This window comes from Schistocerca serialis, chromosome 4 (assembly GCF_023864345.2).
Source record: "Schistocerca serialis cubense isolate TAMUIC-IGC-003099 chromosome 4, iqSchSeri2.2, whole genome shotgun sequence".
Taxonomy (NCBI): domain Eukaryota; kingdom Metazoa; phylum Arthropoda; class Insecta; order Orthoptera; family Acrididae; genus Schistocerca; species Schistocerca serialis.
The window spans coordinates 624,560,145-624,682,040 of record NC_064641.1 but is presented as its reverse complement, the minus strand read 5'-3'; the positions used below and the strand labels follow the sequence as shown (position 1 = coordinate 624,682,040).

General features: G+C 38.2%; 1 protein-coding gene across 2 annotated transcripts; it reads left to right on the top strand.

The window, feature by feature from the left end:
* The first annotated feature begins 1,773 nt into the window (after window positions 1–1,773).
* On the top strand, window positions 1,774–82,589 carry LOC126475433 (uncharacterized). 2 transcript variants are annotated; one of them, XM_050103284.1, is made up of 4 exons: window positions 1,774–1,894; window positions 30,774–30,895; window positions 61,380–61,432; window positions 72,835–82,589. In XM_050103284.1, exons 3-4 carry the CDS (start codon window positions 61,419–61,421, stop codon window positions 79,100–79,102), a joined length of 6,282 nt encoding a protein of 2,093 aa, XP_049959241.1. In that variant the 5' UTR covers window positions 1,774–1,894; window positions 30,774–30,895; window positions 61,380–61,418; the 3' UTR covers window positions 79,103–82,589. The 2 variants fall into 2 exon arrangements, with proteins under 2 accessions (XP_049959241.1, XP_049959242.1); XM_050103285.1 differs by lacking the exon at window positions 61,380–61,432.
* The last annotated feature ends 39,307 nt before the right edge of the window (window positions 82,590–121,896 follow it).

Genomic DNA, 121,896 nt, shown 5'->3' with positions numbered 1-121,896 from the left:
TATGATCACTTCAGGCGTAAAAACGCTGAAAATCTTCTTGAGAAGATCGCAATTTGCGAGGGGGGGGGGGGGGGGGGAAACACTTGAGAATCATGCGAGCTAATATCATGTGACCTGAATTGACTTGCCGTGTCGTGACGTAACGGACAGTGTGAATACACCTTGAAGTGACAGTGCCGTGACAGACAGTGTAAACTGGCTTTTAGTATCGAAAAGTAGAACGGCGCAGAGACAGATGTGCCAAAACAAATGTACCATTGGAAGTATTACATATGTTGTAAAAATAATAAATATTGTTTTCAAAAATAGAAACATAATTAAAAGCTGATCTCTTGGTGATATAGCTTGCCACATTTTTGTATCCTATTTTGAATACTGTATTTGTTGCTACAATAAAGAAAAAGGCTTACGAACTTGTATATGAAATTCTCAAAACGTAGTGAAGTACACTGCTTTCAATTCATTCAACAGTTTTTCATGGTAACTGAATTATGTACACCCTGTTCCAGTTCTTCACAAAAACATTTATTTTGTTCTTAATTTTTCGTTTTCTATCACGATATTTCTTTCGTAATAATAATGTAAGAACGATGGCCACTGCTCTGGTTTTTTCTCACGACACTGTAAACTTCACTTGCCTGTCTCATAAAGCAATTCTAGTGGAAAAGCTTATGCAAGTACTTGCGTCGATTTGCTGAAATTAACTTGCCCAAACTACTTGCATGAGTGAGATTGCGCAACTCTTGGTTGTAATGTAAACATCTCTGCAAGCGGCTGCAGAAGTTACAGGGCCACACGCTACTGGACGCAGAGCCATAGTCTGTGGAGCAGTTGCCTGTGGACCGAGGTCGAGTTTCTGGAGTTCAGAATGAAATTTAAGATTTTACGACAAATGGATTTTAAGGGTTGTGAGCGGTAGTTTTGTGGTCACTTCTTTCGCCCATCTTGTAGATGGGTGTGGCCTGTGCTTTTAAGTGTCATTGTAAACAACTGATGAGTTGCTACATAATTAACATGTCCAGTGCCATAACAGAACAAGCACCTGTAAATTTACATATCCCTATCTAGAACAATATTCTAGGAAAAAAGTATTTCACACATGACGTTTAAATTATTCAATATCCTACAAAGCCATTCAGAAGAGAACGACATAAAAATTCATTTAGTGAAATTTAAGTCGTTTCTGATAGAACATTGCTTTTATCCCGTAAAAGAATTATTTAGTTATATACCACACTGTCTTTAAATTGAAGTTATGAATAATATGTACCACTGTAATTTATTTTCATTCATGCTTTTTTTTTTTTTTTTGGTAACTGAAATTTGTCTGCGTTATCATTGTCTACGTCTTGCTCTGTTTCTGAAATCTCACTTGTCCTTAATCCAATATACTATTAGAATATCTAAAGTATGAGAAAGGACTAATAGTTAAATGTTGGTGATTTCAGGAGTGAAAATGTGTATGCTTGTGTGTATGTAGAAAACAGAACTGTGAACGTACCGCAAACTATCTGCAAGAGCTAAGTAATTAATTATTGTTTTTTTTTTTTAATAAGAAGTTTGCCCTCGTCTCTATAATACTACAAATTTTTCATTAACTAGTATTTTCATTAATTGATACTTATATTAATTAATAATTTCACTAAATTAGATGTTGAAATATGAAATTTTGCTTTTTTCTCATTTACAAATTCTTCATCCTAACGACGTAAATAGCAGTATCAACTCTATCAAAGGACACCCTTGGAAGATGTGACATTTCGATCATGTCTATTATGTAGCAAAGATATTGGAATGGACCAATACCTTGGTTCAAAATACCGCGAGAGAAGTTTGCTATTGTTTTGATTGTATTCTGAATCGTAGTGTAGTATGGAAGGAAGAACTAAGAGTGGTGAGTATAAATCTTGATGTGATACGTAATAGACATGTAAAATGTTTGGGAGGAGTCGGGATGGGGAACGTCGTTTTAACTCCGTAGTTTTGTTGTAGCGTAATAACTAAACATCCATGTTGGATAGGAAAACATTTAATGGTTTTTGTTCAGTTCTCTATTGTTTTTGGAGCGTTGAGTGAAACTTTGGGATTTTTCTGCAAGTGTAAGTGAGAGGAGCTGTGTCTTCATCCAGCCGAAATGAGACACACTGAGTAAATTGCGGACAGGTTAGGTTACTCAGAGCATTTGTTGCTAGTGTTTGTAAACGACTGCTGCTGTAGATGCAGTGTACCGTATTTATGTATCTAGCATCCTATTTTTTTTATAAAAAAGTGAAGTGCTTTACTGATTGTGGATTGCCTAATATAATTCTACGCCGATCTCCCGCTATAGTGCGTTCGCACTGTATTTTCGTGGGAGATTGGTTGTAGTGGATTGTAAGATTTTGCGTGTTTGTGGCAAACTGTTTACCTCTTGTGCGAAGTATAGGACCGCAATCCTGATTATCCACAATAAATCTGTGAGAAACTTACTGAATCTTATCTGTAATACCGTGGGATTCCTAAAAGGGCTATAATTTCTGGAATGTTTATGCATCGCTTGTAAAATTAATGACTGTAAATTGTGTACGTTTTTGAAGACCCTAGATTAAACTCGAATAATGCAAAATTAGATGTGGTTGTAGTTTGGCACAGGCAATAAAATGACTAATTTTTATGATTCAATTTATTCTGTGTTTTTATTAAGCGAAATGTGTCACTTTGGCTTATAATAGTAGATTTGTTATCTGGACTGTTAAAGATATTTGAATTTAACAAAACTGTTTGTAAGTGGCTTCAAGAATATAAAATGATTGAAAGCAATAAGACTATGAAGCTAACCTAATGGATGGCAAAGTATTACAAGATTCTTTAAAAGTTAATGTAAGCCAAGACGTGTCAGAGAGACAGATGGAAAATTAGTTAATAATAAATTTGCTGAAATAAAGCTGGGTGCGTTAGATGAAATCTATTCTCTGTCTGAAAAAAGGATAAATGCTTGTATATGATGACGTTTGAATAGAAGTAATTAAAATTAGAGGGAGAGTATTGCAATTTGTCTATATAATGTAAGGACAGACATTTCGCGGGACCTGGAAAACTTCTGCAATTATTCTGCTTCATAAGTGAGGGCACTGACAGTACATAGGAAAAAGGAAATTTCGCTGTGGGAAACTATAACATTATGAGACAGAATTGCTGATCCATACTTAATTTTGACAGATGAAATATTGTAATACTGGCAGTCACTGATGTCTGAATGTATGAAACTTTCTTAATATGTGTATGTCTTACATACTTGAATTTGTGCGCATGTAGATAAGTAGGTAATTGTGTAATAGCTATCAATTAAGTTAATATTACACCATAAGGATGTTAATTAGAGCCTATTTCTTGTTATCTATTGAAGGTTTCACTTGTTTCAACGTATTTCTTGGGGGGAAAAAAAGGATCATAAGGGACAGTTTTCGCATACTTTAGATGTAGGTTTTCATACCCATTTAAATGTAGGCCTATGTCTAAGTATTAAGTATATTTAGCAGTGCTGTATCTACTTGGAGAGTTGAAGGTTTAGAGTTCTTTTATTTCTCATTTCAAAACGTGTAAAGCCCATATTGCGCATATGCAATCTCAAACTTAATTTTTCAGGTATACAGATTTTGAGTTTTAACATTATTTTAAATGCATTACACTACTGTGTTAATAGTATATACATATATTAGTGTTCCACATAACTCCAGTGACTTCATGAGGTAGAAGTGTTTGGGCTGCCTTGGAAAATTTAATTCTGGGGTTTTATGCAGCTGTTGTGACAAATGTTAATGTTTGGGGGGGGGGGGGGGAGATGTAATGGCATGGGAATTCGCGAAGTAGATGGATCTATTCCATGGTATTGCAAATTTTGTTCAAGGGATAGGAAAATAGCTGAACAGCAAGAGAAGCTTGGAGACCTTAAGGATGAACTGAATAGTGCTAGGGAGGAACAGATGAGGTTAAAGGGGGAGAATGGTGAAAACCTGTGGGAAGTGTTGGCAAGGAACAGGAACCACAGAAAGAGAACAGTGTCTGACAGTTTCAATTCGATTCTACACAGAGTACGCGAAAGAACTTGCCCCCCTCCTAACAGCCTTGTACCGCAAGTCTCTAGAGGAACGGAAGGTTCCAAATGATTGGAAAAGAGCACAGGTAGTCCCAGTCTTCAAGAAGGGTCGTCGAGCAGATGCGCAAAACTATAGACCTATATCTCTGACGTCGATCTGTTGTAGAATTTTAGAACATGTTTTTTGCTTGAGTATCATGTCGTTTTTGGAAACCCAGAATCTACTATGTAGGAATCAACATGGATTGCGGAAACAGCGATCGTGTGAGACCCAACTTGCTTTATTTGTTCATGAGACCCAGAAAATATTAGATACAGGCTCCCAGGTAGATGCTATTTTTCTTGACTTCCGGAAGGCGTTCGATACAGTTCCGAACTGTCGCCTGACAAACAAAGGAAGAGCCTACGGAATATCAGACCAGCTGTGTGGCTGGATTGAAGAGTTTTTAGCAAACAGAACACAGCATGTTGTTATCAATGGAGAGACGTCTACAGACGTTAAAGTAACCTCTGGCGTGCCACAGGGGAGTGTTATGGGACCATTGCTTTTCACAATATATATAAATGACCTAGTAGATAGTGTCGGAAGTCCCATGCGGCTTTTCGTGGATGATGCTGTAGTATACAGAGAAGTTGCAGCATTAGAAAATTGTAGCGAAATGCAGGAAGATCTGCAGCGGATAGGCACTTGGTGCAGGGAGTGGCAACTGACCCTTAACGTAGACAAATGTAATATATTGCGAATACATAGAAAGAAGGATCCTTTATTGTATGATTATATGATAGCGGAACAAACACTGGTAGCAGTTACTTCTGTAAAATATCTGGGAGTATGCTTGCAGAACGATTTGAAGTGGAATGATCATATAAATTTAATTGTTGGTAAGGCGGGTACCAGGTTGAGATTCATTAGGAGAGTCCTTAGAAAATGTAGTCCATCAACAAAGGAGGTGGCTTACAAAACACTCGTTCGACCTATACTTGAGTATTGCTCATCAGTGTGGGATCCGTACCAGATCGGGTTGACGGAGGAGATAGAGATGATCCAAAAAAAGAGCGGCGCGTTGCGTCACAGGGTTATTTGGTAACCGTGATAGCGTTACGGAGATGTTTAACAAACTCAAGTGGCAGACTCTGCATCGCGGTGTAGCTTGCTCGCCAGGTTTCGAGAGGGTGCGTTTCTGGATGAGGTATTGAATATATTGCTTCCCCCTACTTACACCTCCCGAGGAGATCACGAATGTAAAATTAGAGAGATTAGAGCGCGCACGGAGGCTTTCAGACAGTCGTTCTTCCCGCGAACCATACGCGACTGGAACAGGAAAGGGAGGTAATGACAGTGGCACGTAAAATGCCCTCCGCCACACACAGTTGGGTGGCTTGCTGAGTGTAGATGTAGAACCTAAGGACATCACGCACATCCATGCCCGAGGCAGGATTTGAGCCTGCGACCGTAGCGGTCGCGCGGTTCGAGACTGAAGCGCTTAGAACCGCTCGGCCACACCGGCCGCCTGCTTAATAAAGGGATTAAAAAAATCTTGTAAACAGCAGCAGTGATGCAGAAACAGTCAAACATTATAAAAACTACCTCACTGTATTAACAAAAGTTACTAAAAAGTCCAGAAGTATGTGCTTTATGTCTGAGATTAGCACATCTGATAATAAAATTAAAACAATTAGGAATATTGTTATAAGGGAAACAGGGCAACCGAGAGCACAAGAAGAATGTATTTCTATCAGACTGGGTGAAAAGTTTGTTAACAGAAAGTCAGGAGCAGAAAATATTTTTAATAATCATATTTTAGCAGAGATTGAAAATACCGCTTCAGTTGTAAGGTTCTTTTTAGTTTAGGACACAACCGGTGTCCGGCTCTTTGCCCATCATCAGGTGTTATAACTTGTGCTGTGCCCCTGAACGCCATGGTGGATGAGTACAGGATGCAGTGTATCAGCAGCGAGTACAGAGCATATGCTCTGTGGTCGCTGGTGATACACCACGTCCTGTACTCGTTCACCGTGACGCTCGGAGTCACAGCACAAAGTTATAACGTCTGATGATGGGCATGTAAGAGCCGGAAAGCAGACATGTTATAAATGAAAAGAACCTTACAAAAGAAATGGTATTTTCAACCTCTGCTATAATGCTCAGTTGTGGATTGTTTGTAATCATATTTTAAGTGTTATAGAGAAAATAAAATCCAGCTATTCATTAGAAGATGCAAGGCTGTTTATGGAACAGGCAATACCTATGCAATTTGATAAAATTGAAATTCAAGTCACCTCTCCTACTGAAATTGGAAAAAATAACAAATTCACTCACAAGTATAACCTCTCATCGAATTGATGGGATTTTCAGCAGACTACTAAAAGCTTGTTCCCAACAGATAAGTAAGATTCCCTGTCACATATGTAGTTGCTCACTGAAACAGGGCATTTTTCCATATAGACTGAAATATGCTGAAGGAAGGAAGATTGGGTTTATCATCCTGTCGACATTGAGGGCATTAGAGATGAGCACAAGCTCGGATTGTGTCAAAGATGCGGAAGGAAATCAGCTGTGCCCTTTCAAAGAAACCATCCCGACATTTGTCTGAAGGAACGATTTAGGGAAATCATGGAAAACCTAAATCTGGATGGCAAGACGCAGGTTTGCACCATCATCCTCCCAAATAAGAATCCAGTGTTCTAACCACTTTGCCACTTCTCTTTGCATGCCATTGTTAAACCATCGATAAAAAAGGTGATAGGTCTGATGCTAACTGCTACCACCCAACTCACTTCTGACAGCTTTATCCAAAAATTTTGGAAAATTAATGTATTTGCGAGTAGCTTCTTGTATTTGTAAAAATGAAATACTAACAAAATGTCAGTTTGGTTTTCAGAAAGGCTTTTCAATAGAAAATGCTATATGTGCTTTCACTGGTCAAATATTACATGCTCTGAATAACTAAACATCGCCCATTGGGATTTTTTTGTGGTCTCTCAAAGGCTTTTGACTCTGTGAATCATGAAATTCTTCTAGGTAAGGTTAACTATTGTGATATAAGTGGGACAGTGCACAAATAGTTTAATTAACGTTTAACTGGAAGATTACAGAAGGTTGAAATTAACATCACAAATATCCTGCTAAAATCAGCAGACCGCTCTAACTGGGGAGGTAGCAAGAATGATGTCCTACAGGGTTCAGTCATGGATCCTTCATTCTTTTATCTATATATTAATGACTTGCCACTCTGCACTCGTGAAGATGCAAAGCTAATTCTTTTTGCTGATGATACAAGTATAGTAATTACACCCAATAGAAAAGAATTAGCTGGGGAAATTGTGATTAATGCGTTTCAAAAAATTATTAAGGAGTTCGCTGCCAATGGACTCTCACTAAATTTTGAGAAAACGAAGTATATGCAGTTCTGTACAGTAAATGGCATAACACCGTTGATAAATATAGACTTTGAGCAGAAGTCTGTTGCTAAAGCAGGCTATTCAAAATTTCTGGATGTGTGCTTTTATGAGAAATTGAATTGGATGAAACACATTTGAAACATTTAGGTCCACATTATTAGAGTTGTTGCAAATTTTCTAATGGCTTTGGACGACAGTTTAAGTGTGAAGTAAATATACTAACTTCCACTTCTTTTACGAGATGACTTACTTGACATGCTCGGCCGGCTTTCCTTGCTGGTTAGCCTGCTGCTGCAAACTCTTTCACTTTCTTCTCTGAAGTATGCTGCTAGGTACAGGAATTTCTTAAGACTCTCTCTACTTATAAAAATAAGTAGAAATACCAATTACATTTGCTTCAACTAACGACATATATTTGAACTTAAGATATTTTACAAATCCTACTCTTCACATAAATATATACTGTTTTTTAAGTCTCTCATGTCTCCAGATGTCAAGAACAAACTAATTTACATATAAGAGAAAGGTGGCTTAAACATGCTGTTCATTCTCAACATGAGTCAGGATACACGTCTTCCCTTCAACAAGGCTAAGACAAGAGGTGTGTGTGTTTTTTTTTTTTTTTTTTTTTTTTTTTTTTTTTTTTTTTTTTTCTCTCCAAGAGTACGTTCTCCACTTTTCTTGTTGTCATAACAATGGTCACTGACACAATTAGTGCAGAATAACATAGAAGCTCCATGGTTCTTCCGTACACTTTCATTAAAACTTCCGTGGATCGCCTGACAAGTACTTGTCGCTGTTTGACTGCCGCATCTACATTCTTCTCGTGACTGAATTTCAAACCTGCACACACAAACGTGATGTGCAGTAGGTAGGATTCTGTCACCCCACATTCACATCAAAAATATCATGTGTTCGAGACGATAGAAGGCAGATTGGTTCTAGAAATTACACCGAAATTCTCGAATCACTACAATGTTGGTTATAAGCATATCAGTGAATTTGCCTGCTGTGCCTCTTTTCACTCACTGCTTTCATATGGCATCATATTTTGGGGCAATTCATCACTAAGAGAAAAAGTATTCATTGCATGAAAGTCTATAATCAGAGTAATAGCTGGAGCCCACTCAAGATCACCTTGCAGACATTTATTTTAAGAAACTCTGGATATTCACAGTTCCTCCACAATACATGTTTTCCCCTTATGAAATTTGTTATTAATAACCCATCCCAGTTAAAAAATAATAGCAAAGAGCGTAGCAACAACACTAGAAGAAAGCATGATCTTCACTATTCTGGGTTGAATCTGACTTAAGAACAAAAAAGATGAATTAGGCTGTCACAAAAGACTTTGTTCCTTTGCCAAAATCCATTAAAAGTCTGACAGATAGCCAACCAGCATGTAAAAACAAATTAAACGAATTTATGAATTAATTGCAGAAGAGAAAGAAAGAGGGAGGAGGAGAAACCTAGATTAGGGCTACTGGGGTACTTAACCTGTTTCATCTGCGGTGTTGTCAGTGCTCATTGCCTACTTCTATATGTCTCAGTACTGTAAAGAGCTATGTGCAGGTGTCTATTGTAGCTGCACATCACGAAACGATGCACTTTGATGACTGTACTATGCACAAATATGTGTGGCACACGATTTTTGTATGATGAGATTAGTGCAATATATCTGCATCTGTTATAGATTAATGTGTGCTAAATAAAGTGGGATTTTTAAAATAGAGCATGATGAAATTATGTCTTTCTCAAATTTATTGAGGCTGTCTTGCCCACCCAGAACAAAATACCAAGTGGGGCAGTGTACTGGTTAGTGTACTGGACTCGCATTTGGGAGGATGATGGTTGAAATCAACGTCCGGCCATCCTGATTGAGTTTTTCTGTGGTTTCCTTAAATCACTTAGGGCAAATTCCGAAATGGTTCCTTCAAAAGGGCAGGGCTGCTTTCCTTCTGCATCCTTCGTTAATCTGAGCTTATGATCCAATTTTTGTATGACAAGATGAGGACCATGTACCTGTATCTGTGTCTGTTGTAGGTGCTCTTGAATATGTGCCAGGACAGAAACTGGTTATGCTAAATAAAGTATGTTGTCGATGAAACGTTAAACACTTATCTCCTCCTCCTCTCCCAGAAGAAACTGACAATGGCTTAAAAAAACTTCATACCAGCACTGAAGGTGCCAATGGTGTTTGCTCTCATGGCAGTGATTGCACATTGTAGCAACTTTGGCAGCTTAAGGCTGCATCTGAGTTACGTAGAGAAGTAACTGTCCAGAATGAGTGTCCATTCATTCGGATGTTTCAATGGTTTTTGTGTATTATGCATGTCACAGAATGTTCCAATACTCCTGTGATCCATTTTAGCAGTATGCGAAATGTTTCTGTGTGGCTGCCCGACAATCACTCTTCCTCACACTGACTGCTAAATAATAACTGGGGACCAACTGGGAAAATTGATGTCCACATGGGGAGAGAGACTTAGAGGAACTGGGCATGAACAGGTAGCATTTTTACCACATATTTTGAGAATATATTACTATCCTTGATCTGTAACACATAGTGTGTTATAGTTCTGTGTCAACATTAACATAGTGCCCACTGCTTCACTCTCATTGATTCTATGGTCTGCACAGATTTTTGTTTGTTTTTCTTTAATTGACTTTACGTGTTGTTCACAAATTGCAAATTTTTCACACTGGTTAAGGCAATAGGAGTATGGTCTTTCACGAATGTACGTCTGATCATAAAGTGATTATATTCTATGTTAATCCTGCCTGGTGAGTTCATGTGATATTTCCATAGGAATTTTCATCCTGTAACATATATTTGTTAGAACTCAAATATTACCTTTCATAGATTTAGCTTTAAAGGTATTTTAATATAATGAAATATTTTCATCCCGTTTCACCCACGTAGGGGTTGGATTTTCAAGAAACACTAAAACACGCATTTTTTTCATTTCTAACTGATATACCAAGAACAGATTTTCAGAGATATAATTTCAAAAATGCTTTTGTCATGAAACATTTCCACAAAACATTCATTGCCTGTTTCTCCCTGTAGGGAATAACTTTCCAAAAATGCTGGAACATGTATTTCTAGTGAGAAACCAAATACCAATTTTCATAGTTCTAGCTTCCAAATTGCCTTAATAGTGACATATTTTCAAAAAACCTCTCATTCCATACTTTGTCCCTAAGGGGTGGAATTTTGAACAATCCTGTATTAAATGATGCCCATTTTATAAGACCAATGCAGTCTCTAAATTTCAAGCATCTGTCCTTAGTGTTTCGGGCTGGGTGATGATTAGTCTTTGAATCATTGAGGCCTTATTTCACCCTTTTAGGTGTTGGATTTCCAAAAACATTGCAACACTTAATTCTTTTATTTCCAACCATGAAGCGAGTACAAATTTCCATAGATTTAGCTTAAAAACCACTTTCAGAATGAAATATTTTCATAAAATATTTCACCCCCTATTCCACTACCTTAGAGGTTGAAATCCCAAAACACCGAAACACACAGCCTATTTCTTTTATTTGTGACTAAGAGGTCAAATACCAATTTTCATAGATTTAGCTTTAAAAATGCTTTAGTATTTCTGAAATAATGATATATTTTCAAAATTAACTTTCACCCACTATTTCCACTCCATAGGGATTAAATTCCCAAAAACACTGAAAAATATGTTTCTTTATTCTTCCAGAGAAACCAGATACCTGTTTCTGTAGGTCTAGCTTTAAAATTGGTTTAATAGTGACAAATTTTCAGACAACCTTTCATCCCTAATTTCACCACCTTATGGGTAGACTTCAAAAAAATCACTTCTTAAATGATGCATACAATATAATATCAACACACTTTTCAAATTTCAAGTATATATCTACAGCGGTTTGGGTTGGGTGATGATCAATCAGGACATTTTCTTTTACATATAGAGATTGCATAGTATTAGCTAAAGCAGTATTAGAAATGATATGTGTTTACCTGTGACAGTTTCATTATTACAACAGTTTGTCTACAAAATAAATTTTGCTCCATAAATAATGTCGTCAGTTGTACACGAAACTGCAAGGCATTAGGCTTACCGTATTTTAGTGGATGATGTGAGCAGCCTACTTTAGTTTGAGTAATGTTACATTATTGATGCCCCAGGTAACAATACTGAAAACTAAACATGAATACAAAATTCATGTACAAATTTTTGTAACAATTAAACTATCATAGATAAATCAATGTAATTTCTAAAACTGCTTTATCGAATGCACTGAACTGATTACATAAAACCACTACATTGTAGATGTTGTGGATCAAGAGTAGTGTATTCTCAAAGTATGGGGTGAAAATGTTACCTGTTCATGTGCAGGGCACTTAAAGACAGTCGTGTAAAAACATGAAATGGGTTCGCAATTAGTGAATAAGGACAACTATCAGCTGTACAAGGTCTGTTCAAGAAATTCTGGAACTTTGTCCACAAGTTTTTTCTACATTTACCGTTTACTTATTGTGCAAGATCTCCACAATTGATACACTGCTCCCAATACAATTTCCACTTCCGGAACACCTTTTGCTGGATTGTTTGAAGCAGTCTCTGTGAATTTTCTTTTATCTCGTGTTTGATTTTTGCTTCTATCTCATCTATTATTGCAAATCTTCATTCTTTAACGTCTCACCCAATGTAACCTTAGACCCATGTTTCGTCGCCAGTTATTATTCTCTTAAGGATCACCTCATTCTGAATTCTGTGATCTGGAAGGTCTTCACAGATTGCAAGGTGAAGGTCTTTCTGGTCTTGACTCGTCAGCCATGGGACCAGCTTGGTGGCGACATGATACATTCCAAGATGCTGTGTCAGGATTTCATGACATGACCCAACTGAAAAGTGATATTCTTTTGCAATCTCTTGGAGAGTCAGTCTTTAATTGGCACGCACAATTTCATTGACGTTCCTGACATGAGCATTGTTGCTAGGTGTTGAAGGGCATCCTGAATGATTGTCATCTTTAACTTCTGTCCGGCTATTTTTAAACCATATGATCCATTCGTGACATCGATTGCAGCTTAAGCACTCATCACCTTAGGCTTACTGTATCATTTAGTGTGTGTCTGTAAAGGTTTTCCTGAGTTTCATACAAAATTTATTGCAGACACGTTGCTCCTCTAACACTGCCATCTTGAAATTCGAAACTGTGACACGCAACATTCTACTCAATACAGAACTGAACAATAACTAACAGATATACGACAATGAAACTTCCAGCAGTTACACATTAAGCAGAGGGATGTGCAACGATGCCAACCTCATTTTGCTCCTACACATCATTGGTGCGAAATTACAAGTGTTTGGAATTTTTTGAACAGAAGTTGTATAATGGAATGAAGACAATGAAAATTTGTGCCAGACCAGGACTCGAGCTCATAATTTGTGCTTATTGCAAGTGGTCACCTTACCATTTTGCAATCCAAGCACAACTCAAGGCCAGACCCAAACTTCCATATGTCGGCAACCATGTGTGTCCAACCTGTACTCGTACGTCCATTATATGTATTCCCATATGGGGGTGGCATTTTTACGTGAAAGTTGCTTGCGCAGTGTTGACGGATAAATACAATACTGCAGTGGTGTTCCACATTAGAAGCAATGTTCCTTTGGGAATGGGATGATGGGAATCAAAAGAAGAAAGGTGTCTTGCATAAGGCGGAACTCCTCATCCCATTTTCTTAGCAAGCACGGAGACGACGAGAAGAACTGCACCACAAGATTAATGTTCCTTTGGACGTGCATGCATATCTGAAGGAATGTTACATCATAATCCAGAATAATACAAACACTGCATTGTCATAGTCATGTAAATGATCAGCATGTTGCTATGTTTTACACTGAAAAATATATTATAATTGGAAAACTGACTCATTCTGCATTATAGTGAGATGTCACAGTTATAGGTCTGTGGAACATGCAAATTTCTATCCCTTAATTTAAAACAAAAAAACATTTCCTCTAGGTTTATTAAAGTAAGAATGACCCGCTTCAGTGAGTATTAAGATTAATAGCTGTCTACAATTAGTGTAAATATTTTTCACACAGTTTGGGAATAATGCCATTTAAGTAAATAGTTTCATTTTTTTGCTGTAACCTGTTGAAATTGACCATTGTCAGAGGTGGATTGGTGCATCACACAATATGATTGAGACAATTTTAATGTCATAGATTTTCTTTCTGACTAGCTTGTATTACAGTGAATCATTATTCTTTGAGTAGTGACATAATGCTAAGGGAATAGTTTAAACAAACCTTGAAACTGCGTATGTTTTATAGATAACTACAGAATTCCTTGTCATAATGTTATTTTTGCAGTAGCTCATATAAAGATTAGCCATAATGGGGTAAGAAACAGATTATCAAATAAATGTTTTTGTGATTAGATCGCAAATTCTTCCACATGAGAGGGCTTCAAAAAGTAAGTTACACATAATTATGGCAGGCTAAGTAACTTTAATTGAATGCTGTCCTGCACCTCAAAGTGACAGACGCATGACACTATTTTTCAACATAGTCGCCTTCAGGTTCAGTTCCACGATGGTGAAAGTCCACACCTTGCGCATGGAGCTATTTGCCATTTAAGAACTGTTTTGTGACTCCCCGATGGGCATCACCCACATCTGTGTGACCATGTTGGAATTATTGGCAACATTTCACTGCAGCTGGGTGCGAGATTGCATTTGCTCCATATATCCCCAGAATTTCACACTGTGCAATACATATGTTTTACCCACAAGAATTGTAGAGTACCACCTATTTCAGCTTTTGAGTATGTTTTTGGTTGCTGTGCCATTCCAATCCTGCATTGTGTGATACTCCGGTTATCAGTAGTGTAGTGGAAGTATGTCTGCAGAAAACGCGCAATATGTAGGCCTACTCTTTCCTGATAATGCACCAGTGTTATTGTGTAATGGTTCTATTATGGGATGATTTACGTAACTTCCATTCTAAAGCCCCCAAAATAATTTCTAGTGTCAAACTTAAGGTCCAGTTTATTCAAACTGTAAGTCACCTCTATTCCATGAACACAAGGTTTTCTGTTCTGTGTTCTTCATGCTTGTGCCACTCATTGATCATCTGCTATTGAATGGTTGCCATCCTGATTCTTGTTCACAGTTATTAATTTATTGTGTTCTGTAGGACCTATTGGGGAAGGAACCTTCAGGAGTATGGATTGAGTCCAGGTTAACAAAAGACGATCAGTGCATAGACATTAAATCTGTACTCTGCCTTAATATTCTTCTTCGGCTGTGTAGCTCTTCATGGCCCTTGGCCTCCTCAACATCTGCCTCCATTCATCTTCATTCTCTGATTTTCTCCTCCATCCTCAGATCTCCATCTTGGTTAGGTCAGTCAACACATTGTCCAGCCATCTATGTCTCGGCTGGTACTTCCTTTTGGTGGAATGCAGTTTGTCTTTTATTGTTCGTTCGGGCATCCTCTCATCTGTCATTCTCTCCAAATGCCATAACCATTATGTTCTTCGAAATTTAATAAATTACAGTATATCTTTTCCCTATATAAGCTCTTGTGTTTCATGGTTATACCTTACTCATTGTTCATGTTGGCTTCTGTCATCAGCCCCTTTCCTGAATCACATGTAATAACTGGTCCTACAAGAGAATAGTGTACTGTTGTTGTTCTTGTAATTAGAGAATTCCTGAATACATGTAAAATGGCATAATAGGCTCTGTTTCCTATTTGTATGATTTCTGTAATACATTGTCTCATATTATTATTGCTTCTTTAAGAGGACACCAAGCTAATGGAAGCAGCTTAGAGCTTTAAACCATTTGTTAGATGCATTTGGATCATTTGGTGTTATTCAAACATGGCATTGAACATTACCATGTATTTCGTCTTGTTTTCATTTACAGCAAGTCCAATTTTTGCTCATTCGGCTTCCATTATTTCATACTTTTCTTTAAAGAGTGTTTACATCTCTTGCCACAGTTGAATTATCATCTACATATACATATATCTTGTTTAATTTAATCATTATTGTCCTTCTCTTGTCTATTTTTTTGTACCAGACTGTGCATTGCTAACTTAAACAGGACTGCAGAGAGACCATCACCCTGTTTCATTCCATCAGTAAAGTTAAGACTCTTAGTCAATTTCTTGTTCACCTGTACATCCTTCATTGGTAACACAACAAGCCTTTTTTGCTTGTCACAAATGCCCAATTCTTCTAGTGCTTTATACAATGCTGGCCTGTTGACACTATCAAAAGTTTGTTTAAAAGCAACAGGAAGTGGAGATATAGGTCATATTCATAAAATTTTTCTTCATCTGATAACAAACATCTGATCACAAGCACTTATGTTTGGCCAGAAACCACATTGGTATTGTCAGAGGATATTTTCAGTGCCCTTTTTTATTGTTTCATTGAGCACCCTTGAGAATACCGTGTTGGCTTTATTCAATGAAGTTGTGGCTATATAATTTTGACGAGCTGATTTTTCTGCTTCCTTATATATAGCTTATATTATTTCAGTTTTAGTCTCAGGGATGCTTTAATTTTCCCATATGTTATTCATTAGTGCATTTCATGTGTTATATGTAGTCTGCCAATTTTATAAGTTCTGACACTTCCCCAGATCTTCTCTTCACTTCACTTCACTGACCCAGATGTTGCGGTGTTGGCCATTTTAGCTTTTTCCCTTTCCTCTTCTCTTGCCACTGTATCTCCTAGTGTTCTAGTGGATCTCTTAATAGTTGGTCTGAGTTGGTATTTAGTATATCTTCAAAATATTCTGCTCATATCTGTACTATTTTTTGTTTGTTTCTGATTATCTTATAGCATTTCTATTTTTAGATGTGGTTTGTATTGGTTGGAAAATATTTCATGTCTTCGTTATTGTGTGGTACAATTTTCATGTTTCATTCTGTTCCTTTAATTCTTCTATCTCTTGAAATTTTGCTTTCAACCACTCATTTCTCTTTTTCTTATGTATGCTATGAGCATTAGATCTTAGCTCTTTATACATCTCCATATTTCTTCTTCTCCTCCTCCTCCTCCTCCTCCTCCTCCCCCCCCTCTCTCTCTCTCTCTCTCTCTCTCTCTCTCTCTCTCTCTCTCTCTCTCTCTCTCTCTGTGTAGTATTATTGGCCTTGCCTCATTTTTACATTCTGTTAGTGCACATTTGCCATCAAATCATTCATTTCTTTCCTTTTTGTCTTATCGCATTTGTTTCTTCCACTGCTTCCTGGATGCTGCTCCACCTATCTTGATTCCCTATTGTTTCCTTGCCTGCTGTCAAAACATATTTAGTTTTTGTTTGAACGGGATAAATTGCTACTCACTGTAAAAATGACACATCGAGTTGCAGACAGGCACAGCTGAAATACTGTTTTACACTTTGATATGTTTTAGCAGGGATCACTGTTTGTCTACATTCCAATTTGCTTTCTCTCTCTGTTCCCCTCCCCCCCCTCCCCCCCCCCCAATTACAGCTCAGGCGTATCATGCTTTTACTAACATGTGGTGTATTTGGTTAACTGCACCACTAAATTTGGTCTCCAGGTTTAGAGATTTATTCTTTTGATAGGAAAACAGATACCGTTGATGAGAAAGTTATTTCTAACAGCAAACTGACATGGCATAGCTCCTTTCTCATTACTTTTTTCATGTAAAGTATATCATCCTGATAATCTTCCATATTCATTTCACTCAACTCATGAATTAAAGTCTCCCCGAACGAGCAATAGGCCATAGTTCAGTACAATTTTACATGTGCTTTGAAGATCTTCGTGAAACTGTTCTTTTATTCATTCTCCTACCTCCACTGTTGATGTGTATCTTGTTATTATTGTAGTATTCTGGATTTTTGTGTTTATTCTCAGTCTGCTGAGTCTTTTGTTTATAGGTTCAAATTCCAAAATACTTTTAATATCTTTTGTTATTATGAATCCTGTTCCGGTTAGACCTGTTCTTCTGTATGGTCCACTGTATAGCAGAGAATAGAGGCATTATCTGTCTGTCCTTGTACTTGTTCTCACTTGTTGTAGTGCCACAATATATTTAAGCTTCATGACCTCTTCAACTACACTGGTGTGCAAAACTTAAGAACAGATTAACTTGCACATGATGTGTCACTATCAAGTAACAAAGCTTGATAAAACTTGTAAACTGTACAGCATAGTACAGAGGTTAACTGAAGGCGATGCAGAACAAGAGTAGTAGAAATGACACTTCTATTTAAAGTCTGTTGTTACACTGAAGTCATCACAATGATCACCATGGGCAGCACTGCATGCTAAGCAATGTGCTCCCATGCTGGCCAAAGGTTGGTAAGGTTCTTGTGGTAAGGCATTCCATGCCTCCAACAGTATTCTTGACGACTGCTTAATGGATGTAGGTGCATGTGGGCGTGCTGCAGTGTTATGTCCGCCCACGCATCCCACACTGGCTCGATGGAATTTAAATCGAGAGAGCAGGTAGGCTGGTTCATTTGCCAACTAATCATGCAATATTGCACCTCCCCAAACCATAACACCTGGGCCACCAAAACAGTTATGTTTGGCTTTTTGGACATAACCTTGTAAGGCAAGAAGGGGGAACACACAATGCACTCTGGAAAATTGTTGGACGTGATTGTTTTGGTGGTTCAAATTTTGTGATGTGGGGAGGCATAATATTGCACGTCCGTACTAACCTCTAAATCTTTGAACACAGTACAGTCACTAATCAATATTATTGTGACAGTGTATTCTTATCCAATGTGCATTTTTTCAGGGGTGCATTGGGCCCTGACTTAATTTTTGTGGATGACAGTGTGCGAACACATCAAACTGCTAAGGTGGAGGAACTCTTGGAATGAGAGGACATTTGACGAATGGACCAGACTGTCCATTCCCCCATCTTAAATCCCATCAAGCATGTGTGGGACACGTGCACCAGTGACCATCCAGTAGTTGTCAACTGCATTGGTGGAGCAATGGAACGCTCTACCACAAGAACTCCTTACCAACCCTGTGGCGAGAATGACAGCATGTTGCAGAGCATGCATTGCTATCCGTGGTGATCGCGCACTTTATTAAGAACGATGTCGCACCTTTTGTTATGTCCAGGGGACAATCACAAGTCATGGTGACTTAAGTTTAATTATTGTCTCTGAATAATAGTGTTATTTCTGTTTGTCTCACTGTGTTTTTCTTTCTGTTGCCTTCTGTACTATACTGTAGCAGTTTGCTCCAAGTTCCATCAAGGTATGTTACTTAGCACTGACACATCAGGTGAAAGTTACTTTCATCCTTAAGTTTTGCATGCGAGTGTGTTTCTTTCGTTTATCCTGGATTGAGTATTGTTTGTGTATTCTAAGTTATTATTGCCAAATTTTCGTAATTTTCCTTTGTCGAAGTCATGTTGTATATCTACATCATACTTCGCAAGCCGCATAAGTGTGTGGTGGAGGGTACTTCTGGTACCAGTAACTGCTCACCCCCTCTTCCTTGCACCACTTGCTGATGGGAAGAATTTCAGTAAGTCTATGTATTACTCTAATTTCTTGAGTTGTCTGACTCTTCCCTGAAACTGCTCTCTTGAAATTTCGGTAGTAAACTTCCACGTGAAGCACAACAATTGTCATGTAACTCAGCCACTGAAGTTTGTTGAGCAGCTCTGTAACGCTTTTGCGCCGACTAAATGATCCCATGATGAAATGTACTACTCTTCATTGGATCTTCTCTATCTCTACTATCAGTCCTACCTGGTAAGGACCCAAGACAGATGAATAGTCCTCAAGAAGTGGCAAACAAGCACCTTCTATGCCACTTCCTTCATAGATGAATTACATTTCCTTAAGATTCTTCCTTGTATGTCCCTCCCGTTATCCAAGGCTGTTGTGGTTCCATAATATGACCTTTTACTGGGAATCAAACAATGGAAAAATCCAGGATGGAATGTAACAATGTTATGAGAACGAAAGGTGCTACTCACCACATAGCAAGATGCTGAGTTGCAGATAGGCACAACAAAAAGATTTTCAAACTTAAAGCTTTCGGCCAATGGCATTTGTCAACAATACACACACACACACCCCTGCAGTCTCAGGAAACTGAAACCACACTCAATGTTAATTTTGTTTTTGTTCTCTGGATCAGTAATTCTGAGTCCGACTGCTTCATGATCTTGCTGAATTTCTTTGACCCACTGTCCTCCTATCTTCTTTCTGAGACTTCTCATGAATCCTGTTGTCAAGCAGTTGTCAGACACGAAAGAAATATGAGATTCTTTTCTTCTTCACTGTGCTGGTGATTGGGTCATTCTCACAAGAGACAGTTTCATTAGGGAGGATTCTCCATACTCAATCAACTTGGTATTTTTTATTGATGCATATTCTGATAATTCTTTGTTCAGTTTTGAGGAGTTGACCAGTTCTTATTGAATGATCATTTTACTATTTATTACAATAGATAATATTTCGTAATTAGTTATTTTAGCCCATAAAATCAAGCCAACTGTACAAAGTAAGTTTTGAAAATAGGTACATATTTTGTATAGGTCTTGCTTCTAAAATCATTAAAAAAATCACTTAAAAACTTTACCACATAAAGAAAAATTTTCTTTTCTCTATAAAAAATTCGGGCCTGAAAGGGTTAAGGCAATACTGCCGAGATTTGTGGCAAGGATCATTCCTTTTAAGGTGATTTCATTCATTGAATAGGTGTTACTTTCCTGTGAGTTGTTACAGTAGTTAATAGTTTGTGTAGTATAAGGTATAATTACAAGTCTTGTGTGTTTTAATACAGATCATGATGAGATGCGCACTCTGTATCAAAAAATTTCGTCATGACGAAAAACAGTAAAAGTTCAAGTAGAGTTATCTTTTAAAGTAATTGTCGTTTAGAAATCTGTGCTGTGGGGAGTTAATTGTCTGTTTGTTTCTTCGCGGGATCTGCAAAATTAAGCTTTCAGGAGTGGCTGGCTCATTTAGTATTCAAATTGATTTTTTTCTGGATATTAAAGCAATTTTAAACTCGTATCTCAGTGAGGCCATTTGTAATGCAGTTAGTTTAGCATTAAGTAAAGACAGTGTGTTTTTATGTACAGGATACCTTAATTTCATTTGTGTTTGTCCAAAACTATGCAAGAAATATTTGGGCAAATTTTCATGAAGGGCCTTTTAATGAAGGGGCTTTTACTAAGTTTTAAACGGTGACTGCACATTGTTGCAATACAACCTGTGTTCTCTACTGCTAGCTGTTTCTTCAGTAGGCTACAGCTTCAGTTATCCATGTGAAAATAAATATGGATACCTCAATAGTTACATGTATAACAGAAGCACATGGAAGCATATTTCAAGTTCACAGAATGTTCTACACAATGTAATTTTGTTACCTGTTTTCATATTATTGAAATTTTCACTAAAGTCAAGTTCTTGTTCTGTACATTGTTGCATATTTGTTTGGAGGTGAAGAAATCTGTCAAATGAACAGCTGTGTTGGTTTTCTACAGAACTTAAGCATAGGTGTGGGATGCATGCACCAGTGACCATCCAGCAGTTGTCAACTGCATTGGTGGAGCAATGGAACGCTCTACCACAAGAACTCCTTACCAACCCTGTGGCGAGAATGACAGCATGTTGCAGAGCATGCATTGCTATCCGTGGTGATCCCGCACTTTATTAAGAACCATGTCGCACCTTTTGTTATGTTCAGGGGACAATCACAAGTCATGGTGACTTAAGTTTAATTATTGTCTTTGAATAATAGTGTTATTTCTGTTTGTCTCACTGTTTGGCACAAAAAAAGGACGGATAAGTAGGTGGAAATGTTTCACTAAAAGAGGAGCTAAAGTTACTTTTGTCAAGTCACTATGATGTGTATTTCAGTGAAAAAATGACCAATTTGTCTTCTCCATGAAGCCCTATTACTCTGAAATTACGAGTTTCTACAGTGGTCATTCCTGGTTATCCAGGCTGTAGCCTATTGAAGAATGTTGGCAAACATATTTCACCTGTCCATTGTCTGTTCACAGTAGCTATGTTGAATGGAGCTGACTAATAAGATACCAAGTGTTTCAGATTCAACTGCTACTGATGAAAATATGTATCTACATCTATACTCTGCATATCGCTGTCAAGTGTGAGGCAAATATGGAGCACTGAGCACTCTTTTGACCTTTTCGCAGTTCAACCCTTAAAATAAAATGTAAACAATATTGCTCAACTATTGTAACATGAAAGGCTATTTCAAACAGTCAATTGTGCCCAGAATTTGATTACTAATAAAGTAACACTTATAAATGAATGAAGGAAGGAAAGAAACACAATTAGGGCATAACTCCCTGTCAACAATGAGGTTATTAAATATGGAGCACAAGCTTGGATTGGGAAGAAAACGATCGTGACATGTGTTGTAAGCAAGTTAAGGAAATTACAGACAACGTAAATGTTAATGGCAAGGCTGGGATTTTGAACTGCTGTTCTCCTGAATTCAAGCCCAGGATTAACCACACTGTGCCATCTTCCTCACTGTGCAAGTAGTTTTCATCCTGTTGAAATACAGAGATCTATTTTGACTGAATGAAGTTTTTGTCTAAATGTAAAAGCGAAACTATGCATTTAAGATGAAACTGACCCTGTTAAGTTGCTAATAGTTGGCCCATCAGAATGACAGCTGTAAAGTTTGGAGTTTCTGAGAGAATGGTGAAAACAGCCAGAAAATTGAAAAATGACGATTGGTGGATTTGTGTTTTGGCTACACCAGAGGGAAAATTCATGAACAAAAGTTCTGTCTGATACTGTAAAAAATAAAGTGCTTAATTTTTTTAAGACATTAGTTTCAGCAGACTGTTTCCATTTTGCCTGTTCAAATTGATGGCAAAAAATTTAGAATTAAAAGTGACTGCTGCTAAGCAGTTTGAAAGTAATGATTATTGCTTATCGGAATAAATTTGCCCCTGAAATTGATTTTACAAAATTCTGAGACCTCGGTATAAATGATGTGCTATTGAAGAGTCGTATGGAATGCACTCTGTGTTCGTGCCATTCATCAGAGTGTCCAGTTAATGCTATTGTCCACAAGAATTTTTAACGGATCTGACACTCCACAACATTGAATCAAAAGATAGCATACTTCATCAGTGCATCAGTTGTAAAGGAAAAAGTGCTTTGGATTTAAACTTTCCTGATAAGTACGATGATTTTGAGCCGTAAGGAGATTTTGAGAACAAACAGTTGCATTGTTAAGACTTTGGTCTGGAGCTATCCACTAACGTCTTGAATTGACAATTCTCAATTTCAGTGGAAAAAAATCAGGCCTATAATCTTAAAACTGTGAAAAAAAACCATGAAGACTGGTTAAGCAATAGCTCTGTTGGGTTTTTAGGTAATTATCCGTTTGTTGATCAGAATTCTGTGCAAGTTTTTCATTTAGAAGACAGTCAGGTTGCTGTGCAGCCCGTAGTTTTTAGTTTGCTAAAAAAAAAAAAAAAAAAGTACAGTACAAAAGCACCTCCGTTGTGACAGCCAAAGGCATGACACAGAAGTTTGTGTTTTTATGACAGAACTGTTCAGTTTCAGAAAATTGCAGAACATTTTGTATTTTAGTGATGCATTTGGTGCTCAAACAAAACTTTTAAAACTTTATCCATTTATATTGCAATTACTAACATTATGGTATAAAAGCTGAATGAAATTTCTGTGGTATCAGCCATACTAAATCTTCATGGTGGTGGAGGAACTGTCAAATTACTTGCAGAGTCCTACAGAAAACAAAATTACAGGGTGTGCTCAAAAAGCACTGCTTGATTTTAAAGCACTGATTGATTTTATTACAAATAAGTTATTGGACATATTGGTACAAACCCTTAATAATCTTTGAAGTAGGACCTCTCGTGCTTTGACACGTGTCTATCAATCCGTGAATGCCTTCTGGAAGTCGCTGACGGGAATGATGTCCAGAGCCTTCGTTACAGCTGCTCGGATGTCATTGATGGGAGTCAAACTGTTGTCCCTTTGTGTCCCTTTTCAGGCGAGGAAAGAGTAAGAAGTCTCAGTTGGAGCCACGTCTAAGTTGCATTATGCTCGTGAAGCTCCTCTACCACCGCACCGAGCTGGTCAGCCTCCCCTCTCTCAGTTTGTATACCATGCAGACAATCAGTCCTACTACTGTTTAACCACATCCTGTATAACATTGTCTGATTTGTACAAACTTAGTAACCTAAACGCTCAAAAATCAAATTACTTTTGTTGAAAATGCTCCGATTTGGATGATTGAGGATAGTCAAAAGAATATTTTTTGTAAAATAACTAGTTTGTTCCAGTTATTTCGCAAAGGATTCAAACAGAAATGAATTTCTGGAGACTTGCCATCATTTGTTGCTAAAATCAGGTTCATTAGAGAATCTTCCGGAATTTGAAGTTTCAACTTCTGTGACCAGGTCAATGTGTCGTCTGTATTGATGACAGCAGATGTAATATTTGTCAGATTTCGTTTGAGGATCATGCTCCGATTACTTCATGCATTCTCATTGACCTTTATATAATGGAAAATTTGGGATAGACGGGATGGAATGTAACAGTATTACAAAAAGGAAAGTTGCATCTCAGCATATAGTATAGATGCTGAGTCGCAGTTGGGCACAACAAAAAGACTGTCACAGATAAAGCATTCAGCCATTGAGGCCATTGCTGTAATTCAGAAAGCTATCTGCTAATATGTGGCCCGTCATTCCCACTTTGCCAGCTCTGTCCGTTTCCCTTTGCGCTGACGCCTATTGACACTTGGACTCAGCTAGGTACTTGACCAAGCTGCGGGCCTTGACGAAGCATCGTGGCTCGTGCACTCTGTTCCCAGTACAGATGAACTCAACTGTCCATGGTGTGGGCAGCAGATTTTAGCGGTTGGCGGCAGGCAGTCTCGGGCAGGCAAATGTATCGCATTGCACGGCTCTGGTGTTGGCATGATGGACATTCCTTTCAACACCCCTTAGATTTTGCATGTGGTCAGCAGGTACAAATTCAGTGACATAGCATCACTTAGCTCCATGATATCGAAAGATATGGCTGTCATGCTGGCGCTAAGTAATCAGTGACCATTTCTGTACAGATCCATTTGTAAAATGCTAAAACAAGGTTCGCGGGTGACACCAAGGGTGTTGCCGAACCAGGTTGTCTCAGAGGGACCATTTGCTTTTTTAGTCACGCAGTTGTCAATGTCACACCCACCCTCCCCTATCCCCTCCTTGCCCCACAATGTGATCATGCTACTGGAAAACTGTAAATCATAAACCTGCTTTGTTGCTTCAGATCAAATGCAAATTTCCTTGAATGATTTTAAATGTACCCTAGTTGTTTCACCCTGTACACTAGAGCAAAAATTTCCCACTGTCTGCTAAACTCTAAAAGGCTGCAGTCATGTTCAGTTGAGTTGCAGGCCCACAGTGTGCTTAGAGATGGGTTGAATTGTCCAGAGGATATCAACAGTCAAAGATAGCGAAGAATGTCATCCTGATGCTGATTCCACTGCAAACTGCCGTTTTTGACCACTGAGTGTGTGAGAACCAAAGCCCCAAGGGAAGAGGTAATTTCATTTACACCCTTTGTGCCACCCCCTGAGGCGTATTCATGTCAATACTGAGCAGTGGTGTGTCTGAAATGTTTTCCGCACTGCCCTTAAGAAAACCATGATTTCAACACTGGGTTCTGACTTCCATTGTAGAGGTGTCAAAAGAAGGGGATAAAATGTGGGTAAGAGGAGATGTGACAACATCCAATTGTGAGACAGGTCCACAATGTTGTTGGACAGAATAGTGGTAAAACATGGTGCCAGTATGACATAATTAACCCATCTTACACATCACATGAACTTCTGAGATCTGTCCTTTCTTACTCATGTGTTTAACAGCTTACTGTTTGAAGTGTTGCTGAGCCAAAGGCTGATGTTGCAGGGTGTCTCACTTTTGTACCATTGCAGGAGGAGGTTGTTGGCACTGTTGAGTCAGATTTCAAAAGGTAGTTAAAAGAAATGACTCCTTAATTGTGTTGCGTAGTGTATTTTATAAAGTATCGGCGATAGGCTGCATCCCGAGAGAATTCCTTTATAACTTTAAATCCAGATGAGGGAAAGTTCCATTTTTTTATTCTTGCTGTAGAGTTTTCGTATGGGTTCTGAATTGCTTCTATTGTGAGAGAATTGATATTGGACTTCTACGTCCAGAGTCATTATTTTTTATTATCTCTGTTTCGTTATTAATAATATTTGACAATTCTCTCCTATTTTCTGTCAACAATTCGTCAGAATATTTTTCTCAAGGCTGAACGTTTCTTTATTGAAACAATGAAAAGTCCAGGTTGGAATATCAGTGATATTAGGAAACGGGTAGATTGCTACTCACCGTAAAGATGACATGTCGAGTTGCAGCCAGGCACAATGAAAAGACTGCTACGCATTTAGCTTTCGGCCGAAGCCTTCATCAGAAAAGAAAACACTCTCTCATTCATACAAGCGAGCACACCTCCAGCATTCATGTCTGCTTTCTCTGGCAACTCTGACCAGAATCCAACTGCTACATTCAGCGGCAATCTTGATTGCAGAGGGGCAGAAGAGTCCGGGTGTGGGGAGAGAAGAGCTCTGTCTGGAGAAGTGTGCAGGGACTAGATGGAGACATGAGAAGACTGCCAGGTACAGTATTAGGAGGCTGTGGGGCAGGGATGTGGGAAGGGGGAGGGGAGCAGAAAAGGGAGGAGCAGGGAAGGGGATTGACAGGTGGGTGTGTTGGCAGAGTGTGGCAAGAAGTGAAGGGGTGGGGACATGAAAGGGGTGACAGAAACTGTTGGCTAGAGGATGTGGGGACAGTAGGTGGAGGGGAGGATCCAGATAGGCTGTGTTGTGAATAGGACTGTTGATATTTTTATAGATATCAGGAATCCAGTATATCAATATTTTAAACAATATCATTATCGGGCCATGATATATCGAAAAAAATATCAATGTATGGGTGGAAAAAATATCGACATACCGGCATATAAAAATATCGGCTGAACATTGTAAATATACTACCAGTTTTAGGTTGTTAAATATTCTGTACATCAACAAGCTAGCAGCCTGCGTATCTCCCTTAGAGCAAGAATTGCAAGAAAACTGTTGCACATTCACGCATGGTGATAACCATTTTGCTTACAATGATAACTGCATGTAAGTGGCGCAGTAAAAGGTGTCCGGTGGGTCCGTCGTCCGATTTTGTCTCGTATCAGATTCGTCCAGAACACTTCATGTCGACTTCCTTGTTTTTCGTTTCTGCCAACACCAGCGACCAGGAGTTGTAGTGTCAAAATTACGTTTTTCTGTTGGTTGCACTGAGTGTAGATTACGTCACCATTTGACTTCACACGTCTCCTCCACAGCAAGACCAATCTTATCATGTAGTCTTTTGTTTATAATTTTCAACAACTGTATTTGAAGAATCCCTATGTGAAGAATAGCACACTATTTCCATTACAAATTATTTGTTAATTCAGAAAAGTATCATTGTCCTTGGCTAAACGCCCAATCCCACTTCCTTTCCTTTAAATACTGTGTAAACTGTGGAATCCATCCCCCCCCCCCCAGTCTCCCCTCCCCCCCCACCTCCCCCCCCCCCCCCTAATCCAATGGTCTTAACATACCTTACTGATTCATCCTGACTTTCCTTTGAAGAGAAGGTATACCAACAAATCCATCACACAGCCAGGGGCACACACATGGCACCCTCCTCTGCCAGCTGGTTTATTGGCCATCTAGATGAATCCTTCCAAGCCTCTCCTTCCAAGCCTCTCAAAACCACAAACCCCCTGGTCTGGTTCAGGTTGATTGATTACATCTTCATGACGTGGAATCATGGCCAAGACACCCTCTTCTCCTTCCTTCAGAACCTGTACACCATCTCTCCCATTCACTTCACATGGTCCACCTTGAACCAGCATGCACATTCCTGGATGTTGACTCTTCCTCTCTGATGGCTCCATCTACACCTCTGTCCACATTAAACCCATCAACCACCAACAGTACCTGCATTTCGATAGCTGTCATTCCTTCGACACCAAAAAATCCCTCCTGTACAGTCTGGCCACTGGAGGGCAGCATATATACTTTGCCTAGTATGATGAGGGTCTCACCACAGCTGTCAGACAGACAGACTAGTCTGCAAAAAGATCTCCCATGCTATTTCCCCACACACCCCCAATTCTCCCACGACACTCAAGAACCATCTACAAAGGAGTGCCCCCTTTGTGGCCCAGTACCACCTTGAGACTGGAACAACTGAACAACAGCCTTTGTCAGGGCCATCCTATTTGTAACCTCTTGCCACAAAGATCACATCCCTGTGGAAGACCCAGGTGCAAGATGTGCCCAATCCACCCACTTCGTATTACACTCTTGTCACCCACCTAAAAAATCAGCCATGTCTTATACTAGCTCTGCTGCTGTCATTGCACACATATTGGTGTGACGACCAACCAGCTGTCCACCAGGATGAAAGGTCACTGACAATCTGTTGCCAAGAACATGGTAGAAAGCCCTACGACACAACAAGCAGCTGAACATAAAATGCTTCATTTTAGTGGCTGCTTCACAACCTGAGTCATCTGGATCCTCCTCTTCATTGTATGCTGACCTGTGGCAACACACCAACTCATCTTCCCACTTCCCTGCTCCTCTCCTTTTTCCTACTCTTCATCCCCCCCCCCCCCCCTACCCCCATGGGTCTGCCCTTAGTCTCACAACATTGTGATTGGCAGCATTCTCCATCTAGTCTGTGCATGTGCCGCCAGGATGTATTGCAGGGAAAGTTTTCATCTGCGTAATTCAGAAAAGTTGGTGGTGTTGGGAAGGATCCATATGGCACAGGCTGTGAAGCAGTCATTGAAATGAAGGGTGTCATGTTTGGCTGCGTGCTCAGCAACAGGATGATTCACTTGTTTCTTGGCCAAATTTTGTCAGTGGCCATTCGTACACATAGACAGCGTGTTGGTGGTCGTTCCCACATAGAATGCAGCACAGTGGTTGCAGCTTAGCTTGTAGATCACGACAGGTTTCACAGCTGGCCCTGCCTTTGATGGGATAGATGATGTTACTGACTGGACTGGACTAGGTGGTGGTGGTGGTTGTGGTGGTGGTGGTGGTGGTAGGAGGATGTATTGGACAAGTCTTGCATGGTTTATTACAGGGGTATGAGCCATGAGGAGGTATGTGGTTGGGAGCAGGGGTTGTTTAAGGATGGACAAGTATATTGTGTAGGTTTGATGGATGGTGGAATATCACTGTGGGACAGGTGGGCAGCACATTTCTCATTTCAGGGCACGACGAGAGTTAGTTGAAAACATGGTGGAGAATGTAGTTCAGTTGCTCCAGTCCTCGGTGATATTGAGTTACGAGGGGATTGCTTCTCTGTGGTGGATGGACGGTGAGATTTTGGGAGGTGGTGGGGAGACTGGAAAGATAAGGCACAGGAGATTTGTTTTTGTAAAAGGTTGGGAGGATAACTACAGCCTGTGAAGGCTTCTTGAAATACACTGGGGGTCTCACTGAAACCAGGTGCTCAAGTCAGTGAATTTTTCCATTTGCAGCCTGTATTGCTATTAGAACAATTCCTCATTCATCTCTAGTCTGATTATATACTTTTCTTACTGCATCGCATACTTGCAGGAGGTCAAATGAAAACTTTGGAGCGTGTTCTCTTATGAAAGAATTCTTTCTCACTAACTCCTCTCTTTCCTGAGAAGGTACTTGGTGTATGTCGTCTGCTGTGTATAGCACAGAACACATGTGAAATCTTACATTTCATTCAATTCCCTCAAACAAGCAAACTACTTAATAACATGTGGAATGGCATCACAGTGTTCTCTTTAAGAATTGCACTACTTTACTTTTTTACTTTTAGGTGCACCAACAACTTATTGAGACAATAATGGACAGTTTACAAAAATGCATTTTCTGATGATGTTAATAATAATAATAATAATAATAATAATAATAATAATAAATAGTAAAAAAAAAATTCTCAGTTTTGCTTCATTTGAAAGTTCGCTGCCTCCTCTTTCATCATTTTCGCGAAAGAAGTTCCCCAGCCAAACAGTGTTTTTATTGATAAACCCATATAAACTTCTACAGTTTTTCTTATCAATATTTCTTCAGGTTACTATATTTTTTTGCCTTCCGATTAATATAAATTCTGCCATTTTTTACTAACAAAAACCCTCAGTAAAACTTGTCCTCAACAGAACTTCCTCAGCTTGAAGTATGCTACAGAGATCACTTAAAAAAAAAGACTTTTCCACTACTGAGAAACTTCTCTAGTTTTATTCATATGAAATCAAGACTATTCTTTGTGTTGGGCAACTTCCTCCACTCTTTTATTGAAACTGAGAACATTCTCGGGTGATGTGTATTCTCTGACTCGCGTGATTCATACAAACCTGAGAATGTTATCTGAAAGTCTAAGATTAAAGTATGTCCTCCATTTTATTCATATGAGCCAGTGGGAAATGGTGTTAATGTACTGGCTCATAACAGTAAACTTGTGCAAATTTCAAAATATTAATTACAATATTATGATATAAAATGCAGTATTGTAATGTAAATGGCATCAGTGAAATGTGTTCTGGAAAAGAGTAATTTTTTTTCAATATTCTTTGCTGCAATAAGTTAGACAAAAGAAAAGTGTGCTGTCTTAATTGATGTAACAATATAGTGTTTACTCATTATTTCCACTCTGCTATTATCTTAAGGATCCCAAGTCTTGCTCTGTGTAATTAACAACTTTGTGACAAATGTTTGTTTGTATACATACTAGAGAAACTGAATCTGAAAACATTGCTTGCATCTTTTGCTTTTGTATTTTTGTTTTCACTTGTTTGACACTGACTGTTTTCATTGAAGAGTTCAGATTTCTTCTATCCTGCTCAGTTTACTGGTAAAGCACCCACTGCAGGTGAGAAAAGGAGGATGGAGTACTGAATTATGTCCAGTCAATGTAATATGTCTGAGATTGTATTTAACTGTCACAATTATTTTTGTATGTTCATGGCTTGAACTAAAAAAATGTAAAGCCAAAAATGTAAAAAATCAACTAATACATTAGACGTGCACTGCACTAATCTAATAGAAAACTTCACACTCGATAAACATCACTCGTTTCATTTTACTTTCTATTGTATATTTGCAATTCCAGAAAATACTTTATTTTATTCACTTCTGTACATTAAAACTATACTGCTGCAGCTTTTACACAGCAGTCTGTTGTTGCATTATTTTTACAGAACAGTCCTACCTGGATGCTGGTGATCTCGTAATAATAATACAGGACCTAGAATGAAAATCTGAAGAGTCCTTGGCTTTGCGATTACATACATTTGTGTAGAGAATGAAGAACATTTTTGAGGTAAGTTAACTTTTTTATTGTTATTATATATGTTGCTTCTTTGTGCTTTGGTCCATTTTTAATCTTTTAAAGATTGAACTCGCAAGGTTAGGTACCCAGTGGTGGGATCGACCTCATGAAACTGTCTGTATGACTATGTAGGTCAAGAACCCAAGGTATCAGATACTGCAGCCATTCGGTCTGGTCCGCATTTTCAAGTGATTACGGAAAAAAAAATTGGAATTTTGTGTGATGTTTAATAGTGTTAAAAAAAGGTGTGTTACATAGACTGGTTAGATAGTGTAATTGATAGGGAAGGGCATCACATGCAGGGGGTTATGGGTGGAATCTTGTTAGGTGCATTAATTCTTTTAAAATTTAATTATCTTTATAGAACTGACTTTGATCGCAGTTTTTATTCAATTAATTGATTTAAATGTAATTTTTTATTTCCAGTCCTTTCGCACATTATTTTAATTGTAATACCAACTTCTTCATTTTCTGTCATTTTTCTTCTTATCATTCTTTTCCCATTTGAAATTTTTGTTCATGTGTTTTTAATTAATTTTATATACTAATTTTGGTATATATTTTTTGTTTTTATCATCTTCTTTTTTCCACCAGATTATTGCATTCATAAATCGATTCCTCATTTTTCTTGAATTTCATTTTACTTAGAAACAAGTCTTTCATTTAAATCCTCATCTGCGTTATTTTGTCCATAGTGCAATAGGAATTTAGGCTATGTTTTAAATGTTTCTATGACAATTACCATGCAAAAAAATTACACATCATGTAATGAAAAATACATTTTTCTCACCATTACACACTTGGTATAAATAGATTATTTCGTCTCTTGTTTTTTTGATCGATAGATTGGAATTTCCAAGTAATCAAACATTGTAATAGATATAATTTAATAGATGTAATTTAGTAATATTCACAAAAATTCAGAGTGGAAAAAGAGTGATTACCATAAAACACCCCCCCCCCATGAACCATGGACCTTGCCGTTGGTGGGGAGGCTTGCGTGCCTCAGCGATACAAATAGCCGTACCGTAGGTGCAACCACAACGGAGGGGTATCTGTTGAGAGGCCAGACAAACATGTGGTTCCTGAAGAGGGGCAGCAGCCTTTTCAGTAGTTGTAAGGGCAACAGTCTGGATGATTGACTGATCTGGCCTTGTAACAGTAGTCAAAACGGCCTTGCTGTGCTGGTACTGCGAACGGCTGAAAGCAAGGGGAAACTACGGCCGTTATTTTTCCCGAGGGCATGCAGCTTTACTGTATGATTAAATGATGATGGCGTCCTCTTGGGTAAAATATTCCGGAGGTAAAATAGTCCCCCATTCGGATCTCCGGGCGGGGACTACTCAGGAGGATGTCGTTATCAGGAGAAAGAAAACTGGCGTTCTACGGATCGGAGCGTGGAATGTCAGATCCCTTAATCGGGCAGGTAGGTTAGAAAATTTAAAAAGGGAAATGGATAGGTTGAAGTTAGATATAGTGGGAATTAGTGAAGTTCGGTGGCAGGAGGAACAAGACTTCTGGTCAGGTGACTACAGGGTTATAAACACAAAATCAAATAGGGGTAATGCAGGAGTAGGTTTAATAATGAATAGGAAAATAGGAATGCGGGTAAGCTACTACAAACAGCATAGTGAACGCATTATTGTGGCCAAGATAGATACGAACACCACACCTACTACAGTAGTACGAGTTTATGTGCCAACTAGCTCTGCAGATGACGAAGAAATTGAAGAAATGTATGATGAAATAAAAGAAATTATTCAGATAGTGAAGGGAGACGAAAATTTAATAGTCATGGGTGACTGGAATTCGAGTGTAGGAAAAGGGAGAGAAGGAAACATAGTCGGTGAATATGGATTGGGGCTAAGAAATGAAAGAGGTAGCCGCCTGGTAGAATTTTGCACAGAGCACAACATAATCATAGCTAACACTTGGTTTAAGAATCATGAAAGAATGTTGTATACATGGAAGAACCCTGGAGATACTAAAAGGTATCAGATAGATTATATAATGGTAAGACAGAGATTTAGGAACGAGGTATTAAATTGTAAGACATTTCCAGGGGCAGATGTGGACTCTGACCACAATCTATTGGTTATGACCTGTAGATTAAAACTGAAGAAACTGCAAAAAGGTGGGAATTTAAGGAGATGGGACCTGGATAAACTGAAAGAACCAGAGGTTGTACAGAGTTTCAGGGAGAGCATAAGGGAGCAATTGACAGGAATGGGGGAAAGAAATACGGTAGAAGAAGAATTGGTAGCTTTGAGGGATGAAGTAGTGAAGGCAGCAGAGGATCAAGTAGGTAAAAAGACGAGGGCTGGTAGAAATCCTTGGGTAACAGAAGAAATATTGAATTTAATTGATGAAAGGAGAAAATATAAAAATGCAGTAAATGAAGCAGGCAAAAAGGAATACAAACGTCTCAAAAATGAGATCGACAGGAAGTGCAAAATGGCTAAGCAGGGATGGCTAGAGGACAAATGTAAGGATGTAGAGGCTTATCTCTCTAGGGGTAAGATAGATACTGCCTACAGGAAAATTAGAGACCTTTGGAGATAAGAGAACGACTTGTATGAATATCAAGAGCTCAGATGGAAACCCAGTTCTAAGCAAAGAAGGGAAAGCAGAAAGGTGGAAGGAGTATATAGAGGGTCTATACAAGGGCGATGTGCTTGAGGACAATATTATGGAAATGGAAGAGGATGTAGATGAAGATGAAATGGGAGATACGATACTGCGTGAAGAGTTTGATAGAGCACTGAAAGACCTGAGTCGAAACAAGGCCCCCGGAGTAGACAACATTCCATTGGAACTACTGACGGCCTTGGGAGAGCCAGTCCTGACAAAACTCTACCATCTGGTGAGCAAGATGTATGAAACAGGCGAAATATCCTCAGACTTCAAGAAGAATATAATAATTCCAATCCCAAAGAAAGGAGGTGTTGACAGATGTGAAAATTACCGAACTATCAGCTTAATAAGTCACAGCTGCAAAATACTAACACGAATTCTTTACAGACGAATGGAAAAACTAGTAGAAGCCAACCTCAGGGAAGATCAGTTTGGATTCCGTAGAAACACTGGAACACGTGAGACAATACTGACCTTACGACTTATCTTAGAAGAAAGATTAAGGAAAGGCAAACCTACGTTTCTAGCATTTGTAGACTTAGAGAAAGCTTTTGACAATGTTGACTGGAATACTCTCTTTCAAATTCTAAAGGTGGCAGGGGTAAAATACAGGGAGCGAAAGGCTATTTACTATTTGTATAAGAGTCGAGGGACATGAAAGGGAAGCAGTGGTTGGGAAGGGAGTAAGACAGGGTTGTAGCCTCTCCCCGATGTTGTTCAATCTGTATATTGAGCAAGCAGTAAAGGAAACAAAAGAAAAATTCGGAGTAGGTATTAAAATCCATGGAGAAGAAATAAAAACTTTGAGGTTTGCCGATGACATTGTAATTCTGTCAGAGACAGCAAAGGACTTGGAAGAGCAGTTGAATGGAATGGACAGTGTCTTGAAAGGAGGATATGAGATGAACATCAACAAAAGCAAAACGAGGATAATGGAATGTAGTCGAATTAAGTCAGGTGATGCTGAGGGAATTAGATTAGGAAATGAGACTCTTAAAGTAGTAAAGGAGTTTTGCTATTTGCGGAGCAAAATAACTGATGATGGTCAAAGTAGAGAGGATATAAAATGTAGACTGGCAATGGCAAGGAAAGCGTTTCTGAAGAAGAGAAATTTATTAACATCGAGTATAGATTTAAGTGTCAGGAAGTCATTTCTGAAAGTATTTGTGTGGTGTGTAGCCATGTATGGAAGTGAAACATGGACGATAAATAGTTTGGACAAGAAGAGAATAGAAGCATTCGAAATGTGGTGCTACAGAAGAATGCTGAAGATTAGATGGGTAGATCACATAACTAATGAGGAAGTATTGAACAGGATTGGGGAGAAGAGAAGTTTGTGGCACAACTTGACCAGAAGACGGGATCGGTTGGTAGGACATGTTCTGAGGCATCAAGGGATTACCAATTTAGTATTGGAAGGCAGCGTGGAGGGTAAAAATCGTAGAGGGAGACCAAGAGATGAATACACTAAGCAGATTCAGAAGGATGTAGATTGCAGTAGGTACTGGGAGATGAAGAAGCTTGCACAGGATAAAGTAGCATGGAGAGCTGCATCAAACCAGTCTCAGGACTGAAGACCACAACAACAAACAACATCATAAAACAACTTCTTTAATGCTGTTGAGCATCACACAGAATTTACAAATCTTTTTTCATCCATTAATCACAAACGAGGGTCCGCCAATGTGAGTGGCTTGTAGGATGTGATACCTGGTATCATGGGTGCAGGGTGTGATACCTGGGATCTTAACCTACATCACCTTATATATGGTTTCAAAAAGTTGATGCCACCATTGGGGACCTATCGTTATCAGCAAATTTAGCTCTAAAACTGTGATTTGTTTGTACTTACCAAGTTTATTAGTTTTGTTGCTCTACTCATTTAACATATATCATTAAGTGGTTGTTTCATCTTAGATTTTGAACATGTTCTGTCTGTGATTTTGTTTGCCGAGTTCCTGGAAAAACACTAAAAGTATCTGCCCTAATGATAATTGTGAGGTTTGATTCTGGTGTTTTCAGAGCTTTTTGCAACAGAAATTATAAATGATTGTGACTGATTCAGTAGGATAATTGAGAGAGCAGCATGAAAAACTTGCAGAAGACACAAACACCCACCAGATGCAGACCGCAGGAAGGTTAGCCAACTTTTGGACAAATGGATAGTAGGAATATCAAGCATTCTGATGAGATGATTGAGAAATAATTTGTCGTGATGGATTCAGCACTACAGTCCAAATTAAACAAAATTTGAAAAGTAGTAAAATGCAAGACACTGAAATAGTGAACAGTGTAGTGTATTGAAGAAGTTATGTTTCGGCAGTATATTGAGTGGCAGAGCTGACATAAGGTTTCAATTGTACATTTCTTTACAGAGTGCAAGTAAATTAATAGAGTATAAGTTTAGCATTCATAAACAAAAAAATGACTGTAATTTACACAAGACTAGATAGCCATTTTGGGTTTGGGCATTTCATAAATAGTATCTGTACAGTGAAATCTAATAATCACTTTTCATTCAATATGTTCACAACCCTAAGATATTTGAGATGTTTAAAAAGCCAGTGAAACTTTTCCACTCTGTAGACTCTAAAATCGTACTAGAAACTATTATTATTCCTTATTTTACAATGTATTTGCATATGCTGGTGAGATTATAATGTAGGCTATACATGTTATATGATGGGAGCGATCTGTCAATTTAATGGAAAGAAATTTCTTTGGGAGCCAAGATCACTAAAAACTATTTATTTCTCGATGACTGATTTCTTCAGAAGTTTGCTGTCATCTGATCTGAGTTCCTGCTTCATGTTTACACATATGACATTTCACTTCAACGAACGCATTTGTTGCTATGTGTATTTTTTTTTTTTGCCTTCTTGTTATTGACAGACCAATGTTGTTATGTTGGATTAAGAGTATAATGTGTTCTTGCTGCATTTTTGATATGTATGCATTTTTGAATTTCCAGAGATCTGAAGATGAAAACAAGTTTTTGTCGAAATGAGTCATCTTGAAATAAATAATGTTTAACAATCATAGGTTCAGAAGAAATTTCTTTCCATTGAGATCATAATAATTTATTTTTGTTATAAATAAAAAAGAATTCTGTATTTTAAAAGAGGTGCAACTTTTCCTATATTATACGTCAAATTTAATTTTCACTCTTCATTTGTGCCTATTTGCTGATGGTCTCCCTCTTTGATTCCTTCCAGTTTGTTCCAGTTCCATGATCTGTTGTGATAGTCGCTCCACTTACTTCTTCTGCAGTCAAACTTGTTACATCCATTTTCTTCCTGATGGCTTCATTTCTGGCACTTTCTCACCTGGATAGCTCTGCAAACAGTGTCCAAAAATCCATCTCATTTGTAATCAATCTTCCAGTAATGGGTTCGAATTGTCCTTACTTCTGTTCAACATGTCATGATGCATCTAATAATTGTTTTGAGTGTGTTTTCTTTTTGTTTCCATTCTAATTCGTTGATCCCATAAAATACTATTTAATGTCCCAATAGTGAATTTCTGGCATTTATCCTGGAGTTAATTTCTTTATCTTGTTTACCATCTTGTGTAATCTTTACTTTTAGATATTTGTACTCTTCAGTGTGTGTAATCATTCTGATCCCTTCTTCCAGTGTCAAATCTTGATTTGTTCCTTCTGTTACCATTAGTTTGTTGTATTCGTATTGACATGGTGGTCAAATTTTGTATACTCCTCTATTGTTTTCCTGGTATTATATTCAACATTTTTATCTTGTGCGAAAGTTAACTTTTAGAATCTACCGGATATTTATAATGAAACTTTCTCTATTTAACATGCTATAGCAAGGAAACTAATTACCGTAAAAGGACCAAACTTGGTAGCATCAGCGTCAAGGACATGGGGAAGAGAAATATTGCAGAGTCAATTCAGTTTAAACACTTTTAATGTGCTCTACCGTACTTCACACCATTACATACCCGTACCATTACTGCTACAAAATGGGCTGAATACGGTGCCCATCAGTGTCCAGAAGAGTCCAAAAGTACAGGATTGCATTCTTCACCGCAGAACGAAGCTTGTCCGTAGGTATGCTGGCTACTTCTCTTGATATGCTTCGCTTCAGATTAGCACTTGTGAATGTTCCCCTGGTAAACCCTGTCCTTCAGATGGCTCCACAACCAGAAATCACAGGGAGTGAGATTAGGAGATTGTGGCAGCCAAGCATTTGGAAACGACCAGCTGATAATTCGATCATTTCCAAATGTGTTTCAAAGAAGCAGGTGAACTTCATGAGCAGTGTGCGGTGGGTCCCCATCTTACATGAAAACTATTGAATTCAATGCGTCTGTCTCCAGTAGGGTGGGTATGACACGCTGGTGAAGCATATTACAGTAATGCTGGTCCTTGAGTGCCAACCTCTTCAAAAAAGAATGGGCCTACGATGAACGTAGCCGTGAAGCCACATCATACCATGACACATTCACCATACAGAGGAACATCATGCACAGTGACTGGAGGTGGTTATCCACTCACTTGCCAGTTCTGTTTGTTCATTGCACCTCCTCACTTCAATCCTTGTGAGAAAGTGGAAAGCTAAGTCAACGTGAAGTTGTGCATCCTATGGTGTGGTGCAAGATGCTGTACGATATGGATTTTGTACGGATACCATTTGAGAATGGTTCGAAGCGCCTTCCATTCTGTTGTGAACAGCATGCGAATGCCTGACAGTCGGGAAGTGGACGCAGCGTTGTCTGCCATAGCAACAGAAATTTCATCAATTACCTGTAGCGCAACCGGTCGTCGGCCTCTTCCTGGAGCAACGCCCATTTCTGCAGGTGATTCGAACTTCACCATCATGCTCCGCACAGAAGGCGGATAAAGAGGACCCTTCCATAATCCTGTCAGTTGGCGATATTATCGAAGCGCAGGTGTAGCAGTACTGTTGTTTTGATAATAGAGCTTCACCAATAAGGCTCTTTTTGTCCAAACTCATTATGACACGTTAACCAGTGCACTGTGACTGGTCAGGTGTGTGAGACTATGAATCACAATGATTGACCACAGGTCCTGGTGGCCATAGTTGGAACTAGACGGTGGTGCTGTGAAGCACGGAAATCATGCACCCAATACTCTGGACATTAATGCCATCAAGTTTGGTACTCGTATGGTAATTCGTTTATGTAATATACCATGTTAAATAGGGAAAGTTTAATTATAATCACCCGGTATATAGTACCATCATTGATTGGGATTCCCATGTTCTTACATTTTTACTTTCAGTTTTCCATTGCTTTCTCTGTGTATACATTATGCAACACACTCTTAAAGAGGCACTTTCTTGAAACCCTGCTGTGGTCTGCCATTGCATGCAGAAGTTCGAAATTTCACTTAAAGATCCCTACAACCCTGTTCTGTAATAGTGCAAAAGTGTGGTACCTTGCATGTCAGCCTCAGGCCCAGCGATACTGCACTCTCTTTATATAGTAACAAGGCTGCAATTTTTGCTGTACTATACATTGGTAACCAGTAGGGACCATTTGGAATCATTCAACGAAACTTGGATGTGATGTAAAGCACCAATGGGTGTCATGCTTTTTCAGCCTTTCTGTGAAGTGATACTTGAATAAAATGGTAAAGGTACCCTCTAAGAACCCTCAGTTCGATGACATTGTTTATTCTACTCCCTCACCTTTGTTGAGCACTTTAAAAATTTACCTGTACAGAGACAGCTACTTAATGATTATCAATTACCGGCCAGAGGCATGCATCAAGCCTGCATGGCCTGCCTGGGACTGCAGCCATGACTGACTGGTGAGCCTCGACTTGCACTGCCTTGTCAGCCGGGCGAACCGCACCGGGTCTCGCAGGACCGAGAGGTACCCCGCCAGACCCCAAGTCCGCCCGGGCACCCATGTGGCTCGGTGGCTCGGCTGCTTGTCACGTTATGCACCCAGTAGGCACTGTTGTGTGCACAGAACAAAATCTCTACAGCTCGTATGCAAACAGATTTTTACTTCGCAAAGTATTTACCAACATAGCTCTTAATCTCCAGTCTTACATTAAAATAACTGATGGCTGTAACATCAGTAACAAGAAGGATACTTAAATCTCCATCATTGCTTGTAATTGTTAAATCGACTTATTTACGTGCGTGTAAAAACCTCTATACCGACTTGTGTTGTGGTCTTCAGTCCATGCAGCTTTCCATGCTACTCTATCCTGTGCAAGCTTCTTCATCTCCCAGTACCTACTACAAACTACATCCTTCTGAATCTGCTTAGTGTATTTATCTCTTGGTTTCCCTCTAAAATTTTTACCCACCACGCTGCCCTCCAATACTAAATTGGTGATGCCTTGATGCCTCAGAACATGTCGTACTAACTGATCCCTTCTAGTCAAATTGTGCCACAAACTCCTCTTCTCCCTAATTCTATTCAATACTTTCTCATTAGTTATGTAATCTACCCATCTAATCTTCAGTATTTTTCTGTAGCACCACATTTCGAAAGCTTCTAGTCTCTTCTTGTCCGAACTATTTATCGTCCATGTTTCACTTCCATACATGGCCACACCCTATACAAATACTTTCAGAAATGACTTCCTGACACTTAAATCTATACTCGATGTTAACAAATTTCACTTCTTCAGAAACGCTTTCCTTGCCATTGCCAGTCTACATTTTATATCCTCTCTACTTTGACCATCATCAGTTATTTTGCGCCCCAAATAGCAAAACTCATTTACTACTTTAAGCGTCTCATTTCCTAATCTGATTCCCGCAGCATCACCTGATTTAATTCAACTACATTCCATTATCCTCATTTTGCTTTTTTTGATGTTCATCTTATGTCCTTCTTTCAAGACACTGTCCATTCCATTCAGCTGCTCTTCCAGGTCCTTTGCTGTCTCTGGCAGAATTACAATGTTATTGGCGAACCTCAAAGTTTTTATTTCTTCTCCATGGATTTTAATTCCTACTCCGAATTTATCTTTTGTTTCCTTCACTGTATGCTCAGTATACAGACTGAATAACATCGGCAATAGGCTACAACCCTGTCTCACTCCCTTCCCAACCACTGCTTCCCTTTCATGCCCCTCGACTCTTATAATTGCCATCTGGTTTCTGTACAAATTTGTAAATAGCCTTTTGCTCCCTGTATTTTATCCCTGCCACCTTCAGAATTTGAAAGAGAGTATTACAGTCAACATTGTCAAAAGCTTTCTCTGTGTCTACAAATGCTAGAAACGTAGGTCTGCCTTCCTTAATCTATTTTCCAAGATAAGTCGTAGGGTCAGTATTGCCTCACATGTTCCAACATTTCTACAGAATCCAAACTGATCTTCCCCGAGGTCAGCTTCTACCAGTTTTTCCATTCGTCTGTAAAGAATTCATGTTAGTATTTTGTAGTTCTGGCTTACTAAACTGATAATTCGGTAATTTTCACATCTGTCAACACTTGCTTTCTTTGGGATTGGAATTATTATATTCTTCTTGAAGTCTGAGAATATTTCGCCTGTCTCATACATCTTGCTCACCAGATGGTAGAGTTTTGTCAGGGCTGGCTCTCCCAAGGCTATCAGTAGTTCTAATGGGATGTTGTCTACTCCCGGGTCCTTGTTTCGGTGTAGGTCTTTCAGTGCTCGGTCAAACTCTTCACCAGTATCATATCTCCCATTTCATCTACATCCTCTTCCATTTCCACAATATTGTCCTCAAGTACATCACCCTTGTACAGACCCTCTATATACTCCTTCTGCCTTTCTGCTTTCTCTTCTTTGCTTGGAACTGGGTTTCCATCTGAGGTCTTGATATTCATACAAGTGGTTCTTTTTTCTGCAAAAGTCTCTTTCATTTTCCTGTAGGCAGTATCAATCTTACCCCTAGTGAGATATACCTCTACATCCTTACATTTGTCCTCTATACCTTATGATGCTGTTAAGTTTGTTAAAGGTTTCCTTGCTAATTACTGAATTTTTGTAGTACTGTATGAGGAAATGGCAAGTATTTAAAAGTTTTTCTTGACACACACTGAAGTCAGAAGATCATATCATGGCAGAACTATTTTCACATTGCACAGTCTTTCTCCATTTTGAAGGCATCAGTGCTGAGGCTTCGTTCTCTGTATTACATTTTGCAAATAATACATCATTCCAGTACACAGGACAAATATGTTATATCCCGTAGCTGTTATTAAATTTGGCACATTGTTCACATTAATTTATGTCTTTTTCACTATTGTATGATCAAATGTTGAAGATGTCAGTACTGATAAAATATTTACTTAGCATAGGTAATTAACATCGCATTTTACCTTGTGGTACAGCACATCTGCAACTTGGTGCGACTTAAATTTTCTCTTATTCCGTTTTCAAGAGTTGCTTTACATGACGTACCTGTGTCATTAGAAATAACGCAAGCAAATACTTTGACTTTATTTCCTCTTTTTCACTTTAGAGGTTTCGAGCACTTGCATTAAGTATTGCTGCTGCCCACAAGTGTCGACAATATTGAGGCACACTATCTTCTTTAAATGCGATCTCTTATCCAGTTATGGTTGTTTAAAATATTTAACAAAAACATAAATTTCATATATAAATGTGTTGTTTTACTTATGTGATAGTGCTTACCTTACTGTCTGTGGCATTCTCAGTGCAGTGTTTCTGTAGCTGGCAGACCCATGGCACAAGCAACTGCAGTGTCGAATCACTGTCAGCTTAACCGAGCGAGGTGGCGCAGTGGTTAGACACTGGACTCGCATTCGGAAGGACGACGGTTCAATCCCGCGTCCGGCCATCCTGATTTAGGTTTTCCGTGATTTCCCTAAATCACTCCAGGCAAATGCCGGGATGGTTCCTCTGAAAGGGCACGGCCGACTTCCTTCCCCATCCTTCCCTAATCCGATGAGACCGATGACCACGCTGTCTGGTCTCCTTCCCCAAACCAACCAACCAACTGTCAGCTTACCTTGACGTCCCCTTCAAATACTTCAAGAAAATAAATCACCACCACCTGTTAGTACCAGTTCCCAAACAAGTGTATTTTTCTGAATTCATGTTAATCTTCAGCAGTTTGATCAAGCTGCATAAACATGGATTTTAGCATGGCACACAGAGTATTTCAGTGAGTCTCAATGTGCTGCTTCGTGGTAAACTGCAACCATGAGACTTTCACATGGCCACTCCTTTCTAAATAAGTTACGGCATGTTTCATTGATTTCAGTGATGGGTGAACATTATGACAGTATTCTTGCAACCATTTTTCCTCAAGCATATAGGATAGAACAGTGCTGAAGGAGTGGTTGTTGTATGGAAGGCAACAACAGTTCTTTAGGGAATTTTTCATATTTGCCCCCTGACCAGTAACAAATGTAATGTTCAAGAGATGGCTCGTAAATACCCCTTACATGCTTATGTTAGTTAAATTTCATCCTGTACATTTGTAGCAGTTTTTTCCAACAAACAGAAACCAATTTTTGTACTGCAACTCCAATATTGATTGCATAATAAGAGTAAACTAATGCCTTTTAGTGTATGTGTCTGTCCATGTGTCAGTTTATTTGCACAGGCATCATCCTCCATATACTGCAACACTTGGGGGACCACAGCCACATGATATTTGTCTGCTATTTCTTTCTCATGGCGAGAAATCATTGGTGTCAGTGAAAAATGTAGATAGCATTTTCCTGCCTTTTCGATTAAGGGCCACTGATCTCTTGGGCACATTGTTACATACTTCTCCAGGGCACTGGATTTTGCTGACTCCAGAAGGTTGCCACTGTTATTGGTCTGACTGTTAGAAGCTTAGCAGTTATTCAACTGTCACAACATGGCCCATGAGTTTTCCTGCATGTGACAGCAAGTTCTAGTTGCTTTCAGTATGGCGAAGGAGTAGACAACTGACATGCTTTCAGTATGGTGGAGGAGTAGACCGCTGAGAATATCAAAAACTTATAAAATTGTACCACAAATGACCTGGTTTATGGAAAATCACCCAGGAACATTACAGGAAGAAGAAAATAAAAAGTAGGGTGTACAAAGAGATTGTTCAAACATTTCTAGACGATATGGAACTGTGGAAAAAAGTGTAATAAAAACCTAACAACAAAATTCAGGATAAAGTTTCATAAAAGAGCTCAGAGAGGTAGAGGCTACAGAAAGAAGTGTAAAAAAGAAAGGATGAATTGTATAAACCAAAAAAAGTTGCTTGTATTTATGTTCATTATTGTATTGCACGTTACTGTGTTACACCCCTTATTTTACATTAAGATATATTTTTATTTTCAAAGGCCCAAGAACAAACTCTTCCTGACACATCAAAACTTCACCATTCTCAGAAGATTGCTGGTAATTCAGAAAGCTATCTGCTAATATGTGGCCAGTCATTCTCACTTTGCCAGCTCTGTCCGTTTCCCTTTGCGCTGACGCCTATTGACACTTGGACTCAGCTAGGTACTTGACCAAGCTGCGGGCCTTGACGAAGCATCGTGGCTCGTGCACTCTGTTCCCAGTACAGATGAACTCAACTGTCCATGGTGTGGGCAGCAGATTTTAGCGGTTGGCGGCAGGCAGTCTCGGGCAGGCAAATGTATCGCATTGCACGGCTCTGGTGTTGGCATGATGGACATTCCTTTCAACACCCCTTAGATTTTGCATGTGGTCAGCAGGTACAAATTCAGTGACATAGCATCACTTAGCTCCATGATATCGAAAGATATGGCTGTCATGCTGGCGCTAAGTAATCAGTGACCATTTCTGTACAGATCCATTTGTAAAATGCTAAAACAAGGTTCGCGGGTGACACCAAGGGTGTTGCCGAACCAGGTTGTCTCAGAGGGACCATTTGCTTTTTTAGTCACGCAGTTGTCAATGTCACACCCACCCTCCCCTATCCCCTCCTTGCCCCACAATGTGATCATGCTACTGGAAAACTGTAAATCATAAACCTGCTTTGTTGCTTCAGATCAAATGCAAATTTCCTTGAATGATTTTAAATGTACCCTAGTTGTTTCACCCTGTACACTAGAGCAAAAATTTCCCACTGTCTGCTAAACTCTAAAAGGCTGCAGTCATGTTCAGTTGAGTTGCAGGCCCACAATGTGCTTAGAGATGGGTTGAATCGTCCAGAGGATATCAACAGTCAAAGATAGCGAAGAATGTCATCCTGATGCTGATTCCACTGCAAACTGCCGTTTTTGACCACTGAGTGTGTGAGAACCAAAGCCCCACGGGAAGAGGTAATTTCATTTACACCCTTTGTGCCACCCCCTGAGGCGTATTCATGTCAATACTGAGCAGTGGTGTGTCTGAAATGTTTTCCGCACTGCCCTTAAGAAAACCATGATTTCAACACTGGGTTCTGACTTCCATTGTAGAGGTGTCAAAAGAAGGGGATAAAATGTGGGTAAGAGGAGATGTGACAACATCCAATTGTGAGACAGGTCCACAATGTTGTTGGACAGAATAGTGGTAAAACATGGTGCCAGTATGACATAATTAACCCATCTTACACATCACATGAACTTCTGAGATCTGTCCTTTTTTACTCATGTGTTTAACAGCTTACTATTTGAAGTGTTGCTGAGCCAAAGGCTGATGTTGCAGGGTGTCTCACTTTTGTACCATTGCAGGAGGAGGTGGTTGGCACTGTTGAGTCAGATTTCAAAGGTAGTTAGAAAAAATGACACCTTAATTGTGTTGCGTAGTGTATTTTATAAAGTATCGGCGATAGGCTGCATCCCGAGAGAATTCCTTTATAACTTTAAATCCAGATGAGGGAAAGTTCCATTTTTTTATTCTTGCTGTAGAGTTTTCGTATGGGTTCTGAATTGCTTCTATTGTGAGAGAATTGATATTGGACTTCTACGTCCAGAGTCATTATTTTTTATTATCTCTGTTTCGTTATTAATAATATTTGACAATTCTCTCCTATTTTCTGTCAACAATTCGTCAGAATATTTTTCTCAAGGCTGAACGTTTCTTTATTGAAACAATGAAAAGTCCAGGTTGGAATATCAGTGATATTAGGAAACGGGTAGATTGCTACTCACCGTAAAGATGACATGTCGAGTTGCAGCCAGGCACAATGAAAAGACTGCTACGCATTTAGCTTTCGGCCGAAGCCTTCATCAGAAAAGAAAACACTCTCTCATTCATACAAGCGAGCACACCTCCAGCATTCATGTCTGCTTTCTCTGGCAACTCTGACCAGAATCCAACTGCTACATTCAGCGGCAATCTTGATTGCAGAGGGGCAGAAGAGTCCGGGTGTGGGGAGAGAAGAGCTCTGTCTGGAGAAGTGTGCAGGGACTAGATGGAGACATGAGAAGACTGCCAGGTACAGTATTAGGAGGCTGTGGGGCAGGGATGTGGGAAGGGGGAGGGGAGCAGAAAAGGGAGGAGCAGGGAAGGGGATTGACAGGTGGGTGTGTTGGCAGAGTGTGGCAAGAAGTGAAGGGGTGGGGACATGAAAGGGGTGACAGAAACTGTTGGCTAGAGGATGTGGGGACAGTAGGTGGAGGGGAGGATCCAGATAGGCTGTGTTGTGAATAGGACTGTTGATATTTTTATAGATATCAGGAATCCAGTATATCAATATTTTAAACAATATCATTATCGGGCCATGATATATCGAAAAAAATATCAATGTATGGGTGGAAAAAATATCGACATACCGGCATATAAAAATATCGGCTGAACATTGTAAATATACTACCAGTTTTAGGTTGTTAAATATTCTGTACATCAACAAGCTAGCAGCCTGCGTATCTCCCTTAGAGCAAGAATTGCAAGAAAACTGTTGCACATTCACGCATGGTGATAACCATTTTGCTTACAATGATAACTGCATGTAAGTGGCGCAGTAAAAGGTGTCCGGTGGGTCCGTCGTCCGATTTTGTCTCGTATCAGATTCGTCCAGAACACTTCATGTCGACTTCCTTGTTTTTCGTTTCTGCCAACACCAGCGACCAGGAGTTGTAGTGTCAAAATTACGTTTTTCTGTTGGTTGCACTGAGTGTAGATTACGTCACCATTTGACTTCACACGTCTCCTCCACAGCAAGACCAATCTTATCATGTAGTCTTTTGTTTATAATTTTCAACAACTGTATTTGAAGAATCCCTATGTGAAGAATAGCACCCCCCCCCCCCCCCCCCTCCGCCACACCCACATCCAATGGTCTTAACATACCATACTGATTCATCCTGACTTTCCTTTGAAGAGAAGGTATACCAACAAATCCATCACACAGCCAGGGGCACACACATGGCACCCTCCTCTGCCAGCTGGTTTATTGGCCATCTAGATGAATCCTTCCAAGCCTCTCCTTCCAAGCCTCTCAAAACCACAAACCCCCTGGTCTGGTTCAGGTTGATTGATTACATCTTCATGACCTGGAATCATGGCCAAGACACCCTATTCTCCTTCCTTCAGAACCTGTACACCATCTCTCCCATTCACTTCACATGGTCCACCTTGAACCAGCATGCACATTCCTGGATGTTGACTCTTCCTCTCTGATGGCTCCATCTACACCTCTGTCCACATTAAACCCATCAACCACCAACAGTACGTGCATTTCGATAGCTGTCATCCCTTCGACACCTAAAAGTCCCTCCTGTGCAGTCTGGCCACTGGAGGGCAGCATATATACTTTGCCTAGTATGATGAGGGTCTCACTACAGCTGTCAGACAGACAGACAGACTAGTCTGCAAAAAGATCTCCCATGCTATTTCCCCACACACCCCCAATTCTCCCACGACACTCAAGAACCATCTACAAAGGAGTGCCCCCTTTGTGACCCAGTACCACCTTGAGACTGGAACAACTGAACAACAGCCTTTGTCAGGGCCATCCTATTTGTAACCTCTTGCCACAAAGATCACATCCCTGTGGAAGACCCAGGTGCAAGATGTGCCCAATCCACCCACTTCGTATTACACTCTTGTCACCCACCTAAAAAATCAGCCATGTCTTATACTAGCTCTGCTGCTGTCATTGCACACATATTGGTGTGACGACCAACCAGCTGTCCACCAGGATGAAAGGTCACTGACAATCTGTTGCCAAGAACATGGTAGAAAGCCCTACGACACAACAAGCAGCTGAACATAAAATGCTTCATTTTAGTGGCTGCTTCACAACCTGAGTCATCTGGATCCTCCTCTTCATTGTATGCTGACCTGTGGCAACACACCAACTCATCTTCCCACTTCCCTGCTCCTCTCCTTTTTCCTACTCCTCATCCCCCCCCTCCCCCCTACCCCCATATGTCTGCCCTCGGTCTCACAACATTGTGCTTGTCAGCATTCTCCATCTAGTCTGTGCATGTGGCACCAGGCAGCACAATTTCCCCCCCCCCCCCCTTCCCCCCCCCCCAACCCCCATCGGTACTCTGCTATCCCACATCCACCGACTCCGGATTGCCACTCAATGTGGCATTGGCATTCTGGCCTGACCTCCCAGATATGGTGGTCATGTCTACTTACTTTTGTGAATGTGTGTTCTTTTCTTCTTTTCCGGACTAGGCTTTGTCCAGAAGCTAAATGTGTAACAATCTTCTTGTTGTGTCTGTCTGCAACTTGATTTGTCATCTTTACAATAGAAATCTATTCTTTTCCTAATATTGTTCACCAGAATACTTAATTTTTGTGTTTTGTTAGAATTTTTTGTCAATATTGTCGTTATTCTCAATGCCTATGAGCTGATTTTTCCTCTAATAAGGTTATTAATTTTATTATATGTAGTTTTCCAAGTGTTTTTTTTTTCTTCTTTTTTTGTGTCACCGCATTTCTAATTTTTCATCTATTTTCTGTACAAAACCACTGTACTTCAGTTTTCTGTGCTATTTACTCTATACATTGGAATATTTATTTCATTTTTGAAGTAATCCTCATTATTAACAGTTTCTTCATTGCTTGTCATATCTACATATGTAGGCATAATTTTAAAGTTGACTGGATGATGACCACTGTGGAAAACTCTTGAGTATGTTCTAATGTGTTTGTTTTTAAGGCTCTTCCAGTTATTATGTAATCAGTCATTGATGTTCATTGAAGTTATCCTGATGTTTATATTTATGAATTTCTTTAAGTGGATAAAAACCGTCTAGAATTTGTAGTGAATTTTGTCCACATGTATTAACTAAACTCATAATTTTACAATCCGTAATAGTTTTATTGGGTTTGGATTATTTTAATTCTTTTAGTTTCCTTCAAGTAATTCTTTTGGAATAATCTTTTAAAAGTCTAAGTCCATGGCTGATAAATAGATGCACTGTGAGCAGGATGTGCCCGTTAGGCAGTTAATGATCGGCATAATTGGTGGAAGTAAATAGGATAAGAAATTGTCACTGAAGTCAGATCCTGGAGCCACATAAAAACTATCAATATGCCTGTCCAAGACTAGATAATGAGAATGGAAGTCCGGGTGATGCCATGACAAGACTTGATAATGGGAAAGGAAGTCAGGTGGTTTGCAGCTGTGAATTAGAACTTCTAAATGTCGGTTTTAATTTGTCTCACTATTTATGTCAAGTAAGACATTTTTTCTGTTCTATAATGTATTCATAAATACAGTTGACAAGATGGCGTACTCAAGCCAGAATCATTTGCATGTATGTATGTTATGTCTGTTTTTACAGTCAACAGCAATTTCCTCTTTATTCATGACAATGCGGTATGAACCAAAGATTGTAGTTCTTCGAACAATTAAGAGTACAAAAGATTGCCACTGCCCCAACACTAATAACTCTTGTTGATGGAAACTTACAAACAGAAAATATGATATACTACATCATACCATTATCATTTACAATTCACTATATTTTTTCCCCTCGGGGTCCTATTTCATTTCCTACTTGTCTCTTTCTTCTACTGACCTCCAGCATTAAGACTTTCTCATGAGAAATCAAATGGAGAATATAGTTAAGATTATGGAGTGATGATTTATTGTTATTTGCAACAAACAACTGTAATAAAGATACAAACCTCTTAAAACGAAGTAGTTACTTTTGGTTTGTGATGTTGGAAAAATGCTAGGGTGTAGAGAAGGAAATAAAAATAAGGGTGGCAGCAGTGTTAAGTGCTGGCAGTCTGTCTGAAAGAAAGACAGACTAAAATTCGTTGGCTGCTTGGTTCAGTGTTTCGTTGAAAGTTAAATAAGTTGATGTAGAAAGCAGAAGGAGCATTAGGAATCAGAATTATTGACACCAGACTGGGGAATTTGTGTTAACTAGAATAACAGAGTGAAAGTTACACACATTTGTTTGAATGGGGGGGGGGGGGGGGGGACACACAAGGTTTTTCATAGTTGAAAGAAAATCAATTGGCTGACATTGAAGTTTAATTATAAAAGAAATAACAAGTATGTATAATTTGGAGTCCATTACAGAAGAAGAGTTGTGGAAAAGGAGAGGAAAGGGAGGGGAATGACTATGATTTTAAGTACAGTGCTTTACTAAAATTAAAGTTGATAAACCTCTAAGTTATAAATTGAGTGATGTTTCCACTGAAAATATTAACTGAAGGGGGAGCAGAATAGGATTATGTTGGTTCAGCTGATTGTTTTAAACTCAAAACTGTATGTTATTTATCTAAAAGAAGACAGTAAGAGTTGCATATTCATTATGATCTTTATTCTTTCTTGCACAGTAAGTTGTCTGGCTGACCAGAGTTATGCATGCCAGCAATTTACTATTTGGCAGTTACACTATAATGTTCCATGCTGTATCTTTTGTTACTCTGAACTTGGAGTTCACATCATTTCAATGACTGCATTTGTGAATGTTGTTTCCCTATTTAACACTAAAACAGCCAAAAATATGATACTCTAGAACAGCGGGAAGGATTCATTTGCATTAAATATCTACAAAATTGTTAAAATAAAGACTTATACCTTTTCCATTCTTTTTTTGTCATATACATTTTTTAGTCAAAACCTTACCTTGAAGTTCTAATACCTTTAAATAACTGGTTTGGATACAAAATGTTGCATCTCCTCCCCAGAATGTCACTTAATTCTAAAGTGCCTGGCATTTCTTAATTTATTTCACTTGCTCCCCCCCCCCCCCCCCCCCTCTAAACATTGAAATCACACCTTTGTTATATTATTGATACTTAGCATACAAACTGTCCACAGACAGCTTTTTTTTGCATTCCTCACAGACGCTGCTAGTCTTGTTTCCTTTGCAATTTCCAGTTTGAAATTCCCCCTCTCCACCCCCCCCCCACCCCTCCTTTTTTCCCCAGCTGTTTCTTTGTTTGATTGGCTTTATTGCTTTTATCCCTCTATTTGTTATATCATGTTTGCGAGTTGGTGTAAGAGCTGAAGTATGAGTACCTTACTCTTCAGGTTATTTTTAAATATTTGATTGGAGATGATCCACACATTTATTGCTGTAATGACTAGTATGTTGTAAAGAACATGTCGGCCTTCTCCTGCAAGCAACCTTAGTTGAATATTTAAAAATCATTTGATCAATAACGTCGACACCATACTTTGTGGTGTTACGTAAGGTAAGAGTTTTTGGTTTCTTCTTTCCTTTTTTTGCTCACTGCTTCTGTGTGTGTGTGTGTGTGTGTGTGTGTGTGTGTGTGTGTGTGTGTGTGTGTCTACATATCTGAATTCCCAGTTTTTGTGGGGAATGGCAGCTTGCTGTAAATGTAGAAAAATGTAGGTTGATGCAGATGAGTAGGGAAAGAAATCATGTGACATTAAAATACAGCATTAGTAGTGTGATGCTTGACACAGTGACATTGATTAAATATCTAAGCTCAACATTGCAAAGCAAATGAAATGAAATGAACACTTCAGGTTGCTATTAGGGAAGGCGAATGATCAACTTTGTTTAACTGGGAGAATTTTAGGAAAGTGTAGCTCATCTGTAAAGGAGACAGCGTATAGAATGCTAGTGCTGCCCATTTTTTAGTTCTGCTAGAATCTGAGAGATACCAACCAGGCAGAGTTAAAGGAAGACATCGAAGCAGTTCAGAGATGTGCTGCAAGATTTGTTACCAGCTGGTTCAATCATCGTGCATATGCAGAAGCGTCATGAACTCAGAGGGGAATCCTTGGAGGGAGAAAAAAATGCTCTTTTCATGGGGTACTGTTATGGAAATTTAGAGAACCAGGGCGTTGGGGTGACTGCAGATTGAGTCTATTGCTGCCAACATACATTTCACATAAGGACCATGAAGATCAGATGTGAGAAATTAGGGCTTGTATGTAGGCTTGTAGATAGGGTTTCCCACTTGCTCTATTAGCATATGGAATGTGGATTATGAAAGGAAGTGACTAGTAGTGATATATGGTACCCTCCACCACACACCATACAGTCGCTTTTGGAGTATATATGCAGACGTAGATGTAGAATTGCTTTGATGTCTTCATTTAATCCGACCTGGTGGGGATCCAAACTTTCAACAGTAAGTTACTCAAGAGTTTACTGATGATAATGAGATTCTTATTTTTTTCCCCTTGGTACACTATCAGGATGCACTCTGGCTTATTAGCCTTTTCAAGATCATAGTGGAATGTGAGAATTTTTGTCCTTCAGACATTTGGAAATTGCTCTGTGAATCTTGTTCATCGTTCCCACTAAGGATGTTTCCTTCTGTTGAAGTTTCTCGACAGGCTGAAGGCACGTGAAGAAGCTGTCTTTTATAACATTCCATCCTTGGTTGATAAATGGCTTCATGAAGTTAAGAACTGCATACTCTCCCAATGGCTGACTGTCATGTTGGCAAGGTATGATAAGGCATTGCAAATGTGTTCGGATATCACATCTGCAACTGTCCAAAAATGTAGTCTGTATTTGTCATGTTTATTGGCATAAACAAATTGAATGTGCATCTTGCACCATCCTTCGCTTGGAAGTAACTACTCGTCAGTTGTAATAGTTTCACCAGGGCAGTAACAGTGGAGGTAGTTCGGCATTAGCATGTTCCATATTTCAGAAATAAGTGTGAATTGTCAGCAGGGATGTGTTGAGCTCGTTGTAATTTCACATTAAAGGGGAGAAATGTGATGAGTTTGCAAGGTCTGTCTCTTCATCATTTTATCCCAGATAAAATTAAGCCCCAAGAACATGAGCATTGAGCATTTTGTTCTGTCCCCCCCCCCCCCCCCTCCACCCTTCTTTTTAAAATAAGCAGCATCTGTTATTCATAAGGAAGTAGAGTCGGAAGGCACTGATGAATCCACTGAGTAATCCACTATGTGGTAGGCATATGCCATTGACCCTTGTCTCCATCAGGATGTTTGAAGCAACCCATAGCCATGTCCATATTTGTAGCACTCACATACGATAGTTAAGTCTTAAAAAGCAAAATATACAGTGAAATGTAATTAGCACATATGTTAACATTGCCTTGAGATGTTCCAGATATTGGTGATACATCTTAGACCATGTGTATGGTAGAAATGGATGGCAGTTGTAAGTGTATTAAAGTTGTAAGTTGTAAGTATCTTAAAGTGGATCATCAGTGAATGGAACATGTCAAACTAAAATAATTCTTGAAGATCAGAAGACGACAGAAGAGTCAGTCAAAACCATTTGTCAAAAATAAGAAAGTATTCATGCGATCTAGGCTATAGAAAGTGTTTTAGCAAATAATTGAATACCCTTTTTTTCTTTTTTAAGTCTTTTGACTTGTTCGGTGTGGCCTACCAAGAATTCCTCTCCTGTGCCAACTATGTCATCTTGGAGTAGCCCTTTCAAAGCACATTCTCAATTATTTGCTGAAAGTATTCCTATTTCTATCTTTCTCTACAGTTTTTATCCTCTACAGCTCACACAAATACCATGGAAGTTATTCCCCGATGTCATAAAAGATGTCCTAGCATACTGTCCCTTCTTGTTAGTGTTTTCCATACAATCCTTTCCTTGTCAATTCTGCGAAGAACTTCCTCATTCCTTACCTTATCAGTCCACCTAATTGTCAAATTCTTCAGTAGCACCAAAGCTCACATGCTTCAATTTTCTTCTGTTCCAGTTTTCCATAGTCTGTGTTTTGCTACCATACAGTGCTGTGCTCCAAACAAACTTTCCCAATTTCTTCCCCAGATTAAGGTCATGTGTGGTACTAGTAGACTTCTCTTGTTCAGGAATGTCCTTTTTGCCAGTGTAAGTCTGCTGCTTTTTATATCCTTCTTTCTCTGTCCATCATAGGTTATGTTACTCTATAGGTTGCTGAATTCCTTATCTTTGCATGCTTTGTAATCCTCAGTTCTGATGTTAAGTTTCTCACTGTTCTTATTTCTGCTACTTATCATTACATTCATCTTTCTTTGATAGACTCTCACTCCATATGCTGCCATCATTAGATTGTTCATTTCATTCAGCAGATCCTGTAATTCTTCTTCACTTTCACTGGGTATAGTAATATCGTCAGCAGGGTTAGGATTTTTATGTGCAAATTTCAGGTGAAAAAGGAAGGGAAAAGGTGAAAAATAAGCTAAAGAAAGCAATTAAAGGTGCTGGTTTATTGAACTAATTCAACGGTTTATCTTTCCTCTATTCTAGTTTATTCAATTACAAACAAGTACAGAGTGAGCACAAAGTCTTGCCCTGATTATAACAATTTATTACAGAATAACCTTTTGACATAATAATTTACATTTGATGCCGTTAGATAGGTTAGTGTTACTAGTTTTTTGTAAGAGCACTTATGTTAGTAAATCTCAACGTGTACTCCCTTATTGGCTCGGAGAATGTCGAGGTGGTATTCCATTTCCCGCAAGGTGTTTTGTAACGTGTTCTGTAACAGTAACCACAGCAGCTTGTATCTTAGCCTTCAGTTCGACGACATCAGCAACTGGTGTGACAGGGACTCTGTCCTTGATATAACCCCAGAAAAAAAAGTCTGGCGTAATGTCTGGAGAGAGGAGTAAAGTCCGGATCAGTGGATTCTTGGAATGGTCCAACACCCTGGCCACTCCGCTCTCCAGACATTACCCCCCTTGACTTATTTTTCTGGGGCCATATCAAGGGCAGAGTCTTTGTCACACCAGTTGCTGCCATCGACGAACTGAAGATTAGGATACAAGCTGCTGTGGGTACTGTGGCAGAACACATGTTATGAAACACCTGGCAGGAACTGGAATACCGCCTCGACATTCTCTGAGCTACCAAGTGAGCACACGTTTAGGTTTACTAATGTTGTTGTTGTTGTTGTTGTTGTTGTTGTCTTCAGTCCTGAGATTAGTTTGATGCAGCTCTCCATGCTACTCTATCCTGTGCAAGCTTCTTCATCTCCCAGTACCTACTGCAGCCTACATCCTTCTGAATCTGCTTAGTGTATTCGTCTCTTGGTCTTCCTCTAAGATTTTTACCCTCCACGCTGCCCTCCAATACTAAATTGGTGATCCCTCGATGTCTCAGAACATGTCCTACCAAACGATCCCTTCTTCTAGTCAAATTGTGCCACAAACTCCTCTTCTCCGCAATCCTATTCAATACCTCCTCATTAGTTATGTGATCTACCCATCTAATCTTCAGCATTCTTCTGTAGCACCACATTTCAAAAGCTTCTATTCTCTTCTTGTCTAAACTATTATCGTCCATGTTTCACTTCCATACATGGCTACACTCCATCTATACTCGATGTTAACAAATTTCTCTTCTTCAGAAACGCTTTCCTTGCCATTGCCAGTCTACATTTTATATCCTCTCTACTTCGACCATCATCAGTTATTTTGCTCCCCAAATAGCAAAACTCCTTTACTACTTTAAGTGTCTCATTTTCTAATCTAATACCCTCAGCATCACCCGACTTAATTCGATTACATTCCATTATCCTCGTTTTGCTTTTGTTGATGTTCATCTTATAACCTCCTTTCAAGACACTGTCCATTCCGTTCAACTGCTCTTCCACGTTCTTTGCTGTCTCTGACAGAATTACAATGTCATCGGCGAACCTCAGAGTTTTTATTTCTTCTCCATGGACTTTAATACCTACTCCGAACTTTTCTTTTGTTTCCTTTATTGCCTGCTCAATATACAGATTGAATAACATCGGGGAGAGGCTACAACCCTGTCTCACTCCCTTCCCAACCACTGCTTCCCTTTCATACCCCCGACTCTTATAACTGCCATCTGCTTTCTGAACAAATTGTAAATAGCCTTTCGTTCCCTGTGTTTTACCCCGGCCACCTTCAAAATTTGAAAGAGAGTATTCCAGTCAACATTGTCAAAAGCTTTCTCTAAGTCTACAAATGCTAGAAATGTAGGTTTGCCTTTCCTTAATCTTTCTATTAAAATAAGTCGTAGGGTCAGTATTGCCTTACGTGTTCCAACATTTCTACGGAATCCAAACTGATCTTCCCCGAGGTCAGCTTCTATCAGTTTTTCCATTCGCCTGTAAAGAATTCGCGTTAGTATTTTGCAGCTGTGACTTATTAAACTGATAGTTCAGTAATTTTCACATCTGTCAACACCTGTTTTCATTGGGATTGGAATTATTATATTCTTCTTGAAGTCTGAGGGTATTTCGCCTGTCTCATACATCTTGATCACCAGATGGTAGAGTTTTGTCAGGACTGGCTCTCCCAAGGCTGTCAGTAGTTCTAATGGAATGTTGTCTACTCCCAGGGCCTTGTTTCGACTCAGGTCTTTCAGTGCTCTGTCAAACTCTTCACGCAGTATCATATCTCCCATTTCATCTTCATCCTCTTCCATTTCCATAACATTGTCCTCAAGTACATTGCCCTTGTATAGACCCTCTATATACTACTTCCACCTTTCTGCTTTCCCTTCTTTGCTTAGAACTGGGTTTCCATCAAAGCCCTTGATATTCATACAAGTGGTTCTCTTTTCTCCAAAGGTCTCTTTAATTTTACGTACCTCTAGTGAGATAAGCCTCTACATCCTTACATTTGTCCTCTAGCCATCCCTGCTTAGCCATTTTGCACTTCCTGTCGATATCATTTTTGAGACGTTTGTATTCCTGTCAATTGTTCCCTTATGCTCTGCCTGAAACTCTGTACAACCTCTGGTTCTTTCAGTTTATCCAGGTCCCATCTCCTTAAATTCCCACCTTTTTGCAGTTTCTTCAGTTTTAATCTACAGTTCATAACCAATAGATTGTGGTCAGAGTCCACATCTGCCCCTGGAAATGTCTTACAATTTAATACCTCGTTCCTAAATCTCTGTCTTACCATTATATAATCTATCTGATACCTTTTAGTATCTCCAGGGTTCTTCCATGTATACAACCTTCTTTCATGATTCTTAAACCAAGTGTTAGCTGTGATTAAGTTATGCTCTGCACAAAATTCTACCAGACGGCTTCCTCTTTCATTTCTTACCGCCAATCCATATTCACCTACTATGTTTCCTTCTCTTCCTTTTCCTACGCTTGAATTCCAGTCACCCATGACTACTAAATTTTCGTCTCCCTTCACTATCTGAATAATTTCTTTTATCTCATCATACATTTCATCAATTTCTTCATCATCTGCAGAGCTAGTTGGCATATAAACTTGTACTACTGTAGTAGGCGTGGGCTTCGTGTCTATCTTGGCCACAATAATGTGTTCACTATGCTGTTTGTAGTAGCTTACCCATACTCCTATTTTTTTATTCATTATCAAACCTACTCCTGCATTACGCCTATTTGATTTTGTATTTATAACCCTGTATTCACCTGACCAAAAGTCTTGTTCCTCCTGCCACTGAACTTCACTAATTCCCATTATATCTAACTTTAACTTATCCATTTCCCCTTTTAAATTTTCTAACCTACCTGCTTGATTAAGGGATCTGACATTCCACGCTCTGATCCGTAGAACGCCAGCTTTCTGTCTCCTGATAACGACGTCCTCCTGAGTAGTCCCTGCTCGGAGATCCCAGTGGGGGACTATTTTACCTCCGGAATATTTTACCCAAGAGGACGCCGTCATCATTTAATCATACAGTAAAGCTGCATGCCCTCGGGAAAAATTACGGCTGTAGTTACCCCTTGCTTTCAGCTGTTCGCAGTACCAGAACAGCAAGGCTATTTTGGTTAGTGTTACAAGGCCAGATCAGTCAATCATCCAGACTGCTGCCCCTGCAACTACTGAAAAGACTGCTGCCCCTCTTCAGGAACCACACGTTTGTCTGGCCTCTCAACAGATACCCCTCTGTTGTGGTTGCACCTACGGTACGGCTATGTGTATCGTTGAGGCACGCAAGCCTCCCCACCAAAGCCAAGGTCCGTGGTTCGTGGGGGGAGGTTTTACTAATGTAAGTGGTCTTAAAAACAAAACTAGTAACACTAACCTATGTAACGGCATCAAATGTAAATTATTATGTCAAACAGTTATTCTGTTATAAATTTTTATAATCAGGGCAAGACTTTGTGCTCACCCTGTAGATCAAATTATCACTCATCAAAAACAAGGAAAAAACACAAAGCTCTTGTACTTAAAGACATTAAGCATTTCTTCATTTGTAAAAGTAAGTCTGTTTCTATTAGAAGATAGAATGTGTTTCTAGATGCTAAAGCTTCTTTCAACGTCCACGTTCACTTGGAATGGCAACTCTACGGATGTGGTGAATTCCTCCATATGTGGATTCTTCTGAGGACTAAGACTCAGATTTGTCTTTGGGAAAGCCATCTAACTGCTCCCTCGTGGAAGTAAAAATACTCCATTGTTTTCCTTTTCCAAGATTTTTTTTTCCTAATCGTTTAATAGCTGCAGTGAGGTACTTGTAACTACGGATACAATAAAATTCTCTGTGCAAGTTATGTATTTTCTCAGGTAAGAGAATTGCTATGCCTTGGAAATTTCACCTGCACCTGCTGGATTCAAAGAAAGCACAATTTCTCTAATTTTATCAAAATTCTCACACAACATAGCAGCACACTCAATCGAAGATCCTAAGTGAGTAATGATCAGGAAATTTAGAAGGGGCAGGCTGGTGGTTTCCCTGTAGGCACAACATGACTCAGAGTTTTCAGTAAAGTCTTCTTCAGGGCAGAGATGAATTGCTTTGCAATGTCGTATTTGTTTGTTATGGATTCACAAACCCTGTGAAGGGAGTGAACCAAGCATTTTGCATGATTCAAATTGGGAAATAAAGGTTTCAGTTGGTTAACAGCTGAAACCATGTATGGAGTCTGGTCCGAAACCACAAGAAGTAGTTTTTCAGACTTGATACCAGTAGGCCAGAGTTTCTGCCAGAAGTCCATAATTGATTGCTTTACTGTACTAGCATTGGCTTTCTGCAGCGCATACAGTTTTAACAACATGGTTTTAACTTTGTTCCATGCTAAGGGAAAAACTAAAATGTTCCATTGAGTCTATGGTTTCATCCACAGTGATTCCCATGTCTGCCACTTTCTCCTTGATTCTTTTTATGGTTTCCTGGTAAACAGGCTCCATGTAGTTTTTTATTCAAGTATTCTCATCAGGCATTGACATCTTTGTATATTTTTCAAGAAAACCCTTGAAGGCTGGGTGGTTCACCTTGTTGAGTGGAAATACTACTTTGTAATAGCTGCACACAAATCAATGTTTAATTCCTTCAAATTTTGGCTTTTTGCAAACTTTGTTGACACCCATTTCATAATAGTGTGTGCCGTGATTTGTTTGAGCTGAAGAGTCTTAGTGATTTGATGCTTAGAGCTGGAAATATGTTTTTTGATGTAGTCTCACTGGTGTTTTTCATCTGACAAAATTCCTGTATTGCAAATAGTACTTTGCATAACAGTTTCATCAGTGTCTATGAAATTTTGTTTGAATTCCTGAGCCAGAACAATAAATCTGGCACTGGACACCTTTGGCATGGTAAAATCTCGTAGTACATTTGTTTTGTAATGTAACAAAGAGCTAAAACCAGTTCACTTGCTAACTCAATGCAACTGCCACACAACACTCTTGCACCCAGTACCTAGTACTTCCGTGTCGTTCTTATCTGTGCATTGTTTCTTCCGGAGTAGTCCCTTTAACTACTGCCTACTCTTCATTATTACTAAATTGTGATCTGAGTCTATACCTGTTCCTGGTATGCCTCACAATCCAGTATCTGATTTTTATATAAAAAATCGTCTTCTGCATGAGTCTTTGGCATGTATACCTGAACTATTGTTGTCGGTGTTGTTTTGCTGTCGCTTCTAATGAGAAAACCCTATCACTGAACTGTTCACAGTAACTCACTCCCTGCTTTACCTCCGTTGTACCATTATCTGCTGCTGCTGCTGATAATTACACTAGACTCATCTGACCAGAAATGCTTGCCTTCTTTCCATTTCACCATTGACCCCCACTGAATTTAGATTGAGCCACAGCATCTTCCTTTTCATTTTTTCTACCTTCGCTATCATGTTCAACCTTCTGACATCCCACATACTGACACATTGAACATTACCATTCGGTAGGTTATTTAATCTTTTTCTCATGGTCTCCTTGGCAGTGCCCTCCTGGAGATCTGAATGGGGAACTAATCCAGAATATTTGGCAGTGGAGAGATCTTGACACTTTCTCAGCTACAAGCCACCTGTCACGTGGATACACATTATGTGTCTTTAATGGAGTGGTTCCCATTGACTTCTACTACCTCATGTTGTTGCTCATTGCTGATTCTTCTGTCTTGTTGGGGCAGTTTCCCACCTGTAGAGCAAGAGAGTGCCCTGAACCTTTGTCCACTAATCTGTCCTTTTTGACAAGGCCGTTGGCAAAATGAGGGTGACTTCTTATGCTGGAAACCTTCGGCCACCATTGTTGATAATTTTTATTCAAAATTTAAGCAGTGGCCAGGGACCCAGGTTGTTTTGATTACTAGTCAAAGATGCTATACCTAGGTGACAGGTGCATGTTGTAGGCAATAAAACACTATCTAACTGATGAAACAATTAACAACTGCAAAATTGAATTACAATTTTCAATGAAAAAACCTTTCTGATAATACGTATATTGTTGTTCAAGTCAGCAATTGTTGACAATAGCAAAATGCAACTCAAATACCTTTTTAATTATGACAACAGCAAGATTGTGAAGGGGAGTTCTACCAAAGAGTAATTGACCCCTCCTGCACTTCGAGGTATACTTCATGAAATTTCCACAAAAATGTGAAAATTCAGCAAATTGCAGTACAGTCTTGTCAAAAGTAGAAAAGATGAGGAACAGTTACAAGATGTTAAAAACTACCAAATTTGTTATTTCGGAAATAAAAGTTGAAAGTTGGCTTTTGACCCCCCTCATTGTTCTTCCATTAAGGTGTTTTTATTGATTTGCTTTCTGTAGGTTGATTATAATTGAAGCCAGAGAAATATGAGTCATTAGTTTTTCATTTCATTTGGTTTTAGGCCGTAAAGTGGGTGCTATCTAAGCACTGAAGGGTTCATTGAGCCTTGAAGATAGAGATAATATTGCTGCTATAAAATGATATTGAAATAATCTGTTAAATTACAGGTAGACAGAATAGCTGGCATTTTCAGGAAGTGAAATTCTGATTACTTTCATAGAAGTAGAAAAAACTTTCTAGCTATCGGGATTCTCAGTTCCTTCCTCAGGGAGGATGGAGTGATACAAAGAGGAATTTTGGAAAAGAGGAGCAGTGTCACTCAGACTCTAGGATTTGAGCATCTAATTTTTTGTGATGTACATACGAAACTCCTATTCATCCTTTCCAATGCTACCCAGTATATCCCACTGTCCTCCCTGAGGAAGGAGCTAATAGTTCCCAAAGCTAGAAAGTATTTCTACTTTTATATGTGTATGTTTTCAGTGCTTGTAAGTCCATCTCATGAATGTAAATACTAGTCAGCCACTAGGTGTATCTGTAACATTACAGTTTTCTTTAGTGAGATTTGTTGTTGAAGTTATCTAATGTATATACTTGTGGTAGCAGGTGACAACGCATTTCTAAATTTCAGGTGCAGTTGCTGAATGAACCAATGTAAAAGTGTCTAATCATGAGTCATAAAGTGTAAGTAAGGTTGCAAGAAGTTGAATTATTGTAGATTTGTTGTGAATTGCAGATGTAGCAAAGCTGGTAGAACTGTATTGTGCACAGTTACAATTCATGAAGCTTTACTTCACCTTATTATCTGATAGCATATACTTCTTTTGAGAAAGTAAATATTTACAGGAAAGTGCAGCAGGAATACATCATGGCTGTTGGCAAGAGTATCTGTGATTAGATGAGCATTGTTTGAAATTAACATCAGTTACTCCCAGATGCTTGATGTTGTAAAGAATGAATAAATGCTGTTAATTGCATAGCATCCTCTTGAATCCATGTCAAAACTTGTTCTGATTTCATGGAAACAAGACCAGCTAGTTTTTAACAGAGTGGAACAACACAGGCATTGAAGTTGGATGATAATAATTATTAATGGTTTCGCCGAACAGTGGTGGTTACCTCATTAGGCATTCTTCTGTTAATTTCTCATGACATATTCACAAAAGCGTTTCAACTGTAGTAACTGGATTCAACCAGCCATTAGTAATAAACAGATTAAAAACACACAAGTATACTTGTGGTGACAGTGCAGTTGGAACATGTCACCACTTGGAGAGTGTGCTTTTAGTCTGATATGGCCACTGGCTGATCAAATGGTTGCTGCATTGTGAAGTGCTGATTGTTCTATAAGAAAATAATAAAAGATTACCAATGATGCAATCTGTATACTTCGTTGCATCAGATGTCTATAAACACTAAGTAGAGCAAGAAACGAATTGAAGTTTGTCTTGGGAATGGCTTTCGACTTGGGTAGTTCGTGCAGCAGTGTTGACCATAGTGCTGTGGTGGTATAATGATCAGCATTACTGCCTAGTAAGCAAGACGACCTGGGTTCTAGTCCCAGCCGTGGGACAAATTTTAATTCATTTCTTCAGCTTCCAGTATTATCGTAGAAACTTTCAGGTGTTATTATTGTATCACACATTTGGTTTTTGGTGATTTTCTTAATAGTGGTGACCATTCTCTTATTCCTGTTTTTTTATTTTGCTTTCACTTAAGTAAGTAGGTAGCTTACAGAGTAGTGCTTTTAGTTTTCTTTTATTTATTTAAAAAATTTAATTTGATTTGGATTAATGATTAATTTAAATTATGTTTTTAAGGGAGAAATACAAGGAGTTCTGTTGAAAGCATTTTAAAATTAGACTTGCAATGCCTGACTTGCTATGCCTCTTTATATTTTCCCTTGTGAGTTAAACCTTTTCTGAATAAATCTGATTTCCTTTGGGTCGGTTTACACTCCAGTGAAAGTGTGTTGGTGTCATTGTTCAAGGTCTCTGGTTATATTATCATCCCCAGATGCAGTGAGAACTTTTCACATAACAACACTCTAGCATCACTTCTCTGTTTGAGGAGCTGATTAATTATTTATGTTGGGCCATTCCACATTAACTCATCTAGGCCTCCTTGTTTGACCATCACTGATTTTGTTGAAATTTTATGTGAACATTCATACATCTCCCCAATGAACATTGGTAAAATTCAATGGCCATCAAAGCAATACTGGCATCGATACAGTCACTTGCTGAACACCAGGCATGACTTTGTGCAGAGTGAGTGTGAATCCCTGGAAACTTTGAGCTGTTATATCTCAGCCAATATTTTGTTGAAAGAACTGACATTTGACTGTCGTACACAACTTTGTGTGCCCTCTTAAGAATAGCAATGAATTTTATGAACCACATAGAGCCAGAAAATTTTAGGCAAGTCTCTTGAAAAAACCAGCACCAGAAACAATTGCAAAGTTTTGCTTCTTTTATCTCAGGGACTAAAGGTATGAAAAATGTGTAACTCGATGTGTAGTAACCTAAGAATACAAGTCTCAAATGTAAAGTTTCATCTACGTACCACTTCGTAATACTGAATGAAGAAAGTGTAAATGTGAAGATTGTGCAAAAATTACAAAAATTCGGTACTTTTGACCTGATTTTGCAAACAACTATGTACTGTAATACTTCCCAAGCTGTACTCATTACAAAATGAAGGTTTTAACCGCAACAAACGTTTATTCGGTTAGCCAACATATGCAGACAATTCTAGATGATTTGAATCAAATTTGGACATGAATAGTAAATTTTTGATTCATCTATCTCATAAAATCAGGCTGATAATGAAATTTAATATGCAATAAGTCTGTAGTGCAAGGATGTGGAGTACAAAATTTCATTCACCTACAGTTTTCCAGTAATCTACAGATTCATTGTAAAGTATACTCAGCTCTTCTTTTGCAACTACCATTGTGTTTTAAAGCTTCAAAACCAGTCTCACACAAAAACATGAAACCACTGTTTTAAGACCCTTCCTCCCAAATCCCCAGAACAGTTAGTTTAATTTCCAAAATGGGCTGACAAAGCTACCTAAATCGAGCAAAATAGCTGGAAAAACCGTGTTGCAAATAAAGTTTTAACTTTGTCTTCTCACATTTCATTGATTAAAGGCATGATAAGTATGAAACATTGGACACAACTTAACATAAAATTTTCCTATACAAAATATCATTCACATGTCGCTTTCCAAATGTCAACAGAACTGGTTAAACTTGGTTCTGATAAAAATTACGAAAGTTGATCACATTCATTTTGCTTTTAGAAAATCTGTGTTTGGTTGCTCATTTCAAACTATAAGTCACTTCAAACTAATTGCAGATAGAAAGAGCATGTTTTCAAGCATTCAGAAAGTCACATTTGATTTTCTAATATGCACTAACAGGACCTGAAAATGATGACAACATTGGAAGGAATGTAGTGTGGTGGTATCAGGCCACATTGCACCAACATATTGTCTATGTCTCATAGCATGTGCTTTTTATTTTTAAATTGAGCAGTACTATCTTACTGCGTAGCATTGGTCCATGGTGGCATTGTAAACGCCAGTTCAAAAACGTGCACTTGCAACCAATCCTATCTCCATAGGGCTCACTTCTGATAGCTATGTAGTACCAGCAGCAGGCGCATTTCTTCATCCAGGTTCCCAAACCCATAATTTGGTTTCTTAAATTAAGTCCAGAAGCCTTGTGGTGGTGCCTGTCTGCTTACAAAGCCATTGGCTGAGTACCTTATCTCTGATTCTCAAATCTGTGCAAGTATTCCACATATATGTCAACAAAAAAGTAATATCAATTTGGATTTTAGACTTTTCAACGTTGCAGTTTAATTTTTCGAAAATTTTGAACCACTTAGTAACTGCAGTTCATTTCTTGGAAACTGATACTATTGGCCAGATGTTGATATTGAACGGATAGAGAATGTTTATGGAGTTGTTCTGGTATCCAATAAGCATCCTGTCATTTGGGCCAATAAAATGAATAAGTTGGGCAATGAGGATGTATAAATTTTATCAGTGTATCATTGTGTTCAGTTGATATTTCAGTAATGTTGCTGATCCTCCATGCCTATACATACATACATACAACATAATGACAAGGTGACAACTTCAGTTTCAGACTTGGGTCATGAGAAATTTGGCTGATACAAACTGAGCTCAAGTCAAGTGGTACAAACTAATGTTCTCTCTTACTGGCAACCATGCACTTTCTCACCATCTTTCTTTTTGTAACTTTTTGCTTTCTTCGATTTCTTGTTTTGGAATGTAAGTATATATGTTTGATGCCATCTATATCATGGTCGCAAAAGTTGAATAGACCTTTTGGCATCAGTATTTGATTTGATGATGGCCGTCGTAGGCTCAAGCGAATAGCCAATTGTTCAGTCGTGTTGTCAATCCCATCACACAGGGAGTTTCTGTCTCCGGTGCCAAAACAGTTCCATTCTAGATCAGTGTTTTTGTGGCTACTCCGATTGGCAAAGTTTGTATAATTTTTATATTATGGAGCTGGGCCATCACTGAAGTAATATATTTCGGCAATCTTTGTTCCAATCGACAAAAGTTGATCAATATTTAATAAACACATGTTGTGTTGTTGTTGTGGTCTTCAGTCCTGAGACTGGTTTGATGCAGCTCTCCATGCTACTCTATCCTGTGCAAGCTTCTTCATCTCCCAGTACCTACTGCAACCTACATCCTTCTGAATCTGCTTAGTGTATTCATCTCTTGGTCTCCCTCTACGATTTTTACCCTCCACGCTACCCTCCAGTACTAAATTGGAGATCATCCCTTGATGCCTCAGAACATGTCCTACCAACCGATCCCTTCTTCTAGTCAAGTTGTGCCACAAACTCCTCTTCTCCCCAATCATATTCAATACCTCCTCATTAGTTATGTGATCTACCCATCTAATCTTCAGCATTCTTCTGTAGCACCACATTTCGAAAGCTTCTTTTCTCTTCTTGTCTAAACTATTTATTGTCCATGTTTCACTTCCATACATGGCTGCACTCCATACAAATACTTTCAGAAATGACTTCCTGACACTTAAATCTGTACTCGATGTTAACAAATTTCTCTTCTTCAGAAACACTTTCCTTCCCATTGCCAGTCTACATTTTATATCCCCTCTACTTCGACCATCATCAGTTATTTTGCTCCCCAAATAGCAAAACTCCTTTACTACTTTGTGTCTCATTTCCTAATCTAATACCCTCAACATCACCCGACTTAATTCGACTACATTCCGTTATCCTCGTTTTGCTTTTGTTGATGTTCATCTTATATCCTCCCTTCAAGACACTCTCCATTCTGTTCAACTGCTCTTCCAAGTCCTTTGCTGTCTCTGACAGAATTACAATGTCATTGGCGAACCTCAAAGTTTTTATTTCTTCTCCATGGATTTTAATACCGACTCCGAATTTTTCTTTTGTTTCCTTCACTGCTTGCTCAATATACAGATTGAATAACATCGGGGAGAGGCTACAACCCTGTCTCACATGTACAAATACCGTATCATATTGCAAGCTGTTTGAAATAATGCAACAACTAACAGTGTCCAACATGCCCTCTTTGAAAGAACAGGCTACTGAAGCATGTAATGTAACTTGTGAATTTTCCCAGTGAAATCCCTGAGCAGTGTCTTTAATGACAAACAAATATTTTTTAGCAAAGCAAATCGGAGCAGTCAACTCAGTTTCTCTTAAGTCACCCTTCAACAACTTCAAATACTGACTGGTGTTTTGGCATACAATTGTGACTAGTCAGCTTTCAAATTGTGGTGATTTTTTTTAGTAAAGATGTCAACTGTTAATAAACTTGTTTCCAATGTCTCACGATCAGTGTGAACCCACTTTTTGAATTCTGTTGATTATTCTGTATCCCATTCATTAAATACTTTTTCCAAGTGTGCCATTATTGCTTCTTCAGCAGGACAATTTTGCTATCTTTGTAACACACAGCCCTTTGAATACAAATTACATATGGTCTTTCCTGTCAGTTGTTTGTAATACTCTTTGCTATTAGTAACTTGGAGCATGAGCTTTACCATTCTGGTGTATAGTGCAAATGCAAAAATATGTACCAGAACCACCAATGATGACTTTGGTCTGAGGTCACAAAATTTTGAAAAGCCAATTTCAGGTCCAAATGTATTACGGTACATTGCACACAGCTCCTTCCGATTACACAACAGCAGTCACTTTTGTATGTGTTTTGGAACCACTTAGCCGAACTGACACATCTTCCTCCTTACCTGGACACATCCTACTGAATTCATACTCTTCATAAAAGTTTTCAACTCGATCAGTAACCATTTTGCCAGGCTTTTGCTATCTTTTGCATGCATCTGGTATAACACAAATGCCTTTCTCTCTCTTTAGCTATCAGGCTGACTTGACAGTGTGCTGTGAAACGCCGAACTTTGCTACTGTTTTCTATATTGACCCAAATTTTTGTAGCCACAGTCAGTAGTTGAAATTTTCTTGCCCTGTTGGGTATACCAATTTCCTTTCTTAGTTCCTCAGTGAGATCAACATAATCTTTACATAAGTTACAACATTTTTTGGATTGGCTTGGTTGGCTTTTTCCTGCAGAAAATCTAACAGCAGATGTGATCTCGCCTGCAATTGGACATTGCACATGTTCAGTTTCCTTTTTACGTAGCTATGTTTGTCTCTAGCAGTTAACCTCTGAATTTTCAGTGATGTAGTGCCTGGAGAAGTTAAACTTTGATTTAGTGTTCCCAAAGTATCCATTTGTAATTCATCTGAAGATAGAAAATCTGAATGTTGAACTGTAATTTGAATGTGTGTGCTTTGCATCTTGTGTTAATTTTGTTTCCAGGTATAATATTTCTTTTTGCACGATTTTTGAAACGATTGCCCATGGTAAGATCTACATTTGACAATGTAGTTTTTCTTCCCAAATGGAGTGTAACAGCATTTTTGTGCTATTTCTTGCATGTTGAGGCATTTTTCTTTGTGATGTGGTCATTACCTGCAACCTGGACCTCTCATTATAGAGCCATAAGTAAATTTTGCTCCACTGACCATCTGTCTACAGACTCTAGCCCAATTTTCTTTGAATAAAATTTGTATTGTGGCATTTTGATGGTATTTTTTCCAATCCAAAGATCGTCAGTCATCAAAATGCTGGCATGTTACTGGAAAGTGATTCTACTGAGTTTTACTTAACCTTGCAAGGATCTAAGCAACGAGCACACCAGTGCAGACTGCGCTGAGCGGTAGACTTGAAGAGTACACTGTGTGTACTATTCTCTCTGTTAAACAAATAGTGAAACACAGTGCATTTTATGCTGAATCTTGTTAGTCCATAGGGGGAATACAGACTTTCTACAATAAGCAGAGGCTGTTTTTGTGGGCTAGTGGGCAGTCTTGTGTCAGGGGATGGGGGTGCAGATCTGCAAACTGGGGGAGGCCAAAGATTTAGTCAGCATAAGGTAGCAGGAAGGGTTGGCCACAGGACCTTGGTTCTGCAACTGAGTCTATGTTCATTGCTGGAAGACTTCAGCCATTTCTGCAAGAGGTGGTTCGCGATGTACAATCATGACATAAAATGTAAACATGTCACAGTGGACCAACATCAGATAGTGAGATATTACTTGTCGATATACAAATAAAAAATATGTCCAACAAAACACAGGCCACAGTTTGTTGAAATGTAGCTTCTTGCCATGATACGTTCCTTCAAATTAGTCCGTCATTTTCAGGTATTGTTAGCACATGTTGGAAAATTGGACATGATTTTCTGGATGCTTGAAAACATGTTCTTTCCAACTGTGATTACTGTGAAATCAGTTATGGAAATTAGAATTTATGAAAGTAGATTGAGTGTGTTCAATTTTAGTGATTTTTACGAAAATAAAATTTGAACTGATTTTGTAGAAATTTAGAAAGCATTATGTGCATGATATTTCATATTTGGAAAACCCTATGTTGCTAAGTTATGTCCAGGTTTTATGTTTATCATGCCTTTAATCAGTGATATAAGAGGCCAAAGTTAAAGCTTTATTCGCAACATAATTTTTCCAGTTAGTTCGCTTTGATTTATGTGGCACTAGCTATGTGCCTGCTGCTTCACTTGCACAGACTATATGGTCTGCACAGATTTCTCTTTTTTTAAATTGAATTTGTATGTTGTTGTGTCCACTGCTTATGTGTTAATCTACAAACTGTGCAAGCAGTGTACACAATTAAAGCTCCAGACACGATATTAAAATTTAATAAAGCAATTCTTTGTACAAGATTTCCAGATTTAAAAAAGAAAAATTTAATTGAATTTATATATTCTTACGCACGGTGTTCTTATACAAATCAGTGGTCTATAAACAGTGTAGCTGGTCATCTCAAACAGATATCCCTGTATACGGAATAGCATTTAAACATGATATCTATTTTACATTCAATAATTATTAGTTTGCACAGTAATTACAATAAAAATAATTTTATAAACATGTGGTAGGCTTATTGAAAAATTAATGTATTAAGACCCGCTTCTTTTCTATGCAATTTTAACGAAACCAATGTATCACGGAGACTGTTAAATAGCATTCTTTGTTTAAGGTCGCTAATTGCAACACCTTCAAAACTTCCCACATTTGCTGGTAATGTCATAGAAGCATTGTCTCTTTCAAATTTTTTTTTTTTTTTTTTTTTTTTTTTTTTTTTTTTTTTTTTTTTTTTTTGCCAGTTCATGTGATGATGTTTCCATAGAAACTTTTGTCCCCTAGCGTGTACTTCTTCATTTATAATGAAGAAGTCAGATATCAGTTTTCATTGATTAAGCTTTAAAAATGTTGTAATATTACGAAATATTATAAATACTTCCATCTCCTGTTTCACCCTGTTTGCAGTTGAATTTTCAAAAATGCTGAAGTAGGTAATTTTTTTCCTTTTCTTTCTTTCTTTTTTCCCTGACTGAGAAACCAAATAACAATTTTTCATAGTTATAGCTTCAAAATTGCTCCAGTAGCGACGTATTTTCAAAAACCCTTTCATCCCCTTGGAGGTGGGATTTCGAAAAATCCCTTCATAAACACTGCCTCCTGGTGCTTTGGGCTTGGCAGTGATGAGTCAATGAATCAGTCAGAACATTTTCTTCTATACATAGAGATTGTTAGCCCCTATTAGAAATTAAACCCACTGTTCTAGGAGGATTAAAACATGTTATTTTGAATGAGACTGATTTTGAAACTTTAATGTTCATCTTTCCACAAAAATTGTCGACTTATTGACAAATTTGTATTCCGCATCCTTGTGCTACCAAGTTGTTGTGTACTACGTTTCTTGTTTTGCATGTATTTGCCCTTAAAGAGATAAAAATTGGAAATTTTAATTTTCTTCTTTATTCGAATTATCTAATGGTCTTTTTAATGAGCCCAGTTTGGAAAGTTCCATAGAACATAGTTTTTAGCAAAATCAGGTAAAAAAAATACTGTATTTTTGAGCTTCGTTGCAAAATCAACTTTGCACTTAATTTATTCAGTATTGGAAAGGGTCATGTGAATGAAACGTTGTATTTGAGAACTTTGATTTCTTAGGTTACTACATGCCAAGTTCTAGGTTTATCATACTTTTAGTCCCTGAGATATAAGAAGTCAAACTGCGAAATTTATGGCCAAAATTCATTTCTTCCAACAAAATAATGCTCGAGACATAACAGCTAAAACGTCGCCAGAAATTCACTCTCACTCTACTAAAATTTGTGTGTAGAATCAAAAAAGTGACTATATCTCAGTCAATATTGCTTTGATGAATGTTAAACTTCACCAATGTTCATTGACAAAATGTGCAAGTGTTCCTATAAAATTTCATTGAAATCCATGACGGTTGAGCAGGAAAATGTTCTGAAAGTAGGTGATTTGACATGGAATGACCTAATTACTTTTTAATGAAGCATCTTTTTGTTGAGTTGAGTTACTGCACTAGTTTTTGTGTTGAGTGAGGAATGGGAACTTGCAAATTATATACAAACACTTGTGTATCACCAATTTTTGCGGCAACCAAAGTGGTAAAATGTGGACACAAGTAGAGGGAAACATTATAGGCATCCTGCTCTATCACATTTCAATTGTGGCATTATTACAGTCAGCCATTAGGTGTGAACTAGTTTCAGATATTAACATATCCTCACTATATGCGGAGTGAAACGGTTGATAGGGAAAGTGCAGTTGTGTGTTTTTACCACATCGTTATCAGCCAAAAACTGAAGAAAACTGAAGAAAATTGAAGATTGCAATTAATTTCCTCCCATTTTATTTTTGGGTGCTACATCTGTTGTTAAAATGATGTTGCAGTGAAGCAGCATTTATAATGTGCCAAATGTAACTTGCAGCACATTACAATTGTCGATTGTGGGCATGACAGAAGTGCCCGTGCAAACTCGATAAAGAAGATTATATGAATATGAGCCCAAAATGTATCCTTCTTTAATGAGTTAGTGCAAAAGCTTTGTGTGCCCCTGTTATAGGGCAAGTCAAAAAGGACTTAACAACCATGGATATTGAAATTTATTGATATCACTTACAGAATTAGTAGATTTGTCATTTTGTAACAAACAACCTGAAGTTTCACATAAAAGTCTCAAGTGTCATTTTTGTTTGATGTGACTACCATTTGTGATGTGGCAAACATCCCATCAGTTATGTTTCTTCCTACATTTGTTGCAGCAAATTCAGTGTAGCTTGTGCAGTGGCAGTGTAGATTCAGTTTTCAGGTCTACTAAATTGTTTGGTAGGGGAGGAACATACACATGGTCTTTAATGAAACCCCATAGAAAGAAATCCAGTGGTGTCAAGTCTGGGGAGTGGCCATATGATTGACCGTTTATGGCCAGTCCACTTATCTGGAAAGTTATTATCGAGGAAACATCAAGTTTTCGTGAGGAAATGAGGTGGTGCACTGTCTTGCTGGTAGTAAACCACCCCATCTTGGTCATCTTCATCAATCTCTGGAATTAAAAAGTTTACAACCATATCCAGATACACAAAACCAGTGACAGTTTTCTCCATGCAGAAGAAAGGGCCACACACTTCCAACTTGGTAAGAGTAAATTTGCAAAGAATAGATCGTAGATGAACATGGAGGTTCTTTCACATATTTGGTGTGAAGTTTATGGTGAACAGTTGTTGCAGAGTTAGTTTTGTGGAACCAGAACACACAGAAAGCATGCTCCACGCCAGTGAATGTAGCCATTTTAACTGGGCAGTACACTGGTGCTCCTGGAAGTGGAATAGAATCATGATGCTCTTTGTAAATCAGACATGACTCACCCTGTATGTAAATCTTGATGAAGCATGATCACTCTTATGTGGTGCAAAAATGAAGTTGCTGAGTGTGTTAAGTAATAACACTAGACAAAGATTCTTATGTGTGACATACAAGATATTTTGCTCTTCAGAATGTGATATATGCACTGCAGTGCAACTGGCTATTGTGGATTAATACATATACTGTTCACATACAGTTTGTTGCTTCGTCTGACGCTAATGCTCAACTGAGCTGTTTTCATGGCCATCTGCTGGTTTCAAACTGCGTCGTAGAACCCACTATCTGGTTTCCCCTTCCACTAACATCTCTGTCCATTTTCTTTGTATTCAATACTTATTTTCATTGCTGTCTCCCTTGTCCTCTTCAGATATTCTTCTGTGAAGTATTAAATTAATACTAGTTGTTTTGAAAGGTGTTGTGTAATGATGTTGAACATGCAGATGTTTGAGGCTCTAACTGTATGCATTGGGGTTATAGGGAAAGAAAAAAAGATCAAATAATGAAAGTAGTAGAGGAAATGAAATTGTGGACAGCAAATGTTGCATGAAGTGAATGTTTAGTGTAAATACTTGAGTCCATTTGAAGTTACCACCAATATCAGTGGCTCTCTTCCACTCTGATCCTTCTTCTTATATTTGTTTTTTCAGTATTAAATCTAGTTAAGAGAAACTTGGTATTTCGGAGGGAATCATTGTAAAGAAACTGCTCTGCTTGTTATGTTGTGTGTAAAAAAACTGATTTTATTTTCTGTTTCAGAAACAACAGCTTGCCCATGACACGAATTTCTACAAGGAAATCAGTTGAAATTCAACCTAACAATAAACTTTCTGACACAGACACAAAAATAAGGGTTATAACTGGAAGGCATGACAGAAGAAAACAAACTTTGAAAACAATTTTGAGAGATGAGGCTCCAGTATTTTTGGCTCATGAAGAGGTAGTGGTTTCAAACAATCTTAAAAAAGGACGAAAATCAAGTAAAAACAGATTAAAAGGTGAGGATTTAAGTAGGCCACCACTCAGAGGTGGGCTTACAGAAACAAAGACCAGATGCATACAAGTTACAGAGGAAGTTGGAAAAGCTCTGAGAACTGGTGCATGGCAGAATCGTAAAGAGGACATTGGTTCGTTATCTTGTAGAAACAAGCAACCTACAAACTGTGATTCAGACATAATGAGTGTTGACAGTGCAGTGTCAAGAAAACGTGTGAACACCAACATACCACCACATAAAGAAAGCACTCCAACAATGTTGAGTAAAGTGAGAGAGAACCGTAAGGCTAGCAGGTGCTGTGCTGAATGTAAATCTGTGGTGTTTGATCGTGATAAACTACGATTGAGAGGTGCTCTTGGTGTAAAAATTTGTGACTCTTGTTGGTCAAAAAAGAAACCTAAAGAGGTACATTTAGCCACACAACCTGTATTACCTAGAGCAACTTCACCAACAGTTAAGAAATGTCTGGTGAAGCTTTTCGATGTGTCGAGATATCCTGCTGGCCATCCTTTCGGCAAAGGTTTTCTGTCACAGAGATCTCTCAAACGCAAATTTAATGAATCTCAGGTTGTTCTAAATGATACAGCTAATGAAATGATTGTGCAGCCAAAGAGAGCACGTAGAGGTGGCAGCTCAACATTTCCAGTAGAATTTGTAAATACATCCAAAGAACAACAATGCAAAGACGGTAAACAAATTTTTGAAATAAATAGCAGACAACTGAATGAAACAGGTGCAAAAGAAAGGACTCGGGCTGCTTCTAACTCCAGAAATGTGTCGAGCGTAACTACTGATGTAACCATAAGTAACAAAAATGAGAAGAGTTATAGGAGGACAAGTGACCAATCTACTGCAGAAAACACTGAGCAGGAGAAACTAGGGAAAAAGTTATCAGTTTCACCATTGAAAGTGAATGCTCAAAGATTACCAGAAAGAAGAGTTTCTAGGAAAAATAGTCTAAGCACTGAAACCATAACAAAAACAAGAACTTCCAGAAGAAGCAGCAGTAATAATGAATCAGCATCAGAAAAGAAAACTTTACGAAAAAATGGCTTGAACACTGAAGTTCCATCCGAGAAGAGAACGATACAGAAAGAGAAAGGCAGTGAGAATGTCGAATCTTCAACAGAGAAGTCTGAGAGAAGTAGCATGAACACTGAAATTTCATCTGAGAGGAAGTCCCGAAGAAGCAGCATGAATGCTGAAATTACTTCACAGAAAAAAACACCACAAAGAACGAAAATGATGGTGGAGACTGCATCAGAAAAGATGGTGTCACGAAGTAGTAGTGTAAATGCTGAAATTGAAGGAGGGAAGAAAACGTCACGGAGAAGTAGCACAAGTACTGAAACTACACCTGCTAGAGTTTCAAGAAGAAATTCTATAAATACTGAAACTGCTTCTGAAATAAGGATCTTAAGAAGAAATAGCAATGAAACATCTGGAACGAGAACAAAAAGAGGAAGTAGCACTTCAAATAACTTGAGTAAATCTGCACTTCCTGTTCGAATCCAGAGTAAAAATGAAAACCTACCTGGTTTGTTAAGAAAGGGCCAAAAACAAGTAATTTCTTCAGGAAAAGCAAAAATTGCATTATCCAATTTAGAAACTAAAGGTGATAGAAACACTTCTAAAATAAGACTTTCACAAATAAGATCTGTGGCATTGAGGAAAATGTTACCAGAAGCTGCTGTTGCTAAAAGTAGTCTAACTAATAATAAAAAGACACAACTCATTCTTGAGAAGAATAAACCGAATACTGTGATCTCTCGTAAAGGTAGTGTGCTACCGAAGTATGGTAAACCAGGGGAAAGGCCTCATGCAAAAAGTGTGTTAACAAGAAAAACTGGTAATGATTTCAAAAACAGGAAGAGTTTATCCCATGGAGGCAGCAAGTCAGTTTTTGGTAAATTGCATTCAAAGATAACAACTGTACAACATATTAAGAAATCTGATGTTAATACATTGGACACATCTCCATTGTCGGAAAAAACTGCTGCATCTAGGAAGAGAAAAATGGATCTGCCAGACAAGTCACCAGGCGTAAAGAAGCGTAAAATAGAAAGAGTGCCTGTAAGAAGAAAACAAACAGCTGTAGAAAAAGAATTCACAAGAGCTAAAAATCTCACTTACAAATGTGACATGTGCAATAATAAGTACAGTAGTCTTGCAGAGGAAAGGTTGCATGAACTTTCACATACTGGAAGGCAGCCTGTTCTTGTTTTACACAAATGTGATAGCCCTCAGGGTGTGCTTTCATTAATAAGGGAAGATGATTTTTCTTCATTAAATATTTGCAGCAGTGATAGTGAAATACAGAAAGGTGTAACATACGAGATGAACATGACATATGATGGCAGTAATACTGAAATGAATGCAGGAGCTGATATTGGAACAGTGCAAACTGTAGAGAGGAAAGATGAAGATACAGATGCTATACAGGTTGAAAACCTTGAAAATACTGACGAAGAGAGAAAGTCAAATGTAAATAAGTCTCTTGAAATGGTGGAGACTGGTGAAATGCATGATACTGACCACGAGAAAAGTATCCCATTTGATAATTGTGACGCTGTTCCTGTGTTAAAGAAACAGGACATTGAACACAGTCAGCAGAGGATACGTAGTGATGCAGATATATGTCCACCTGCTGAGATGGATAAAAATAAAACAGACCCCATTCTTGAGAACTCAAAAGCATCCAAAGCAGAGATTGAATTGTCCAAAGAAAGTTCTTCTGTCTGTTCCCCAGAAATAGCTAAAAAGCCGAAAAGTTCAGATGAAATTGCTGTGCTTCTGGAAGAAATTTTTGGTGAGAGTTCAGAAGAAGATCTGATATCAGTTACGGGAATCAGGAATTTGAGACAAACAGCAGATGCAGTTAATTCAGGTATTGATAAAACAAGTAAGTCATCAATGGAGAAACCTCCTTATGGCATGAATACCCTGCAGCACACTTCAGTTACCCAAAATTTGGCAACGGTAGTTCCTAGTGAAACTGCTGAAGCAGTAACTCAATATTTAAAAGGAGAAACACACAATCCAGAAGAAATACTGCATCAGCTGAACTATGGAGATAAAATTGTTGTAGAAAATGAAGCAAAGACCGATACAAAAACGTCAAGTGATACTGACCAGGCAGATACTAACATTAAATTGCCAGGTGATGTGGAATTAAATAATAGCCACAAGGATTGGGACAGTGAAACTTCTAGTGTTAATAATATTGAAGATGAAGTTACTAAATTAAAAGATTTTGAAGATGATGAAGGTAATAGAAAACAGCTTGTTGATAATGAATCGGAAGTTCTTGATGGAAGTCAACAAGTACAGTCACATGATGAAACAGTGTGTCTCACCAGTGCTAAGGAGAGTATTTTGGAACTTTCTACCGACATTACAGATAATAAAAATCAAAATTTGGAAGACAGTACTCATGAAATTGCAGTGGGTGGAAATAATGTCCTCGAAGACAAGACTTCTGATGACATGCGTATGACAGATGACATTTCACTTGGAGGTAACAAAGATTTTCCAAACAGTATTACAAAAGATGATTCTGTGATATCTGTAAAAGGCAGTATAGCTTCAGAAAGTAGCTGTAAACAGTCACAAATTGAGACAGTAAATCAGAATGTTGGGCACCATGATGCGTATTGTATTGATAGTGCAGGAGCCAGTCCACAACACAAGTATAAAGTTGACAGTGGAGATAAACACAGCATTTCAGTTCTTGTGGAAAGTGTAAATGAGGGAGAACAAAAAGCCACTGACCAAGAAAAGCAGGTTATGTTGGGTACAACAAACAGCACAGTTACGCATGAAATTGTGGAAACATGTGGTAATAATGACAAGTGTGATGAGAGGGAACTACCATCAGAGATATGTCGTGATGATGAGACAGTGTTAGAATGTAATGATAAGGACACTGTGTTAGAATGTCATAAAAAGGAACAATTCAAAAGTGACAAAATTTTTCACTCTGAAGATATCACTGAAAACATAGTAAATGAGGAACAAGTTGATAAAAAGCCTATAGAAATAATGGAGGGAGAGACTGGCAGTGAGATAAATGGAAAGATAATTATTGAGCAGGTTGAGTGTGTAGATAATTCAGACCTACTGAATAAACAGAACTCAGATGAAGTTAGTGAAATAGCAAAAATAGAAAGCAATGCCTCTGAAAAATGTAACACAAATACGTCTGTTGAAACAAGCAGCCAGCCTGAAAATGAAACTCATGCTCTAGGTGAAGTGGCACCTCCAACAGATCTTGTACTAGCAGCTAATAATGAAAATGAAGTTAATTCTACAAAAGATTCTTTAGCGGATGTATTACAGAATGAAATTTGTGAAGATGAGGCAGGTGCTACTGAGAATGGCTTAATAAAAGATGTTCTTCTGGTTGAGAATAAAGAAGCAAATGAAATGCTTATCACTGCATCAGATGACATAGTTGGTGTTACCGAAACAGGCAGTAGAAGCATTGAAGTGCATTCACCATCAGAAGCAGATACAGTAGAGTGCATGGAGATAGATTCTGGAAAAAATAGTAATGATACAGTGCCAAAACTGGATGAACTTAATGGCCACAAATATATTTGTGACAGTTCAGAAGTCAAGGATACAGAACTGGACCTGCTTACTCAACCTGATGGTGTCTGTGATGCCAGTCAAGAGACTGACAGTAGTTATAAGGGAAATATTAATACCACCTGTGATGTTTCTTCTAAATTAGATAACAAGATTGTTGTTTCAGATAGTGGCCATGACATAGAATATGAGGAAATTTCTGCCACATTGGATAGTGGTCCTGAGCTAAAGATTGACAATGTTGAGCAAGAGGTAGAAAGTCCAGATTCTGGTCACAATCTGGATGCTCTGAATGCTAGTCATGAAGCAGAAAATGTGCTTCAAACAGAGACTCTGGATACAGAGCATGAACAGCAAGTTCTGAATCCCAATAACGAGTTAAGTATCGAGTTTGCTTCTCAGAAGATTCAAACCTTTAATGATGATGGTCTTGAGATGAAAGCCACTAATGATACTAACTCCAAAGATGTTGGTGTTGATGACTGCAGTCCATGTACTGATCATGATGGTACTAACAATTCAGATGAGAGTCACCAGCATACTGTCCAAGAATCTGCTAAAGAGGGCACACCAGTGGATGTTGATCAGAGGGCTCAGTCTGTAGATTCTAATAATTTGGTTGATACGAAGGAGAGTGAAATGGAACCTCTGATTTCCAACTGTGGAGTTGACACAACTGGAAAAAGTGAAGTAGTTGAGGCTGGAACAACAGCTCAAGAGATTGAGATTACAGATTCATGCTGTGGTACACAGAAAGTAGTTTCAACATGTGAAGACAAAACTGATGATGATGTAAACTGTAAAATTGAGACTGAGGATGTTAACAGTGAGGCTGAGGTAGAGAAAGCTAGGCAAGGGCTAGAGACTGCAAATGCTGATCATGAAGTTGAACTTGTGAGTGCTAGTGAAGTTGCTAGCAATGAAGTAGTGGTTGCTCTTGATGCCAGCAGTGAAGGTGATGCATTGGTTTCTGGTGATGAGGTTGGCACAGACATTCCGTTTGTTCCTACGAGTGATCTTAGCACAAATAGTGAAATAACTGCTGGCATTTCAGATTGTTGCCCATCATTAGTAGGGGTTGAAAACCTCTCTTTTAACGTCCGGCACACTGTGCCAGATGTTTTTGAGGAAGATGAACAAATACTTCAGGAGGTTGGAGATCATTCTATCTTACAAGAACCAGATTGTGCTGATAGGAATGTAGAAACATTAACAAAAGGACAAAATGAAATCCAGGAGGCAGAGATTGCAGACAATGTGAAACCTCCATTAGCAGTAGGTTTAAATGGAATGAATGAGAAAGTTATTGATGAATGCCGCGCAAAAATGAGAGCTGATAGTGATGAAATGTTAAAGGACAATCTAAATTTACCTGATTCAGGAGATAATGACATTGCTGGCCTGGAACCAATATCTGATGATGAATTAGATTTCATGTAAAAGTACCAATACTGGCAGGCTATCAGTGTTGTTGTAAAAGTCGTGATTCTTGAAGAATTTTGTTTGGATTGAATCTGAAAGTTTCAGTGCTTCAAGTATCTGATTTTGAATTCATTGAAGCTTGTCCCGTGTGTAAATGTTGGTTTACATTAATGATTTCTTGGTAATGTGTACATAGCTAAGTTTATGGAACACAGGTATAAAATTATTTCATATTTCACAGTTTGTAATGTTGTACCAGCTCTGCATCTATTCATTACAATATGGTTTTACAAATTTAAATTGTTTGCCATGTTTACAAATGTGTGAGATGAGTGCCATCAAATGGACTGTTTTTGTGTTATGTGTTTGGGTCACTGCTAAGTGTCAATCAGAAAGTCTGTAGTGTTGAAGAAAAATTGAACTGTCTTCAAAACAGAATACATATAGAAAGGGGAGATGTACCTTATTTGAGGAGTTACTTGTTTTGTTGCTCTAACATATTGAGGAAAGACTGTCAGTTGTATTTCTTAACCGTTTTCTTACTAGAGAAAAAGGACTAAAGTTTAGGTACCAAAAGGGTGTCTCTGTAACTAACTTAATGATAATGTGATTGGTAGAAGATAGCTGTGGATATTGGTTGGGAGAATGTTCACTGCAACTTTATGTACTGTTTGTCATGCAACCTCTGTATAAGAAGTCAATTTTTAGTGCAGGAGCATCATGTTTATTCTCAGTCTCTGGCAAAAATGATTCATTCAAAAAAATATGACGTAACATTGTGTGTTGTAAAATGACATGGATTTGTACAAAGAAAAAATTGTTTGTGTGTTGTATCTGATACCATAAAGTATGTGTACCTAGTTTTCAGTGATGGGTATACCATGTCATTCTATTGTGTATTAAACATTGTACTTGAGAGCAGTCTCAGAAAGGTTTTTTACTTTTTTATGTACTATAATTCAGAGAGTTTTAACTTGCTAGAGTTTAGTGTATCACTGTATAATTTAATATACCAGATATTAAAAAGTCACTGAGTTGAATATACAAAAGTTTATTTCTGAAATAATTTAATTTTATTGTTTATTTGTGTGACAAACTTTATACAATTTTATCAGTTTTTGTAACCATGAGCTGGGTTATTCCTCCAACCTAGATGGTGACCGATGGTAAGAGGATGATTTTAACGTAAAATGCCTACATACTTAGAAACTAGAAATATATCGTGCATAGTTATTTCAGAGATATTTTTGATTAATCTGGAGCTCTTGTTACGTGCTACAACTAAAAAAAAACCATATTCAAGTGTATTTAGGCTTAGACATATTCATTTATTTTACAAAGTGTTGAAAGTGCTTTATTTTCACATTGGTATACATTTTGAGAATTATGTGAAATGTGTTTAAAGATAATTAAGTATTAAGAGAAAAAACACAAAAGAAAGAATTTAATATCAAAGAAAACAAATAGTCAACATACAAGACATTAAGAGAAGGAAAACTAAAACAATTTGTTATATGTGGTATTCATGAAAAAGGGAAACAGATACACGACATTGAGAACTCCACTTTAAAGATGAGACTGTAGAGTTAGCTATTTGTGGCTCTACATAAATCATATTTTGTCTTGTTCTGGTGTGTGTGTGTGTGTGTGTGTGTGTGTGTGTGTGTGTGTGTGTGTGTGTGTGTGTGTTTTTTTTTTTTTTTTTACTATGGATACACTGCTCTATTAGATTAATAACTATACAAGAGGAGGTTGTTATAGTACAACTTTGGTTGAGAGGTGCATACAATGTAAAAGCTTTCACTTGTGAGAGTCTTTACAATTTATGTTTAATATCTGCAGTGTAAGAAAATAGAAACGACAAATTTACTTGTTATATGAACTTTAGTTGTTTACAGTCCATGATTTTTTTTTTGTAACTACAAGCAACTGTTTTTATGAATTTAATTAAACAGCAGTGTAAATACACATCTCAAGGGTATAAATTGGCTTTGCATTGAAGTAGTTATAACTTAATGTACATCCTTATGGCAAATAAAGGAAGATTTCATGGGTAGGATGGTTATCCTTGTAAACAAAGAAATCAGGTGCTCATCTCAAAAACGGAATGGCGAAGAAAGAATAAATTCTTCATTAGTGCTTATATGGATTATGTTGAAATTCAAGAATTCTATTTGAATGTTTCTCTACTCTCAAATGATATAAATGATATGTTTACTAAAACAGACAATAGGCTCAAATTATTTGGAAGGAAAATAATAGATAATATGCAGAGCAGGTTGTTATGTAGACCAAAAATGTAATCAGCCAAGAAAACAAATAGTAATAGGGGAAAGACACGTGGTAAATGGACTGATTAGAGAGATAATTTGATTGTGACTCTGCTAAAACTGAACTGAAGGTCATAGAATATAAGTTGTACATGGCGCAAAATATGTTGTTGAACATTGAGACAAGCTCGATTTTTGAAATCGTGAAATAAGTGACATTGTTTTCTTTTTACGCAAACTGTATTTCTTTGTTTCTGTAACCTATCAGAAATAAGAGGAGCAGGTAGACCTCAGAGTGTGGAATTGTAAACAGTCTTCAGTTTTCAACAAAGGATTATTGATGTCATTGTGTTTCTCCATTGCTGAAACACATTGAATATCAAAGTAAATGGATCTGAATTTAATTCTCAAGTCGGTCACAGGTCATTGTAACATGTTTACTGTGTGTGACATGTATTGACTGAAGATGCTTCATAATAAATTGAGGCAAGAATGAATTGTGCTTTGTCAGTTTCAAATAGAGGTATTCTCAAATTACCAGTACATGTCGTCATGTTTGATTAGTACACTTCGCAAAGGGGATCTCATGATGTTTGTCCAGCTGTGTCCTAATACATGTAGTTGCAGTACAAAAATATTGTATGTGTTGTAAATAATGTCACATATTTGAAACAAATGTAGATGTATGACACAGTAATTTTACTATCAACAGTAGGTTGGATGTTCAGATTTCTAGATACTTAAGATTTAAGTAAAAAGAGATATCAAATATAACTTTAGTTATTGCTTCTTTGTGTAAAGCTATAGATATTACAGATGTTATGTATAGCATTGTAGTTTTGGATTCTAATAGTAGTATTGGTTCCACAATTTCAGTGACAAATCTCAACAGTGTAATCCCCTGTATTTCACGAGGATAACACTGTTTATCACATACATTTCAGATTGTGAGCTTTTTGGCAGAGTAGTAAATGTATATGTGTAACTAGAAATGGCAGAAATATTGCATGTTAATTTTCTTGCAAAATCTCTGATATTACCTAATTTTTAAGACTTAAAATACACACAGTGTAAAATCATCAGGCTTTTATGATTCATAGCATGGCGCTATATACATCTCTCTCTAGAATTTCTCAGTACTTTTATTTTGTTGAGTATTTTGGAGCTGAAATATTTTGGTACGGTAATTAATGTGTACATACATGTAAAAAAATAAATGTCAATATTAATTTCAATGCTTTTATTTCTACCTGAGACACCTTTTTTAATAAAAAATATTAAGCATTTAGTCTGCAAAATCAACAAATTTATTGCAATTTTGGGAGGATGGTAAGTATTTTAACTAGAGTATTGTTCCTAATGCTAATGAGTGCAATTTTTTTTAGCTTGCAGAGCATTGGGACAAAGATAATTTGCCTTCACACTTTTTATGTTGGTTGATGTTTCCCCCCTTACATCCATGAGCCAATTGTCCCCTTTTGGGTGGGAGAAAATTTGTGAGATCGTTAAGATATAGATGTAGAAGACATGAAAGGTCTAACAGTAACTGAAAGAGCATATCCAAGAAATTCTCTGGCTCCTAAATACTCAAAATTTGAGAGAGTCCAGCTGTAGGATCACCTTTAATACAGTAAATCACAGGGAGGTTGCTTCTAGATAGCCTACTGGTATATCAATGAATCATTTTCAGCTTTTATCATCTGTAAGCGCTCTGAAAGTAATTATTATGATTTATTTATTTGACTAGGCCATATTCGGGCTTTCAGTATTTTTATTTCATAATTACTTCAGAAATTACAATTTTAGTATCATAAATAAATAAATAGTAATACAATGGCATTAATGCAGTGATTTAAATGTAATCCAATGACCGTGTGAAAAAGAGTTTGGGCTTCTGCTGCTACCAACACTACTGCTATTGCTACTTCTACTGCTGGAGCAATAACAAAATGTATATGTAGCTATAGAGAAGTGATATTTTCTGAGATAGTGAGATCTGAGGCATAGTAATTTAGGTAGTGTATACCAGTTAGAAGTTAATGGTAAATGAAATGATCTAGTTGGAAAGAAAGATACTTTGATCCAATTGAGTAATGAGAGCTTGCAAGGAACAAAGACAGACAACATTGTTTGTGTGGTAGATATGCCATTGAACGTCTTTTGAAGCTGGAGCTGTTATTTGGTTTGCTGATATAATGAGGGAAGTTATTCCAGAGTTCGGTTCCTGCCATGTAAAGGACTTCACAGAAGTGACTGAGTGATGGTTTGGGGTAGAAAGGATTTTGCTCTGGTGGTAACGAGGGTTTCTGCTGTGTTTTTTAGACAAAAATGTATGGTTGAGGACGGATAGGAGTCACTGTATAGGCTGATAAGTTTTCATCTAATATTACTCCTAGACTCTCCACTGAGGGAGAGGTACTGGTATTGGCCCAATTTAAGATTAAAGATTGTAGAGATTCCCAATATTTTGGGCTAATGAGCCTAGAATAACCAACCAGGATCACATGGTTTTGGATGGATTGAACTTTCACCCTATATTTTGTGGCCGTTATTTTAGTTCACGTAAGACGACATTGAAATTCTCAATAGCTGTCTTAAGGCCGACTATATAAACATTCCTGACTGGAGATCAATTTTGACAGTAGTTCAGAACTTGAATGCTGTTCGGGACTCCACTCTGTTGTATAACACAAAACTTGGATTCACCAAAGGAGGTTCAACATGCTTGGCAACACCGCAAAATTGGCTATTGACACAATTATCACGGTTTGAATGCAGCCATTATTCGTACGTCGTAGACACACAGTATTCGTCATTGAAAGTGTCACGTGATGAAGATGAAGGAGAGTAAACGGAAAAAGAAACAATCTTTGAACTTCTCCCCATACAAAAAAAGATTTTTGCTGGAAATTTTATTGAGCCAATATAATGACAAAAAAACTGAAAAGTTACTGTTGCCAATGAGGAAAAGACATGACTTTCTTTTGTAAATACATTGGTCATAAATTCCACACTGATTGGATCATAACTCATGTTAGCTTCATTTTCTGTTGTTTCTGGACTTTCTTCATAGAAATATTTCATCCCGAAATATGTGTGATGTTTTATATATTTTAATACACTCTGATTAACCTTAGCGCCTGAGATTGCTTTTGTGTTGAACGAAAGCCATCAGTGATGATTACTACATATCCCTGCACTTTGCCATCAGGAGATATGATGGGGATATGGGTACAGTCTGCAGTCTCCAAAATACCAGGAAAACGTGATATTTGATAAAAGCTATGCTGCATTTTTGTCATGCTATTTTTTTCCGTAAGTATTTCGATGAATTCTTTCTACAGTCAGGCAGTGCAGTCCGATACCTTGAGAACAACTCTGCAAACTGTTGCTACATCTATTTGAACAAATCATCAACTGTTACCGGAAAGTGTCTTGTAACACAAAATAGAAATGTTACACTGAAGTGGCAAAGAAACTGGTATAGGCATGCATATTTAAATACAGAGATATGTAAATAGGCAGAAGATGGTGCTGCGGTCGGCAATGCCTATATGACTAGTGTCTGGCTCAGTTGTTAGACAGGTTACTGCTGCTACAATGGCATGTTATCAAGATTTAAGTGGGTCTGAACGTGGGTTATAGTCGGCACACAAGCAATGGGACACAGCATCTCTGAGGTAGTGATGAGGTGGAGATTTTCCCATATGGGCATTTGACGAGTTTACCATGAATATCAGGAATACGGTAAAATGTCAGATTGCTGTGGCCGGAAAAAGATTCTGCAAGTGCAACCCTCCTGCAAATTGCTGCAGATTGCAATGCTGGGTCATCAACAAACGTCAGTGTGTGAGCCATTCAATGAAACATCATCGATATGGGCTTTTGGAGCCGAAGGCCCACTCAAGTAACGTTGATGGCTACTCAACACAAAGCTTTATGCCTTGCTTGGGCCCATCAACATCGACTTTGGACTGTTGATGACTGGAAACATGTTGCCTAGTGAGACGAGTCTCATTTCAAATTGTATCATGCGGATGGACGTGTATGGATATGGAGACAACCTCATGAATCTACGGACACTGCATGTTAGCAGGAGACTGTTCAAGCTGATGGAGGCTGTTTACTGGTATGGGGTGTGTACAGTTGGGACCCCTGATAGTGCAGATATGACTCTTGACAGGTGACACGTACGTAAGCATCCTGTCTGATCACCTGCATCTGTTCATGTCCGTTGTGCATTCTGATAATCCCAGCAGGACAATGTGACACCCCACATGCCCAGAATTGCTACAGAGTGGTTCCAGGAACCCTCTTCTAGGTTGAAAAACTTCTGCTACCCACCAAACTCCCCAGACATGAACATTATTGAGTACATCTGGGATGCCTAGTATTGTGCTCTTCAGAAGAGATCTCCACCCCTCGTACTCTTACAGATTTATGGACAGCCCTCCAGGATTCGTGGTGTCAATTCACTCCAGCCCTACTTCAGACCTTAGTTGAGTCCGTGCCATGTCGTGTTGCGGCACTTCTGAGTGCTCGCGGGGTCCCTACACAGTATTAGGCAAGTGTACCAGTTTCTTTGGCTCTTCAGCGTAAAAGTAGCATGCACATTGGAGTCGGTGGCTGGTTCCTTTTTAAAGCAGATTCATACTCCCTCATTGTTAGTTCTAAAAGCTGCACATTATATTTCCTATTCAAGTTTAAATGATTTATCACTTAATTTAGAGAATGAGCTCGTCCATTGTCGTACTCAGCAGACACATTGGAATAGTCAGATGTCTGTAAAGTAAACGAAAGGAAACAATATACCATAATTCACGTGTAAATTTCTTGCACCCAGAATGCTGCCCACCAAACTGGTCCAGAATGCTCGGAAAACGGCAAGAGTGATGTGATTTCAGAACGTAAAATTATTATAATTGTCTTTGTGGCCAATACAGCACAGAGAGTAGTATCAAACAATAATAATAAATAAATAAATACTGGAATTGACCTGGATTTGAACCTGGGGCCGTTTAAAGGCAAGACCAAAACAGAAGCTCTGACCTACCAAAGCAGATGTACGAAGGGTGCTAGATGAATAACAACTCGCTAAACATCTTACGTATATGTGCTTATTTTTCCTTTATTCATCAGTGCTCGTGCAGATGCTATAGCAAATTAGACAAATCTTCAATAGTTCAAAATTCATTGTTACTACTACTAAAGCCGAGAGAGCACCTTTATAAGAGGCGTTCAATCATTATTGGATGTTATCAATATCAACATGTGTAATCGTCCATGGCAAATATTTCGTATTTTCCTTTTTTTACTCTGTTGCTGAGTGTCTACAAAATGCCTTGAAATTAATCATATAAATTGCAAGACATATCCATGAATTGTTATAAGCACTGATAGCTTTTAGGTATGCATTCTGGGCGTTCACAAATTTTTAAATTCAGATAAATATGGGAGTGCAAAATTAATTGCACCTGCAGATAACTGTTACGTTTATCAATATATTTATACAACTTCGGTGCTGTCAATAATAATAATAGACAGCAAGAAACAAGACAAAAGCTATAAATACTTTTGCTATACCAATATTGACCTACTCATTTGGCGTATTGAAATGGAGTAACACAGACCTAGAAGCACTCAACACACTTACTTGATCACAATGCTACAAATATAGAATACATCACATACACTCAGCAACAGAAAGATTCACATTAAGCAGAAAGGAAGGTGGAAGGGGATTTATCGACATTAATGACAGGTAGACAATTTAAGAAAATTCTTTATAGAACGAGCAGAAACTAGCAAAATACACAAAGCAACCACTCATATAAATACATCTGCTACACCACTGCAATTTCATAACCACTTCTACAACCCTTTAGATCACATAACATCAACAGATACGAAGAAAGTAAATTGGAAGAAGAAAACACTACATGGCAAGCACCCGTATCATCTAACACAGCCACACATCGATCAAGACGCATCCAACACTTGGCTAAGAAAAGGCAATATATACAGTGAGATGGAAGGATTCATGATTGCAATACAGGATCAAACAATAAACACCAAATATTACAGCAAGCATATTATTAAAGATCCCAATACCACAACAGATAAATGCAGACTTTGCAAACAACAAATAGAAACAGTAGATCACATCACAAGCAGATGTACAATACTAGCAAATACAGAATACCCCAGAAGACATGACAATGTAGCAAAAATAATACATCAACAACTTGCCATACAACATAAACTAATAAAACAACACGTTCCCACATACAAGTATGCACCACAAAATGTACTGGAGAATGATGAATACAAATTATACTGGAACAGAACCATTATAACAGATAAAACAACACCACATAACAAACCTGACATCATACTCACCAATAAAAAGAAGAAATTAACACAACTAATCGAAATATCCATACCCAATACAGCAAATATACAGAAGAAAACAGGTGAAAAAATTGAAAAATACATCCAACTGGCTGAGGAAGTCAAGGACATGTGGCATCAGGATAAAGTTGACATTATACCAATTATACTTTCAACTACAGGAGGCATACCACGCAATATCCACCAGTACATCAATGCAATACAGCTACATCCAAACTTATATATACAACTACAGAAATCTGTAATTATTGATACATGTCCAATTACCTGAAAGTTCCTAAATGCAATGTAACATATACCGTACAGTTAAAAGGAAGTCACGCTTGATCAAGTTCCGCGTCACTTTCCATTTTTAACCAGAAATAACGTCTGAGAAAAGGATAATAATAATAATTATTATAATAATGTTATGCACAATTTGTCTGAAAAAAGGAAGAATTGTTCGTGAAGAATGTTGTTGTTTTGTACATAATTAAGTACAGTTTATGGCAAAAATGAAATAATGTTTAAGCTTTCGCTACTCTCTGATCAGCATTGTTGTGTAAGTGGGAGTTTTTGTCTTCTCTATTTTTTTTCGAAAAAACATACAAGATCCTTAATTCTTGTATTAGTTTACATATTAACTTCATTGCTGAAAATCAGGCATTCTTGCGTTGCGCCCACACAACAACTTACGCTTATTATACATTTCTTTGTTAAATGTTCGCTTGTAGCCATGCTAATTTGATTTCTTCGCTTTCTCAGACAGCGGATCTGGTCTGGGAGGACCTACTTCCTTTGCGTCTAACTTTTCCTGGTAGTTTTCTTTTCTGTTAGTGCTTAATATAGGTTCAACAGAGTTCATGTGGACATTGCACAGAAAAGCCGATTCTTGCACAGTAGCTGGCCAGAGTGGCCGAGCGGTTCTAGGCGCGACAGTCTGGAACCCCAGCAACCACTACGGTCGCAGGTTCGATTCCTGCTTCAGGCATGGATGTGTGTGATGTCCTTAGGTTAATTAGGTTTAAGTAGTTCTAAGTTCTAGGGGATTGATGACCTCAGCAGTTAAGTCCCATAGTGCTCAGAGCCATTTTTTTGAACCTGCACAGTAAACAACCAACTCCAAAACAAACTGCTGTTTGCCCAAACTATTAAATTCAAGTAGTACTGTTTACCAACAAGGTCACTTGACTAGAATACAAATGAGGCACTGAGAGCCATAAGGGCACAGAGTTGTATTTCAGTGAAAATCAGAGAAACCAGTGAGACCGCTTTTTGTGGATATTCAGATATACGTACAATGTGGGCCTACAGTACAGATAAACCTGACCCATCATAAGATCAGCAGATGTCAGAAGCATGATTAAATGCTAGTCTCTCACAATCGACAATGATGTGCTTAATGGTTCTCAGTGCCTCAAATGGATTACTGTATGATAAATCCAAAACTTAATATACTATTTCTCATTCAAAACCCCACAAAATTTGTTTTTCTATCAGTATAACGTGTACTGATCTCTGATTTAATTTTACTGTATAGTGAATGAATTGGCATACCTGTGGAGTGCCCCACTACCAAGCGGGATTTAGTGACATTGGCGTAAATTTGTCGATGAGTGGTAAGCAGTGCACGCCATGAACTGTGCACATTGTTTGTCAAATGTGTATGCATTTGGTGCGTAAAGCAATTACGTCACACTAGGTGCGCATGCGCAGAAGTTCATTAATATGTGCACAAGTTTCATGGAGTATAGGTGATAAGTCCGATAACCTGGTCTTATAGATCGAAAAAAAAAAAAAAAAAAAAAAAAATATCGAGGTTCAGCAGTATGGTCACTGGCGTAGTTACATATTTACATGTTAATAATAAACTTCTTTATTATTTAAATTTGTATTTGCAAAAAACAAAAGCGATGTCATTTAATGTTACTATATTGTAAACTGACGATTACATTTTGAACCTGTCTTTCATCTGTGAATTTTCATCAGTCAAAGTCGATCCTATTTCACCGCAATCTAATCTGGTGTTAACGTTTATACACCACTGATTTCCGACTTAAGCTTGATCCGAGATAATTTTCTTTGTTAATGTAATGTCAAATGCTTTATACAGATGGCCCTCAGAGTTTATTGGTTTTGATCTAAGATTTAAGTGAAAGTCATCAGCATACATGTGGCGTTTACAGTACGGCAGAACTGTTAACACATCATAGATGTATAACGAAAAGAATATAGGACCAGATCCTGATGGACAAATAATACTACCTGTCTCCATTGCAACTATCTTGTACTGGATATGGTATATTGTTTGTGAGAAAACAGGTAAAAAGCAAAACCAATGCATTCTGCTCAGAGAGAAATTTATGCTTCTAAGTTAGGCAAGTGAAATATCAAAGACAACAGTTTTAAAGTCTTTGCTAAAGACCAGTAAGAACTTGATAGCTCTCTCTTGTCTATCCATAGCAAACTACAGGTCATCTCTTACTTTTAGTAAGGAAGGTGTAAAGCACTGTTTGTGGAACCTGATTGGGATTAATGTAGTAGGTTGTTTGCAGTTAAGGAGTTGTAAAACATTCTCGGTTTTCTTGCTGTGTCAATTCTTGATAAAATCTCGAGCTTTTGATGATATCCTCCATTGTCATCATCAGGAGCAACTGACTGTCTTCACTGCTGTTGTGGCAGTCTTTTTTTTATAGCTCGTGGACGGCTTCTGATTGGTTGGCTTCTAATTGGTCGGCGAATACGTACTGCTGTCGCAGACGGTGTCAATGTGTGCGCTGGGGGGCGCCACTGCTTCCGTCGGAACGTAACCCTTGGAAGGCACGTCTCTGCTGCTTCTCTTCATCAAGTGCTCAGTTCCTAGCACAGCTCAGATGGTATCCGCTATCACGGTTAAAGTTCTTCTGGCTCATTCTTATTTCAACAGCCTCCTTAATAACAGAATCCCAGTACGTGGAGGCATGGGACAGAATTTTTGTTTCATCGAACAATTTGTTTGTTCATAAGGCTGTGCTCCGCAATTGCCGATTTCTCCAGTTCTCTATTTTTAATATGGCGTTGGTGTTCTGCACAACGGTTGGAAACAGTTCGAATGGTCTGGCATACCGTATATAATTGCTTCCACACTCACATGGGATATTATGAACTCCAGGGACCCTGAGGCTGAGATTGTCCTTTTCAGGGTGCGTCATCTGCTTAATTTTCTTATTAGGACAAAAAAATGGGTCTTATACCCCGTCTACATAGGACTCCTCCTATTTTGCTGGAAATAGCACCACAAAAAGGAAGAACCGCAATCGGTGTTTCATCCTGTGAGTGTGCAGTATTTTCACATTTCCTTTTTTTTTTTTTTTTTTGAGAACACTGCCTTTATATCGCGTGCACCATAGCCATTCCTTCGGAACATGTACTTCATATGGTTAATCTCGGACCTTAAGTGGTCCTCGTCAGAAACAGTTTTTGCTCTATATACCAACATGTTCAAAACCGAGAATGTTTTACATATGAGCAAACCCACCTATTTTCAAAGGTGCGTGTAGGACACAGAGATTAGGCACTTTCTGTTAAGGGATTTGATCTCTGTGAATGAGTATTCCACTATTTTATCTTCACTGTTTGTGGATGTATGTACATGCACCTGTTAAATCAGTTGTGTCTATTTAATAACTCAACTGTTCTTTCGAATAGTGGAAAATCCCCCAGGAACAGCCTGTTGAAGCTGCAACTAACAGCCATCACCCTACCCTGTCTCCATGACCTACCTGCATACTAAAACCTCCTCTGTGTGGTGCCCAACTATCAACTGTTCTTTCAAGTGATTTGGGTGATTAATTTTTGTTGTGCATAAATGAAAATTATTTTGAAAGTAATTTTGCATTAAATTAATGAAATTGCTTCATAATAGGACATATTGCACTTGATTCATAATAGCTTTTCATTATGTCGAACTGTGAGACTGGTTTAAATATGCTAACTCCTAGCATTTTTTGGGGGAAAAAATACATTCTGCCTATGGAGCAGACTGACAGACATATTATACATGCCATTTTATTTTAAATAGTCACATAATATAGTAACAATCACAATCTCTTTTACTTATGAAGCATCTTCAGTCATGATTTTCTGATCATCTTACCCCACATTTGTCATCCTGGAGTAGTACTTAATTGTCCTGCTTGTACCAGGATGTCAGATGTTTAGCATTTTTAAGCACAGTGTCTGAAACAAGTCATGCAAATAAAGTAATTTAAAACACAGCCTGGTGGAATTGTCATTTTTCAGATTGGGCTCTGGGATCCACACAGACGAAAATAACATTTCACTCTCACTGTGTGTTAGTTGTGTGCGTTAATGGTATATAATGTTGCCACAAAATCGCCCCTGAAGATGTTTATACGAAAAAATAAGCAATACACATATGTCACAAAACAGATAGCCTTTTTTTTTAGTATCATAGATACATTTTTTTCTTTTTAAATGTTGGTATTACGGTCTTTGTTCATTGTTTTATGTTTTTTTTACATTGCACAAGCAGACTATCAGAGGGACCCCAACCAACCTTTTTCTGCATCCATGTGAAGGAATATATTAAGGCACTGGATCATGTGTTAATTAGTACAAACAAGTGTAACCAAGAAGTACATTAAGGCACAGTGTAACGGTAAAGTATACATTTGTCACATAAACATGAAAGTGGAGGAAGGCCTGGCGTGCCAGCTTACGTAAGGCTCTTTTGCACATGGTACAGCATTTGTTCTGCTGTCTGTGCTGAGGTGAGGCGTCTTCTCTAGGCCGGCCATGGATATTCACACGCCCTTTATAGGGTTGCAACACTCCTTCCTTCTTTGCCTCCCCATGGAAGATGGTAAGTCAGCACCAGTGATGGAGGCACTGTATCCACGTATCAGAGCAGGCAGGCAGTTGGTCACATAGTCAGCAGAGAAGACATGTGGCAGTGATGCAGGCTGTGGAGATGGAAGTGGCCTGGTGCTAACTACTCCAGCCAGTGGCAGCGGCACGCAGGACAAAGATGGCACCTGAGATGGATGGGGTGCGGGCGGTGTCGTAGGGGCCTTTGTGAATGGAAAGATGGCCACAGGGGGCTAGGGTCTCTGGGACACAGTCGGTCACATGTGCGGAGCTGGTTGTAGTGTTGTGACACCAATTCATCGAAGGTGCACATGACACACACAGGCAGTGGCCTAGGCACTGATGGATGACTGCTGCTGGTATACACTTAGAAAACTTGCAAAACTTATGGGTCCAGATGGCGGAGCCTGGATGGAATCGTTGTGAGGTGGGTGCTGGTAGGTGGCTGGAGCAGATGAAGCAGAGTATGGTGCTGGCAGCTACGAAGCTGCTCCACCGGGCTACAGTCGCCGACTGCAGTGAACCTTTATGAGCTCCAGAACCTATTAAGTTCTTCCTTGGCAGAAGACTGCATGTTATATTTGTTCCTCAGAGTTTTGCAAGTATGGACCAGCCACTGTGCCCCATCATTGGACTGAGGGTGAAATGGACAGGTTGTAACATGTCGGATGCCACACTTTGTACAAAAAATTTCAAAATCCTGAGTCACATAGTGTGGGCCATTATTCATCACAAGCATATGTGGCTATGCTTCCAAGAAAAAAATCTTTGTGAGTGCCATGGTCATAGCTGCCATGGCTGTGAACTGGGAACAAACCACATAAGGAAATTTTGAGAATGTGTCAGTTGCTACAAGTCAAAAGCAGTTAAGGAAGGACCTGCAAAATCAGTATGAATATACTTCCAGGGGTGCTGGTAGGACAGACCACAGGGAAAGAAGCATGTGGAGCCACTTGATGGATCACGCACTGTGGGCAGGCTGACACAATGTGTGTGATGTGGCCAAAACGTGGTGCCAGGCCATCAATTTTGTATGAAAAACACCCCAGTGGCTTAAGTGGAAAAGGTGCAGGATGTTCTGCCACAATGCGGATGGGATCACAACCTTGAGCACCTGCTCTTCAGTAGCCAACAACACACCATCAATAACGAAGAAGCAGTGCCAGAGAGCATAATAATAACACAAGCGATCCAATTCCCAGCCCAGTGGTTTATCTGGCCAGCTGTGGTGGAAAATTGAACAACATGATGGGAGACAGCATTGTCTGTGGCAGCTACCAAAATCCGAGAACTGGTAGTGGGAAAACCATCAACGATATTTTGGGCTTTGATGTCTAAATCGAAACTCAACAGTTCATCCTGATCAGATGCTGGATTGATGCCAATTGACAACCAAGAAAGAGCATCCGCATTATTGTATTGTGCTGTGGAAATGAATCTCATAGTCACAGCGTGGTAGAAACAGGGCCCAGCGTCGATGCCGATGGTCCACTTTGTCTGGTAGAGATGGCAAAAAATGGAAAAGAGAAACCAAAGATTTGCCTGGTTGGAAGGTAATCAAGCAAGGGACTGAGTGTAATTTTGACTTCAGCAGGGTAAAACCAAGCTCACAGGTGGATGACCAGTGAAAGGGAACAGATTTACATAAGAGAGCATGAAGAGGCTGAGCCACTGTGGCCACATCAGGAAGAAATTTATGGTAGTATGCAATCTTTCTGAGAAAGGTCTGCAACTCTTTGAAACTGGTAGGACACAGCAAAGCTGCAGTGGCATCGACATGTATGGTACGGTAGCCACACCAAATGGCAGGCACTGGTGTTGGTATAGCTAGAAGAGGTTATTCGTTGTGAGGATACATTTGGAATCATCATCCAGAGGAAATTGGAAGTAAGGTTCTGACAAGTCTGTTTTGGAGAAATATTTGCCCTTGGAAAGCTGTGCTAAGAGTTCATCCTGAAGAGGTATCAATAATAGACTGTAAATTTTAAATCACCACAGAGCTAAGGTACCATTAAGTTTTGTGACAATTGCCGATGGATTGGATCATTCACTAAAGGAGATAGGTATGACAACACCCAAGGACATAAGCTGATTGAGTTCCCATAAAACTAATAGGATTGGGCGGGCACAAAGAAAAGGGCAGCACACCATTGTTTTCATTGTGATGTGGACCATGAGTTCGGCAGTAAACCCTTAAGCTTCCAAAAACGGAAGAAAATACCGAGCAAAGAACATCCATTTGTTGCTACAGAATTTGATTCAGTACCAGATGCACTTCATCAGAAATAGAGAATCCAAAAATTTTGATGGTTTCTAACCGGAATAAATTTTCAGTGTTGGCATCATACAGAATTAGAAAGGTCAAAGGCCGAACAACTGCTTTACGCACTACGGGATTAGAATGCTGCCCCAATGTGAGTAATTTTTGTTTATTGTTATTCACTGACAAAAGACAGGAGACAACACCAGTGAACTAAGATCCATATAGGTCTGAGAATTTAACAAAGTCACTGCTGCAACCTGTGTCTACTGGCATTTTTATCATCTTGTCCATAACACGTACTTCAATGTAAAGTTTTTGTGAGGCTACCATCACTTGGGAATCACTGTTCACATCCATGTTCGTGTCTGATGAAGGAGTCTGAGAATTGTACACTGACATGGTATGTCCCTTTTGTCACAACAGCTACATGGTGCAAGGGAGTGATGGGAGTGGAACATGGGGCCACTGTTGTAATGCTGATTGCTGTTGTTTAGCACAGTGGTGCCTCATGTGTCATGGAGACAGTGCTTGCATGACTTTGATGTCATCTCCCCTTTGTAAGCTAAGTAACGATGGCTGAGGAGGAGAAGGATCAGTTTCTACTTCGCACCAAGCTTCTGTCTGATTTCATGCTTCCATAGATACTTCAAAAGATTGGGCAATGGTCAAAACCTCTGAGAGAGGGGGATTTTCACATTGTAAACCATGTTCAAAAACTTCTCTATTGGGGGCCAAGCATATTGTAGCATCATGAACCACTGAATGTAACATATGAGTGCTGGTGAGCTTTGGTAACAAACTGACGGCGATGGCTAAGCCCACAGAGTTCCACTGTGTAAGCTCTATATGACTGTTGTGGCTGCTTTTGACAACAGTAGGACTCAATGCAAGCAGCAATGATGTGAGTATGTTTGCAGTGATAAGTAGAGAGCAACTGACACATTTTGTAAAAAGAGAGACTAGCAGGTTTCTGAAGAAGATCTAGCTAATACGAAAGGAGGAGAAATCCATGGCAGAAAGAAAGCCTTGGGGTTGGTGACACCAAAAGCTTGGAAATTTTACTGAAGGCATTTTTTGTATGTGTCCCAATATTCTGGAGAATCATCACACAGAGGAAAAGGTGGGGGTTGCATCAAGGGGGGTGAAGCCTTGTGCCTTAAAGATGCTGCCAAATTGTGTAGTGCCAGGAGAGGGCCTGCTGCTGGTTGGTGAGAGTTCACTGCTGTTCAACAAGGAGTCAAAGAATTAATTCCACTGATATATTGGCCATAGTGAACCACAAAATGAAACATGCAGGGTAGATAGCATCGCCACTGCCAAAAATATTGTAATATTGCACAGCCTCAATATCAGAATTTCGACCAACCAACTTTTATTCTGATTCCATATGAAGGAACATAAGAGACCTGTTGAAAAAGTATCTGACCTTTGATTTTCACGTGCAAAATAGAGACGATAGCCCAGCACCACTGTGCACAGTAAAGGAAGAGACCTTTATGCGCATGCGTGAATTTTGTTCCCGCCTTCCAGCACGTCAGTCACACTGCCTGTCGGTTGCTCAGTGAGGTGCTACACAATGTGTGTGTTAGCTAACTGATTCTCTCGAGATGACTGAACGTGTTGAGCAAAAATACTGCATCAAATTTTGACAAAAGCTTGGTGATTTTCAAAGCAAAACAATTCGTAAGATTCAGAAGGTGTTTGGAGAATATGCGATGGGTGTAACACAATTTGAGGAGTGGTTCAACCAATTCAAAAATGGCCGCACATCAGTGGAGAATGACCAGCGTTCTGGTAGGTCCCAACCTGCTCGGAGTGCAGCTGTTGTTGAGAGGGTGCAAAATTTGGTGATGGCAGATTGTCGTTTGACCGTGTGGGAGATTACCCAAAAGGTTGGAGTGAGTAAAGATTCTGCACATGCAATTTTGTGTGATGATTTGAACATGCACTAAGTGGCTACGACATTTGTGCCCAAGTTGTTGTCCCGGGACAAAAAGACCTGTGTTTTGACATTGCACAGGACCCTCTGGACAGCACCAACAATGATCCTGGGTTTCTGAACACTGTGATAACTGGAGATGAGTCATGGGTGTACAGGTACAGCCCAAAAACAAAACGACAGTCATCGCAAAGGAAGCATCCAGAGTCTCCCAAGTCGAAGAATGTGTGGCAAGTGCGAAGCCAAATCAAGATGATGCTGACTGTCGTCTTTGATGTCCTTGGAATTGTGCATCACGAATACACACCAGAAGGACAAGCAGTGATGAAGGAGTACTATCAAGATGTTCTCTGGTGACTCCGTGATGCAGTTCGGTGCAAAAGACCAGACATGTGGATGGCTAAGAACTGGCAACTGCATCATGACAACGCTGCCACATATTCATCCCACTTGTTCCAAAATTTCCTGGCCAAACATGGAATTACAGCCATTTGCCAACCTCCCTTCTCTGCAGATATGGTTCCTTGCGACTTCTGGTTGTTTCCAAAATTGAAGATGCCACTGAAAGGATCCCATTTTGAGAGTTCAGAAGAGATAATGCAGAACACAACGATGGAGCTGAACACCATTCCAAAAGAAGACTTCCAGAGGTGTTTCCAGCAGTGGAAGGATTGTTGGGCTAAGTGTGTGCAAGCACAAGGGGCCTACTTTAAAGGGGATTAGGGTCCCAACCCCATCAGGTATTTGAAATATTTTTTCTGGACAAAGCTCGGATAATTTTTAGACAGGCCTCATACTAAGGCACTGAATGATGTAGTAATCAGTACAAACAGACTTAACCAAAGACTACATTAAGTCACACTCTAACAGTGAAGCATACATAAGTCACATGAACATTAGTGTGGCTGAATGCCTGGTGCACTGGCTTATATAAGGCTGTTTTGCACATGGTGCAGCACTTGCTGTACCATCTGTGCTGATGTGAGGTCGGTCGTGGATGCCAGTGCTGTTTAACTATGTACGCTCACTGTATAGGGTTATAACAGTTCATCTTGTACAAAAAACTACATGCGGTATTATAACAAGTTTAAGTACTTGTTTAATATTTGATTATGTGCATCACATTTGGAAAAGCTTGTGCAGTGCACTCAAAATACGGAAATGATTATGTGTCTCAATAGAAGTACAGTAGTGTTTTCATAGGACTGAGTATATACAGAAGAATGCAAAGGAAAATTGTGGCTGTTTTAGGTAACAATCAGCTTAGCTTTACGAAAGGTAAAGGCACCTGAGAGGCCATTCTGACGTTGCATTTTCTCTCCGATTATCTGACCATTTTAGCATTCCAACCACTCCCAGAAGTGACGGTTAATCAAGGTTCTACTGTATTTTGAAAAGTAAAGTCTCTGCAGGGGGGGGTGAACATTTATAAAAATCATCTATTTTGCTGTGTATGTTCATGCTGTATTGATTTGAAGACAAAGATAGTCAAGCAGTTTTTTCTACCACACACTTTTCACAAAACATAAGTGTAACTTTTAAATTCAATCTGGACCACATCAGTTATGTTTAGAAATTCCAGATCAGACACAGGCTTCAATTCTGGTACGTGCACCAACAATATGGATGTTACATACCAAGCATTGATTTGCGCTGTGAAATCAGTGATTTACTATTACTTTGTAGATTTGTCAAATGATATTCGTAAAATTTTTAAGATGATGTTCCCTGATGGCATTCCTGAATATTTTTCAGTTTTGTGTAAGAAAATGAGAGACCAAATAACTGATGGAATAACACCATATTTCAGGGCACTTATGTTAGAAGCAGCATGTTCATCATATAACACATTAGGTTTTGATCAAACTGCCCATATTAAAGGTAGAAAGGAATTACAACCAACCACTACATTTTGCTCTGAGACCGTTACATAACAATGCATCATCTAAGAAATTTCTTTATCAACAAAGTGATGATTAAACATTATGTTAGACATTGTGAAAAGTACTTTCAAAATACAACTCGTCCCTAAATAAATGGCCTATACTGGGATCAGAAAGATTCATAAAATAGTGTGTAGGCTTTTAGATAGTTATGTTCAGGAGACCAAAGGCAGACAACTTATAAACATCAGAACTTGCAACATTCATACAATGTATAATATCTATGTAAAGATTTTGGAGTGTCTAGTAGGAGAAGAATCCAAATTTCTGTTACCATTATTATGATGGTTGGTCTGTTCGCTGGGAAGAATTTGAAAGAATTCAGCTTAAGTTTAACATTCCAAATCTCAAGTTTTTGAGGTGTACAACCACAAGTGTCAGTTCTATTTTCCTAAACATATACCTCTAAAACAGAATTGTGCTATTGTTCAGCCTAAATCCTATAGTGCCACTGTGAGTACTAAAAAAAGTACAGTGAAAGTGGAACTTGATTCACAAGTTGCATACAGAAGTAGGAAACATACTTCAAACATTTTTGGCTTGTGCTTTGAAGGTTTCTGCTTTGAGAAAAATTGAGAGTATTCCTAAAGTTCTTCATAATGAACTCTTTATAATGGATAATCTGTTTCCTCTTGGGCAACTAGTTGGTACAGGCAAGTAACTGAAGAGCTTAGTAAACTGAAAGACTATGACAAGTTGTGGTTCCTACAGAATGCTCAAAAACATTACATCATGGCTTGCAAACATGATGAAAGAGACATGCTTGTCAAGTGCAACACTAAAAAGTTTTGAAAGTGAAAGTTTTAGGTTCTTAGATACAAAAGAGAGAATAATGAACAGAAGCTGCTGTGACATGTTAAAGTGTGTAGAAATGATGCTTTTCAATATCCAGTAGGATTACCTTTTAGATGAGTGGGACGTTCTACAGTATGAAAAAGATGACCTAGCTTTAGATAACAGAAGTACTGACAATTACTGGCAGCAACATGTCTCAAAAAGAGACTCATCATCCATAGAGTTAAAGCATCCAAATGTTTCAAAACGTGTTAAGGCTTCTGTCACAATATCCCATGGAAATGCAGACATAAATAGAAGTTTTCCGTTTTGAAGTACACATTAGGAAAAGACAAGGCAACAATGACCAAAATATTTTTAAACAGCATTTTTGACTGTGAGGGCTGCTGTGGGACAACACTCAATGGGCACAGAAGCCCATTGACTTACAACTCTTTAGATATGGTCAGCAGCAAGCAAATGCAATTAATACTGCTTATAAGAAAGAATGTGAAAGGAAAGGAAAACATAAATGAATAGAAAACAAAAATGAAGAATGGAACTGAAGACACTTGGAAAAGAAATTGACTATGAGGCAGCTGTTCTTCAAGGAAATAAAAAGGAACACTAACTGTCTATGGAGGCATGAGAAGAACTTCTCTCTCAAGCTTCAGCTAAACTGAAGAAAGCACCTGAAAAAAATTATATAAAGGCTTCAAAATTGTTCCAGGATGTGCTTGGGAGTGCACAAATTATGAATGTGGAAAAAAGAGTGAAGAAGGGGAGGTATAAACCATTCAGAAAAATCTTGAGAAAAGAAAATCTATTACGATTACTTCATTTTTTGCTAAGATTTCTAAGAAACAGTAAATATATATATAATTTCTCTGTGGCAATGCCATTTTTTTTCTTCATACAGATTTATTAATGGATGCAAGCACATTGGTAATTTGCCATTGGTAATCATAATTCACAAACAAAATCTATATCACACTTTCGCTACTACTGACATTCTATGCTTTAGAAATGGTGAAAATATACATGTATTGTGGATGCATTGATGGAATAGAAGGCTGTGTAGTGCTGGAGTGGGAGCAGGGAAGGGGATGAGTGGGTGAATTACAAGAGGTAAAGAAAGTTGAGGCCGGCGGAGTTAATGGAAAATAGGACATATTACAGAGAGAGTTCCCATATGCGAAATTAAGAAAAGTTGGCTTTAGTAAGAAGAGTCCAGGCAGCACACACTATGAAATAGTCATTGAAGTGAAGAGTATTGTGTTGGGCAGCATGCTATGCAACTGGGAGATCCAGTTCTCTCTTGGTCACAGTTTGATGGAGGCCATTCCAGTCAGATAGACTATTGTTTGTCATGCCCACATAGAACACAGCACCAGTGGTTGCAGTTAAGCTTGTAGATCATGACTGCTTTCAAGGTAGCCCTACCTTTCTTGGGATGCATGATGCTGAGCAGACTGCAGTAAGTGTTGGGAAAATGTATGGGACAGAGCTTGCATCTAGGTCTATTACAGGGATACGAGCCATGAGACAAGGGCTTGGGAACAGGGGTGGAATAGGAATGGATTATGATATTGTGTAGGTGTTGTAGGTGGAAGAAACCACTAGGAAGGGTGTGAAGGATAGTGGCTAGGATATGCTTCATTTCAAGGCATGATGAGATTTAGTTGAAACCCTGGCAGAGAAAGTGATTCAATTGTTCCAGTCATGAGGGGAATGCTCTTTTGTGGCCAGACTGTGGGACTTGGGGAGGTGGTGACTGACTGAAGGGATAAGGCACAGCAAATCTCTTTCTTTACAAGGTTGGAAGGGTAATTTCAGTCCGTGAAGGTCACAGTGAGAGCTCTTGAATATTTTGAATGGGCTGTTCATCACTACAGATTCAACAGTCATAGGTAGCTAGGCAGCAACTGAAATACTTCAAACAAGAAAATGAAACTGAATCACTGACAATAGGTCCAGCAGTGGGATCTCCATTTGCCGCACAAACAGCTGAAGTAAATGATTAGTCTAGGATAGAGCCCTCCACAACAGCTTCACCAGTATCAGAAGCAGCTACATACAACACAACTGCACCATTAACAAGAAAAATATTGTGATTCTTGAAATTTTCCATCATCTTTCGGGCGTGCACTCGGGATAGCGACAATTCTTCTTCCGATATTTCGACTAGAAACCTCCCAGCTATCTTCAAGGCGAGTTGGAGACTGAGTTCATAGTGTTTGCGCATGCCTATTTATATGGAGAGTCACGTGATACAAAGCTGCTGAGGATTGAAAGCGCATGCGTCAAAGATATCAAAGTCACCACTACTGCGCTAGTCATAGATAAGATGTATATAGCAAAGATAAACATATAAGCACAGAGTGCAAACAAAATAGTGCTGATGCGAATCCACAGTGCTTGTAAATAAATAATTAATCTTTAAAAGTGGTAACATCTGCCGGAAGTGAGGATGCAGAAATTCTTTCCGAACGAAGGTGTGAAACAAGCGGTTTCCAAGCATTGTCAAGATGAAATCCTTCGTCACGGTTTAGCAGGTTGTCGGCTAGTTGTATTTCTACAGCTTCCTTGACAACTGAGTCCCAGAAAGATGAAGCAGTAGTTAAAATCTTAATATCTTTATAACCCATGGCATGGCCAGTAGAAATGCAATGTTCGGCAACTGCTGATTTGTTGGACTGAAGAAGACGTGTGTACTGCTGGTGTTCAACGCATCGTTCCTGTACAGTGCGCGTGGTTTGCCCTATGTAACGTTTGCCACACTCACAAGGGATTTCATAAACTCCGGCCTTTCGCAAGAAGAAAGACAAGGTACAGGAAACCTGTGCCCCTGAAGGACTTTTGGTACCCAACCTCAACATAAAGGGGCCAATGACACCAGATGATAAAAATATGAACTCCTCTTAACCATGTTGCAACAGCTGAAAAGTACCATTAGTATACGCTGTCTCAAAAATAAAGTTGTGAAATCTGAGATTGAAGCCAGTGATACTTGTGTTGACTGTATTTGTATTCAAGAGCACTAGTGCAAAAGTTATGAAATAGAAAACATTAGAATTCTCTGTATAACTTGATTAGTCATTTTTCTAGGAAGGAAGCCAAAAACTGAGGTGTGTGCATTTATGTAAAATCAGGAGTTAAAATAAAAAACAGACCAGAAGCTGAAGCCCCGAGTGTAGAAAAATGTTTTGAAGCTACAGCAGCGCAACTGAATGTAAAAAAGAGCAAAACAATAGTCATGTCAATGTATACAGCACAAAAACATACAGAAATTGGAAGTCACTTGGCCATGTTAGGAATTACATAAAAATGGATTTCAGTATGCAGGATTTCCCATGTGTATTTCTTAAAAGCAGTCTTTTCCTTTCTTAAAACAAGATCTGGTAAAAGCAGAGAGGGATGACATTGTTCTTATGGGAGTTTCACTGGGACCTAAAAAAATGTTTGTTATAGTAGGATTTCCTTAAAAACAGGTTAACTAGTTGCAGAATTCAGGGGACAAAATTTTTTTACACATGTGATGTACTGTTTTTGTATTTATTGGAACTGCAAGAACTTTAATGATGAGTACATTGTGATCATATATGCCTAGGACAATATCCATAGCTTTTGTATCTGAAGTTTCTAGATTTGAAAACATACTGTCTTTTGTTCCATTATATTTCCTATGAATATTATGAAAAGGGTAGCTGCTACTCACCCTATAGCAGAGATGCGGAGTTGCAGATAGGCACATCGAAAAGACTGTCGGAAAGTGATCTTTCAGCCAACAATACCTTTGTTGAAAACAGACAAAAAACACACACACAACAGCTTCAGCTGCCAGAGACTGTGGTAACATGTATGTGAGTTGCATTTGCGTGAGTGTGTGAGAGTGTTTTCGACAAAAGCCTTGTTGACCAAAAGCTCACTTTTCAACGGTCTTTTTATTGTGCCTATCTGTGACTCAGTATCTCCACTATATGGTGAGTAGCATCTACCCTGTTCATAATACTGTTACATTCTAAGTTGGATTTTCCATTGTTAGTTTTTTTGAAGCATTGGTTAGCCTTGTAGGGCTTTTTATTTTGGAATGTCAGTTGAAACTGTGTAGAATATTTAGGAACTGAATTTTAATTGGACTTTCTACCAACATACTGACAGTAAAGTCTCTACATGTTGAGGAATTGAATTTTAATTAGACTTTCTATGGACATATTGACATTAAAGTCTCTACATATAGTTATTGATGATTTCCCATCATCTAAAATGCTTAGCAGTGGCTCAAGTTTATTTATAAAAAATTTATAAGAAATACACATGGGAAATCCTGCTTACTGAAATCCAGTTTTATGTGATTCCTAACATGGCCAAGTGACTTCCAATTTCTGTATGTTTTTGTGCTGCGCCACGTGATGAAGTAAATGATAATCAATTCAGTCAGCCGACATGTGCCTAGACCACAATAACTTGACTTCCCTCATAGCAATACCAGCAGATGCAGTGAATGAATCAGAAGCAAATTTGCATCTTACAGGCACTGGGTCTACAAAGCAGAATTGTGGCATGCAAATGTAGAAAATTTACTGTTCAACAAAAGCTGACGAGCACCTGCTATTATGAGTGACTGTGCTTGTGAGTGTTGAAACTGTAACTTAAGTTTACCATGGGCATGATGGTATTTTGTATCAGAAAAGTAACAATATACTGAAGTTTTCACTCACAGACTATCTGTTCTTTAATGGCTGTTAACCTGGTACTAGTAAAACTTTGACCCTGTTAACGTGACTGGTTCTACTACAGCTCAATCATTCGAAAAGCATTATTCATTTTCTGACAGGGCAGGCATGCTGTATGGACCGCAGAAGAAGATATCACCAAGAGGTGAGTGAAAATTTATGTAGGCAGAACATTTTAACTGTGTACTTGGGAATTTAAAAGCTGTAGCGTTTTGAAACTGTGATCAGGAACAGTTTGGGAAGAGGATGGTGGGATGAGATGACATGGAACAATGCACAAGAAACTGAAAATGAAGATTGATGTCAAAATACTAGAAATTTATGACATAAAACAAATGGCAAATGTCATCAAGGTGACAGAGGACACAGCACAGAACTGACAAGATAGTGACAGATTTTATATATTGTGTGCCTGTATTATGAGACTTGCAAGGACAGAAGAGAGTGATATGCGGTAAATGTGTAAGAAGGCGATGAGATTCAGTTCAGTCTGAACAAAAACCAACAGGTGGTCTAGTAAAGAATGATGCTTCAGTTGATGATGTACCTCAGTTATGTACAGATGTGGGAGTAGAACTGGAACAAAATGTTTCAACAGATGTAACAGTGGGAGACAGTGTGAACTTTTACAGCAACCAGTTGTACAGTCTGAGTAATACTCATTTGTTTCATGTTAGTCCGTTTAATGTAAATGAGCAGGAAAGTGTACAAGCAGATGCCAAACTTGGTCTGATAACTGTTGAGAATAGAAAACAGGAAGTAGCTTGTGGAGAAGGTAGGGAAGGAAGCATGTGGAAAATGTTTGATGTACTGATGGGTACAATAAAAAACAGTTTTACTGTAGCAAATAAAAATTTTGGTAATATTGACCAGGAAATTGAATAATCTGGATGGCGAGCTTAAAAAGTTTAATCTGAAATTCACGTGATGTTGGCTGAGTCAAAGAAAACTTGGGACAAAGATTTGCAGTTGTTTGACACTCAGGTGGAGGAAAAAGATTCGTTGATTGGAAAAAGCTGTAAAACGTCCTCAGGTTTTTAGAAATATAATATTGGAAGCATGCAAAGAGTAAATAAAGTTAAAGAGGATGCACATGAAATCAACCGTAAAGTTGCTGCTGTAGAATTTGTTTATGAACCTTATCACAAAGCTTTGGACAGTAAAATTAATACTGAAAATGCAAATTTGCAGAGGTTGTCTGATTGTATTGAAGTGACAGAAACTAATATGGATCAGCTGACTAATCAGGTTGAGAATGTAGAAACTAAACTGCCATAGCATGACAACAGGTTGACTAAAGTGGAGCATGAGATTAGAATAGGCACTGACAGTGTTGGGTGTAATTTGGTGATGGAATCTTCTGTAGTAGTTTATATTACAAGTGCACAATTTTTACATTTTGATCCATCTGCAAATGTGCATCCAAAACAATTTTGGAATAATTTTAAAAAGATTTTGTCAAATTTGTGGATCACTCGGCAAAATATCTGTTTTATTATGTCAAAAATTTTAGATGAAGTTAGAATGTGGGGTGACTGCTACTGAGCTGATGATATGATATTCAAAATGGTTTCTAGACTTGTGAAAAGTTCAGTCCTAGAAAAGAAAATCTAGAGTTTTGCTGTAAGTTGGGTTGCTAACTTGTCATATTTGATGAATAAATTAGAGCCTGAGCAAATTATAATGGGTCTAGATAGGAAGATACCTGTGAACTGGCATAATAAAATTATTGCTGCCTCATGGATGTCATAAAAAAGTTTATTAATTACTTGAAGAGGGTTGAAAAATTATTGCAAGAGTAGGTACAAGTAAAGAGGAACTTTAGATCTCAGGAAAATGTGGAAACTCGCCAGAATGTAAATGTAAACAGAATGGGCTTGCTCCATAATGATACTAGGAGAGGATATGGAAGGTGGTGCCATACTACGGCAAGTAGATCAGTTAACAGACAGCAAGGATCTGTGTACGGGTCATGATCTCCAATTTACGATGAGGAGGATTTGTGAAACGGACAACAGGTGGGAGTGAGAATGAGAAATGAAGCAGAGCCACAGAGTATGAGGAGCTAGAATCCATCTGTGAAATGACTAGCACTTGCAGAATGGGAAGACACTAATGTGATCTGTTAACCATGTTTTCATATGATACATTTACGTATTCGCACTGAACCTGCACAATGGATTGGCAACAGCTTTGTGACTTGGGCTGTGCCATGGACACACAGAAAATGTTTTTTGATAGTTACATTTTTGTCGTTCAGCCTACACAAGTTCCACACTTGTGTGTGCCTACCAGCTTGCATCCGACTGAAAATGTGAACTCTAACCTCTCTGGGTTCCAGCTCCTTGGCAGGAACTGCATGCAGGATAATGTGTGCACTTTCACGGGTCACAATACCTCAATTTTTTTTTCCACACTAAATCGAACAAGACATCTCTTCACCTTTCCCACTGCCACCATGCCAGACATACATATTACCAGTAAAAGTATTTTCTATGTAAAAAAAATTGGAGACCTAATTTTATGGACATGCCTTATATTGAAAATTTTGCTACCTAAAATTTTTATGATCATAGGGGCTGTGAGGCATAGTGCCTTATATCACCTATGTGTAAGTTGAATGGTAATGAGCAGATAGCTTCAAACATGAGTCATGGTTCGAGCACAACAGATGTGCTTTTATGATGTAGCAATTCCTAATAGCTAAAATTGTGCCCAAAAGATGTCAGCATCTTCCAGCCTTAAATCAAATGTAGTCAAAACAGTATATTTCAGAAATAAACTTGTATCTTCTATGAATATTAGAGTCAGTTCTATGAGAAAGTGTATGCCAATATCTGTATGAAAAAAAAGACATTATTGTAAATAATAAACAGCCTATCATTCCCCCTTTCCTATCCCAAGCCTGTTCTCACCAAGTCCTTTTCTTGTCATTCCCTGTTATGTGTATACGACCTCAACGACAGTGACAGTGGAGAAAGAGTTTTTTGGAATGGTGAAGCTGGTGGAAGAGGCACCTTTTGCCTTTGGGTACAAAAAGAGTACAAGTAGTGCAAGTAGTGACTGTACACCAGAGGGGCAGCTACAGACATCGTATGATTCATAGTGAGTGGCTGATTTTAGCCTGGGAAACCTACTGCCTATGTGGAAAGTAATGGGAAACTACCACATTACATTCCCAAGCAGTACATGATATGCCTCTCCACGTGAAAGATTCCAGAGTTAAAACTTCCCCTCATTCGGATCTCCTGGAGGGGAACACATTGAGAGTATGCATATTTGAGAGGAAGAAAGTGACAGTGAAGGAAGGAAAGATAAGGATTAGAACATGGAATGTGCGGACACTACTGCAAGCAGGAAAGCTAGAGAATGCAAAGCAGGAGATAAAAAGGAACAGATTAAACGCTCTTGGTTCATGTGAAATGAGATGGGGAGAGAATGGGGAGATATAAAGTGGAGATTAAAAGCTCTTTTACTCAGGGGAAATCAGGAATGGTGAAAATGGAGTGTGAATATTGATAGGGCAAAAGCTGAAAAATAAGGTAATGAAGGTACGATATATTGATGGAAGACTGATGATGATACAACTGAAGGGTAGTTCAAAAGATTTGGTGTTAATGAAGATAAATATGCCAACCAGCCAGCATAGAGGTGAGGAAGCGGAAGGATATTATGAGAAAATACAAGAACTCATCGAGAAAGAAAATAGAAATGTCTGTGTTATCATCATGTGGGACTGGAATGCAGTGGTGGGTGAAGGAATAGATGAACATGCAGTAGGAAAGTTTGAATTAGGAATAAGAAATGAGAGAGATGAACTACTAATTAGTTTCTGTAAAGAAAATTCATTAGCAGTGGGTAACATTATTCGAACACCACAAAAGGAGACGTTACACATGGATATAAAATTTGAATAGGGAAAGATATCACTTGGACTGCATCCTGATACAAAAAAGGTTTAGGAACAGTATGAAGAATGCCAAAGCTTATCCAGGAGCAAATATAAATTCAGACCACAACATAGTAGTGAGAGAAATATAAGTGAAGTTGAAAAAATCTGGAGGGGTAAAGTGAAAGAATGACTAAACATAGAAAGACTCAAAGAGGTAGGTAAGGCATCAGATTTGGAAAAGCAATTTATGGAAAAATGGGAAAGAGGTAGTGTTGATGAAAGTATTAATGACAAATGGATACAAGTGAGGGAAGGACTCATGGACTCTGCCAAAGAAGTACTAGGAATTGGAGTATCCCAAAGCACCAGGACAGAATGGATAACAGAAAACATGTTGAAAAAGATGGGAGAGCGGAGAAAGTGGAAAAATATAGAAGCTGAAGACAGCAAAAAGAGGTACAGGAAACTAGATAATGAATTAAGGAGAGAAACTGAAGAAGCAAGGGGAAAAATGGATGAACAGAAATGCAACAAAATAGAGAAAATGGACAAAGAGGGAAAGTATGAAATGATGTATAGACTGGCTAGTGAGATAGTTTTTCAATGTAAAAGAAAGAGTGGACAGTACTCTAGCAGAAGTACAGATGGCAATAATATATTGAATGTCTGTATAAGGGGGATGAAATACAAAGCGAAATTAGGTTGAAGAGGAGCAATATGTGCCGGAAGATGGAAAGGGATTCATTATCTTGGAACCTGAGGTAGAAAAGGTGCTGAAGGAGACAAAGAATAGGAAGGCATGTCGAGATTGCCAGCAGAACTGTTGAAGAGCCTGAGAAAGAAGGCAGGAAAAGAAATAGTCTATATCTGTAATGAGATATATGACAAATGAGAATGATCTTATGACCTCTTTGCATCAGTTATGATAACAATAGAGAAAAAGAGAAACACAAAAAATGAGAAGAGCATAGGACCATCAATCTAATTTCTCATGCAGCTAAAGTGTTGCTGAGTGTGTTGAAAAGAAGGCTATATGGCAAGCTGGATAGAGTGATTGCAGAAGAGCAGTTCAGATTTAGAAAAGGAAAAGGAGCAAGAGATGCTATTGACCTGGACTATAGGGGAAAGATATATGAAAAAAAGGTAGAGAAATATTTGCTGTTTTTATAGATTTAGAAAATGCTTTTGACAGAGTTCAGTGGAACAAGCTGATGGATGTTTTGAAGAGGTAAGGAGTAGATTGGAAAAAGAGATGAATGATACAGAATCTATATTTACACCAGAAAGTAAGGATAAGGATTGGAAATGAAATGTCAGAAGGAAGCAGCATTGGAAAAGGTGTTAGACAAGGTTGTTGCATTTCCCCACTGTTGTTTAACATGTACCTTGAAGAGATTATTGCAAAAGGCTTAGATGGAAAAAGAGGAATATGTATTGGTAGAAAGAGTATAGAATGTATCAGATTTGCTGATGATGTGGTATTAGTGGCAGAAAGTGAATGTACAGGAAAGATCTGAATGAAGCTTGTGTGAAATATGGGATGCAAATAAACACCCCAAAAACAAAGAGTATGGTCATCAGCACAAGATGTAGACTGTCCAATATTAAAATAGGACAAGCTACCATTAGCCAAGTAAGTGCATTTAAATGTCTTGGAAGCACAATAACTGAACACTTGAGATGTCACCAGGAAGTAAAAACTCAAATTGCCATAGCGAAGAAGGCATTCAACAGAAAGTGGAGACTATTATGTGGCAAATTAGATAAAGGTCTAAGGAAAAGGCTCGGCAAAAGTTTTGTCTGGAGTACAGCCCTATATGGGCAGAATTATGGACATTGAGATGAGAGGATGAGAAAAGGTTAGAAGCATTTGAGATATGGAAGAAAGTGGAGAGGATAAGCTGGATGGAAAGAGTGAGTAATGAAAGAGTATTAGCAAGGGTTGGTGAGGGAAGATGTCTGCTGAAGCGTATAAGAGAAAGGAAAAAGAGCTGTTTGGGACATTATTGAGAAGGGAGTGCTTGCTAGCAGATGCTTTGGAAAGACTGGTTTGTGGGAGAAGACTGGCATAAAGGGAAGAGGAAATTATGCGGACCTGAAGATGACGGCAGAAGACCGGACAGCCTGGAGAACTACAATGTGAAAACTTGCCTTTTGGCAGAACACTAATGATGATGATTATAAATAAATGTTTATGTAAAAATACGTGTTATTACTAATTGCACAATTACCTAATAGTTAATCAAATCACTGCTGTTATCAGTTATATCTTGGCACCTTTTTGGCATGCTTTTCACAAGATTTTCTGCATATTCTCTTGGTAACAATCCCCCTTCAAGGCAGACGAGTTTTGTTCTTTGTAGTTTTTTCGTTTTATGCTTATTTCATGAGATATTTGGCCCAGTCACTATCATTGGACTACCCTGTATTGGCTTTCTTTTAAGCTTCATCTTAATATACGACCAAACATTTTTGATCGAATTTGCATCCAGAGAGATTGCAGGCCAATCCATTGTGGACAGCCCATTGTCTTGACCCACTTCGCAACTAATGTCTTTGACTTTCTAAGAATTTTACTAGCAGCTCAATATGAAAGCTTTATTCCCTTTTGATGATTTGCAAGGAACACTGCCTCATGACACTTCAGATATTTTGCACTCATTTTACACTGCAACCAACGAAACAAAACATTCAACTCTCACACTGTTTATCTATACACTGTGCAAAAATGTGTTGAGCGCAGACTCGAAACCATTACCAGAAATGTTGCTGCAGAGGTTACATTTAAAATTATGGCATAAACTTTCTTGTGGAACTGACTGCATATCTTCCACTAATATTTGTTGATTTGATATGTTTAATTGTTAGTGTGAATGATGGTGTGAGAGCAGTGTAATATAATGAATGATCCATGAAATGAGTAAATGATAGCATGGGAACTGTGTCAGTACAAAAGTGAGTAATTCATATTCTCAGGAGACATTTGTGAAGTGTAACTGGCCAGTTTATGATACTGGGAAACAAGTAATATATTAAGATATTTTCATTGTTTAAAGAGGGAGTTATTTTGGTATTCGTAATTTTTCTAAATTTGTCCTTTTAATAAACTGCTCATAAAAGTAATTAATTTGTGATTGGTCAAATGTAAAAGATGTTGGATTATGTGGTTTAATACTGATATCAGACTGGCTATGACGTATGTAAGTATTTTGTGGACTAAATAACTGCTTTGTGAAGTCTAAAGGCAGTTTGAAGCTCTGTCTTTATAGTGCTCAGGCATGTGTAATAGGAGCTCTGCATAGATGTGATAATTTGGTGGAAAATTGAGTCAAACTTGACTTTGGATTGCTGTAAAGTGAATGTGAGTGAGTGAGAAAGACAAATGCATGAAAGCCCCATTTTTATGTGTGAACAGAATTAACTAAAATCCACATGGCATATATGCAGGTTGGGACCAAGAACTGAGTGTTCAGAGGGATTGTGTTTTGGAATATTTGAGCAAGCACTCTGTTACAGACAATCTGTTTTGTAATCTTTTTGGTAACTCATTTGGTTGGATACCACAAGGTGGCTGTTATGGGTGACTCTGTGTGTGTGTGTGTGTGTGTGTGTGTGTGTGTGTGTGTGTGTGTGTGTGTGTGTGTGTGTGTGTGTGTGTTTTGATGAAACTGTAACTTAAGGTTATCATGGGGTTGCAAACAAGTAACAATATACTGAAGTTTTCACTCACAAGAGATTTCTCCTTTAATGGCTCAGTTAACCTGCTACTAGAAAAACTTATAGTTACTGTTGGTGCAACTTATTCTACTACAACAATAGGGCAGGCATGTGGACTGGACTGCAGAACAAGATATCACCAAATGGTGAGTGCAGATTTCTGTAGGTGAAACATTTTAATTGCACAGTTGCAAGAGGAAGGAAGTAAAAGGGCTCAACATTTGAGAGACTATGCATATGTTTGCTGCTGCCTGGAATTCTGTAACACAAGAGGCTGTGTTAAATCGTTTCGCAATGGCTGATTGCAGTACATAATTTGCTGCTGATGGTGACATTGATTCAGAAGATTTATGCCATGCCATTTTCTTCAGATTATGACTTCATTCCCAAATTTAGACCAAATCAGGTATATAAGCAAACACTAACAACTTTTTCAGTGGAAGGAGATATAATCCACACTGTAATTAAACCAATTTTATCACATAATAGAAAATGCCATATCTCTGTAAAATAATTTCTCTACAATTTTCATATTTATATTATGAGGAAAAGTAGAATGGGTTATAACTTTATTTGAATGTATATTAGTGCACAAAAACTAAAGGCATTTTTGCACAACTGCATTTACATTTCTAAATCACATCTATTATATGTAAATTCAAAGACTGAATAATCTCCAAATTTTCTAACTTAATTAAAGGTATAAAAATGTCAATTATTATTATGTTTTCAGTTATCTTCTTTATTATAGAAACTAAATGCAACTAACCAAACAATCAGATAATTCCAAGAATAAAACTGATTGAGACAAAATTGTTGAACTGACTAGGAAATGTTGCATTCTCTGCATATCGGAAAGCATCTGTTTTTGTGTGCAAAGAAAGGGAAAGTGCTGTGTCAGTCAGTCAGAGAACAGAGAAAGACGTCAGTGGGGGAAGCTAGATGGTTGTTATGCTTTGATGCTTGGCAGTGTTGCACAACAAACTGACTTTATAAATTGTGACTGATATAGAAGAATAAAGAGGAGATGACATGGCTTTTGGAAATAAACAAATGGAAATCATCATGTGTGTAGTATGATAATTAAGCAACCCACCACGCAACTTTTTCACACAGCTGGAAAAAGCAGAAGCAGTTTGACGCACCAAGCAGGTAAGTGTGCGAGTTCAGATTAAATTGAATGTATTCCTCTTGTCATATAACTACAAGCAGTGACATGTAGACAGATGTACTGTCATCCTTGGCAAAAGTGCTAGCCAGTAATCTAATACTTTTTATAGATGAGACGGGATTACAAGTAGGATTGCTGATATTTCTGAAAATGCAACACTCCTGCACTTCATTGTGACGATGACGTCCTGACTTCCACACCCAAGGTTGCTGCAAGTGAAATGTTCAAAATGCTTGTGAAGGAAACTGAGGTAGGAGCTGGTGGTGAAATGGTGATGATAAAGAAAAGCAGGCTATTACACAAAGTTTCACTGTTGAAGTCCAAGGAATTGATACCATCAGGAATTTCTTTCCCTCTTTTGATGTAGATGAATCAATTCTAACTTATACCAACCAACTGGAGTGACAAATTTTTCACTACAATATAGTGAGTGGAAAAAAGAAAGATGAGTTCTTTATTGGAAAAAAAAATGTGTGCTGCAAAAGTGAAATAACTATACATTTACTGCATTCAAATATGTACCACAGGATATCGGTAATTTTCTAATTAATAGCACTTATAGCACTTATATCAGCTGAACACATTTGAATTATGCTTCTGGGTCACTCCTTCCATGTACTGTGGCAATAGCATGTAGTAAAACAAGTTGTTCACCAAGAAAAATATGTTCCACCTCTTCCTCACAACCAGATGAAAGATGTTCATCTGAAAACATTGTTTAGGTAGTTAGCATGTATAGAATTTTCCGCTGTGAATGTACTGGTAGGACATACACAATCAGAGTGAGACATGCGAGCACAGAATGTCATCAAGGCATGACAGTGACTTTCAAAAGCATTTGACACCATTGACCATGAAATGCTGATACAAAAATTAGACAACTATGGCATTCAAGGGCAACCAGGTGAATGGATAAAATCATACTTGTGCAACCACAAGCAGTGTGTATCATTAGGAAACTCACACCAATCAGAAATCAAACCCATCAAATATGGAGTGCCGCAGGGTTCGGTAATGGGGCCATTGTTATTTAATGTGTGTGTTAATGGTATAGGTGTTGAGGAGGAAGAAAAGAAAATATTGTGTGCTGATGACATGACAATACTAAATAGTGACCAAAATATGGAACAGCTTGAGAGAAGAGCATACATATCTGCAAATGTCACAGCTCAATGGCTGTTGGAAAATGAACTGGTTATAAATCTAAAAAAGACTATGTATGCAGTGTTTAAAAACAAGGAGAAGGCTGTAAACATGGATTTAGAGGTTGATGGAACAAGGCTGGAAGAAGTATAATCGGCTAGATTCTTAGGTATTCTTGTGGATAATGAATTGAAATGGAAAAAACATAGTAATAATGTTTGTAAGAAACTGAGCTCTGTCATATTCTTAATGATGCGGCTATCACAGTATTCAGACAAGAACCTTTTGTGTATCATGTATCATGGACTTTTCAAACCATACTTACAGTATGGAGTGACTGTGTGGGGAAACTCAAACAAGAGACAAAACAAGTGTTCACATTACAAAAAAAAGCAATTAGGACCATTTTAGGAAGAAAGACCTCTGAAACGTGCAAAAACTGTTTCAAGAAGTTAGGTAGCTTAACTTTTTCATCATTGTATATATACAAAACAATAATGTACATCACAAAAGGTAGCGAGGACTGGATTACAAATGCTAGTGTACACACCCACAGTACAAGAAGGAAGAATGAAGTACGGAGCATACCCCACTGACTGGTAATGCTAGAAAAAGGACCCCAGTACTCTGGTATCAGACTACTAAGAAGTCTGCCAAAAACCTGCAAGATAGTGTACTTGACAATGACTTTCCAAAGAAACTTAAAGACTATCTCATTGAAAAAGAGTTTTACAGCGTTGCAGAATACATATGCCATTAAATTTGTATATCTTGTTATTCATTATCAATGATGTAAAAATGTAAGCTAAAGGTGTAGAAAAATCAGTGATAATGAATGTTAATACTTTTGAGATGTCCTATATTACACGTACATTTACTGTACACAATGTACTCTTACAGGATCAAATAAAATTCAATTCAGTTCAATTCAATTCAACTTAGCATCTCCACCTTCTGTCAAGGGGTCATTTATGCTTTGGTGTCATGGGTTGGTGTTGCTTTGAAGGCAGACAACCAGAGGTGCTGCCACAGTGACAACACCCTGGAAAACAGTTGAAGAAGCTTGAGAGAAATATCATTATATTCAATACTGTTTTGTTCTAAGACTCTGTTCAGAGTGTTGTTCTGGTGTACTGATTGATAAGAGATTTGTTCACACAAAGTTGTACTTGTTATATCAGAGCAATGAAATACAGAAGAGTTACTGAAAGATGTTTACTTTTGAAGCTATCTTCCAGCCCTCAGTCCTCCACAGATGGAGAAGAAGCCAAATGGCAAATGTATCGAGATAATTCTACAAAGGTGACCATACAAGAAAATAATTAATGCAAAAATTACCCAGGATAGCTTCATGATTATAGATTACTTTGAAGGTAACATGTCTTCTGGGCTTAGTCCAACCACAAAATAGTGAAGATACAGTCCATTTTGGCAATCATGACAGGTCATGAATAAGAGGTGCAAATAGAAGAGAGCTGTTGTAAAAATAAAGATAAATAACAGAATGATATTGCCCAGAGCAACCAAGCTAAGGACATACCTGGTGTGATCAAAAAGTAATGGGAATTTTTCAATTTCACAGGCTTTATACATCCAGTTTTCAATTTTTTTTTATTTTGTTGGTACGCATGTTCCTGATGTATGTTTGCATTTTCAGCTATTTTGAATATTTAGTTTGTTGCTGACAGTCAAAAAGGTTATATGTTTTCGAGTGTTCAGTGAATTTTCACATTTGAAAAAGATGAATCAAAGAATTCGCATTAAATTTTGATTGAAAAGCGGAATAAATTGCAGAACGTCATTCTAAATGGTGACTAGGTTAATTGGTGAATCTGCTACAAGTAAGACATGAGTTTAGGAGTGGTATAAATGTTTCAAAGAGAGTCAAGATGATGTTGAAGATGACATCTGCCCATCAATCAGTGACAACAATCTACATCTACAACCTACACTTTGCAAAGCACCATAAAGTGCATGGAAGAGGGTACATTACATTGTACCAGTTATTAGGGTTTCCTCCTGTTCCATTCACATATGGAAAGCAGGAAGAATGATTGTTTGAATGCCTCTGTGTGTGCTGTAATTATTCTAATCTTATTCTCACAGTCCCTATGTGAGCGATGCATTGTAGTATATTCCTAGTCATCATTTAAAGCCAGTTCTTGAAACTTTGAAGCAGACTTTCTTTGGGTGCCTTACACCTATCTTCAAGAATCTACCAGTTCAGTTTCTTCAGTATCTCTGCAGTATTTTCCACTGACTCAAACAAACCTATGTCCATTTACACTGCCCTTCTCTGTATACGTTCAGTATCCCCTGTTAGTCCTATTTGGTACAGGTCCCACACACTTGAGTAATATTTCAGAACTGGTTACATGAGGGAGTTGTAAGTGATCTCTTTTGTAGACTGATTGCACTTTCCCAGTATTCTACCAATAAACTGAAATCTACCACCTGCTTCACCTATGACTGATCCTATGTGATCATTCCATTTCATATCACTATGTAGTGTTACTCCCAGGTATTTGTGTGGGTTGGCTAATTCCAACTGTGACTCATTAATATTACAATCATAGGATCCTATTTCTCTTTCATTTTGTGAAGTCCACAATATTCATTTTTGAACATTTAAAGCAAGTTGCCAATCTCCACACTACTTTGAAATATTGTCGAGATCCTACTCAATATTTTTGCAGATTCTTTCAGATAGTGTTCATTATAGGTAACTGGATCATCTGCAAAAAGTCTGATGTTACTGTCAATATTGTCTGCAAGGTCATTAATATACAATGTGAACAGCAAGTGTTCCAACACACTTCCCTGGGGCACACCCAAAGTTACTCATACATCTGACAATGACTCTCCATCCAAAATAACGTACTGTGTTCTCCCTGCCAAAAAGGCCTCAATCCAGCCACAGATTTCACTTGGTACCCCATATTATCATACATTTGACAATAATTGTAGGTGTGGTAGTGAGTCAAATGCTTTTTGAAAGCCAAGAAATACTGCATCTATCTGCATACTTTGATCCAGAGCTTTCAGTATGTCATGTGAGAAAAGTGTGAGTTGAGTTTACATGATCAATGTTTCCAGAATCCATGCTGATCAGCATGGAGGCAGTTATGTGTTCAAGATACCTCATTATGTTAGAACTCAGAATTCGTTCTAAGATTCTACAACAAATTGATGTCTGGGATATTGGATGTTAGTTTTGTGAATCACTTTTACTACCCTTCTTGTAGATGGGTGTGGTATGTGCTTTTTTCCAAGAACTGTGCATGGTATTTTTTGGTCAGGGATCTGTGATAGATTATAGTTAGAAGGGCTAACCAAAATAGGATCTGATAGGGATTCCATTGGGCCTTGGAGCTTTGTTCAGCTTTAATGATTTAAACTGTTTCTCAACACCACTGATGCTAATACTTATTTCACCCATCTTTTCATTGGTACAAGGATTAAATTGGGGCAATTCTCCTGGGTTCTGCTTTGTTAAGGCATATTTGAAAAGGGTGTTAAGCATTTCAGTTTTTGCTTCACTACCCTCAATTTCATTTCCTGTCTCATTCGCTAGGGACTGGGCACTAACTTTGGTGTTACTAACAGCTTTTGCATATGACCAAACTGTCTTTGGGTTTTGTGAAAGATCATTTGACAATATTCTGCTACAGTAGTCACTGAAGGTTTCATGCATTGCCCTCTTGACAGACAAATGCATTTCATTCAACATCTTCAGCATCTCTCTATCTATAGCCCTATGCTTGTTTTGCATCTATTATGCAGTAATCTGAGTTTCTTTAGAAGTTTCTGTACAGTGACTACATACCATGGAGGGTTACTCTCATTATGAACTGTTCTGCTGGATACATCCAGTGCATGATCAATTATTCTTTTAAACTTGAGCTATAGTTCTTCTGCATATTCCTAACCTGTGCTGTAAGTTTCAACTCCCTCCTGATATTTTATCTAGGTTACTGAATGTGTATATCCTTCTGGTTGTTTTAGTTGTTCCTTTTACTTTGGTAATCACTGTTGACATAACTGGGTCATGTATTTGTATTTGTATTTCTTTATTGGTCCTGTAAATCATGTTTAGGTACATATTTTGCACAAACAATGTAGGACAAGTCAGGTTGGTACAGTATATACAACATCATACACCTTATTATTTTGAAAGGATAAATAATTAAAAATTATTCGATACATGTTGAATATTGATGACAAATTTAATAAAATAAAATAAAATGATAGACTTATTAAGAATATTTGAGCAATTACACTACACTTTTCTGGTACTCTAAAAACTCGGAAACAGAATAGAAGCAGTGGTCAAGCAAGTACTCTTTCAGTTTCACTTTAAACTTTTGTAAATTTTGCATCTGTTTCAAATAGGATGGCATGTGATTGTTTCAAAAATTTTATTCACCATAGATCATTTTACAATGATATTGGCTTCGTCATACAAGATGTACTAGTACATACAGAATAACACAGCATTATGCCAGTATGATACACTCCTCTCTTACAAATGTTTGTACTTACTGTATTGACATGTAAGTAATGCTTCTGCCTAGTGTCATGAGGGTGGTAATCACAGTTACATTTGAAGATATTTCCATCTTTTAAAATACTTCCTTTTGTGAAATTTAATATTTCATACATATATAAGCAAGAAAGAGGCAGTATACTGAGATTTTTAAATATTGGTCTACAGGAGTCTCTGTACTTAGCATGGTTTATTATTCTAACAATATTTTTCTGTAGCCTAAATGTTTTGTTTGTACCTACGGAGTTCCCCCAAAAGATAATGCCGTACATCAACAGTGACTGATTACTGCCATGGTACATTGCGATCACAGACGCACGGCTTGTATTTTGTGTGAGGATTCTTACTGCGTACGCAAGTGTGTTTAGTTTTTTATTTACATGGTTAAGATGTGTCTCACATTTTAGGTTTTGCTGAATATGTATACCTAAAAATTTTGTGTCGCTCACAGATGAGACAGTTTTTCCATCAGTTTTAAAAATCGGTCTTGCAGGATGTAGTTTCTGTGAATTGTGGAAATTGACTGTCACTGTTTTTTCATTATTTATTATTAGCTTGTTTGTTCTGAACCATTGTGTCAAATTTTGTATTATACCTGTAGCTGTTTTTTGTAAGCTTTCCTCATCACATCATTTGATTAGGATATTTGTGTCATCTGCAAGATTAGATTAGATTAGATTACATTAATACTAGTTCCATGGATCATGAATACGATATTTTGTAATGATGTGGAACGAGTCGAATTTTCCAATACATGACATAATTAGGTTAATTTAACAACATACTTAAGTTAATATAACAACTTTATTTTTTTGTGTTTTTTGTTTTTCTTTATTTTTTTAATTTTTATTTTTTTATTTATTTTTTAATATTTTTGTTTTTTTTTCTTTTTTTTCTTAATTTATATCTAAAAATTCCTCTATGGAGTAGAAGGAGTTGTCATTCAGAAATTCTTTTAATTTCTTCTTAAATACTTGTTGGTTATCTGTCAGACTTTTGATACTATTTGGTAAGTGACCAAAGACTTTAGTGCCAGTATAATTCACCCCTTTCTGTGCCAAAGTTAGATTTAATCTCGAATAGTGAAGATCGTCCTTTCTCCTAGTATTCTAGTTATGCACACTGCTATTACTTTTGAATTGGGTTTGGTTGTTAATAACAAATTTCATAAGAGAGTATATATACTGAGAAGCTACTGTGAATATCCCTAGATCCTTAAATAAATGTCTGCAGGATGATCTTGGGTGGACTCCAGCTATTATTCTGATTACACGCTTTTGTGCAATAAATACTTTATTCCTCAGTGATGAATTACCCCAAAATATGATGCCATATGAAAGCAATGAGTGAAAATAGGCGTAGTAAGCTAATTTACTAAGATGTTTATCACCAAAATTTGCAATGACCCTTATTGCATAAGTACTGTTATCCCTTTAGTTATTTTTTCTGACAAATCATTAACATAAAGAATGGAAAGAATTGGCCCAAGGACTGACCGTTGAGGAACTCCATATGTAATGTTTTGTGCATTACTGTAAAAATTACAATTTTTTTGTGTTTTTATGTCTTTGTCTTTTATTTGAGTGGTCTGTTGACGGTCATGAAGGTAGGAATGTATACACTTGTTTGGCAGCCCTCGTATTCCATAATTACCTAGCTTCTGCAACAGATTATTATGATCAATTACATCAAAGGCTTTACTAAGGTCAAGAAATATGCTAGACACATGTTGTTTATTATCTACTGCAGTTAAAATTTCATTTAAGAAGGTGTAAATAGCTGACTGTGTTGATCTGCCAGTTCTGAATCTCTGTTGTGCATCACTTATTATGTCTTCTTTATTTAGAAAGGCTGTCAGCCTTCTAAGGAATAGTTTTTCAAGAATTTTACCAAAGCCTGACAATACTGATACAGGTCTATAGTTTGCAGCTTCATGTTTGTCCTCTTTCTTGTACAGTGGTGTCACTTTTGCCATTTTCAGATTTTTCGGGAATATACCACTCATGAATGATGAATTGAAAATATCCATTAATGGTTCTATGATAGATGGTACACTTGCTTTGATAATAATATCTGGTATTTCATCAGTACCTGCTGAATACTTATTGGCTTACCTTTTTATAATGACAGATAATTCCTCAGGTGTTGTTGGAGACATGAATAGGATTCTTGTAAGAACTTTTGTATCTGACTGGAGTGTATTGCTGTCTGGTTGTTAGTTGTAATGTTTGGTAATCAGGTGGTGTGATACATTAGAAAAGTAGTTGTTAAATTTATTAGCCACTACTGTGGGGTTGATTATTTTATTGTTGTTTTCATGAAGATCTATATTTTTGTGGGATAATGATGTAGTACCTGTTTCTCTTTTTATGATACTCCAGGTTGTTTTAGTCTTATTCCTGGAATTTTTTATTTGTTTGTCATTTTCCATTTTCTTTGCTTTTGTTATAACTTGTCTAAGTATTTGTTTATATTGTTTAAAGTAGTTAATAAACACAGGATTTGTGGTTTGCTTTGAGTATTCATATAAGTTCCTTTTATTCTGGCATGATATTTTTATTCCTGTTGTGATCGATGTATTTGGTTTGTGCACAGAATTTATGAGTGACGTTTGTTTAGGAAAGGCTATTTCAAAAAAATGTTTTTATGTGGCCATAAATTTATCAAACTTGTCATCTGTGCTCTTTGAACTGTAAACATCAGTCCAGATTTCTCTTCTCAAGAGAGAACAAAAATAATCTATGTTTTCATTATTAAACTTCCTCATAATAGTTCTAGTTTTCTGGGCTTTCGTGTTTCCTGGAATAGCGATTGTTAGTATTTGGGCATTGTGATCACTAAAACAAGTGTTTGCAGTCTGTGTGTTGCAGATATATTTATCTGTGTTTAGAAACACCTGATCTATGGTTGTTGCAGAAGTAGTGGTTATACGAGTTGGGTTGGTTGTAGTTGGTTTTAGGTTAAAGGACTTCAGTAAGTCTTTGATTTCATCTTTAAATTTACTAGGTTTGGAGAAATCAACATTGAAATCTCCACATATGATAATATTTTTTAAGGGTGTTGAACTCCTCTAACAGCTCTTCCATATGATTATAAAAAACTTTTTTATCGCCATCTGGTGACCTGTATACACAGATGATTACAGAATTGCTAGTTGGC